Genomic DNA, 129,642 nt, shown 5'->3' with positions numbered 1-129,642 from the left:
GGGCAGCCTGCTTTCATTCTCTTATCTGGCCCCACCCACGTCCTCCTGATTGGTAGAGCCCAGTGGTCTGTTTTGACAGGGCGCTGATTGGTGCGTTTACAATCCCTGAGCTAGATACAAAGGTTCTCCACGTCCCCATCAGATTAGATACAGAGTATCCACACAAAGGTTCTCCAAGGCCCCACCAGAGCAGATAGATACAGAGTGTCGATTGGTGCACTCACAAACCCTGAGCTAGACACAGGGTGCTGATTGGTGTGTTTACAAACCTTGAGCTAGATACAGAGTGCCAATTGGTGTATTTACAATCCCTGAGCTAGACATAAAGGTTCTCCAAGGCCCCACCAGATTCAGGAGCCCAGCTGGCTTCACCCGGTGGATCCCCCACAGGGGCTGCAGGTGGAGCTGCCTGCCAGTCCCACGCCATTCGCCTGCACTCCTCAGCCCTTGGGTGGTCGATGGGACTGGGTGCCGTGGAGCAGGGGGTGGTGCTCGTCGAGGAGGCTCGGGCCGCACAGGAGCCCATGGAGGGGGTGTGGGAGGCTCAGGCATGGCAGGCTGCAGGTCCCGAGCCCTGCCCCATGGGAAGGCAGCTAAGGCCCGGTGAGAAATCGAGTGCAGCGCCGGTGGGCTGGCACTGCTGGGGGACCCAGTACACCCTCCACAGCTGCTGGCCCAGGTGCTAAGCCCCTCATTGCCCAGGGCCGGCAGGGCCAGCTGGCTGCTCTGAGTGCAGGGCCCACCAAGCCCACACCCGCCCGGAACTTCAGCTGGCCCACAAGCGCCGCGCGCAGCCCCAGTTCCCACTTGCGCCTCTCCCTCCACACCTCCCTGGAAGCTGAGGGAGCCGGCTCTGGCCTTGGCCAGCCCAGAAAGGGGCTCCCACAGTGCAGCGGTGGGCTGAAGTGCTCCTCAAGTGCCACCAAAGTGAGAGCCCAGGCAGAGGAGGTGCCAAGAGTGAGCGAGGGCTGAGGACTGCCAGCACGCTGTCACCTTTCAATCCCCCCTCTAAACAGGACACCCCAACTGCTGTTGGGAATTTGGCCGATGAGCGCTCTAGCTACTTCCTGCTGGATGGGGTGAAGAAGGGGCCTTGCAGTTGTAGTGTCCTTCAGAGGGGAACTCTAGGCCAGGGGAAGTGCCAGTGGGTCGGTCCAGGGGCCCTTGGTAGAAGTTGTTAGTTGAACTCATTTGGGGTTCCATTTGTAAGCCCATCTGTAGCTTGATGGCCTTGATTCTAGAGGAAACAAATTTGACAAGAAGGTTAAAAATACAGGGCCTAAAGGCAAGTAACAGCAAGATGGCTACCACGGGACCTAGAAAGGGGAGAAGCCATGTTGCCCAACTCCAGAGGTTGGTATAAGAATTTGAAAGGCGTTGTCTGATTTCAGAAGCCTTTTCCTGTAAACGCTGGGCAGCATCTTGTACTATCCCTGACTGGTTAGTGTAAAAACAACACTCTTCCCCTAAGAAGGTGCAGAGTCCTCCTTTCTCAGCAGTGAGGAGGTCTAGGCCTCGGTAGTTTTGGAGAGTCACTGCTGCCAAACAGTCTATTTGGGATTGTAAAGTAAGGATAGATTTCGTTATTTCTTGCAAACTGTCTGAGAGGCAGATATGGGTTGAAGATCCACATAAGTAGAATATGCCTTGGCTGGGTAGATAGACGTTTACCCCGGCTTTTAAAGGAATAGGGTACACTGTTTTTTCTTTACTACTTCCATCTCTTTTTCTCTCCTTGACTTTGTCTTTCTGTCTCTCTTTCACTCTGACTCCTTCTCTTTGTTTCTTCCTCTCTGTCTCTTTCTTTGACTTCCTGTCTCTTCCTTCCTTTCTGCTGCCTCTGCCAGCTGCTTATGCTGCTGTTCTCCCCTCTCCTTCCCATTTTGATGGCTTTGTCAGTGTAAGATTCCCACCTCTTTGTGTTTTTGCATTGTGTGCAATAACTCTATAATTTCCTTGTGGTATTTAATGGGGGTTTCCCCAGAGGTTAGGAACTCCCTATTTCCATATTGCAGCATAGGCATGTAGGATTAGATAAGCATACTTGCTATCTGTATACACATTTATTCTTTTTCCCTTTCCCAGTTTTAAGGCTTGGGTAAGTGCCACTAGTTCTGCTAACTGGGTACTGATCCCTGGGGCAAGAGCCTTACTTTCAAGTATGGTTACATCACTAACTATGGCGTAACCTGCCCTTCGTGTCCCATTCTCCACAACTGAACTTCCATTGGTATATAGGTTAAGGTCAGGATTAGTTAAGGGGACTTCTAAGAGATCATCTCGGGCGGCATAAGTCTGGACTATAATTTGTTGGCAGTCATGCTCAATTGGTTCCCCATCCTCTGGGAGAAAAGTGGCAGGGTTGAGGGCCACACACATGTGTATTTGAAGCACCGGTCCCTCAAGGAGTAGTACCTGGTATCTAAGTAGGTGGTTGTCTGATAGCCATAAACTTCCTTTGGCACCTAGTATGCCATTTACATCATGAGTAGTCCAGACGGTGAGATGCTTTCCTTGTATTATTTTGATAGCCTCTGACGCTAAGACGGCCACTGCTGCAACTACCCTTAAACAGTGAGGCCAGCCTTTTGCTACTACATCAGTTTCCTTACTTAGGTATGCCACTGGTTGTGGGGTTGTCCCACGAGTCTGAGTAAGGACTCCAAGAGCTATCCCGGCTCTCTCTGTGATGTATAAAGAGAAGTTCTGTCCTGTGGGAAGGCTTAAAGCTGGAGCTTGTACTAGGGCCGGCTTTAAGGTTTTGAAGGCTGTTTCTGCCTCTGGTTCCCATTCTACTAGATGAGTATTTGCCCTCTGGGTTTCCTTGATTGGAGTATAGAGGGGCCTGGCTATCTCACTGTATCCGGGGATCCATAGTTGGCAAAAGCCGGTAATTCCAAGGAACCCCCTCAACCGTTTTAAAGTCTTAGGGTGAGAATAAGCCAGTATAGGCTGTATTTGTTCCTTGCTGAGGGCCCTGGTCCCTCTGGCTAAGATTAGGCCTAGATATTTGACCTGCTGTAGGCAAAGCTGGGCCTTCGACCTAGACACCTTGTACCTTTGATTAGCTAGAAAGTTCAAGAGGTCTAGAGTAGCCTGCTGGCATGAGGCTTCTGAACTGGTAGCAAAAAGTAAATCATCCACATATTGAAGGACCAGAGTGCCTCGACTTGAGAAGTGGCCTAGATCTTGGGCCAGTGCCTGACCAAACAGATAAGGGCTATCCCTAAACCCTTGGGGCAAGACCATCCACATAAGTTGGGACGTGTGGTCTGTGGGATCCTCAAAAGCAAAGAGGAACTGGGAATCAGAGTGCAGGGGAATACAGAAGAAGGCATCCTTGAGGTCCAGAACCATGAACCATTCTGCTTCCTCTGGTGTTTGAGAGAGCAGGGTATAGGGGTTGGGTACAACTGGATATAGTGGAATTACTGCCTCATTAATGAGTCTAAGATCTTGCACTAGTCTCCACTGACCGTTTGGTTTTTGTACTCCTAGAATTGGGGTGTTGCAGTGACTGCTGCATTTCCTTACTAAGCCTTGAGCTTTCAAATGTTTAACAATATTCTGTAATCCTTTATGAACTTCAGGCCTTAAGGGATATTGCCTTTGATAAGGAAAAGTGGTGGGATCTTTTAACTTGATTTGGACTGGGCAGGCATTTTTTTGCCCTTCCAAACTGTCCTTCTAATGCCCAGACTTCAGGGTTGATTCCCTCCTCATGTAGGGGACAACAAATGGGTAACTTGTTCCCCATATTCATGTAGATAATAGCTCCAACCTTGGCTAATATAGCCCTCCCTAATAAGGGTGTGGGACTTTCAGGCATAACAAGAAAGGCATGTGAAAAGAGCAAAGTCTCCCAATTACAACTGAGGAGGTGGGAGAAATACCTGGTTACAGGCTGTCCCAGGATTCCTCAGATGGTAACAGACCTTGAGGACAGTCGTCCAGGACAGGAGATTAACACTGAGAAGGCCGCGCCAGTGTCCAGGAGGAAGTCAATTTCCTGGCCCTCAATAGTTGAACATACCTGGGGATCAGTGAGGGTGATGACATGAGCTGGCGCTTGCCCTGGGCACCCTCAGTCCTGTTGTTGGATCATCTGGTTGGGGGCTTCTGACCCAGGGAACCTTCGTCCTCTGGGGCAGTGCACCTTCCAGTGATTGCCTCGGCATAGTGGACATGGACAATGGGGCAGCTTGTTTCTCATTGGACAATCTTTTTTAAAGTGTCCTAGTGAACCACACTGATAACAAGCCCTACCAGGTGATTGGCCTGCTCCATTTTCTGTCCTCTCTGAACCACCAAGGTTTGCTTGTCTGAGGGCCATGACTAAGGCTGCAGCCTTTCTCTGATCTCGCTTTTCCTTTTGGGCCTGTTCCTCTTGGTCCCTATTATAGAACACTGAGGTTGCCAGGTTTAATAATGTCTCTAGATTTTGTTCAGGGCACCCAGGGCTTGCTTTTGGAGCTTTCTCCTGATATCTGAGGCTGATTGGGTAATAAACTTATCTTTCAGAATCAATTGACCCTCAAGTGATTCGGGTGATAGGGGAGTATATTTTCTTAAGGCCTCTCATAGCCACTCAAGGAAGGCAGGAGGATTTTCTTCTTTTCCCTGAGTTATGGTGGATATCATGGAATAATTCATGGGCTTTTTCTAATTCTCCTTAGTCCTTCTAGAACACAGATCAACAGATGTTTACAACTCCAGTCCCCATGATCTGAGTCAAGGTCCCAGTGGGGATCCATACTGGGGATGGCTTGCTGACCGGTAGGGAATTTGTCCCTTTCTTCGGCTGTCATTCTATCATTTACTTGACTAAGATACCGGGTATCTCCAAACTCTCGGGCTGCAGCTAAAGCCACATTCTTTTCATTAAAGGCCAGGGTTTTATCTAACAGTAGCATGACCTCTCTCCAAATGAGGTAAAAGGTTTGCCCTAGACCCTGTAGGAAATCTATGTACCTATCAGGATCATCTGAAAACTTCCCCAGGTCTGCCTTGATCTGCTTTAAATCAGAGAGGGAGAAGGGGACATGTAGCCGGGTTGGGCCAAATTCCCCTCCCCCTACAGCTTGAAGGGGACATAACCGATAGCCTGGGGGTTTTTGTGGACCTTTGGAGATTTCTTTGCTTATTTCCTTCTGGGCAGGGGAGATTAGAGGAGGATTATCATTCATAGGAAGGGGAGCTATAGGGAGGCTAGGATATGGGGGTAAGCTGAGAGGTCCTCCTGTAGGATGTAAATTGTAAGCTTTGCATAGTTGTGTATTCTCCCTCGATGAAAAGAAAGCTTGGACATAAGGTATTTCACTCCATTTGCCTTCCCTCTTACAGAAAAGGTCAAGCTGCAGGATAGTATTGTAATTTGTACTTCCCTCAGGTGGCCATTTTTCCTCATCAGAGAGAGAATATTGGGCCCAAGCCATAGTGCAGAAAAAAATGAGCCACCTCTTTTTCAAGGTTTGTGGATCAAATTGGTCCCAATGGCTTAGGATGCATTTCAAGGGTGAGCCTGTTGATGCCTGAGTGTTTCCCATCTGAAAGACAAAACAGCCCACGGTTTTGGTTTGTTTCTCCCCCTGCCCAAGAACCCACAAAGGTCCCTGGACCCTGCTGATCAGAATAGTTGCGCTCACCGACACAGCAGCAGAAACAACCCCTGCCCAAGAACCAGCAACAGTCCCTGGACCCTGCTGATCGGAATAGTTGCGCTCACTGATGCAGCAACAGAAACACTAGTTTTCCTCCCAGACCACATGGAGGACCAAGGAATGTTGGATTTAGTGGTCCTTACTGACGCAGTCTTGAAAACCTGCACCCTTGCCTGTCCTCCTAGACCACAAGGAGGACCGACCGAGAAAAATCGGATTTGGTGGCCCTTACCGACCCATTCTCAAAAACCTGTCAGAGTCCTAAGCATTCTCCTGTCAGTATTGGTACCTTACCCCTTTCCTATAAAGATGTTATGCCCCAAAAATGAAGTGGAGGGCCATGCCCTGAGGGAGGGAAGGGATCTTCAGGATTGGAAGAGTGACACCTTTTGTCCTCGATTACATGAATAGGAAGGATACAATTTCTGAGGCTCCCCATATCCTAGCTTCAGGAATAGCTTTTGTTAGGCCTGTTAGTCTGAGGAGGGATCCTAAAATTCCAGGTAGTCCCCACTACAATGGGGCTTTGGGCAAAAATTCAGTCTTTCTGATTGGTGAGCCCGGGTGCCTACAGAAAGTAGCAGAGTCCTGGAGTTTATACTAGAAATCATTCTTATAGGAGAAACTAGAAAAGCACCAGAGACAGGTAGCAATTTTTAGAAGCGGGACTAACCTCAGAGAAGAGAGGCAAGAGGAAGTTTGTCTGGCAGGCATTAGGACCCAGGGGGCAAGGGTCAGGATAGATAGGATAGATGGGCGAGTCTCACTTGGGCGACATGCCTTTGAGAGTTCCACTCATGGCCGCAGTGTCAACCAACTTCTTGTTGGGACCCTGGAGCTGCATGGCTTTCCTCTCTGTCGACCCTTGGCTCAGCCCAGAAGTACAAGAAAAGCGGAAGCTGGTGCTAGGCAAACCAATGGTCCCAACTCTGAAGAGCTGGGGTTGTTAGCCCTTTCCCAGAAAGCCTGACACCCATGTCTTTAGTCCGGCAGCCATGCTAGTCACTTTTAACTGGCCGACAGGTGCCCGGTATTTAGCCCCCGAATTCTAAGGAAAGATAGGACAGAATAGCAAGTGAAAGGGGTCCGTGGTACTCACTGCTTGGTGATAGGTGATGGTCTCGCCGCTCAGCTATAGGTGATGGTCTCACCGCTTGGTGATAGGCGAAAGTCCCATCTGGGTTGCCAAAATGTGTCCAGAATTGGTGGGTTCTTGGTCTCACTGACTTCAAGAATGAAACTGCGGACCCTTGCGGTGAGTGTTACAGCTCTTAAGGTGGTGCGTCTGGAGTTTGTTCCTTCTGATGTTCGGATGTGTTCAGAGTTTCTTCCTTCTGGTGGGTTCGTGGTCTCGCTGGCTCAGGAGTGAAGCTGCAGACCTTTGTGGTGAGTGTTACAGCTCTTAAGGCGGCACATCTGGAGTTGTTCGTTCTTCCCGGCGGGCTCGTGGTCTCGCTGGCTTCAGGAGTGAAGCTGCAGGCCTTCACGGTGAGTGTTACAGCTCATAAAAGCAGCATGGACCCAAAGAGTGAGCAGTAGCAAGATTTATTGCAAAGAGCAAAAGAACAAAGCTTCCACAGTGTGGAAGGGGACCCGAGCGGGTTGCCACTGCTGGCTGGGGCAGCCTGCTTTCATTCTCTTACCTGGCCCCACCCACGTCCTCCTGATTGGTAGAGCCCAGTGGTCTGTTTTGACAGGGTGCTGATTGGTGCGTTTACAATCCCTGAGCTAGATACAAAGGTTCTCCACGTCCCCATCAGATTAGATACAGAGTATCCACACAAAGGTTCTCCAAGGCCCCACCAGAGCAGATAGATACAGAGTGTCGATTGGTGCACTCACAAACCCTGAGCTAGACACAGGGTGCTGATTGGTGTGTTTACAAACCTTGAGCTAGATACAGAGTGCCGATTGGTGTATTTACAATCCCTGAGCTAGACATAAAGGTTCTCCAAAGCCCCACCAGATTCAGGAGCCCAGCTGGCTTCACCCGGTGGATCCCGCACCGGGGCTGCAGGTGGAGCTGCCTGCCAGTCCCCTGCGTGTGCCCGCACTCCTCAGCCCTTGGGTGGTCGATGGGACTGGGTGCCGTGGAGCAGGGGGTGGCCCTTGTTGAGGAGACTCGGGCTGCACAGGAGCCCACAGAGGGGGTGGGAGCCTCAGGCATGGCGGGCTGCAGGTCCCGAGCCCTGCCCCATGGGAAGGCAGCTAAGGCCCAGTGAGAAATCGAGCACAGTGCCAGAGGGCTGGCACTGCTGGGGGACCTAGTACACCCTCCACAGCTGCTGGCCCGGGTGCTAAGCCCCTCATTGCCCGGGGCCCGCAGGGCTGGCTGGCTGCTCCGAGTGCCGGGCCCGCCAAGCCCACGCCCACCCGGAATTCCAGCTGGCCCGCAAGCGCCGCGCGCAGCCCCGGTTCCCGCTCGCGCCTCTCCCTCCACACCTCCCTGCAAGCTGAGGGAGCCGGCTCTGGCCTTGGCCAGCCCAGAAAGGGGCTCCCACAGTGCAGCGGTGGGTTGAAGGGCTCCTCAAGTGCCACCAAATTGGGAGCCCAGGCAGAGGAGGCGCCAAGAGCGAGCGAGGGCTGTGAGGACCACCAGCATGCTGTCACCTCTCACTAACAGTCAAGACAATGAAAAAAGGCCTTGAATACATTTCAGAGACCTATGCAGCAGCCCCTCCTATTGCAGGCCCTGAGACCTAGGAGGGAAGAATGATTTCATGGGCCAGGCCCAGAGCTCCACTGCCCTGCACAGCCTTGGGACACTGCTCCCTACATCTCGGAAGCTCCAGCTCCAGCCAGGGTTCAAAGGGGCCGAAGTACAGCTTAAGCTACCACTTTGGATAATACAAGTTGTAAATGGCTTCCACATGGTGTTAAGCCTGCAAGTACAACGAGTGCAAGAGTGGTGGGTTCTTGGCAGCCTCTGCCTAGATTTCAGAGGATGTATGGAAAAGCCTGGGTGTGCAGGCAGAAACCTGCTGCAGCAGTGGAGCCCACATAAAGAACCTCTACTAGGGTAGTGCGGAGGGGAAATGTGGGATTGGAGGCCCCACATGGAGTCCCTTCTGGGGCATTGCCTTGTGGAGCTGTGAGAAGAGGGCCACCATCCTCCAGACCCAAGAATGGTAGATGCACCTGCAGCTTGCACCCTGAGCCTGAAAAGGCCACAGGCACTCAACAACCTGTGAGAGCACCTGAGAGGGGTGAACCCTGCAAAGACACAGGGGCAGAACTGCCCAAGGCCTTGGGAGTCCATCCCTGCCAGCAGTGTGCCCTGGATATGGAATATGGAGTCTAAGATTTAATGACTGCCCTGCTAGGTTTTGAACTTGCATGGGCTCCGTAACCCTTCTTTTGGCCTACTTGTCCCACTTGCAACAAAAATGTTTAGCCAATACCCATACCCCCATTGTATCTTCAAAGTAAATAACTTGTTTTGATTTTACAGGCTCATAGGTAGAAGGAACTCATTTCCACATAAGAATTTGGATTTGAAACTTGGAACTTTTGAATGAATGCTGGAATGAGTTAAGACTTTGTGGGGACTGTTGGGAAGGCATAATTGTACTTCGTAATGTGAGGACGAGATTTGGGAGGGGCTGGGGTGGAATGATATAGTTTGCATATTTGTCTCTGCCCAAATCTCATGTTGAACTGTAATCCCCAATGCTAAAGGTGGGGCCTCGTGGGAGGTGTTTGGGCCGTAGGTGCAGATCCTGTGTAGTTTGCTGCTGTCTTCATGACAGTGAGTTCTCTGGAGATCTGGTCATGTGTGTGGCATCTCCCCCCATTGGCTCCTGCTTTCACCATGTGACGTACCTGCTCTGTCTTTGGCTTCCGCCATGAAATGCAAGCTTCCTGAGGCCTCCCCAGAAGCAGATGCTGCTATGCTTCCTGTAGGAACATGAGCCAATTCTTTTCTTGTAAATTAACCAGTCTCAGGTATTTCTTTATAGCAATGCAAGAATGGCCTAATACATGGGCCATCTGGGCATTCCATAGAACATTACATCAATGACATCATGCTAAATAAGCAAAATGAATGTAAGGTAGCTAGCACACCGGAAGCCTTGCTATGTGTCCCAGGTGAGAGAGAAACTCTACATAGATTTGGGGATCTGCAATTCCTTTTTTTTTTTTTTTAAGATGGAGTTTTGCTCTTGTTGCCCAGGCTGGAGTGCCATGGTACGATCTCGGCTCACTGCAACCTCCGCCTCCTGGGTTCAAGGAATTCTCCTGCCTCAGCCTCCCAAGTAGCTGGGACTACAGGTGTGCGCCACCACGCCTGGCTAATTTTTGTATTTAGTAGAGACAGGGTTTCGCCATTTTGGCCAGGCTGGTCTCGAACTCCTGACCTCGTGATCCACCCGCCTCGGCCTCCCAAAGTGCTGGAATTACAGGCTTTGTAATCCCAGAGCCACCGGGTGAGCCAGTGCTCCCGGCCAGGATCTGCCATTCCTTTAAGGGTTCTAGGAGACCAGGGGACATGGGCATGTTGGAATACTCTACAAAGTAAAAAGACACACTACATTTTGCATCACCTGCTACAAGGAAGCAAGCACTGTAACTCTGGGGTTCTCTAGATTCAGAAAGCAAGACATTCCACCTAGAAACACTACTCCAACCCATATAGTAAATGACATAGGCCGGGCGCGGTGGCTCACGCCTGTAATCCCAGCACTTTGGGAGGCCGAGGCGGGCGGATCACGAGGTCAGGAGATCGAGACCATCCTGGTTAACACGGTGAAACCCCGTCTCTACTAAAAATACAAAAAATTAGCCGGGCGTGATGGCGGGCGCCTGTAGTCCCAGCTACCCGGGAGGCTGAGGCAGGAGAATGGCGTGAACCCGGGAGGCGGAGCTTGCAGTGAGCCGAGATCGCGCCACTGCACTCCAGCCTGGGCGACAGAGCGAGACTCCGTCTCAAAAAAAAAAAAAAAAAAAAAAAAAAAATGACATGAAAAAAATGTTAGGCTTGAGTAGGGACTTGGAGCAAGAAAGGGCTGTTGAAAATTAAGATTCAGGCTATGATGCAAGCAGCCCTACAAACTGGACCACATGATCTGACAAACTTTATAGTATAAGAGAGTATCAGTGGCAGGAAAAGATGCAATGCGATGTGGAGTTTACATCAGAAGCTCATGGAACTGTGGAGGGGCTACCCAAAGGTGTAAAGTGGATCTGTGCAGTTAAGGAGTGGAATTGTGCCACTCAGCTCTCAAGAAAACTGGATGCAAGTAACAAATCTGACAGCCACCAGCTGCCAGTCCTCCTGATCTGTTACAGCACTCACATGAAAACCATGTGTTCTCCCCAGGCTGCTCTGGACTAGTAGTCAGGCCATCTCTGCCCAATCTGGGACTGCTCTTAATAGGTAATCTGCTCTGAGATTCCTCATCAGGCTGGGAGACTCTCAGAGCAGCTGAGGTTTGAGTTCTCTTCTCTCTTGTCACATGCACATTGCATTCTGAAGGCCTTCCCTGCCTACTGATCCCTCTCCCTTGTATCCCTCACAGGCATTTCCCTCAATACAGCTCTAGTGTATCTGACTCCACCTTGGTGTCTGCCTTTTGGAGGATCCAAGGTGACACTACCATGCATGCTTTAAAAATAAACTTGTTAAATGATGATAATTTTTTTTTTTTGAGACAGGGTCTTACTCTGTTACCCAGGCTGCAGTGCAATGGCATGATCATGGCTCACTGCAGCCTCGATCTCCTGGGCTCAGGTGATCCTGCCACCTCAGCCTCCTGAGTAGCTGGGACAAGAGTGCACCACCACCCTGGGCTCATTTTTTGTAGACACCGGATTTTACCATGTTGCCCAGGCTGGTCTTGAACTCCTGGGCTCAAGTGAGCCACCCACCTCAACCTACCAGTGTTGGCATCACAGGCGTGAGGCACCGTGCCCAGGCTTTTCAAGCGATTCTCCTGCCTCAGCCTCCTGAGTAGCTGAGATTATGCGCCACCATGCCTGGCTGATTTTTATATATATAATTTTTAGTAGAGATAGGGTTTCACCATGTTGGTCAGGCTGGTCTCGAGCTCTTTGACCTCAAGCAATCTGCTCACCTGGGCCTCCCAAAGTGCTGGATTACAGGCATAGGCCACCATGCCCAGCATCATGCTTTTTTTTTTTTTTTGGTCACGGAGTCTCGCTCTGTCGCCCAGGCTGGAGTGCAGTGGTGTGTTCTTGGCTCACTGCAACCTCTGCCTCCCGGGCTCAAGGGATTCTGCCTCAGCTTCCCAAGTAGCTGGAATTACAGGTGCCCGCTACCATGCCCCACTAATTTTTTGTATTCTTAGTAGAGACAGGGTTTCCAGGCCAGGCTGGTCTTGAACTCCTGACCTCAAGTGATCTGCCCGCCTCAGTCTCCCGAAGTGTTGGGATTGCAGGCATGAGCTACCGTGTCCGGCCATTAAATTTTAATAAGATAGTTGCCATTGCGTTGCAATTGTCTACAGTATTCACATGCTGTACAGGCTAGTAGCTTACAAGCAGTAAGCTATACCACATAGCCTAGGTGTATAGTAGGCTGTACCATATAGGTGTAAGTACACTCTATGATGTTCAGGGTGAAATTTTTAAGAAGTTTGCATTTCTTCAGAGATTAAAAAGTACAGCAACAACTATTCAGCATGGACAGATTAAAGTGTGATTAAAAAGGACAAGGGAAAATCCATTGAATAGTGCTCACCTATGTGCCAAAAGGAGTAATCATTTCAGTCTGTTAAGAACCAAAGGACTCAAGAGCAAAAGGCGAAGAGTAGAAAAAAGGGAATGACATGTGGAGCTAGAAATCAAGTCTAGATATCTGGACCAAAGTGAACTGATATAAAGAACAAGTCACACTGCATGCTATGTTATTTCCAGTGCATGGTGTCTTTCTTTATTTAGAAAACAGACGGAATCAAACAGGTTGGAGTTATTGCTTTCTTGTTCTGTATATTCATATTCTCCACTTGAAAAAGCACACAGTCAAATCTATCTTCATCCATTCTGTTGATGAGGGTAAGCAAAAAAGATCACTGGTTACTTCAAAAGAACCTAGAGGGGAAAAACACAACTTATTTAAATCATAGATTTTAAAAGTCTCTATAACCAGGATAAGAAAAAATACAAATAAAGACAGAAAATCAAATAACATGACAATAAAACATTCTAAATTGATTAGACTACCAAAAACCACAGTTTTGTGTTATCATCACTTTGTCTTGGTGAGCTCAGTTAACAAAGATATACTCTGATTCTGACTTAGAAGGCATTTAATGTTCTTATCATTAAAAAATAAAAGCTAAATCTATTACTGTTTTACAAGAGCAACCTTATTTCCCAAATTTATTTGACTCTCCTTCAGGAAAAACTATTCTAACTCCCTGGAAATTGTTCTCTCTAGTGAGTGAATAGTCATAAGTTCAATTTATAGGTCCATAATATTTTCTACTTAAGATGCTGACACCAAAACAGCCAAAATGTGCTTCCTTTTCTAATCTGCAAGTTTTGTGACTTATTTTAGACAGCTTATTTAGTTAAATACATTTTCCCAAAGTTTTTTTTTTTTTGTCTAGAGACAGGGTCTTGCTTTGTTACCTAGGCTGGCCTCAAGTGATCCTCCCATCTTGGCCTCCCAAAATGCTGGGATTAACAGACGAGAGCCACAGTGCCCAGCCTCCAGGGAATTAATTTAAACTGCACTACAGAAATAACATTTTACAAAAAAACAAAACAACCCCATTTCAGACACTGAATATTCCTAACTTTAAAAATTGTGCCAGGCACGGTGGCTCACGCCTGTAATCCCAGCACTTTGGGAGGCTGAGGCGGGCAGATCACGAGGTTAGGAGTTCAAGACCAGCCTGACCAACATGGTGAAACCCCGTCTCTAGTAAGAATACAAAAATTAATACAAAAATTAACCAGGCATGATGGCACATGCCTGTAATCCCAGCTACTCAGGAGGCTGAGGCAGGACAACTGCTTGAACCCAGGAGGCGGAGGCTGCAGTGAGCCGAAATCGCACCACTGCGCTCCAGCCTGGGCAACAGAGCGAGACTCTGTCTCAAAAAAAAAAAAATATATATATATATATATACACACACACACACGTACACACATATATATACATATATGTGTGTGTGTGTGTATAAAACCACAAAGATGTCTCTGTACTATTACTCCTTAGCAATCCTATAATAAAGACAATTATGCTGCATTTTAGTCAGAAAAATTGTACCAAAAGAAAAAAATCTAACGAAAATTCCTTGTAGAACATACAAAATAAAACAAAATTATTGTGCCAATATGCCTAGACAAACAAAATTCAAGTTAAATGCTCTCTTGTGTTCCAGGTTAACTTAACAATAAATTACAGAAAAAAACAATTTTTGATTCAGATTAAAACTCAAGTTTATCATTTTCTTTCAGTTCTAAAGCATTAAAATTTTTATATAGTAATCAAAATTACTGTTCTGTCACCCAGGCTCAAGTACAGTAGAGAAAGAGTGAGACCCTGTCTCAAGGAAAAAAAAAAAGCTGAAATAAGATAAGAACCATATGCCTTTCATTTCTGTCCAACTGATCATACACAGCTTGGTTGCCAGAAACAACAGATACTATAGTTAAAATAAATAAGTAGTTGGGTGAATAAACAGGTCTGCATCTTATAAATTGAAATTTACATTCTTTAATTCTAGAGAACTTCAAAGTATCATTTAATTTCTATTCAGTCTAGTCAAATTCTAATGAAGAATGCAAATGAAAAGTGGGGAGAGAGGGAGGAAGAGAAAGACAGACATGCACACTCTCTTAGGAAACACAGGCAGGCAGAGATGGAAAATGGCAACATCGGATAATTAAAATTCAGGACTGAATGTGAGAAAAAGCAGCTTACAAACAGACTGGGATAAGGGAGAGGCACAAAGACAGGGAGAGATAGAGGAACAGGGGAAAAGCCCAGCCAGATAAGCAAGAGAGAAAGGTAAACAGGCAGGGTGGAACTGATGGCAGAGTGGAACATGGCACAGTGACAAAGAAATGGGTCTTGACCTAGACAGCCAGCTGGAAGAGATCACGCCACCCCCAGTAATTTTTTTCCAATTATACTCTTTTGTTATCTCCCAAAGCTCCCACTAAAAAGGGAAGAATCTTTTAGTTTTGATTTTTATTTATTTGAGATGGAGTTTTGTTCTTGTCGCCCAGGCTGGAGTGCAGTGACTTGATCTCCACTCACTGCAACCTCTGCCTCCTGGGTTTCAAGCGATTCTCCTGCCTCAGCCTCCCGAGTAGCTGGGATTACAAGTGCCCGCCACCCCGTCCAGCTTATTTTTGTATTTTTAGTAGAGATGGGGTTTCTCCATGTTTGCCAGGCTAGTTTTGAACTCCTGACCTCAGGTGATCCACTCTCCTCAGTCTCCCAAAGTGTTAGGATTACAGGCGTGAGCCACAGTACGTGGCCAGAACCTTTTATTTGTATAAAATGATTAACAATGCATATTTTATTTATCTTGCAAATTAAAAACATTCAGATTTACTGTCAGCATAATTTTGCCATAATTAAAGGTCACATATACCAACATGCTGAGGAGAAAATCCTAATTTTACATACTATTAGTTATTATTCAAAGTAAAGAATGACAGTTTACCAGTGAGGTCAAATTCAATGTTAAGGCAAGGACCTACAGGCATTTATGATTACATGCCATAGTACCAATCATATAATTTATATAACATTGCTATCAGACTAAAAACACATTCTTAGTTAAAGATAACTTACCATTTAGAGTCAAAATGCAGGAATCTTAGTCCTGTTTCCATTTTTGTCCCCCTTGCTTCACTTGGTATGTCATGCTCTATCTCTTCTCCTATGCAGACTTTAAGTCAGTAGCCATCAATCTGAAGAATTCCTTCCTCTGCTGCCACCTACCAGTTTAGTTGTCTGCTGCAGCAGAAGGGTATATAGAAAAAGTTGTTGCTTACCATTCAGATTAAATAAGAAAAAATTCCTTTAACATTTCGTATTTTTGCAAATACACCAACTTTTTAATGTTTCTCCAAGACCTTCCCTCCAAAAATAAAAAACAAAAATCTCAATCACATAAAATCAAACACTGTATGATCCATGTTCATGCTAAGCTGGGAAAATTTCCAAAAAAAGTAGAAAGAAAGTGGTAAGATTTAGCCACTCAGCAGCTGCCACCTCAAGAAGCCATTTTCTTATCTGTTTCCTTCTTTACCTACCCCTACAACCTATGAACAAATACCATAACTTAAAAATTTAGGTAGTCTACAACTCCTACAAATTTTAAGTTCAGAGACTACCCAAAGAACTGTGGAAGATGCAGCAATATAAAAGTTTTTTAAAGTAATTCTAGAAACTAAGGGTGTTAGGTGCTTTACCTGCTTGAGTTTTCAATGTTCTGGACTGCTTATTGCCCAATGGCTCTGAATACATTAAAACACGAACACATACGCCACCTACATTTAAAATAGGGTAGCATTTGTATGCCCATATAAGCAGTGGGTATATTTTTTGCAAAAGAGTAATAAATTCATTAAGTCTTTTAAAAAGGACTGACCATAGATGCACATTTCCTCAAACTGTATACATACATACATAAAAGAATTAGGGGAAAAGGGGAGACAGAATGACAAATGTAATAGCAGTTGTAGAACTGGGGATCAACACAGCATAAACGTCTTCTGTTTGTTCAAATCCTGAGATTCATTTCTATTCCCATTCTTTTTGCCATCTAGGTCTATGTTTCAAATTTATTCTACATTAGCTATTAAGGGACAGTCCTCCGGTAATGAACTAGAAATAGCAGTAATGGCTTGTTTTTGTTCCACCCTCCCACTGCCTTCATCAAGATAAAAATATGTAGTTTTGCCAACTTTAAAAAATCAGGAAATAAAACAAATACTGACATAAGCACCAAAGACTAGTCAACAGTGGCACTGAAGTGACATTGCTTCTACTTTCTCATTCCTTCCCCCAATCTCAAACCCCACCCTTTGACCTCTGTATATGGGATGAGCCTGAGCAGGAGAGTTGGTGATGTCAGGACTGCGCCGTTCCCACGGATGCTCCTAGAGGCCTGCTGTGCTTCTGGGAACTGAGGCACAGGGATGTCTGTCTGACTGAAACCTAAAACAACAACAGTTCACCCCACCCCTCATGTTCCCAAACCCCACAATAGCAGCCAGGTATATATGCTATATAAGGCTCACCTAATAAGTTTGAATATGGTAAAATCTAAAAGCAAGATCATTCTTAACAAGTCAGTGGTATTCAAACAGGCAGCTGACCGGAGGTTGTTTAACTCTCCATGCCTTATACAATCACATAGTCTGTATGCTCTAATGTTAGCCACTCTTGCTGAGTACAAGGCTCTCCTGAATGAGCCTTTTTAAATTTTTTAGTATACATCACAAATTCTTGCATGAGTGCAGCTGGAAGTAAATTCCAATTCAAATTCCCTCTGTTAGTAAATTCCAATTCAACAGATAAATATTTTTGTCTTAAGATGCTTAAAGGGAATGACTGTCCTTTTAAGAGTCAACTGAAGCACAGAACAGGTTAATCACTTATCACATGTCTTCCTTCAGCTACAAGAAATGGCATTACAAGCCAAGAATTCCTATTCACTAACTAGTGACTTGCTGGACGTATAGCCTCTTTGGATAGTACGTCCAAAGCCACAGGATGAAATTATGCAGAAGTATATCTTGAAAAGGTCCTGATTACTTTCACTAAAATTCTACCTATTAGAAAGATGACAATATCCCAAAATAATAAAAGCTCAGAGCTAAAACTTTAGGAAGTATAGGAGAAAGGAAGAATGGGTAGGTAGACTGGGGTAAAGACAGAGGAGAGGATAGTTTAGTTTATTACCTAACAGAAAGGCTATTAAAATGGACGAGTTGTAGTCCTATCCCTGACATTTTATGTCCTTGGTTAACGTGCTTAGCCATCTTGTGCTTCAGAAATGTCCTCCTATCTGTTCAAACCTGTAATTTTTGAAGGTTTAAACCATGATTTTCTGATAATCTCAAACTGCTCACATCTCCTTGTTAGAACTAGTATCTTAGAAATGCTAAAACGATTAGTTCTGAAATCACATTGCTCCTAAAAGAACTAAATTTTTTTGTATTATCTTCGTCTTACTATTCCCTTTCACTTTTATAAAGTCACAGAGAGAAGCACTAAGGTAAAATGAATGCTATGTTGAGTTTTTACCATATATATAACCTAGAGCCTAATTTTACCTTTCAAAACTCTAGTTTTCCATACCTGTCAACTCCTAATTGATGTCTTTATACTGTGAGCTCACTGTGTATTCGGAACACCAACCCCTGAAAAAGCTTAAGCCAGAGTAGCACAATGGAAGAAACAAACAAACCCAAAACAAAAACAAAGCCAAAAAATTCACACTCTGAAATACTTAATTATAGACATATATGCAAGAAATGGAGTCATCTAAATGGCTAAACAAAATTCCCAAGAAAGTCTTGAGTATATCATAACCAAGTCAAACTTTACCCCCAAAAGCTCTTCTTTAATCATATTATTTGCTAGATACATTTATGCATTATTTTAAAGTGAGAATTATGACAAACCCATGGTTACTTTTTAAAGTACGTAAAGAAAGGAAGTTTTAAAAAAGAAAGTTAGCCTAGTGATGGAAAGAAAGGAGAAAGAGTTAAATTACCTGCAGGCAGACTGGGGCTGTGCCTGAATCCAAACCGGTGCATTTACCATTCATTATACAGCTGCATTATTGGGGGAAGGGGAGTTTAGAAGGGCACTGACCCCGAAAGTTCTCAATACTTCTCACTCATCATCAGGAAGGGGGAAGAAGGAAAGTTTTTTCTCTGGGTATTTTTTTGTTTGTTTGTATTTGTTTTTTTGGCTCCTGAAAAGGCTGGTAAAGAACAGTAACAGTGCAAGCAGTTAGAATATTTCTTTAAAAACAATGTAAAAAATGCAAAACATTAAGGATCTTCAAAGGCCAAACTTTCATTAATATAGAAAGAATTTTCACTAGAGTTAGGCAGCCACCCCAAAACAGCATGGCAAAATGGCATTGGTATAAAGGAAATAAAATACCACACAAAAATCCAAAACAAAACTAAGAACATTTCAAATTAAACCTGGAAGACTAGAAGATTCCAACAGCAGATTTCTGTCCACTACTGAAACATTCCAAAATCCAAGCTCCAAAGGTGCCTAAATGTATTTTAAATGAAACTTTGTTTTGTTTTTTTAAGAAGAAAAAAAAAAAAAAAAAAAAAGAAAGCAAGCAAGCAGTCAGTGAACCTGGTTATAAATCCTGCAATATATTACATTTTTTAAAATCCTAGTACAACAAAAACAAATCTTAAATAAAATTGAACAAACAAACAAATAAAAACAGTAGCAGCAGTGGTTACCTGTCTGAGCACCTACATTTTCTTAGGAGGGGATCGTGTCTCACCAGCCAAATAGCCCATAAACCTTCTCAAAAAAAGTGAGCCAGGAGAAAAGTATAACACAAGATTTGATTTCACAATGTCTCTAAGCCCCACAAGCCCCAAACTGGGGATTCACTGAATGAAGCAAATTTGCTTCTCCATTGCTTTCTTCTTGAGAAAAAGAGATGATTTTCAAAGTCAATGCCTTCAATATCTTCTCAAAGTCTGATAATGTGCTTGATGAATGCCAAGTCTCTTGTTGGGTTTTTCTACTGTTCCAGGGTAGTTTTCTTATTGGTAACATATACAGAAAGATTTCAATGTTCATTGGAGAAAAGCCAGCAGAAATGACCAATCAATTATAGGCACCAAAAAAGAAAAAAACTATTAAAAATTTTAAATAGAATAGTTCATACTTGTATGTTTAGATATATAAAGTCCAGTTTTCATCATGGGTGACATAAAAACAATATCAGAAATAATTATTTTTGAAATACAATTTAGAATTACAATTTTAACAATATACAAAAATTTTACAATTCAGATTTTATCATTACACATATTTGATATATACATTTTCTCTCTCATAATAGCAATGAAGATTATACAAAAGTTATTAAACAATTACGAAAATAAATTTAACCTAAATATCTGCTGCTGTTTCCTTAGGGTACTTCCAGAATGATTTGATCTTATTCTCTACCTCAATCTTGAAGGAATTCAAGAAGATATCCATGTTTTTAAAATCTAAGATAACTACTGCTCTTTTCATTCTAACATGTGAGTGTACGTTTTAATATCATGTGAATGCATAATAGTGAATAAAGCTAATGAGCTAATTTCACATATTTCCTATAATATAGTTGGTTAATTTGGTATAAGTTAAGAAAAGACTAACTACATTTTTCCTGATGCCTTACCCCACCAACACAAACATGAACTACATACTTGTGATATGTAACTATTCAAAGTGTATGTGTCATAATACACATGGCAACCAGATGGTCTCTATATGAACATATGAATGATAATTTAATTAAGCAGTTCTTTCTTCCTCATTTATTTCTCTATACCAAATAGTATGCATCCTCCACAGTATGGTCATTCAGCGAAAGAAGTACCAAGTATTTCTTTCTGTTAATGAGTCAGAGGTATTAATATATGTATGTGAGTCCCCCATTTACCCTGTGCAAGATAAGTTCTTTTAAATGCAATTAGAATATCCTAAGATAAATTACAAACTCCTCTTATGTATCCTTTTCTCTGAGGTGAAATGAGACACTGCACAGATGAGAGGTACTATTCTATTCATCAACAATCAACCTTTCACTCAATTTTAATATTATTTAATTCTATGGAAAAAACAAATTTTATTACATTCCTTTTTAAAACGGGGGAAAAACTGTACAAGTAAGCATGATCAAACCTCTGTTATAGCTGGTTAATACTGATCTTTTATTATTGCCTCGAAGTCTCTCTAGTAGTGTCCAAGAAATTATGTTTAAGGTCCATCTGAAGGAAAATAGCACTGGAGAGGCAAGAAAGGGCTTGGGTAAAAGCTTCAGAGGATTTGTAGGGAGATGGAAAACTTGCTGTTTAAAAAATTACGTTGGGCTCTGCAGCATCTCCATTTCTTAACATACCATCCAAACCCATCAATGGGATTAGTTTTACCCATGTTTTAAAGGCTCATATTATATGCAGTTTGGGGGCTTTTATAAATTCTGCAAGTAAAGGAATATAAAGAGTGGACAGTATTGAAGGCTTAAGAGTAGGGCTATAAGAGACTCAATACTACTAAATAAGTCCCCAAACAAAAACATCCAACCCACCCCCAATCCCAAATCCTATATGTAAAAAGAGAAAATGCATAGCCAGAAGCATTAAAGAAAAGCATGTAGCCTTGAATAAACTGTACACTGAACAGGCTAGAAACAGAAGGAAAAAAACAAACAACGTACATATACACAAAAAGGCCTAAAAAAGCATCTATTCACCCTATGTTTTAAGGTGAATACCTCTACCCCAGTGGAGTCTACTTATGAAAACAACTCATCTGTTTTTTAAAGTCAAAAACTCTGTTTCCCATCATGCTCCATTTTCTAAATTATCCTTTTTGATTAGTTGATGTAAACAAAAAGCAAAACACATACACATGCATGCGTGCACACACATACACATATACTCCCTCGTAAAATGTGAAAAATGCAAATATATAACGCTGGCATTCGAAATCACTTCAGCTTTATACTTAGAACTCATAGGCTCTTGATTTGCCCCCAAAAATATTTTTCCTTGTCCTTATTTAAATGCCCAACCACCAAAACAAAAAGGGAAAAAATGAAAGGCTTTAAATGTACATGTTTCAAGTCAGTGTCTTGTTAACAAAAAAGGTAGCATTTTCTTCACTTTGGCCATTGTTAAAGATGCAGGCATAGAGCAGGAAATGTTAGACTAGCATGTATTAAAAAAAAAAAAGCAACATTAACAGAGCACATCTTTCAAAAAAGACTAAAACACTAACAAATACAAGTCAATGCACATATTTTAAACTAGTGTAATTTTATCTACATTGAATAAATGTTATTTTGTATACCGGACATTGCAATACTGTTCATTTCCATTTCATCATGCAAACATGCCAATTTTGTCATTAAGAAGCCTTTATTGGGTTATATTCAATTTGACCTCCCACCAAATTAAGCGGGAAAAAACAAAAAAATAAGAAATCCCAGTAAAAGAGCCCCTCAAGATTTCATAAACTACAAACTAAAGCTGCTAGTTAATAAGGAAATGGCAGAATTTTCAGAGCTGTATAATACAAAAATTCCTGTAATTTAAGCAGATGTTTTCCTCACTGATGACAAATCTTCCAACACAATGTGAAGTTATGCTACTTGGATATTTGTAGCAAAACCTTTTTTTTTTGTACAAAAACAAAAGCAAGGGACCATGAAAAAAAAAAAGTATTTGTTCCTCATGGCCTATGAGCATACACATTTTTTAGCAATTTAAAAGGGTAACTATGAGAGCCTGACATTTTTCTATACCCCACCTATTCTGCCTCTCTATTTGTAGGATTTGTAAATGAAAGTAACATCTTACTAGCAGAGGTCTCATCTATCTCCCACTCTCTCCAACTAATCCTACTAATTTTCTCTCATCTTCCTGAGCATCCTCCATGAACAGCATTGCAAGTTGGTTTTAAAAATAGAAAAGAAAAAAGAAAGAAAGTTTTACAAGGGTTTTGTTGGTTAATTACCAGTGGAGTCAGTCCACCAGTAGTTTGATTTCATTGGCTAGCAGCTGGTTCATGTTGAACAGGCCCCCTGGGAGCTTGGTGAGCAGCTCTCGCTCCGTGCTTTCAGGGTCGCTGTCAACAGAGCTGGAACTTGCACTCATGTTGTCAACAGCAGTGCTGGCTGGGGGACCCAGCTCCGGCTCACTAGTCTCACTGGCAGTGGACACCACGGAGAGCAGGGACATACGCCGGGTGAGCCGGCCAGAGGGTAGAAGGGAGGCGGCATAGTCTGCTATGATACCAGCTACATCTAGATTACAAGCCTTATCAAAGGCGATGAAACCTACATTTGCATTGGCCTCACAGACGCAGAAGGAGCCGTCATCTTTCATCAACAGGTCAATGCCACACACATCCATCCCCAGGATATTAGACACCTGGATAGCTAGCTGCTTCCCTTGTTCACTCAATGAGCACATCATCCCCACACCACCTGGCAAGAGAAACAAGACAGGAAATTAACAAAATCATAAACTTTTGAAATAAAATTAAAGTTGGCCTCCAAGGCTAAGCCTTTCTTCTAAATTAATAGTGAAAACAAAGGTGTTATTCTAGTGTAAAATTAGGACTTCTAAGTCTAGATTTCCTTAATCAGGAATCCTCTCCCTATCCAGTCTCCCAGGAATTGATGATTTCGTAAGTTGTCAATATTTTTTGCAAGTCTATCTTACTTGCAATAATATAAACCAAGTATAAGGAAGTTCAGCATAAATACAATTAGACCACTTGATAGATGGCAAAAGTATTATTGGTTTTTGATTCATAAAAATAATAAAAATGCATAACAGAACGGAGGATGGGGTGAAATCTGGGAAGGTGGTGACGTGAACACAGTTTTCTTCCTCTATAGCCCCCACTTCAATCTAGCTGTCATTCCTAAACCAAAAGGCTTCTGGGTTATAAGGTAGCTGGCTGGATATAAGTGAAGTCTTTGGCCTTGCCAAAAGGAAGGAAGAGAAAGGAAGTAGAACTTGATTTTCTCACTTGGAGATCAGCTTCACGAAGCTCTGAACTAAGGACAGGAAAGTAAAGAACTTTAAGAAGAGCTTGGTTCCAAGAGCTCTGTGTATCCATAGGAGTGAGGATGACATGTGAGTTTACCCGTAGTGTTTGACCCCAAAAAGGCCAGAAGTAGCTGGACAGGTGAGGTGGATCCTCCCTACCACTGAGGCTGTAGGAATAAAGAAGTCAAGGAAACAAAAGGCTTCTTTTAGGTACCTCCGTAGAAGACTGGCCCGTGAATTAAATGATTCTGCTTCACAGCACTTGTAAGACTGAGGCCATGTAGAATACTACAAATAACCCAAGCTGAGTGAGCCCTGATGTAAAAACAAAACAATAATAATCCATCTATGACTTTAATGAAAGAAATAAGAGCTCTTTAAGGAGATTCAAGTTCAGCACAAAAAGATTTTCTGAAGTTAAAACAAAAACATGATTACTCAACTAAAAAATCCAATAGAGAAACTCAAAGAGAGTACAGTCGCTTTGAGAGTTGACTTAGAAAATCAAGTAATATGCAAAGCATAGCTAAAAATGTGAGGTGAAATCATAAAGATAAAAAATTTGGGCCAGCTGTGATGGCTCATGCCTGTAATCCCAACACTTTGGGAGGCTGAGGTGGATCACTTGAGGTCAGGAGTTCAAGACCAGCCTGGCCAACATGGTGAAACCTCGTTTCTACTAAAAATACAAAAATTAGCCCAGTGTGGTGGCAGGCGCCTATAGTTCCGGCTACTCAGGAAGCTGAGGCACAAGAATCGCTTGAACCCAGGAGGTGGAAGTTGCTGTGAGCCAAGATTGTGCCACTGCACTCCAGCCTGGGCGACAGAATGAGACTCCATCTCAAAAACAAAAACAAAAACAAAACAAAACAAAAACAAAACTGGAGAACTGAATCAGAAAAATATTCCTCAGAAGGACAGAAACAGATGGAGAGGCAATAATTAATGAAGACATTTTCCAGAAAACTGTATAAGGAAAAAATTTAGTCTGCTGACTAAAACAGCTAAAATCCAGGTTGAACTGATAAGACACAAATATATCTACAAAATCCAAATAAAATGTGAGCGCCACTAAAAAAATTTATAAAGAATAAATTACCCACAAAGGAAAAAAATGAGAGTAGATTTGGACATTAAACTGCAACAATAAAATCTTCAAGGCAGTAAAATTGAAGCTAGACTCTTACAATATAAGAATTATATCTCAGACAAAGTATTATTCTTCTTCCAAGGAGAAAGACGTATGATATTCTGATCTAAATTATATATTGGTTTTTGTCCACAGTTCCTGGCATATCACTCCAACAGCCCTTGTTATAGTCTTTTGTTATAATGTTGGGGCACTTTCCTTAGAAAATAGAATCTAATCTTCCCCTGTCCTCCTTTCACCTACCCCACAGCAGGACTCTAATCTTTCACAGCCTTTCTGATTGTGGGTCATAAGACCTCATTCCAGATGAGGTCCTGCCCCATACCCTGGAGGAAGGAATGTGGCACAGAGAGGCCAAGAAGAATCTGAACATACAGGCCTTGCTGGGTTTCCCTACTCAGTCTACTAGTGTTAGGTCATACCCTTTTGGTCCAATTACATTTTTACATGGTTATCAATTATGTCTATCCAATTGGATATCAAAAAGGGCAAGGTTCAGAAAACTTCTGGATAGCTGGACACGTAGAGGCTCCTGAAGGGTGGCAAGCCGTGGGAGGGCATGGAAGCTCCATATCCTTTCTCCCATACCTTGCCCTATGCATCTCTTCACCTGTATCCTTTGAAATATCCTTTATAATATACAGATAACACAATGTAAGTGTTCTTTGAGTTCTGTGAGCTGCTGTAGCAAATTAATCAAACCTAAGCAGAAAGTCACGGGAACCCCAACTTGAAACCAGTTGGTCAGAAGTTCTGTAGGCCTGGACTTGCAACTGGTATCTGAAGGGGGTGAGGTGGGAAGTTGGGGATATTCTTGGTGACTCCTGGTGACTGAGCCCTCAACCTGTCAGATCTGATGGTATCTCCAAATAGAGAAATCCCCCACACGTGGTCAAATAAGTGTTCCGTGTGAATTGTTGAATGAGATAATAGAAAAAGCACTTTGAGTGTATTTTTTGTATTAACAGAATATGTGAGGGTATCTATGACTCTGATAGCCCACCAGGAAAAATAATCAAGAAATGATACTAACATACTAGTAAATGGCTAACAGAGATCTCAAGATATGGGAAGATGAATATGAGGAGTAAACCATGGTGAGTACTTTGCAATATAGGTATAATTCATTTTAAGTGGATAAAGACAGACTGCCTGGGAATGGATAAAGTGCTATATAAGGGTTCATGAAACAGAAGAGACATACAGTAAAACAAATTCCAAACAGATGAACTAAAACTATTAGATGATTTCAGCAAAACTGGAATATAAGGTCAATGAGACTAGGGATTTCTGTCTGTTTTGTTCACTAGTATATACAAAATACTGCTACAATAGGCCAGGCGCGGTGGCTCATGCCTGTAATCCCAGCACTATGGGAGGCCGAGGCGAACAGATCACCTGAGGTCAGGAGTTAGAGACCAGGCTGGCAAACATGGTGAAACCCCGTCTCTACTAAAAATACAAAAATTAGCTGGGTGTGGTGGCAGGTGCCTGTATGTGGGAGGCCAAGATAGGAGAATCACTTTAACCCGGGAAGTGGGGGTTGCAGTGAGCTGAGATCATGCCATTGCACTCCAGCCTGGGCAACAAGAGCAAAATTCCATCTCCCAAAAAAAAAAAAAAAAAGAAATTATTGCTACAACAGTACTTGACGCTTTGGAGGTACTTGAAACTATTTACTCAATAAATGAGTCAATCAAGTGGAAAGAGTAGGAAGGAAATAAAATTGTTCTAATATTCCCATTGGAGGGGAGAGGGAACAAGGAACACCAGGGGAAAGTAAAGGTATTCCAAAGACTTCATTATTATTATGATGATACAGTGAAGTAGTAAATAAAGTATCAAGGAAAATTATCTTCTCAAGTAACTGTAGAGAATCTGTCTGATTATGAGCATAAGAAAATAGAAGGTAACCATTAATGGAATGCAAAACCCTGGTTGATCTCCCAAATTAACTGGGTTTGGTGGCAGGAGTGAAAATAAAATGGTACCTTACTAACCAGCAAAAATTAGAAAAGAAAAAGAAAAAGGAACAATTTGAGTTAAATAATAAACACAAAATAAGATGGAAGAAATTTTAAGTATATTAGTAATTACACAAAAAATGGACCAAATCTTCCATTAAAAGATGGAAACTAGTCCGATTTGAATAAAAAACAAAACTTAGCTATATACTGCTTATAGAAAACAGGCAAAATAAACTTACTTCACAGCTTTATTTCTCCTGACCAGAGTATATATCCATATATACATTTTTTCCTTTGTTAAATATAAAAAACAATTATGCTAGTCACACACCAAAAAAAAGTAATGAAATTAAAAAAAATGTTACAGGCCACATTCTCTGACAATATTAGTAAGTCAAGAAAATCAGAAGGTAATAGGGTAATGGTAAAGGTAGCCAAAAGAATATTAACTACTTTGAGGTTGCAAAATTGATCCCTTGGATCAAAGAAATCACAAAGGAAAATGAGAACCAACTGTAAATAAAAGAGAAAAATGCTTTGTATTAATACCTTCCAACACTGTGAAAATTCTCCAGAGGAAGATGTTTAACATGAATTGCCTTCATTTTGAAACAAGAAACTAAGTGTTCTAGCCAAAGAAACTAGGAAGAGAGATATAATGAAAACAAAAAGTAAAATGAATACAACAGAAAGATAGAATTTTTTAAAAATACAAAAGCTATTTTGACAAGAATAAGAATGACAATAAATAGAATCACATACAAAGCAGAGATTAAAAGCAGCATATGCAAATATCTCACAAAACTCTTTGGCAAAAAACTGGAAACCTAAAAGAAATCTATCATTTTCCAAGCAAATGATAAATTTCCAAAACCGCCCCAGAAGTGGCAAACTTTAACAGGGCAATTATTACAGAAGGGTTTCAGAAAGTGATAAAAGCTATTACTGCAAAAGGAACTAGGATGAGAAAGGTTCACGGCTCAGTTTTACTTAGCTATCCTTTATTCCAATGTTACTTTACCAATATAGAATGCCCTAGGAAAAGACTGAAAACTCCCCAATACATTAAATAAAGCCAGCATAACCTTAATATCAAATGATAAAGTTTTTTAAAAATAATAATATTGGCCAATCTTATAAAAACAGATGAAAACAATCTAAGGCAACCCCCTTTGGGTCCCCTCCCTTTGTACAGGAGCTCTGTTTTCACTCTATTAAATCATGCAACTGCACACACTTGTGGTCCGTGTTTGTTACGGCTCGAGCTGAGCTTTTGCTCACTGTCCATCACTGCTGTTTGCCACTGTCCCAGACCCACCATTGACTTCCACCCCTCCAGATCCAGCAGGATGTCCTCTGTGCTCCTGATCCAGTGAGGCACCCATTGCTGCTCCTGATCAGGCTAAAGGCTTGCCATTGTTCCTGCACAACTAAGTGCCTGGGTTCTTCCTAATCGAGCTGAACAGTAGTCGCTGGGTTCCACAGTTCTCTTCCACGACCCATGGCTTCTAATAGAGCTATAACACTCACCACATGGCCCAAGATTCCATTCCTTGGAATCCCTGAGGCCAAGAACCCCAGGTCAGAGAACAAGAGGCCTGCCGCCATCTTGGAAGTGGCCCTGCCGCCATCTTGGGAGCTCTAGGCACAAGGACCCCCTGGTAACATTTTGGTGACCACGAAGGGACCTCCAAAGCAGTGAATAATATTGAACCACTTTGGCTTGCTATTCTGTCCTATCCTTCCTTAGAAATGGAGGAAAATACCAGGTACCTGTCAGCTGGTTAAAAATAATTAGCATGGCCGCCAGACTTAAGACTCAGGTGTAAGGTTGTCTGGGAAAGAGCTTTCTAACAAACCCAAACCTTCTGGATTGGGAGCGTTGGTCTGCCTGGAACCAGCTTCCGCTTTCAATTTTCCTGGGATAGCTGAGGGCCGACTAGAGGCAGAAAGCTGTCATCCCGAACTCCTGGCGTTAGCTAGTTGAGATCATGGCGCAGACAGAAGTCTCTACTCAACAGATGCCCATGCGTACACCCCTACCTTTCCTTCTGACCCATAGCTTCTGGGTCCCGACCACAACTTTCTTGAAAGTGTAGCCCAAAATTCTCCTTACCTCTGAATCTACTTCCTCTGATCCCTGCCTCCTAGGTACTAATGATTCAGACTTTCATTTCCTCTAGCAAGCTGTAGTTCCAAAGGGATCTAAGGAAGCTCTACACTGCGTCCTTAGGCCCCTAGGCTACGAAGCCGGAGAGTCTTGTCCCTGGTGTCCCTCCCAATTTAGGCATACAGCTCTCGACATGGGCAGTTATGTGGGACCTGTTCCCCACCACCCTTGCCAGGGCCCCGAGTTTGTAAAGGGCTAGGAGAAAAGAGAAAAGAGAGACAAAGAGGGGGCCAAAGAGAGAAAGAGAAAGATAGAAGTAGTAAAGGAAAAACAGTGTGCCCTATTCCTTTAAAAGCCAGGGTAAATTTAAAACCTATAATTGATAATGGAAGGTCTTCTCCGTGACCCTGTAACACTCCAATACTACCTTGTTGTCAGGGTAAACAAGGGCGTAGCCCGAAAACACTGAGACCATTGACAACCCCGTAGCCTTCCTATCAAAAATCTTTCACCCAGTGACCCGTGGATGGGCCAAATGCATTCAGTCGGTAGCGGCAACTGCATTGCTAAAAGTAGAAAAATAATCTTTAGAGGAAACCTCATTGTGAGCATCTCACCAGTTCAGAATTATCCTAAGTCAAAAAAGCAAAAAGTTAGCTTACTAACTCAAATCTTAAAGTATGGGGCTATTCTGTTAGAAAAAGGTGATTTAACATTAACCACTGAAAATTCCCTTAACCTAGCAGATTTCCTAACAGGGGATTTAAATCTTAATTACCATACAAAGGTCTGACCAGACCTAGGAGGAACTCCCTTCAGGACAGGAGATAGAGGGTTCCTCCCAGGTGACTGAGGAAAAAAACACAGTGGGTATTCAGTAATTGATAGGGAGAATCTTGTGGAAGCAGAGTTAGGAAAATTGCCTAATAATTGGTCTGCTCAAACCTGCGAGCTGTTTGCACTCAGCCAAACCTTAAAGTACTTACAGAATCAAAAAGACTCTATCTCAATCCTGACTCAAAAGGTTACCTACACCCTCTCTGAAACGAATTTGCCTAAGAACTGTTGTTTATGGGAATGCATGTTGATGGGGCAGCTGGGGTGTTATGAAATGCTCAGGAACCCAGCCCAGCTCTAGAACTCACCTCTGAGTGCAAAGGCAACGTTGGGCACGCTGGTAAAGGACCACTAGAATCCAGCAGCCTGGACCCCTTTCTTTGTGGTCAAGAAAGGCGGGAAAACAGGTGCAGGACTGCTACATCAGTGAGCGTAACTAATCCGATAAGGAGAAGTCCATGGGTGGTAACGCACCCTGGAAAGGAATAAGCATTAAGACCATAGAGGATGCTCTAGGACTAATGCTCATCAGAAAATGACTCGGGGTGCTGGCATCCCTATGTTCTTTTTTTCAGATGGGAAACGTTCCCCCCAAGGCAAAGTACATCTCCTAAGATGTACTTTGGAGAATTGGGACCAATTTGACCCTCAAACGCTAAGAAAGAAATGACTTATATTCTTCTGCAGTACTGCCTGGCCACGATATCCTCATCAAGGGGAAGAAACCTGGCCTCCCGACGGAAGTATAAATTATAACATCTTACAGCTAGACCTCTTTTGTATAAAACAAGAGGCAAATGGAGTGAAGTGCCATATGTACAAACTTTCTTTTCATCAAGAAACAAGTCACAATTATGTAAAAAGTGTGATTTATGCCCTACAGGAAGCCCTCAGAGTCTACCTCCCTATCCCGGCGTCCCCCCAGCTTCTTCCCCAACTAATAAGGACCTAAAAGAAGATAGACAAAGGGGTAAACAGTGAACCAAAGAGTGCCAATATTTCCCGATTATGCCCCCTTCAAGCAGTGCGAGGAGGAGAATTCGGCCCAGTCAGAGTGCATGTACCTTTTTCTCTCTCAGGCTTGAAGCAAATTAAAATAGACCGGGGCAAATTCTCAGATAACCCTGATGGCTATATTGGTGGTTTACAAGGGTTAGGACAATCCTTTGATCTGACATGGAGAGATATAATGTTACTGCTAAATCAGACACTAACACCAAATGAGAGAAGGGCCGCCATAACTGCAGCCCGAGAGTTTGGCGACCTCTGGTATCTCAGTGAGGTCAATGATAGGATGACAACAGAGGAAAGAACAATTCCCCAAGGCCAGCAGGCAGTTCCCAGTGTAGACCCTCACTGGGACACAGAATCAGAACATGGAGATTGGTGCCACAGACATTTGCTAACTTGCGTGCTAGAAGGACTAAGGAAAACTAGGAAAAAGCCTACAAATTATTCAATGATGTCCGCTATAACATAGGGAAAGGAAGAAAATCCTACTGCCCTTCTGGAGAGACTAAGGGAAGCACTGAGGAAGCATACCTCCCTGTCACCTGGCTAATAAAGGCCAACTAATCTTAAATGATAAGTTTATCACTCAGTCAGCTGCAGACATTAGAAAAAAACCTCAAAAGTCTGCCTTAGGCCCTGAGCAAAACTTAGAAACCCTATTGAACTTGGCAACCTCGGTTTTTTATAATAGGAATCAGGAGGAGCAGGTGGAATGGGGCAAATGAGATAAGAAAAAGGCCACTGCTTTAGTCATGGCCCTCAGGCAAGCGGACTTTGCAGGCTCTGGAACAGAAAGGCTGGGCAAATCCAATGCCTAATAGGGCTTGCTTCCAGTGTGGTCTACAAGGACACTTTAAAAAAAGATTGTCCAAATAGAAATAAGCCGCCCCCTCGTCCATGCCCCTTATGTAAAGGGAATCACTGGAAGGCCCACTGCCCCAGGGGACGAAGGTCCTCTGAGTCAGAAGCCACTAACCAGATGATCCAGCAGCAGGACTGAGGGTGGCCGGGGCAAGTGCCAGCCCATGCCATCGACCTCACAGAGCCCCGGGTATGCTTGACCATTGAGGGCCAGGAGGTTAACTGTCTCCTGGACACTGGCACAGCCTTCTCAGTCTTACTCTCCTGTCCCGGACAACGGTCCTCCAGATCTGCCACTATCCGAGGGGTCCTACGACAGCCAGTCACTAGATACTTCTCCCAGCCACTAAATTGTGACTGGAGAACTTTACTCTTTTCACATGCTTTTCTAATTATCCCTGAAAGCCCCACTCCCTTGTTAGGGAGAGACATTCTAGCAAAAGCAAGGGTCATTATACACCTGAATATAGGACAAGGAACACCCGTTTATTGTCCCCTACTTGAGGAAGGAATTAATCCTGAAGTCTGGGCAACAGAAGGACAATATGGACAAGCGAAGAATTCCTGTCCCGTTCAAGTTAAAGGATTCCGCCTCCTTTCCCTGCCAAAGGCAGTACCCCCTTAGACCCGAGGCCCAACAAGGACTCCAAAAGATTGTTAAGGACCTAAAGCCCAAGGCCTAGTAAAATCATGCAGTAGCCCCTACAATACTCCAATTTTAGGAGTACAGAAACCCAACGGACAGTGGAGGTTAGTGCAAGATCTCAGGATTATCAATGAGGCCGTTGTCCCTCTATACCCAGCTGTACCTAACCCTTATACTCTGCTTTCCTAAATGCCAGAGGAAGCAGAGTGGTTTACAGTTCTGGACCTTAAGGATGCCTTTTTCTGCATCCCTGTACATCCTGTCAATTTTTGTTTGCCTTTGAAGATCCTTCAAACCCAACGTCTCAACTCACCTGGACTGTTTTACCTCAAGGGTTCAGGGATAGCCCCCGTCTATTTGGCCAGGCATTAGCCCAAGACTTGAGCCAGTTCTCATACTGAAGGACACTCTTGTCCTTCGGTACGTGGATAATTTACTTTTAGTCACCCATTCAGAAACCTTGTGTCATCAAGCCACCCAAGCGCTTTTAAACTTCCTCGCCACTTGTGGCTACAAGGTTTCCAAACCAAAGGCTCAGCTCTGCTCACAGCAGGTTAAATACTTAGGGCTAAAATTATCCAAAAGCACCAAGGCACTCAGCGAGGAACGTATCCAGTCTATATTGGCTTATCCTCATCCCAAAACCCTAAAGCAACTAAGAGGGTTCCTTGGCATAACAGGCTTCTGCTGAATATGGATTCCCAGGTATGGCGAAATAGCCAGGCCATTATATACACTAATTAAGGAAACTCAGAAAGCCAATACCTATTTAGTCAGATGTACGCCTAAAGCAAAAGCAGCTTTCCAGGCCCTAAAGAAGGCCCTAACCCAAGCCCCAGTGTTAAGCTTGCCAACAGGCCAAGACTTTTCTTTACATGTAACAGAAAAAAACAGGAATAGCTCTAGGAGTCCTTACACAGGTCTGAGGGACCAGCTTGCAACCTGTGGCATACCTGAGTAAGGAAACTGATGTAGTGGCAAAGGGTTAGCCTCATTGTTTATGGGCAGTGGCAGCAGTAGCAGTCTTAGGATCTGAAGCAGTTAAAATAATACAGGGAAGAGATCTTACTGTGTGGATATCTCATAATGTAAACAGCATACTCACTGCTAAAAGAGACTTGTGGCTGTCAGACAACCATTTGCTTAAATATCAGGCTCTATTAAAGAGCCAGTGCTGCAACTGTGCACTTGTGCAACTCTTAATCCAGCCACATTTCTTCCAGACAATAAAAAAAAGAACATAACTGTCAACAGGTGATTGCTCACACCTATGCCGCTTAAGGGGACCTTCTAGAGGTTCCCTTGACTGATCCCGACCTCAACTTGTATACTGATGGAAGTTCCTTTGTAGAAAAAGGACTTCGAAAAGCAGGGTACGCAGTGCTCAGTGATAATGGAATACTTCAAAGTAACCCCCTCATTCCAGGAACTAGCGCTCAGCTGGCAGAACTAACAGACCTCATTCAGGCACTAGAATTAGAAGGAAAAAGGGTAAATATATATACAGACTCTAATATGCTTATCTAGTCCTCCATGACCACACAGCAATATGGAGAGAAAGGGAATTCCTAACTTCCAAGGAACACCTATCAAACATCAGGAAGCCATTAGGAGATTATTCTTGGCTGTACAGAAACCTAAAGAGGTGGCAGTCTTAAACTGCCGGGGTCATCAGAAAGAACAGGAAAGGGAAGTAGAAGGGAACCACCAAGAGGACATTGAAGCCAAAAGAGCCGCAAGGCAGGACCCTCCATTAGAAATGCTTATAGAAGGACCCTAGCATGGGGTAATCCCCTCCGGGAAACCAAGCCCCAGTACTCAGAAGAAGAAATAGAATGGGGAACCTCACGAGGACGTAGTTTCCTCCCCTCAGGATGGCTGGCCACCAAAGAAGGAAAAATACTTTTGCCTGCAGCCAACCAATGGCAGTTACTTAAAACCCTTCACCAAACCTTTCACTCTCACTGCACCTCCTCCTTGCCGCTGTACTACCAGTAGCTCCCTTTACCAAGAGCTTCTATGGAGAATGCGGCTTCCCAGAAATATTGACGCCCCATTGTAGTTTTTCTAAAGGAAACCCCACTTTCACCACCCACACCCATGTGCCCCTGCACTTCAGGTCATACATTTCAATTCCTGTATCTTTAACCTCCTTGTTAAGTTTGTCTCTTCTAGAATCAAAGCTATAAAACTACAAATGGTTCTTCAAATGGGGCCCCAGATGCAGTCCATGACTAAGATCTACCGCAGACCCCTGGACCGGCCTGCTAGCCCATGCTCCGATGTTAATGACATCGAAGGCACCCTTCCCGAGGAAATCTCGACTGCACGACCCCTACTATACCCCAATTCAGCAGGAAGCAGTTAAAAGCAGTCGTCAGCCAACCTCCCAAACAGCACTTGGGTTTTCCTGTTGAGAGGGGGGACTGACAGACAGGACTAGCTGGATTTCCTAGGCCAACTAAGAATTCCTAAGCCTAGCTGGGAAAGGTGACTGCACTCACCTTTAAACACGGGACTTGTAACTCAGCTCACCCCCGACCAATCAGGTAGTAAATAGGGCTCACTAAAATACAAATTAGGCTAAAGCAGGGGGTAAAGAAATAGTCAAATCATATATCGCCTGAAGAGCACAGGGGGAGGGGCAATGATCGGTATATAAACCCCAGGCATTTGAGCAGGGAGCGACAACCCCCTTTGGGTCCCCTCCCATTTTATGGGAGCTCTGTTTTCGCTCTATTAAATCTTGCAACTGAAACAAAAAAAGATCTAAATAAAATATGAAAAAAACAAATTCGGTAATTTTTGAAAGAACAGTTAAGCTATCCAAAGAAGGTTTATTTTTAAAATGCAAAGGGCAATTTGGAAAAACAAATTCTTTTTTTTTTTTTTTTTTTTTTGCTATCTCCCCCTCACCCTCTCGTCTCAACCACCTGAGTTAACTGGGTTTACAGGCATGTGCCAGCATGCCAAGCTAATTTTTGTATTTTTTGTAGAGATAGAGTTTAGCCATGTTGCCCAGGCTGCTCTCAAACTCCCGAGCTCAAGGCCCACCCTGGCCTCCCAAAGTGCTGGGATTACAGGAATAAGCCACTGCACCCAGCCAGAAAAATTATTTTTAATCTAAAATGTATCAACATAATCCATCACACCAAGAAATTAAAGGTCTTAAGGATCCTTATTAGGATAGCTAAATAAAACTGAGCTGTGAACCTTTCTGGTCCTAAATTAAAGATGCCAAGATGGCACAGCAAAAGAAACTACCATCAGAGTGAACAGGCAACCTACAGAATGGGTGAAAATTTTTGCAATCTACTCATCTGACAAAGGGCTAACATCCAGAATCTACAAACAACTCAAAACAAATTTACAAGAAAAAAACAACCCTATCAACAAGTGGGCGAAGGATATGAACAGACACTTCTCAAAAGAAGTCATTTATGCAGCCAACAGACACATGAAAAAATGCTCATCATCACTGGCCATCAGAGAAATGCAAATCAATAACCACAATAAGATACCATCTCACACCAGTTAGAATGGCGATCATTAAAAAGTCAGGAAACAACAGGTGCTGAGAGGATGTGGAGAAATAGGAATGCTTTTACACTGTTGGTGAGACTGTAAAGTAGTTCAACCATTGTGGAAGACAGTGTGGCAATTCCTCAGGGACCTATAACTAGAAATACCACTTGACCCAGCCATCCCATTACTGGGTTATGTACCCGAAGGATTATAAATGCTGCTGCTATAAAGACACATGTACACGTATGTTTATTGTGGCACTATTCACAATAGCAAAGACTTGGAACCAACCCAAATGTCCATCAATGATAGACTGGATTAAGAAAATGTGGCACATATACACCATGGAATACTATGTAGCCATAAAAAAGGATGAGTTCATGTCCTTTGTAGGGACGTGGATGAAACTGGAAACCATCATTCTCAGCAAACTATCACAAGGACAAAAACCAAACACCGCATGTTCTTACTCATAGGTGGGAATTGAACAATGAGAACACTTGGACACAGGAAGGGGATCATCACACATGGGAGCCTGTTGTGGGGTAGGGGAAGGGGGAGGGATAGCATTAGGAGATATACCTAATGTAAATAACGAGTTAATGGGTGCAGCACACCAACATGGCACATGTATGCATATGTAACAAACCTGCATGTTGTGCACATGTACCTTAGAACTTAAAGTATAATAAAAATAAAAAATAAAGATGCCAAGATGGCACAGGATAAAATCTGACAATCATCCCTCCTAAACACTCTAATAGAATCTCTAATAGAATCAATCTCCTTAAATACAGTATCCTAAATAGCAAAACACTAAACCTATTTCAGTGGAAATCAGAAACTAGACAGAAATCACTGCAATCCTTTTTGCTTAACACTATATTGGAGGTTCTAAAGCAGTGGTTCTCAACTGGGGAGAATCTGGAAATTGTATGGTGGCATTTCTGCTTGTTTGAGATCTGGGGCGGACATATTAGTATTTAGTAGTCGTTGGTCAGAAATGCTATGCAAAAGACAAAACTGCCCAATTTAAAACTAAGCAAATATAATGAAGAGCAATACATAAACAAGTAAATACAAATGACCAAATAAACTATGAAAAGATTCTCTCATCGTTCATGGTGAGAAAAATACAAATTAAAATAGCCATAAGATAGCAATTAATTCTCATCTGATTGGAAAAAAAATTGCAAGTTGAAATGCAAAAAGTTATGGGCTTTTTAAAAAGTAATCTGATTGATTATTTAGAGACGGAGTCTTGCTCTGTTGCCCAGGCTGAAGTGCAGTGACACGACCTTGGCTCACTGCAACCTCCACCTCCCAGGTTCAAGTGATTCTCCTGTCTCAGCCTCCTGAGTAGCTGGGACTACAGGTGGCTGCCACCATGCCCAGCTAATTTTTGTATTTTTAGTAGAGATGGGGTTTCACCATGTTGCCCTTTGGTCTCAAACTCCTGACCTCAAGTGATCCTCCCACCTCAGCCTCCCAAAGTGCTGGGATTACAGCATGAGCCACTGTGCCTGGCCATACATTTTTTTAAATATGTATTTTGTTCCATTAATTCCAATCTTGATGAGACTTATCAAGACAAAAGCACCAGTATATAAAGCAAAGCATATTCACAAGGATGTTTATAGTATTATTGCTCACAATAGTAAAACACTGAATACAAATTGCAATTCAATTCTGGCAAACAAGGTAGAGAGGCTCTTGCTCTATCAGATATCTACCCATAGTACCAAAAGAATAAAGACTGGTATTCATACATAAAAAGCACGATACAATAGACTAAGGGACCTTGCAATAGACCAATGCACATATAGAAATTAAACACGTTACAAAGTAGTAATAAACAGACTATTCAATAAGTAGTGTTCAGACAACCAGTTACTCATTTCGAAAAAAGAAAACAGGATCTCTTTCATCATGCTGAACAGCAAAATCAATTTCAGGTAGATTAAAGTCCTAAACACAGAAAAGCTTTTAGAAGACTATTCAAGAACTGAACATGACCAAAGGGTGGAGAAGAATTTCTTCAATTTAAAAATAGTAGAGAATATAAAGAAATAGATGAATATGCTTGACATTAAAAGTGACAATTTTTGTCCATCAAAATCTATAATCAAAAAAAAAAAAAGAAGAAATACCACAGACTGGGATGAATACTGTACTTACAATTCATATAACTGACAGAAGAATCTGAAGTCAGATTAGATAAATCTGGTCAGGTGCAGTGGTTCACACCTGTAATCACTGGACTCTGGGAGGCTGAGATGGGAGGATCACTTGAGGCTAAGAGTTCAAGACTAGCCTGGGTAACATAGCGAGACTTCATCTCGATAAAAAAATAAGATATTTTTATAAGGGAAAAAAAGAAAAAGAGCCCGCAGATCAATACAAAAAAGGAAAAAAAAATCTCGATTAAAAAAGGACACAAAGGACCTGAACAGGCAATTCATAGATGAGATACCAGAATAGGCACTAAAAAAAAGTGAACAGATGCATAATCTCAACAGTGAGAGATAAATTAAAATAATGACATGACAGGCCGGGCGCGGTGGCTCACGCCTGTAATCCCAGTTCTCAGGGAGGCAAGAGGCAGGAGGATAGCTTGAGCCCAGGAGTTCGAGACCTGCCTGGGCAATATAGCGAGACCCCATTCTCCAGAAAAAGGAAAAAAAAAAAAAAAAGACAAAAGTTCACATTATTTTGGCAGGTTTAATGTCTACCGACCTTACAGGTTGGCAAGAAGTTGGCACTATAAGAAACAGTATTCAATGAGGAGAAATTCTAAGGTAGTATGCTCACTTTGGAGAATCATTTGGCAATATCTAGTAGAGCTGAAGTTATTGTAATACACTACAACACAGAAATCCCACTTCTGGGTGAATGGGCTAACCCAGAAATACTCTCGACGATGTATCTAAGGATGAAGTTTTATAACATAAAATAATAACTAGTTTAGGAATACAGACAGAAGAACTAAAAGTACATTATAGGAAAGATAAATACCAAGTTCAGGATGTGGGGAAGAGAGAAGAAAATGATCAGAGAGAGTAAACAGATAACTATATTGACAACTTATTTCTAAAGCTGGTTAATGGGTGCAAAGGAATCCTTTATACCTTTTTGTAAGCCTCACTGATCTCAAAACAACTTTTTTTTTTTTTTTTTGAGACAGGGTCTTGCTGTGTCACCCAGGCCAGAATGTAGCCTCCCAAGTAGCTGGGACCAGAGGTGTGAATCGCCACGTCTGGCTTATTTAATTAATTAATTTTTTATAGAGATGGGGTCTCTCTACATTGTTCAGGCTGGTCTCAAACCTCAGGGCTCAAGCCATTCTCTTGCCTCGGCATCCCAAAGTGTTGGGTGGGGGACTACAGGACTGAGCCACAGCACCCGACCTCAAAACAAACTTAATGAAAAAAGTATACTTCTTAATATAAAACTAAGTTACTTTCTAAAGTTCCTTTTGCCTGAACTATGAAGAGTAACTATTAATTAAATCTCAATGTAGTAAAGTAAAAGTGACTCATAAAAGAAAAGATGCCATTTAGCTCTCTTCTAGCTAGTCAGCAGGACGTGTTATAATGAAAAATTAAAATGAGACATGAAGAGCTAATTCAAGGAGGCAGAAGTCATTTTTCAAGAATAGAAAGTAGGCTGGGCACGGTGGCTCACACCTGGTGGCTTCCAGCAATTTGGGAGGCTGATCACTTGAGGCCAGGAGTTCAAGACCAGCCTGGTCAACATGGTGAAACCCCACCTCTACTAAAAATATAAAAATTAGCCCAGCATGGGGGTGCACACCTGTAGTCCCAGTTACTCAGGAGGCTGAGGCACGAGAATTGCTTGAACCTGGGAGGCAGAGGTTGCAGTGAGCTGAGATCACACCACTGTACTTCAGCCTGGGTGGCAGAGCAAGACTCCATCAGAAAAAAAAAAAAAAAAAGTAGAAAGTAAAATTAATATAACCAGTATCTTTCAAATCTTCACTGTGTTCTTACTCTATCATGTATTCTGAATAAGCCACCATATTGAATTTCATACTTATCAATATATTGCCTTTTCTTTAGTTTTACTAAATGTTTGTATTCCCAACACTGCATTGTTTAGTTTTGCATATATTTAAATTTTATATAAATGCAATACATGTATTCTCTTCTTTGACTTGCCTTTTTAAATGAACATTATGTTTTTGAGATTCCTCCATGTGATTATAGATCTCAGAGAGATGAGTAGGAATCTGGGGCCTGGTAGCCAGGGCAAGAACTTAAAATTTTTCTGGGAATGAAACTGGGGAGCTATTGGAGGAATTTGTTTTATTTTTGTTTTTGAGACAGGCTGGAGTGCAGTGGTGCGATCATGGTTCACTGCAGCCTCGACCGCCCAGGCTCAAGCAATCTTTCTGCCTTAGCTTCCTGAGCAGCTGGGACCACAGGTGCATGCCATGATGCCCAGCTAATTTTTTTTTTTTTTTTTTGGGGGCAGAGTCTCACTCTGTTGCCCAGGCTGGAGTGCAGTGGTGCAATCTTGACTCACTGCAACCTCTGTCTCCTGGTTCAAGAGATTCTCATGCCTCGGCCTCCAGAGTAGCCGGGACTAAACAGGAATGTGCCACTGCACCTGGCCAACTTTATATTTTTAGTAGAGATGGGGTTTCACCATGTTAGCCAGGCTAGTCTTGAACTCCTGGCCTCAAGTGATCCATCGACCTTGGCCTACGAAAGTGCTGGAATTCCAGGTTTGGGCCACCAAGCTTGGCCCCAGCTAATTTATTTTTATATTTTGTAGAGACAGGGTCTCTCCCTCGATTGCCCAGGCCGGTTTTGAACCTTGAGCTCAGGATGATCTTCCTGCCTCAGCCTCCCAAAGTGTTGGGATTACCAGTGTGAGCCATTGTGCCCGGCCCTATTGGAGGATTTTGAGCAAAGGCTGATTTGACTTGCAATGTAAAAGCATCCGTCATATCACTGCGGTGTTAGGAAGAGATTAGGAGGGAAGGGTAGAAGCAAGAAGACCCCTTAAGGGGCTACTGTAGGTAATCCAAATAAGAGAAGATGGTATTAGGAGTGCAGATGGTAAAAAATGGTCAGATTTGGAAACATTCTGAGTAGAGATTTCAAGGGGTTCCTGACAATTTGAATATGAGGTATAAGAAAAGAGAGGGACCAGGATGCCTCTAAGGATTTGGGTCTAAATCAGAAAAACAGAGCTGTCATTAAGCAATAGAGAGAGGCTGGATGTGGTGGTTCTCATCTATAATCCCACAAGTTTAGAAGGCCAACGCAGGAGGATTACTTGAGCCCAGGAGTTTGAAACCAGCGTGAGCAACATAGGGAGACCCTATCTCTACCAAAAAAAATTAAAAAAATTAGCCCGGCGCTGGGTGTGGTGGCTCATGCCTGTAATCCCAGCATTCTGGGAGGCCGAGGCAGGCATATCACCTAGGTCAGAGGTTTGAGACCAGCCTGGCCAACATGGTGAAACTCCGTCTTTACTAAAAATAAAAAAATTAGCTGGGCATGGTGGCAGGTGCCTGTAGTCCCAGCTACTCAGGAGGCTAAGGCAGGAGAATCACTTGAACTCATGAGGTGGAGGTTGCAGTGAGCTGAGATTGCACCACTGCATTCCAGCCTGGGTGACAGAGTGAGGCTCGTTTCAAAAAATAAAATAATTAGACGGGCATAGTGGCATGTGCCTGTGGTCTCGGCTACTTAGGAGGCTGAGGCAGGAGGATCGCTTGAGCCTGGGAGGTTGAGGCTGCAGTGAGCTGTGATCCTGCCACTGCACTCCAGCCTGGGAGACAGGCAAGACCCCATCATTCACTCACTCATACATACATACATATATACATATATAAGAATAAAATGATAAGGAGATAACTACAGGTAGAACACATTGTAAGGAGTTCAGTTTTGGAGATACTGAGTAAGCAATTCCTTATATAAACCTGGAGGTGGAGCAGGGAAAAAAGCCTAAATTGGAGATAGAAATTTGGAAATAATAAACATAACAAATGGTATTTAAAGTCATGAGCTGTACAAGATTACTAAGGAAGTGATATAAACAGAGAAGAGGAGGATAAAAACCCAAAGCCTAAGCTCTGATGTACCTAACAATAAGAGATCTGAGAAAATACATATTTAAGAAAATCAAAATCAGCAATCTTGTTTGGACCAATGGGTAAAATGGGTTATGACATCTTATAGGAACTCCAATTATATACAAAATAAGTACATCACCAAAAAGGGAATCTCTTAACTTTTGTCAGATAACCAATACATGTGTAAATTGGGTTACAAATTGAGAATGGGTGAAGGCAGATTTAATATGATTCAGTGAAACAGAATTATATTACTAGAAAAATAACTCAAGAGTTTAATTACATTGATGGCATGTGTAAAAATCGTATTTACATGTAAAAGGAAATACGTTTTTCAACTTATTAAGAAGGTCTAGAGTTACACACATATGAATACTCACTGGACAGTTATAAATGTTACTTTATATACTAGAAAGATAATTGCATTATTTTTACCTAATGAGCAGTTGCTTTGCATTCTCCCATCTGTTGAACAACGTAACATGGTGCCAACCACACGGCCTCCCACGACAATGACACGTACATCCCGTCCATGAGACTCTTTAACATACTTCTGGAACAGGTATGGCGCTTCATGGCGAATAAGATGGCTTAGATCAGCCAAATGGTGCTTATCTCGAGCCAAGAAAACAGCTTTACCTATGATTGAAAAGAATAAAAATACATGTTAAGTTATCAATTGTGGGCAGATGATACCTATTATCTGAATCTTCTTGTATCACAATCTGCTATTTCAGAACCAATTACATTTTTTTTAAGTTTTCCTTGTTAGAACTGTTTTAACAGTGAAATAATACAAAAATATATAAAGACAAGGTAAATAGTCTCCTTTTACTACTCTCTAAACTCTTTCATGACAAACTAAAATTTATTTTGATATATGCTGAGGCAGGGGTCTAGATTTGTACTTCTCCAGGTTAGCCAATAATGAAACCTTATTCACTAGCAAAACTTTTTATCTCTGAATTAAAACATGTGTGATATATTATTATACAATACATTAATATACGATATTAGGATATAGTAATAGAGCAGTATGTTACCTCAATTTATTTCTGAATTCTCTAGCCTGTTCCACTGCTCTATTTGTCTATTTTTGTGCCAATGGAAGTGGCTGTTTTTGATATATGGTTCTAAATTCTTCCCATGGTGGGGAGGGGAAAGGAGGGATACTGAATCTATGTCACTTCTGGCTGAATCTAGGAGGGCTTGTGATTGCTCCAAACAAGAGAATATAGCAGAAGTAATTCTATTATGACTTATAAGGGTAGACCATAAAAGGTCATACAGATTCTTTGTTCACTTTAGCATTCACTGCCGGAGGCCTGAGACTCTAGGCTGCTCTACTGGAGAAGCCAAATATAAAGAATCCAGTCAATAGTTCCAGTTGAACTCTGATCCAGCCATCCCTGCCGAAACACAAAATATGTCACTGTACTCAGACTGATGTATCATTTTATGCCTTAAAATTCTACCTTAGGCTGGGCGCAGTGGCTCACACCTGTAATACCAACACTTGGGGAGGCCGAGGCGGGTGGATCACCAGAGGTCAGGAGTTCGAGACCAGCCTGGCCAACATGGTGAAACCCCGTCTCTACTAAAAATACAAAAAACAAAGTAGCTGGGCGTGGTGGCGGATGCCTGTAATTCCAGCTACTTGGGAGGCTGAGGCAGGAGAATCGCTTGAATCTGGGAGACAGAGGTTGCAGTGAGCTGAAATCACGCCACTGCACTCCAGCCTGGGCAACAAGAGCAAAACTCCATCTCAAAAAAAAACACAAAAAACAAACAACAACAACAACAAACTACCTAAACTACCTTAATTCAAAGTCATTAAGATATTTTCATATGCCATCTTGTAAAGTGTTATAGTTTTACCTTATGCATTTAAGTCTTCAAACTATATATCTTTAGAGGGCAATGACTGGAGTTAGTGATCTAAGGTCTTATTGTTTCTTTGCCTTTTTTTAGACACAGTCTGGCTCTATCGCCCAGGTTGGAGTGCAGTGGTGTGATCTCGGCTCACTGCAACCTCCGCCTCCCGGGTTCAAGCAATTCTCTTCCCTCAGCCTCCCAAGTAGTTGGGATTACAGGCGTATGCCACCACATCTGGCTAATTTTTGTATTTTTAGTTGAGGCGAGGTTTCACCACATTGGCCAGCTGGTCTTGAACTCCTGACCTCAGGCGATCCGCCTGCCTTAGCCTCCCAAAGTGCTGGGATTACGGGCGGTCTTTACATTATTGAGGAAGATACAGACATTAACTTGAGACTCAGTCTAAGTATGTATGTTAAAATCTCTAGGTAACCAGTAAACAAATAGCTTTTAGCCAAACTGAACAACTCATAGTAGCCTTCTGTAAGTCTGAGGTATTATGCATCTAACAATTTCCCTCTAACTATTCTTCAAAGTCACTCATATTAATAAGCAAGAATAGTTTCAAAACTATATACCTTACCAACAACTCATACATACCTCTATGACCCCGCGTATTCTTTACTACCATTGGGAACTCCAGTACTTCAGCTTCATCAATCATTTTAGCAAAATTTTCGTGGCCACCTGGTTTGAGCAATACAAAAATTTAAGACAAACAGCAGCAGAAGTATTTTGTGATCAATTTTATCAACACTAAAGACAACCAACAGCACAAGGAAGTTGAAGGTAAGAGCCTGATGGCTATCTTTTTTTCTTGGAGAAAGTATGTTTAAGTTGAAAATATAACAGAATATCAGTTTAAAACAAATAATAGCTCTCTTAATCTATACATATTCTGATATCTAACTTAAGTATCTTTCAGCTAAAGAGTTTCCTAATTCTATGCCATTTCTCATGTTTTTATCCTTATTATTCTCCCACACAAATAACAGAAGCCCCAAGATTTACTTTAATATATTCAATTCCCTGCTTGGATTAAGGAACTGAAGAATGAGTTGGTTAAGATCTATCCAAGGTTGAAGAGATGCTGCACACATTGACACACTCTCTTTTTATTATCAACAAACACACACACACCAATTTTTCTTATCTCCATTACTAATCAGAGTTCTTTCTACACTAGGGTAACTAAGCATCCTGGGTTAAGTCTCCTTTCTTATTCTTTTTATTGCCCAAAAACAAATGATACAATAACAAGATTAGAGCAAAAACAGATTGTAGCTACAAAAATCAGCATGATTAGAGAGAAAAGCTGAGACAGGAAAAAGTCCATTAAACAAGTGAAATACGAGAAATTTGTAGCATTGCAAAATTATGACTTGGTCACCAAATTTTAATCCTTCATCAACAGAACAAAGGTAATACTTGTTAATTTGGTTAACCTTTTTTTCCTTCTTTCCATTCTCATAATATCAAAATTGTACAATCATGTTATAAACTATTAATATCCCCAAAGCACTAAAAACACAGAATTCTCAACTTATATTAATTCTGTCTCTTCTTATGCAATTGCTAAAAACAGAAACTGCGTCCACACATGCCATACAGGCTTGGTGGGGTAATTGAGGGGGAAGAGTTCCTTTTTTTAAAAATATTAACAATAAGGAGAGGACAAGGGTTCTTTTGTAAAGCCTCATGAAATCTCCAAGCACTCTACTGGATATTTATTTGGAGAAATACCTTTATGGAAAACTCTGCACTGATTTAAGTTTGATCTTTTCCAAACAAGAGAATTAAAGGCAGGAAATACATTAGCAAAATATTGTTTAAAGCAGTGCTACTCAGAATGTGGTCCTGTAACCTATGCCTGTATAGGACTTGTTCACTACTGTTATGTCGTCAGATAAATACAAAAAGGATAGGCAGCAGAAGCTTTTATAGCAATCTGGCACTGCTGTGATCATTTTATTATATTTTACATGAGTATTAATCTACCACAGATTGATCTTTTAAAAAAAAAAACCCTTTTACCAGAAGTTCGAAAGCATTGCTACACCTACTAAAGTGTTACTTTCTTTAAAAACATTAAAATATTTGAGTTATCAAAATGGTACTGAAGAAAATGAAAAACTAATGTCATAAAATTAGAATTATCTTTTACCACAGAGGTTGGCAAACTAAGGCCTGCAGGTCAAATTTGACCTATCGGCTGTTTTTATAATAATAAAGTTTCATCGGAACAAAGCTACTCATTTGTTTAAGCATTGTCTGTAACAGCTTTCATGCTACAACAGCATTACGGAGGGTTACCAGAGAACTTATGGCTTGTAAAACCTAAAATACTTATAATCTTGCCCTTTACAGAAAAAGTTTTCTAACCCTATTTTCCCCCATAATATGAGACAAATCTTAAGATATAATTTATAATTATCCTGTCCAGTGTGTTAAAACTGAAAGACACTTCTATAAGGTGTTCTTTCATGTCTGTAAATTTATCCTATTAAACTATCAGTGGTTAATATTCAGGCTATGTATGCTCTTTAGTAGGCTCACCATAAGAGAAAGTATCTGGCAGAGGAACACCATGGCCAGCCAACTCTTGAAATGTCCAGAACTTATTAACGCAGTTCAGGATGGCTTGAGGTCGGTTCATTAACCGACATCCCATCTTCTCTAGATGGCGCAAAACAGTGATGTCACTATCACTTTGCACCCAAGGGGTTGGTACTCTGACTACCACCACTTGTGGGTAGGCAGTGATTAGCTCTCCATTGATCCGCAGACCTGAAATATATAAATACAAGACCAAAACCATTAGAGGGAAATATACAACAAAATAGAGGAATAGTAATACGCCAAAGTTTGGATCACAAAATGAAATGTACTATTTTGTTAATATTAAATTGGGATAGAGATACTCCTAAGAAAAAAGAAAATTTAATTAGAAAAATCTGATTAAAGAAATTATAGTACACATCACTACAATGAATTACCACACAGCCATTAAAAAGAATGTCATAAACATATATGTTCAGAGATGAACAAATGCCCAGATACATAATGCTGAGTTTTTATTTTAAAGGGCAAATCTGAGAAAAAGTTTTATTTGTGCATACACATAAAGAATACCTAAGTGGGCCGGGTGCAGTGGCTCATGCCGTAATCCCAACACTTTGGGATGCCAAGGTGGGTGGATCACGAGGTCAAGAGATCAAGGCCATCCTGGCCAACATGGTGAAACCCCAACTCTACTAAAAATACAAAAACTAACTGGGTGTGGTGGCAGGCACCTCTAATCCCAGCTACTCGGGAGGCTGAGGCAGGAGAATCACTTGAACCAGGGAGGTGGAGGTTGCAGTGACCAGAGATCGTGCCACTGCACTCCAGCCTGGTGACACAGAGAGACTCAAAAAAAAAAAAAAAATCTTAAGTGGTTTAACAATTTAAACTGGCTTCCTCTGAATATGACTGGGTGTCAAGACAGGAAAAAGGTTGAAGAGAAAAGTTTAATATTGTGCCCTATGCAATTCTCAATCTATATTATGTTTTGTATGTTTTTTAAAAAGTGAGAACATATGCCTCTATAATGAAAAAAGAAAATAATTTTTTAAAATAAATGTTTCTTGAACATTTATCCAATACCATTCTATTTAGGAAGACCCCAAATAATACACAAACAAGGTATTTATATGAGTTGCTTCTTTTTTTGAGACAAAGGCTCACTGTCACCCAGGCTGGAGTGCAGTGGCATGGTCTCAGCTCACTGCAACCTCTGCTTCCTGGGTTCAAGCAATTCTCCTGCCTCAGCCTCCGGAGTGGCTGGGACTATAGGCGTCCGCCACCATGCCTGGCAAATTTTTTTGTATTTTTATTAGAGATGGAGTTTTACCATGTTGGCCAGGATGGTCTTAAACTTCTGACATCGTGATCTGCCTGCCTCGGCCTCCCAAAATGCTTACAGGCATGAGCCACCACGGCCGCCCCGAGTTTCTTCTTAAACCCTATTTTCATTTTTAAAAAAATTATATATATATATAAAATATAGAAATTGTGTGTATGAATATAAATTTTTTTGTGTATATATATATATAATATATATATATGCACACACACACACACACACACACTAATAATCCCACCTTGTCTGTGGGGGATGTTTCAAAACCCTCAATGGATGCTTGGAACTGTGGAAAGCCTAAACTGTAAGAACTATATATACTGTTTTTTTTCCTATACACACATACCTGTGATAAAGTTTAATTTATAAATTAGGCACAGTAAGAAATAATAACTAGTAAAACTGGACAATTATAACAATTACTGTAATAAGAGTTATGTAAATGTGGTCCTTTTCTCTCAAAATCTTATTGTACTGTACCATGGGTAACTGAAAACTGCAGAATGCAAAACCATGGGAAGCAAAACTGTGGCTAGGGAAGACTACTATAGTTGTTTAAAACATTCAAACACAAAACTACAGAACATATTCACCTTCCATACAACATTCTAGGTACTTACGGTTATTAGTATGTATTTTCCCTACTGTCATCTAAGTATACAGAAACATATATAGATATATAATCACTTAAAGTTATTGGCTGGGTGGTGGCTCACACCTGTAATCCCAGCACTTTGGGAGGCAGAGGCGGGTGAATCACCTGAGGTTGGGAGTTTGAGACCAGCCTGGCCAACATGGTGAAACCCCATCTCTACTAAAAATACAAAAATTAGCCAGGTGTGGTGGTGCATGCCTGTAATCTCAGCTACTCGGGAGGCTAAGGCTGGAGAATCGCTTCAACTCGGGAGGCGGAGGTTGCAGTAAGCTGAGATTGTGCCACTGCACTCCAGCCTGGACAATAGAGTGAGACTCTGTCTCAAAAAAAAAAAAAAAATTGTACCAGAGACATCTTTCTGTATCAGAGTATATATAGCTTCATTACTTTAGGTGGGCTGAATGGAATTACATTTTATAGATACACCATATGATCAATTCCTTACTAATAATTGATATTCATCCAGTAAATATTAAGTACTATGTGTCAGATTCTTTTCTATATGGTCAAAATAGATTGATAAATAAGATAAGGTCCTTGCTCTCAAGAAGCTTTCTAGTGGGAGACAGACGGTATATTAATTTTTATGGTATTAACTTTTAAACATGGTAATAGTTCTGATGGAAGAAAAATCAGGGAGGTAGAACTAATGGCAAAATTAAGGCATAAACCATGAGCCGGGGGTGTGTGTGTTTAAAAAAAAGAAAGGACAATTCAAATGTAAGGCAGAGCATAAATCACGGGGCAAAAATGTTAACAATATGTGTGTCTCTCTGCGATTTGTATTGATGGTATTGATGTACAGTAAAAGATATGGTTGGTCAGGTGAAGTGTCAAATATGCAAAGCCGTATGTTCTGAACTAAAGAATTTATATCTGTTCTGATTAGGAGAACTGAGAGTCTGTGCTGGATATTGCCTGCTGATAGTCCATGCCATCCCATCTTTCAATTCTTCCCCTGTACGTATAGTAGGGACTAGAAGCATTTTCCATATACTCCTCTGCCAGCAGAATTCCATCTTGAGAATCCACCACCAAGATGACAATTATACAAAATTTTGGCCAGGCCTGGTGGATTACTCTGTAATCCCAGCACTTTGGGAAGCAGAGGGAAAAGGATTGCTTGAGATTAGGAATTCGAAACTAGCCTAGGCAACATGAGATCCACGTCTCTACAAAAAAACTTTAAAAATTAGCCAGGTGTGGTTGTGTGTGTCTGTAGCCCTAGTTACTCAGAAGGCTGAGGTAGGAGGATAATTTGAGCCCAGGAGTTTAAGACTGCAGTGACCTATGATCAACCTGGATGACAAAGACCCTGACCCTAAAAGGGAAAAAAAAAGTTTTTTGAAGGTGAAAAAAGTAGAAATTATTCTCCAGGAGCACCCATGGGTAGGTATGTGGTCATCAGCAGATGTGAGGTTTGCCTGTGGCTAACACCATTCTCCTCACAATCATTTGTTACCAGCATCTTGATATCTTTTTCTTTTTTTTTTCTGTTTGAGAGAGTCTCACTCTGTCGCCCAGGCTGGAGTGCAGTGGCACTATCTTGGCTCACTGCAACCTCTGCCTCCTGGGTTCAAGCAATTCTCCTGCCTCAGCCTCCTAAGTAGCTGGGACCACAGGCATGCACCACCACGCCCGGCTACTTGTTTGTATTTTTTAGAGATGGGGTTTCACCATGTTGGCCAGGCTGGTCTCAAACTCCTGACCTCAGGTGATCTGCACACCTCAGCCTCCCAAAGTGCTGGGATTACAGGCATGAGCTCCCGGCCCTTGATATCATTTCTTAGGCTTTAGCAGTGACTTGCCTAGATAAGCAAATCTAAAGAGCATTCTAAAAATTGAAAAAAACCTCGGCGCCAGTTTGAGGATGCAAAATTTTGAGATAAGGATATAGAGAATGGGAATGTTAAGAAGGGAAGCTGGTTTGGGGCAGAAGATGTTGGATTTGGATCTAGATAGGGAAGACGTTGGTAATGACATAAGGATTTTAAAGTAGAATTACTGTACTTGAAATGTAGACTGGAACTATACATATATGTATACAGTCATACTGGTGGAGTGAAAACTGTATATTTATGTTTAAATATTAATTTATGGGGTCAGGCTCAGTGGCTCACGCCTGTAATCCCAGCACTTTAGGAAGCCGAGGTGGGTGGATCACCTGAGGTCAGGAGTTCAAAACCAGTCTGGCCAACATGGTGAAACCCTGTCTGTACTAAAAATAGAACAATTAGCCAGGCATGGTGGCAGGCGCCTGTAATCCCAGCTACTTGAGAGGAGGAGGCAGGAGAATCACTTGTACCTACGAGGCAGAGGTTGCAGTGAGCTGAGATGGAGCCACTGCACTCCAGCCTCGGCGACAGAGTGAAATTCTGTGTTAAAAAAAAAAAAAAAAAAGGCTGGGTGCAGTGGCTCACGCCTGTAATCCTAGCACTTTGGGAGGCTGAGGAGGGTGGATTACCTGAGGTCAGGAGTTCAAGACCAGCCTGACCAACATGGAGAAACCCCATCTTTACTAAAAATACAAAATTAGCCGGGCATGGTGGCTCATGCATAAAATCCCAGCTACTTGGGAAGCTGAGGTGGAAGAACTGCTTGAACCAGGGAGGCGGAGGTTGCGGTGAGCCAAGATCCTGCCATTGCATTCCAGCCTGGGCAACAAGAGTGAAACACCATCTCAAAAAAAAAACTTATGGGAATCAGCCTGAGAACAGCTAAAGAAATAGGAATATATAAGTTGAAAATATGAAAGTAAAAAAGGGACACCTAGGACATCAATAAGAGCCAGGAGAAGAAAGTAAAACTTAAAGGAAAAAAATCAGTTAAAAAAACAAACCAGCAAGGCCAGCCACAGTGGCTCACGCCTGTAATCCCAGTACTTTAGGAAGCTGAGGTGGGCAAATCACTTGAGGTCAGGAGTTCAAGACCAGTTGGCCAACATGGCAAAACCCGTCTCTACTAAAAATACAAAAATTTCACAAGGACAGAAAACCAAACACTGCATGTTCTCACTCACAGGTGGGAGTTGAACAATGAGAACACACAGACACAGGGTGGGGAACATCACACACCAGGCCCGTTGGCAGGTGAGGGGCTGGGGGAGGGATAGCATTAGGAGAAATACCTAATGTAAATGACCAGTTGATGGGTGCAGCAAACCAACATGGCACACGTATACCTATGTAACAAACCTGCACGTTGTACACATGTACCCTAGAACTTAAAGTACAATAATAAAAAAAGAAAGAATTTTTAAAAATGCAAAAATTAGACATGGTGGCACACACCTGTAATCCTAGCTACTTGGGAGGCTGAGGCTGGAGGTACACTTGAACCTAGGAGGCAGAGGTTGAAGTGAGCAGAGACTGCCACTCCACTCCAGCCTAAGCAACAGAGCGAGACTCCATCTCAAAATAAATAAATAAAGTTTAAAAAACTAGCAAAATCTACAATTATTAAATAGTATTATAAAAAATAAGAAAATCAGGAGAGAACAATCAAAACCATTAAATGAAAGAAACAAAACAAGAAGATTAAATTTTGAGAAAAGCTTGAGTCATCAGGAAGAAAGACAATGTAAATTGTCAAGAAAAAATTCAACCATTATTACCTTGTCATTATGCTAACCTGGAAACAGGTTTTGCTCCTTTTTAAAAATGGGATAAAGAAAGCAAAAAACTGTTCCACTCTCCAGTATAAACAGCCTATCTGTTGCCACCGGAAAATGGGAGTGCTCTACCCAAAGTATAGTTGGATCTGCACAGTGTACTATGGGGGTATTAGTGAGGATGGAAAGAAATTCAATGCCTCCTGTAACAAATACCTGATGTTATTCTAGGAAAACAGAAGTGATCCAAGGCTGGAAAGATGAATGTGAGCCAAAAAGGCAAAGTGGCATCTCTTAGGACTCTGCCTTATGAGCTACTGATCTCTTGAGCACTCACCAAATATCACTCATGCCTTTGACGCAGAGCTTATAAATGGATATAAAAGGAATGGTTTCTTCCCTTAGACCCATGTTATTTAGTAAACAGATGCACATAATTGTTCAAAGAACTTTACCCACGATTCCACTCTCATTGTAAAAACATGTATTCCAACTGAATGTGCTTTGTTTTCAACCCCATTTCCTCTAACACATATTGTCTTTTTAATAAACATCTTAAACCCCAACTTATAAAATTTTTCATCTAGCTTGTTGACTTAATACTGAAATTAAGATTTTGGTACAAATATTTTAGATATAAGTTTCGGATCAGTGTATAATAAAGTGCTAACGTAACAATAAGGTTAATAAGTTAACCCTCGAACAGCAATGGGGTGGGGAAGCAATCTTTGTTCCTGTTGATTAGGATATAAAAGGTATTGTGTGTATTAAAAGGTTGCTGCTGTTGTCAAAGCAGAGTGACATTGTTAAGGGCTGATCATGCTCTGATCTGAATGGTAACAATCTCTCCCTCCCCATAATTAAGTGGGAAAATTCTGTTTTTTGAAAGCAGAGTTTGGCTATACTCTTAATAATAGTAAGTACTAGTGGACAGAGTTTGGCTATACTCTTAATAATAGTAAGTACGAGTGGTTTTCTTCTCAGGAATCAAGGAACAGATAAATGGCAGCCTCCTTCCTTACTGATATTTACTTTCATTCCATCCTTGAGCGTTCCAGATGATTTTTTAGGACTTCCGGAATTTTTTTTTTTTTTTTTTTGAGACAGACTCTTGCTCTGTCACCCAGGCTAGAGTGCAGTGGCGCAATCTCAGCTCACTGTAACCTCTGCCTTCCAGGTGCAAACAATTCTCTTGCCTCAGCCTCCCAAGTAGCTGGGATTACAGGTGAGCATCACCACACCCGGATAATTTTTGTATTTTTAGTAGAGACAGGGTTTCCCTATGTTGGCCAGGCTGGTCTCCAACTCCTGAGTTCAGGTGATCCGCCCGCCTCGGCCTCCCAAAGTACTGGGATTCCAGGCCTGAGCCACCGTGCCCAGACTGCTCTTCTTTTTCAATCTCTTCAGAATCTCTGCAGAAGTAGAGACCAGACATAATCTACCATGGGTGTTCACAGGAGGTGGTGCCATGCATTTGCAGAACTTCCCAGGGCCAACATCTACCACATTGGACCCCCTGAGAGAGCTCCCTTGTTGCTGCATGGGATGCCAATGTCCACACAGTGCAGAGAATCTGTTACACAGAGTAATGGTCGGCAGGTTAACTAAGATGTCTCTGTGAAAGGTTGGTGGTCAGCCTTGGGATCAATAACCATCAGAAGGCACAGCTCCTGGAAGGCTGCCTGGACTTGGTTAGTGAAGGTTCCAAGAGTCAAGCAGCCAGCAACAGGAGTGGCTCCAGTGGCGGTAGCAAACTTCAGCACAGGCTGCCAGCCAGCATTCCTAGAGGATATATCACTGACATCAATACAGTTTTCAATGGCAACAACAGAAGGAGCTGCCAGTAGAAGCTTCTCCCAGGTCCTCTTCAAACTGATGATGCAGATGCCATCACTTTTTCTTTTATAGATACATATTCCATCTGAAAGTGAAGGGTGGTGCCCCCTAAGTGGGTTCCTGCTGCAAGAAACTTGAGGACATCCTCCTCCTCCATGTGCTCTTTGTAGGACATACAGGTTCCAGACACCATGAAAACTTCCCTGTAAGTTACGATGAGAAGGCCACATGGACCCCTCCCTCTCTAGGTAGCGTAGAAAGGGACAGTGTCATTCTTTAGGATGGCAGTAGAAACCACAGAATAGTCAAATGAAAAGCATTAAAATCCACATGCTTTCCCTTCTACTTTTTAGGCTAAAACTATAGATGATTAATGATTTTTATGTTAAATGTGTAACAAATGTTATTAAAAGGCTCTCCAGCCGGGCATGGTGGCTCATGCCTGTAATCCCAACACTTTGGGAGGCTGAAGCGGGCGGATCATGAGGTCAGGAGCTTGAGACTAGCCTGGCCAACATGGTGAAACCCCATCTCTACTATAAATACAAAATTAGGTGGGCATGGTGGTGCATGCCTGTAATCCCAGCTACTTGGGAAGCTGAGGCACGAGAATTGCTTGAACCTGGGAGGCGGAGGTTGCAGTGAGCCAAGATTGCACAAGAGCAAGGCTCTCTCAAAAAAAAAAAGCTCTCCTTTTTTAATAATTTAAACTTTTATTTTAGATTCGGGGGTACACATGCAGGTTTGTTACATGAGTATATTTGCATGATGCTGAGGTCTGGGGTATAACTGATCCTGTCACCCAGGGAGTGAGCACAGTACCCAATAGTTAGTTTTGGTCTTGCTCTGTCGCCCAGGCTGGAGTGCAGTGGCGCCATCTCGGCTCACTGCAAGCTCTGCCTCCTGGGTTCACACCATTCTCCTGCCTCAGCCTCCCAAGTAGCTGGGACTACAGGCACCCGCCATCACGCCAGGCTAATTTTTGGATTTTTAGTAGAGATGGGGTTTTCACCATGTTAGCCAGGCTGGTCTCGATCTCCTGACCCCATGATCCACCCGCGTCACCACCCAAAGTGCTGGGATTACAGGCATGAGCCACCGCACCCAGCCCCAACAGTTAGTTTTTTAACCCTTGCGCCGCTCCCTCCTGGTTCTTCTATTTTATTTATTTTTTCCTTCCATCAAGTTATACTTCAAATTGAAGAACTGATTCTCCTTTTTTTTTTTTTAAGATGGAGTCTTGCTCTGTCACCCAGGCTGGAGTGCAGTGGTGCGATCTCGGCTCACTGCAACCTCTGCCTCCCAGGCTCAAATGAATCTCCTGCCTCAGCCTCCCAAGTTGCCAAGACCATAGACACACACCACCACACCTAGCTAATTTTTTTATTTAAAAAAATTTTTTTGACAGAGTCTCGCTCTGTCGCCCAGGCTGGAGTGCAGTGGCTCAGTCTCGGCTCAGTGCAACCTCCTCCTCCCGGGTTCAAGCAATTCTTCTGCTCCAGCCTCCCAAGTAGCTGGGACTACAGCACACACTACCACACACAGCTAATTTTTGTATTTTCAGTAGAGCTGGAGTTTCACCATATCAGCCAGGCTGGTCTCGAACTCCTGACCTCATGATTTGCCCGCCTCAGTCTCCCAAAATGCTGGGATTACAGGCGTGAGCCACCGCGCCTGGCTAATTTTTGTATTTTTTTAGAGGGGATGGGGTTTCACCATGTTGGCCAGGCTGGTCTTGAACTGACCTCAAGTGATCCGCCCACCTCAGCCTCTCAAAGTGCTGGGATTATGGGCATGAGCTAACACATCCAGTCGGGTTCTCCTATTTTTAAGAGTAGCTCAGTTATCACTGTTAGGTCAAACAACCATGAGCATTCTCTAAGTGCATGTCAATTGTAGAGAAAACAGCAAAAGGAGACATATGCTCTTTAAAATATTAATAAAGAATAAAGCATCTTCCTGGAGTTGGAGACCATTATTTTAAGTGAAGTAATTCAGGAAAGAAAAGTCAAACATCATATGTTCTCACAAGTGAGAGCTACGCTATGAGGACGCAAAGGCATAAGAATGATATAATGGACTGTGGGGACTCAGGGAGAAGAGTGGGAAGAGGTGAGGGATAAAAGACTACACATTGGGTACAGTGTACACTGCTTGGATGATGGGTGCACCCATCTGAGAAACCACCACTAAAGAACTTACCCATGTAACCAAACACCACCTGTTCTCCAAAAACTACTGAAATAAAAAACACTGTAAAAAATAAGTCTATAATGACCATCGGGGAAAAAAGTATTCTAAAAGAGGGGACACAAAATAGAATGTGTTGTTATTCACCATGTTGGTATTATTATTTACCGTATCAAAGAATTCAGAAACTAGAAAATACAAATATGGCTGGGTGTGGTAGCTTACACCTATAATCCCAGCACTTTGGGAGGACGAGGCAGGCAGACCACTTGAGGTGAGGAGTCCGAGACCAGCCTGGCCAACATGGTGAAACCCTGCCTCTACTAAAAATATAAAAATTAGCCAAACGCAGTGGTGGGCGTCTGTAATCCCAGCTACTGGGGAGGCTAAGGCAGAACTTCTTGAACCCAAGAGGCGGAGGTTACTGTGAGCTGAGATTATGCCACCACACCCCAGCCTGGGTGACAGAGCAAGACCCTGTCTGGGAAAAAAAGAGAAAATATAAATACATCAGTCATCATTTCAATGTTTGTGTCCCCCAAAATGTTAAGTGTTGAAATCCTAACCCTCAATGTGATGACACAAGGAGGTAGAGCTCTCATCAATGGGATTAGTGCCTTTATAAGAAGAGACAAGAAGCCAAGTGTGGTGGCTCACACCTGTAATTCCACTTTGGAAGGCCGAGGCAGGAGGGTCGCTTGAGCCCAAGGAGTTCAAGATCATCCTGAGCAACATGGTGTGACCTCGTCTCTACAAAAAAATTTTTAAAAATCAGTCCAGTATGATGGCATATGCCTATAGCCCCAGCTACTCAGGAGGCTGAAGCAGTAGGATAGCTTGCACCTATGAGGTTCCAGCTGAGCTGTGATTGCATCATTGCACACCAGCCTGGGTGACAGGCCCTGTCTCAAAAAAAGAAAAGAGATGGCCCTGCATGGTGGTACACACCTGTAATCCCAGCACTTTGGGAGGCCAAGGTGGGATGATCACTTGAGTCCAGGAGTTCAACACCAGCCTGGGCAACATAGTGAGAACTCATCTCTATAAGAAAAATAATTTTTAAAAAGAAAGGAAGAGATGAGAGCTTGCACACATGCTTTCTTGTGCATGTGCTCTCTCTCTTCTCCATGTAAGGACACAGCAAGATGGCCATCTGCAAACCAGGAAGTGGGCCCTCATCAGAAACAAATCTGCCAGTACCTTGATATCGAACTTACCAGCCTCCAGAACACTGTTCTTCAGAACAACAGAAACAATTTCTGTTGTTTAAGCTATCCAGTCTATGGTAATTTGTTATAGCAGCCCAAACTAAGATCATCAATTTAAAAAAGTCTTTTCTAGAAGCAAGACTTTCAGAATGGTGGAATGAAAAGGCATTTTTCTAGCTCACCAGCAATACTAGAATCCTAAGTGTTAACCTCAAATGTGACAAAGCTGTGTGGTAGATCTCTAATTCACAGAGAAGGAACTGTCCTTGCCTGTCTTACCACACACACACTACCAAGATCTCTTAAATGTTCTGATGGAATGGACTATTCCAACAAAACTACTAACTCAGAAACTATCCAGTTGAGAAGTAACATGCCAGTCACTTTTTGTAACATCTTCCATCTATATAAATGAAATTTCTTGGAGCTTCCCTCACCAATTAGCTTGGCTGGGAGGCGGGGGGTATCACTCCTCCCACCCATTCCCCATGAACACTGTAATTCTCAATAAGAAAACTACAACTTTACTCTCTACTCTCCTTTTCTTATTTAGACTAAATACATTTTTGCAATCGTGTTGTGTGTGTGTAATCAGACAAAAAGATTTAAAAGTCTTATGAAATAATGAATAGTCAAGAAGAGAACATCACGGATGACCATACAAATACTGTCCAGGAAAGAAGACATTTTAATGGACTTCACATAGGTCATTACTTCAGGCCTTGGTTACTGCATTTTCAAAATGAGTTCTAAGAAACAGCTCGTTATTACTAGATCAACTTTTTATGAAGAATGCTATTTTAAGCTTTGCGTTCTCCAGCAGAAACACTTAGGATGTATATTCAAAAACCATTAATTGCACGGTGTGGTGGTTCATCCCTGTAATCCCAGAACTCCAGGAAGTTGAGGCAGGCAGACTGCTTGAACCTCAGGAGTTCCAAGGTAGGCTAGGCAACATAGCAAAACTGTCTCTACAAAAAAATACAAAACTTAGCTGGGCACAGTGGTACATGCCTGTAGTTCCAGCTACTCAAGCGGCTCAGCTTGGGATCACCTGAGGCCAGGTAGGTCGAGGCTCCCACTGTCCCTAACCCTGACAATTTAAGCAAAATGAATAGTGACAGTAATGGATTATAATTTTTTGAATGAGACCATAAATCCAGAAGATAATAGAGAAAATTCATGGGCCAGGCGCAGTGGCTCACACCTGTAATCCTAGCACTTTGGGAGGCCGAGGCAGGCGGATCACCTGAGGTCATGAGTTCGAGACCAGTCTGACCAACATGGAGAAACTCCGTCTCTACTAAAAATACAAAATTAGCCGGGCGTGGTGGCGCATGCCTGTAATCCCAGCTACTTGGAAGGCTGAGGCAAGAGAATCGCTTGAAGCTGTGAGGCGGAGCTTATGGTGAGCCAAGATCACGCCATTGCACTGCAGCCTGGGCAACAAGAGTGAAACTCATCTCCAAAAAAAAAAAAGAGAGAGAGAAAATCCTTCCTTACAGTACAATACCAACTAATAAATACAGAATGAATAATAAAGATGAGGGGGGGAAAATCCATTTTGTAACAACATCATAATATAATTGATTCGGGCAAGATTCATCCATGGAGGCTAAAACTATTCAAAGTCTGATATAAAAATAGGATATTTACAGTCTCAATCTCCCCACATATTATTAATAACGAAAAACACTATATCTATATAGTAAGGAAACTTGGAAGACCTTAACCAAGTAATCAAATGTTGAGAAAAATGGGTATATGCCTCCTGATCTAAAGAATTATGAAGTACAGCATTTCACTTATGTGATATTCTTACCAAAAATGCATAACCTGACTCTAATCCTTAGTATATATCAGACAAATCCAAACTGAGGGACATTCTGCAGAAAAGCTCACTTGTACTCTACAAAAATGTCAAAAAAGACACAAGCAAAAAAAAAAAAAAGTCATGATTAAAGGAAACTAAAGACACATGACAAATACAATGTGTGATCTTGAAATCCTGGATAAAGGAGAAAAAAATGCTAAAATGATATAGCTATTTTTGAGTATGAACTATATATTAGTTAATAGTAATTAATAAGGCTGGGCACGGTGGCTCACGTCTGTAATACCAGCACTTTGGGAGGCCAAGGCGGGAGGATCACCTGAGGTTAGGAGTTCGAGACCAGCCTGGCCAACATGGTGAAACCCCGTCTCTACTAAAAATACAAAAAATTAGCTGGGCGTGGTGGCACATGCCTGTAATCCCAGCTACTTGAGAGGCTGAGGCAGGAGAACTGCCTGAACGCGGGAGGCAGAAGCTGCAGTGAGCAGAGATCGTGCCATTGCATTCCAGCCTGGGCAAGAAGAGCGAAACTCCGTCTCAAAAAAGAAAGTAATTAACAGCAGTACTAAAATTCCTGAAACTGGCTGGGTGAGGTGGCTCACATCTATAATCTCAGCACTTTGGGAGGCTGAGGCAGTTGGGATTGCTTGAGCCCAGGAGTTCAAGACCAGCCTGGATAACATAATGAAATACCTCATCTCCACAAAAAACAAACAAAAATTAGTTGGGCGTCATGACACACACCTATACTCCTACCCAGGGAGGTCAACGTTGCAGTGAGCTGTGATCACACCACTGCACTCCAGCCTGGGAGACAGAGCCTGGGAGACCCGTCAAAAAAAAAAAAAAAAAAAAAAAAAAAAAAAAAAAAAGGAAATACATGCTTAAGAATTTGGGGCACCTTGATCTAAATAGCTCAGAAAACAAACAAACTACATGGAGTGGCAAAGCAAATGTGGCCAAATATTAACAATGGGTGAAAACTGAATAAACAGTATATACGAGCTATTTGTATTATTTTTGCAACATCTCTATAAATTTCCAACTATTTCAAAATAAAAAGTTTTTAAAAGAAAGACAAAGCTAGTAGACTTTTCATTTTAACTGCTTGGAGAAAGAAATTACCCAGCCTCCCTAAATAGCACCTTATAAAAAGAAAATAATTTTCAAGCAGACACCAAACTTGTAGCTTTCTAAAATTAGGCCCATCCTTAAAACTAAAATAGAACTAACAATGGTTTTCCACTCCAAAACTGGAAAACACTACCATGTGAGGAAGAAATCTTTCAGTTGTAACAAAATTGGTTAACTTGCTGCACGGAAGAGATTAATACAGACAATAAAAAGTCTAAAATTAGGCCAGGGCAGTGGCTCACACCTGTAATCCCAGCACTTTGGGAGGCTGAGGCAGGCAGATCACCTGAGGTCGGGAGTTTGAGACCAGCCTGACTAACATGAAGAAACCCTGTCTCTATTAAAAATACAAAATTAGTGGGGCGTGGCAGTGCATGCCTGTAATCCCAGCTACTCAGGAGGCTGAGGCAGGAGAATTCCTTGAACCTGGGAGGCAGGGGTTGCAGTGAGCCGGGATCCCGCCATTGCACTCCAGTCTGAGCAATAAGAGCGAAACGACGTCTTAAAAAACAAACAGACAAACAAAAAAAAAAAACGAAGAAAGTCTAAAATCAATAACCATTCCCATAAATATGTCATTAAACAAAAACAGGCAAAAGTTCAGTGAATAAAGTTTTAAAATTTTTGCCCCAAAGCTAACTATGTATCTCATCTACTTAGCAATACTTCCCTCTGTTTTAAAGCTTAATCTCTTGGTATTTACATTAAAAAAAAAAAATTTAGGCTGAGCACAGTGCCTCACGCCTATATTCCCAGAACTTTGGGAGGCTGAGGCTGGCAGCTCACCTGAGGTCAGGAGTTCGAGACCAGCCTGGCCAACATGGCAAAGCCCCGTCTCTACTAAAAATACAAAAATTAGCTGGGCATGGTGGTGTGCGCCTGTAGTTCCAGCTACTTTAGAAGCTGAGGCAGGAGAATCACTTGAACTCAGGAGGTAGAGGATGCAATGGGCCGAGATTGTGGCAATGCATTCCAGCCTGGGCAACAAAGCAAGGCTCCATGTAAAAAAGAAAAAAAAAAATTTAGCCTGCTTGATAAATATTGCTGCCTGATAAGTAGGCAGCGATACCCCACAGCTGACATCATTACCAAATATTCTGCAGCTCTCTGACCAAGGAAAACAAAATTTTTGATTTGACCTACAAACTTTCTGTACCCATATAAGGACAGTTTTTCTTATTGCCTATTAGATGAAATTTAAGAAATATAATCCAGAAGATGACAGAAGCGAGAAAACTACCTCAATTCTCCTCATTTCCCCCTGAAGTGAAATTTCTGATCCTTAATGTATTATTTGCTTAGCTGACATCAAGTCTCATAAAAGGACTACAAAGAACTCCAAAGGTTTTAACCAATGGCTAACTGGAACATCGAAGATAGAATTCAGTTTGCCTCTTGGCATTTATTACTTTCTCCATCTGGAAGATGCTTTTTATTTTAAACAAATAAATATATCTATTTTTATAAAATAATTTGGAATACAAGTTAACCCCTTCCTAGTTCCTGTGTTGAATTAGTTAATAAAAAGAAACAACTAAAATAAACTTTGAGAAGCTACACAATACTACAGGCAAGTAAAACATGACAACATCTAAACCCAGTGGCCACCAACAAAAACAAAATCAAGGATTTTTACACCCATGAGTACCACTAAATGAACTCACATTCAGTCCAAATATAGCTTGATTCCTTAGATGTCATTAAATACTATATGATTTAATAAAATATTTTTCATCTATGAGACAAAGCTTCTTATGCATACATAATAAAGGTATTAAGGTGAGGGTAGTAGGCACTAACTTCCTGCTCATAAGAACATAAACAAACTTTCTAAGCGTCAATAGGTCACCAGAACCAATATATTTACTTTCAAAATACCTTTCAGGTAAACTAGCTCATTCTATTTCCAGCCATGTTAAAATACAAGATTACTGTCTCCCATGAACAGCTTTGAACTGCTCCCCTAGTTCAAACCCTTATATTTCTGAATTTGGCAATAATTAGGTCAAATTATCCTTACTCCAAGTTCTCCTTCCTTCTCCCATATCTCAGATTTAGGCTCCTTTCTTTGCCTTAAGTCTACTTTGGTACCATAAGGCCTAGGTAAAATACAACTTTTCCATGAAACTTCACCATTCCTCTGCCTTACCAGGTAATTCCTCTGTGTTCTCCAACTACCTTATTTGTACATCTATTATAACCACTATTTTATTGTCCTCTAGTAGACCTACAAGCACTTGATGGGGTGAGGACAGTGTCCTCCTCAAACACTGTACCTTTCAAAGTGTCAATATATAGTAGACACTCAGTAAGTAGTCATACAATCTACCTAAATCAATCGATCAATCTATCAATCATCTATCAGCTATCCAGAGACAGGGTCTCACTGTGTCACCCAGGCTAGAGTGCAATGGTCATAGCTCACGTCAGCCTCAAATTCCTGTGCTCAATCAATCCTCCTACCTCAGCCTCTCCGAGTAGCCAGGACTACAGGTGTGCACCACCACGTCCGGCTAATTTCTTATTTTTATTTTATTTTTTGTAGTGACAAGGTCTTGCTATGTTGCCCAGGCTGGTCTTGAACTCCTGGCCTCACATGATCTTCCTGCCTTGGCCTCCCAAAGTGCTGGGATTACAGGCGTGAGCCACCATGCCCAGCCTGAATCAATTTTAATTAACAAACTCTTTTCTTCACATGAATTTAAAATCTCAACTTATTCTAGTTTCTCACTTTTTCAGACTTAAAGCAATTTCATGTTTTTCCTTATATTCAGGTTACTTAATAATAGAACATTCTCCTCCTCCGTGTCTATTCATGGCTATGGTAGTAAACAGATACTACATGATGGATCTCATCTTGTAACTTTGAAATAATAGTAGATCCTGAGTTAAGATGTGGCAATGATCTAAGCAAAGGTTTTAAAATGTGAGTCTTTTTTTTTTTTTGCTTTAACAAGAAGCATTTGTTTTCTAAATAAAATACGTATAATATAAATTCAAGAACTGATATTTCTGAACAGAATAATTCTTTGTTGTTGGGGGCTGTACTATGCGTTACGAGATATTTAGCAGCATCCTTAGCCTCTATCCATTAGCTGCCAAGAGCAACCTCCTGCCCAGTTGTTTCAAACAAAATGTCTACGGGTATTTCTAAATCACAGTTCTATACAACTGAATAGTATACAGCCATACTAAATATTAGGTATATTCCCAAAAAAAACAACAATAAACGTCATCAAAAAGATTTGTTTATAGCTGACTTATTCAAAGTTGCAAATTGGAAACAACACAAACGTCCACCAATAAGAAGACCTATGCGGTATATTGTATGAATTATACCTCAACTAAAAATGGAAGAATAAAGAATTTTGGCTGGGCTGACATATAAAAACCTCTAAAATATTAAGTCAGGGAAAAATAATATTCAGAGCAATGTGTATGATTCTTTTGCGTAAAAAAATTAAAGAGTGTGTGTGTGTGTGTGTGTGTGTGTGTGTGTGTGTGTGTATATATAATTTTCTGTTACATGCATAATGCTTTCCCCCGGAAGAATATTCAAGAAGGCAGGTGATGGGCATTATCTTCACAAACTGTCTGCATTTTAATTATGCTATTAGTACTTTTTGACTCTTAGGATACGCATACAATAGTTATTAATGTTAAAATGTCAGATTATCTGAATGCTAAGATTCTGAACCATTTTTCCTTCTTCCTTATTAAAGAAGAGGTAACACCACCCCAAAAATACACAATGCAGTAAATATACAGTTTTTAATTTTTTAAATACTCAGCCATGTTAAAACACAAGATTACTATCTCCATAAACAGAAATGGAATACAAAAGCGTGAATGTGACTTCAATTAATGGACCTAGATGTGTTGGGCTCCATATATTACAAAGGGCAGAAGAGTCCAGTAATTTGATTCCTTAGGATCAAAAGTGCTCCAAATGAGATAGGCAACTAAAGTCTTGATCAATGGCAGAAACAAAGGGCAAGTAGGAATCACCTGCTAAGTAAAAGCTAAAGGCTAGAGTGGCAAGAGAAAACAGCCTCACATTATACAGACCTGTGCCCATTTATGTGTTGATTTGGTCATTAAATCTACAAAAATCTCCAATACCAACAGGGTCTCAAGCTCCAGTCCACAATAAAAGTTCTAGTTCTAGTTCTAGTCCAAGGGACCCAAGACACCAAGCAGAAGCAACCAAAGTTACTATTCAGCAAGAAACAAACTTGGGCAGGGGAAGAGGAAGGAGAGTACTTCATACTCTAAAATAAGCCTGCAAAGTAAAATGTTAAGGCACATGAAAAAAGTAAGAAAAACAGGCAATAAACTTAGTAATCAAGAGATGAATTCTATCCTGATGAAACAAACATGATAAAGCAATCTGAAATGACTTTAAAATAAGTATGCTCAAGATCCTCAAAAGGATAAAATATATATCCTCGCTTGAGATATTGTAAAAGCTAAAAAAGTTAAAAAAAAAAAATCCGCAGGTATCCAAGAGGAATATCAGATTAACTATAAATGACAGGAGACTATTCTACATATATAAGATGCCAAAATAAAAACAACATCTTCAAAACACTGGAGTACAAAGTAACTGACTCTCCACAATTTAAAACCCAACGAAACTATCATTGAAGAATAAAGCAAATAAAGACATTTCCAGGCACACAGCAAAGATTGTTTACCAATTGCTGACCAGAGCTTAAAGAACCACTAAAGGATGTCAGCAAAGTGGTGGAATAGGAAATTCCAAGCCCTCATCATCCCCTCCTTGCCTAACATTAAAAAAAAAACCAGGAACTGGCTAAAATAATCTTACTGAACCTCTGAAAAACAGTGAAAGGAGGCCCAGGGCAGTGGCTCACACCTGTAATCCCAGCACTTTGGGAGGCCGATGTGGGTGGATCACCTGAGGTCAGGAGTTTGAGACCAGCCTGGCCAACGTGGCGAAACCCTGTCTCTACTAAAAATACAAAAAATCAGCTGGGTGTGGTGGTGGGCGCCTGTAATCCCAGCTACTCAAGAGGCTGAGGCAGGAGAATCACTTGAACCCAAGAGTCAGAGGTTGCAGTGAGCCGAGATTGCGCCACTGCACTCCAGCCTGGGCGACAAGAGCGAAACTCCGTCTCAAAGAAAAAGAAAAAGAGAAACAGTGAAAGGTCTACAGCACCAAGCAAATGCCCAATCAAGAAAGCTGCACTGAGGCCGGGCACGGTGGCTCACACCTGTAATCTCAGCACTTTGGGAGGCTGAAGTGGGCAGATCACTTGAGGTCAGGAGTTCAAGACCAGCCTGGCCAACATGGCATAACCCCATCTCTACTAAAAATATAAAAATTAGCCAGGCGTGAAGGCATATGCCTGTAATCCCAGCTACTTACAAGGCTGAGACAGGAGAATCTCTGGAACCTGGGAGGAGGAGGTTGCAGTGGGCCGAGACCACGCCACTGCACTCAAGCCTGGGCGACAGACCAAGACTCCGTCTCAAAGAAAATTTTAAAAAAAGAAAGAGCTGCATTGAAAATGGTAGAAAAGATGGTATTTTATTCACCCTTGCCCTACCCTTTCCACAATGCAAAGTTGTCTTGATCTAGAAGACTTTAGGCAGCCCAATTCCCTACGTAAAATTGGAGGGTGTAGGGCAGATCTCATTAGCAATATTCAGATCTGTCTAAGGTCTGGTCTGTTTCACCTAACTAGGTTCTCAGGTTGGAAAAGCTGCAAGCCAGCTACAGTCCAGCAGATGCCTGAGGCAAGCTATTATAGCTGGAGACATGCAATGGATCATCTTAGGCCCTGTGACCAAGCTGGAGTGAGATGATTTGGGAAATTAAGACATCTAAAAGCAGCCAGGGTGGCTGAGCACTGTGCCTCATGCCTGTAATCCCAGCACTTTGGGAGGCTGAGGCAGGACTGCCTGAGCCCAGGAATTCAAAACCAGCTTGGGCAAGACAGCAAGAGCTGTCTCTACTGAAAAATAAAATAAAATAATTAGCCGGATGTGGTGATGCATGCCTGCAGTCTCAGCTACCTGGGAGGCTGAGGTGGGAGAATCACTTGAGCCTAGGGGTTGGAGGCTGCAGTGAGCTATGACTGCAACATTGTACTCCAGCCTGGGTGACAGAGTGAGAAACCCAGTAACACACACACAAAGAACAAAAGCAGCCAAGGCCAGTCAAAACACATGCTCAGAAAAGGCTTGACAATTTCTTAAACTCTTGTGTCAGTATTATCCCAAGGACTTGAATACACATATTTCTCCAAAGATATACAAATAGCCAATAGGTCCATGAAAAGATGCTAAAAATCACTAATCATTAGAGAAACACAAATCAAAACCACAATGGGATAACCCATTAGGATGGCTATTATAAAACAGAAGTTGACAAAGATGTGGAAAATTGAAACCCTTGTACACTCTTGATGGGAATGCAAAATGGATAAACAAAATGCAGCAAACACATAAAATGAACTATTAGGTCAGGTATGGTGGCTCGTGCCTGTAATTCTAGTACTTTGGGAGGCTGAGGTCATAGGGACAGGAGGCAGGGAAATTCTGGGCAAAAGAGGGCAGATCCCTGGTGAGGGCCCAACCCTCAAGCCAAAAAGCCTGGTACCATGGCCCAAAGTAAGAATTTACATCCCTGTCTTCCTGCTCGAATGCTGCCTTTTCCAAAACCACCCATGGCCTGCCCCTCCCCACTCTCCATCTTGTGCCCACAAAAACCCCAGGCTCAGCCAGCACAGACAGGAGAAGCAGCTGGACATCGGAGACTATGGTTAGATATCAGAGAGAAGCAGCCTGACTTCAGAGGGACAGCGCGAGAGCGCAGCTTCGCAGAAGAGTCCAGCCACCTCTGGCTGGACACCAGGGGAAGATTACCTTCCCGCTCCATCCCCTTTTCAGCTCCGCTTCCCACCGAGAGCCACTTTCATCTGCAGCAAAATACCCCACATTTACCACCTTCAATTCACTTATGCGACCTGATTCCTCCTCAACACTGGACAAGAACTTGGGTGCCAAGAGTGTGGGTGCAAAATGCTGTCACACTGACCCTCCATTGAGCTGTTAACACTTAAGCCGTCTGTGGGTGGCAAAGCTAAAAGGGCACTGTAACACTTCCTTTGGGGCTTTAGAGGGTTGTGGGTACCCTCCCCTACACACTGTGGTGGCGCCAGTATGAAGTTTGCTCTTGCCAGCACCCAAAAGCACTTGCCCCAGCTCCTGCACCCGCTTACCTGTGCTCCCCCTCCCATGAGGGGTGGAGCAGTAAGTGAGTGGAGTTCACCCCTGCTGGAGCCCATGCACTCCAGTTCCCATCCCACAAAGCGGTCAGGGAGATACTCTGCTTCAGAGACAGGTGGAACATTTGAGCCTAAAAGTTCAAGACCAGCCTGGGCAAAATGGCAAACTCCATCTTTTAAAAAACAAACAAACAAACAAAAACACACACACACACAATTAGCGGAGCATGGTGGCAGACTACTAGGGAGCCTGAGGTGGGAAACTGCTTGATCCTGGGATGTGGAGGTTGCAGTGAGCCAAGATCATGCCACTGCACTCTAACCTGGGAAACAGTGAAACTCTTGTCTCAAAAAATAAAAAAAGCCTAAGTAGGACTTCCAGTTTCTGGTAAGCTTAGAAGACTAAGCTACCAACTTGCTGGGATTTTACTAAAATCTAACCTACCTAGGGGGAGAAAAATACAAAACTCCAGCCCCCTCTGGACATTATGTTCCACCTAAAGGGAAATAAAAATAACTGGGATACACTAGTTATGTTTGTAGTCCAGTAGCAAAGGCTCATCAAAAGGCAGAGACCTAATCATAGGATGCTTTACCTCCCCACACACCTTACCACTATACCACTAAAGGCCTATTTACTCCAGGTCCTTTTACACAATTCCCACCTTTCAACCAAAAAATACAAGTTATCTGAAAAGGCAAAAACACAGTCTGAAGAAACTAAACCAGAGTCAAAAACTAAACTAACCAGAGACAGATGTAGCAGGAGTGGTAGGATTTTAAAAGACTGTGATTCATAGGCTAAAGACTTCCACAAAAATAGTAGACAACAAGCAAAAACTGATGGATAATGTAAGGAGAGATATGGGAATTGTAAGAAAGAACTAGTTCCAGGATCCCCCCCAGATACCAAAATGCATACAACAAGTTCAAGTTCCCCTAGCTGGCAATGCAGAACCTATGGATACCAAAAGTTGGCCCTAACTGTGGGTTTTGCATTCCACGAATGTATGCATGTACAGATAGACAAATATATTTCATCATGTGTTCAAAAATACTAGATTTTTTTTTTTTTTTGAGACAATGTCTCACTCCGTTGCCCAGACTGGAATGCAGTGGCACGGTCTTGGCTCACTGCAACCTCCACCCCTGGGGTTCAAGCAGTTCTCTCCTGCCTCAGTCTCCTGAGTAGCTGGGATTACAGGTGCCCGCCACTATGCCTGGCTAATTTTTATATTTTTAATAGAGACAGGGTTTCACCATGTTGGCCAGGCTGGTCTTGAACTCCTGACCTCAACTGATCCGCCCGCCTCAACCTGCTGAAGTGCTGGCATGAGCCAACAAGGTCCGGCTAAAAACACTAGATGTTTGATCTGCATTTGGTTGAATCTGTGACTGTGAAATTCAGATGCAAAACCCATGGATACAAAGTGCCAACTTTGGCTGAGTGCAGTGGCTCATGCCTGTAATCCCAGCACTCTGGGAGGCCGAGGCGGGTGGATTACCTGAGGTTGAGTTCAAGATCAGCCTGATCAACATATAGTGAAACCCTATGTCTACTAAAGAAATACAAAAATTAGCTGGGCGTGGTGGCACACGCCTGTAGTCCCAGCTACTTGGGAAGCTGAGGCAAGAGAATTGCATAAACCTGGGAGGCAGAGGTTGCAGTGAGCCGAGATCGTGTCACTGCACTCCAGCCTGGGCAACAGAGATTCTGTCTCTCTCAAAAACAACAACAATAACAACAACAACAACAAACCAAAGTGCCAACTTTATTTGATTGCGTGTATAATCACTCTGTGTGTGTGTGTGTGTGTCTGTGTGCACGTGCAGGCACACACATACAGTTACATATAACACTTAAAAGAAATGAATAACAGCAATGATCTCAGGGACTGGTGGGAGGAATTAGCAATATTTTGCACTACCCATGAGGTGGGTATTTAAAAGTGGACTTAGATTAGTTGTAAATGTATATTGCAAACCCTAGGGTAACCACTTTAAAAAGCTACATAAATGAAATGCCAAGAAAGGAGGGAAAACAGAATTAAAATGCTCAATTAAAATGACAAAGGGCAAAAAAAGAATGGAAGACAAAAATAAGAAAAACAGGGGTAACAAAGAGAAAACAGTAACAAACATGATATGTTAATTTAACCATATCAACAGCACTGTAAATGTCAATGGTTTAAATATTCCAATTAAAATACAGAGATCGTCAGAGTGGATCAAAAAACAAAACCCAACTACGTGCCATCTATAAGAAAATTTACTGTAAATATAGACACATACATTTTAACAGTAAATAAAATGAAAAAAAAAAAGAATAAAATGGCCCAGTAAACTTGTGGGTAAAAAATAAAAGAATTAAAAGTTTAAAAATTAAAAATAAAAAAGCAAATGGATAGAGAAAGATATACCATGCTAGATATACCATGCTACAGTAACCAAAAGAAAGTGTAGAAAAATAACTGTATTATTTTCAAACAAGCTATAGTCTGGGAGAAAATATGTGCAAATAATATAACTGACAAAAGATTGTTATGTAAAATATACAAAGGGCTCTTAGAATTCAACAATAAGAAAATAAACCACCCAGCTAAAAAAAAGAGCAGAAGACCTGGACACCACACCAAAGAAGATATACAGATGGCAAATAAGTATACGAAAAAGTGCTTCATGTCATGTCTTCAGGGAACTGCACATTTTAACAGTGAGAGATACCACTACATCTTACTGGCCAAAATCCAGAACACTGACAACACGAAACAATGAAGAGGATGTGCAACAACAGGAACTCTCATTGCTGGTGGGAATGCAAAACAGTACAACCTGGGCCAGGCACAGTGGCTCATGCCTGTAATCCCAGCACCATGGGATGCTGAGGCGGGCAGATCACTTGAGGCCAAAAGTTCAAGACCAACCAGGCCAACATGATGAAATCCTGTCTCTACTAAAAATACAAAAATTAGCTGGGCATGATGGCACATGCCTATAGTCCCAGCTATTCGGGAGGCTGAGACAGGAGAATCGCTTGAACCTGGAAGGCGGAGGTTGCAGTGAACCAAGATCGCACCACTGCACTCCAGCCTGGGTGACACAGTGAGACCTTGTCTCAAAAAACAAACGAACCAAAACAGTACAACCACCTTGGAAGACAGTGTGGCAGTTTCTTACAAAAGTAAACATACTCTTACCATATGGTCCAGGAAAACTGTGCCACTTGGTGTGTACCAAAAGGAGTTGAAAATTTAGGCCCACACATACCTGAACATAGATGGTTAAACCAGCTTTATATGGCGCTAAAGCCCTACCCAGCAGCCACTCCAGAGCAGGGCTCCCCTTGGCTCCTACCTGCCCCCTTGCAGCCTCTGCCAGGGCTGGTGTGCCTCGCAGGCTGAGAACATATGCAAAGGGGCCAGGGGCAGACTTTGGGAAGATGCAACTCTAGGATGACTTGAAAGTAGAGCATCCTGACCTCAGGTGAGACTAGCCTGGCCAACATGGCAAAATCTCATCTCTACTAAAAACACAAAAATTAGCTGCGCGTGCTGGCGTGCACCTGTAATCCCAGCTACCCAGGAGGCTGAGTCAGGAGAATCGCTGGAACCGGGGAGGTGGAGGTTGCAGTGAGCCAAGATCGCACCACTGCACTCCAGTATGGGCAACAGAGCAAGACTCCATCTCAAAAAATAATTAAAAAAAAAAAGAAAGTAGAGCATCCTTTGCCTTCCTGGGAGAGAAAATTGTAACTAGCACACAGTCTGCACATGGAGTTTTCAGAGAAGTCTTCACCTGAATGAGAAGCCTACCTCCATCAGGACCTGGAATGTCTGATATCTGTGTGTAACAAGTAATTTTCTTCCGGATGTTAGCAAGCTGGTGAAATAAGATGGTCCAGTGTTTGTCATCTCACAGAAACAACAGTTTAAACAACTACCACAAAAATACATTTATCAGAGCTAAAAAATCGACTGAGAAATTATAGTACCTGGGTGTAGCATGGAAATAAGACAAATGCATTAAAGAGGGTAAGAAGGACAGTGTCACATTACCTACATCAGCCCTCCACTAACCCTAAGCAGGAGAATGAAGCAAGTAACAGATGTGCCTTAGATCCCAACACCAGCCCTATATCAGTAAAACCCAGTGACAGGCAGTTCCCCACAGCACCATATCCCACACTGGTAACTGAGGACTTAGTTTCCAGGCCAGGACCTGCAGATCCAGCCTCCAGCCCTATCCCACTGTCAGGTCAGCAACTGTAGACTCAGGTGCCAAGCCTATCCCAACACCTGGCCAGCTCCTGCAGACTCAGGCTCAGGGTCTAAGTGAAGCACTTATGAAGCTAGACTCCAGGCCCAGTGCTGCAGACCCAAGTGGCAGTCCAAACCACTCAGACACCACACCATACAGAAATCTCTGCATGAGCTGACTATTCAAAGGCTTTCTCTGCTAAAGCCACTGGACTGGAATAAGTGTGCACATCACCAATTACACAAACACGAACACTTGGCCTCAGGATCAGGAAAAAAAAAAATCAGAAAAAAGGACACCATCAAATAATAACATACTGCAAAAGTAAATGATCCTAAAGAAATGGAGATTTACAAAGTACCTGACAAAAAATTCAAAATAATTTTACAGATAAACAAATAAACAAGATCAGGAAGAAAAAAAAATCAATGAATCAAATGAGATGTTCAACAAAGAGAATCATCTTTAAAAATCAAACGAATTTTACAGCTAGAGAAAACAAATGACGGAATTGAAAATCTTCCCTAGGGAGCGAACTTGAAAACTGACCATCCAAAATTACCAAGTCAGTGAAACAGAAACAAAAAAGAATGAAAACGACTGAAGAATGGCCAGGTATGGTGGCTCACACCTTTACAAACCTAGCATTTTGAGGGCTGAGGTGGGCAGATTGCTTAAGCCCAGCCTGGGCAACATGACAAAACCCCAACTCCATAAAAACAAAACAAAACAAAACTTAGCCAGGCATGGTGGCGCGTGCCTGTAGTCCCAGCTACTTGGCAGGCTGAGGTGGAAAGATTGCTTGAGCCCAGGAGGCAAGAGGTTGCAGTGAGCCAGGACTGCACCACTGTACTCCAGCCTGAACGACAGAGAAAGACTCTGTCTCAAAAAAAAAAAAAAAAGGGAACTGAAGAAAGCCTATGAGAATTACAGGCCAGTGTCAAGTGAACCATAATATGCATTATGGATATTCCAGAAGGAGTAGAGAAAGACAAAGGGACAACAGTTTATTTTTTTTTAAGTTCTCTAATCTAGAGAGAAATAAACATCTAGATCCATGAAGCCCAGCAAACTCCAAATAGATTAAATATACAAGCATGCCTCATTTTATTGTGCTTTAACTTATTGCCTTTTGCAGTTATTGTGTTTTTTACAAATGAAGATTTGTGGCGACCCTGTGTCAAGCAAGTCAATCAGTGTCATTTTTGCAACAGCAGGTGCTCACTTTGTGTCTTTGTGTCACATTTTGATAATTTTCACAGTATGTCAAACTTCCATTTTGATCATATCTGTTACAGTGATCTTTGATGTTACTATTATAAATGGGCGACACTAACTGCAACCACATAGAGGGCAAACTGAATAAATGTGTACATTCTCACTGCTCTACCAACTGGCTTCCCCATCTCTCTCCCTCTCCTTGGGCCTCCTTATTCCCTGTGACAACAATATTGAAATTAGGCCAGTTAATAACCCTACAGTGGCTCTAAGTGTTCAAGGGCAAAAAAGAGTCACACAATCTCTTACTTTAAATTGAAAGATTAAGCTTAGTGAAGAAGGTATTTTAGAAGGTGAGACAGGCCAGAAACTAGACCTCTTGTGCCAAAGTTAGACAAGTTGTATATGCAAAGGAAAAGTGCTTGAAGGAAATTAAAAGTGCTACTCCAGTGAACACATGAATGATAAGAAAGCAAAGCAGCCTTATTGGTGATATGGAGAAAGTTTTAGTGGTCTGGATAAAACATCCAACCAGCCACAACATTCCCTTAAGGCAAAGCCTTATCTAGAGTAAGACCCTAACTCTCCAATTCTTTGAAGGCTGACGGAGGTGAAGGAAAGCGTGAATCTAACAGAGTTTGGTTCATGGGATTTAGGAACAGAAGCCATCTGTATAACACAGTGCAAAGTGCAAGGTAAAGCGGCAGCTGCTTATGTGAAAGCTTCAGCAAGTTATCCAGAAGATCTAGCTAAGATAATTGATGAAGGTGGCCGCACTATACAATGGATTTTCAATGTAGACAAAACAGCCTTTTGCTGGAAGAAGATGCCCTCTAGGACTTTGATAGCAGCTAAAGAGAAGTCCATAACTGGCTTTAAAGTTTCAAGGGAGAGGCTAATTCTTTTGTTAGGAGCTAAGGCAGCTGGTGACTGTAAGTTGAAACCAATGCTCATTTAGCATTCCAAAAATCCTAGGGTTCTTAAAAGTTATGCTAAATGGACTCTGCCTGTGCTAAGTGGAACAGCAAAACCTGAATGACAGCACATCTGCTTGCAGTATGGTTTACTAAATATCTTTAGCCCACTGTTGAGACCTACTACTCAGAAAAAAAATATTCCTTTCAAAATATTACTACTCACTGATGATGCACCTGGTCACCCAAGAGCTCTGATGAAGATGTATAAAAAGATTAACATTATTTTCATAGCTGCTAACACAACATGGACTCTGCAGCCCATGGATCAAGAAGTAATTTTTTTTTTTTTTAGCTCTGTGAAACAGCTGACAAACAGGAGTAATTTCTACTTTCAAATCTTATAATTTAAGACATACATTTCATAAGGCTATAGCTGCCACAGTGATTCCTCTAAAAGATCTCGGCAAGTAAACTGAAAAAGTTCTGAAAGGCATTCATCATTCTAGATGCCATTAAGAACACTCATAGGCCAGGTGCGGTGGCTCACACCTGTAATCCCAGCACTTTGGGAGGCCGAGGTGGGTGGATCACCTGAGGTCAGGAGTTTGAGACCAACCTGGCCAACATGGCAAAACCCCGTCTCTACTAAAAATACAAAAATTAGCCAGGCATAGTGACACACACCTGTAGTCCCAGCTACTTGGGAGACTGAGGCAGGAGAATCGCTTGAACCCAGGAGGCTGAGGTTGCAGTGAGCCAAGATCGTGCCACTGCACTCCAGCCTGGGTGCCAGAGTCAGACTCCATCTCAAAACAAAACAAAACAAAAAAAACACTCATAATTCATGAGAGAAGGTCAAGATATCACCATTGATAGGAATGTGGAAGAAACTGATTCTCACCCTCATGGATGACTATGAGGGCTTCAAGACTTCAGTGAAGGAAATAACAGCAAATGTGGTGGAGATGGCAAGAGAGCTATAATTGAGAGTGTAGCCTGAGACGGGATTAAACTGCTGCAGTCTCATGAGAGATTGCTGAACAGATGAGTTGCTTCTTACAGATGACCAAATGGTCATTCCAATGGAGATGGAATCTATTCCTGTGAAGAGGCTATGAACATTGTTGAAATGACGACAAAGATTTAGAATATTACATAAATTGAGTTGACAAAGCAGTAGCAGGGTTTAAGAGGACTGACTCCAATTTTGAAAGAAATTCGGTGGGTAAAATGTTGGAAAATAGCATCACATGCTACAGAGAAATCTTTAATGTCAATGGGGCAAATTTCATTGTTTTCATATTTCAAGAAAATGCCACAGCCACCTTCAGCAACCACCACCCTGACTAGTCAGTAGCCATCAACCAAAAGTTTGTGTTACTTGCTTTATTGTGATATTTGCTTGACTGTGGTGGTCTGAAACCAAATCTGCAGTATCTCCAAGGTGTGCCTATAAAGAGATCTTCATCAAAACACATTATAATTAAACTCTCAAAAGGCAGACATTACCTATTAACATTCTCCTTTTTAAACCATATCCTAGCACTTCTGGAAGAGTCACTGGTTAACATTTGTGTTTTTAAATAGTCTTTTAAAAATTACCTGGTTCCAGGGTATTAAATCTGTCCCAGTAGACTCTGAGGCAGCATAACATAATATTCAAAGGGGTCTCACTTTGTGTCTAGCTACAAGGCCATAGGCAAGCTTCTTAATCTCTTATTTAAAACGGGTAGGCCAGGCGCGGTGGCTCATGCCTGTAATCCCAGCACTTTGGGAAGCCGAGGGGGGCGGATCATTCAAGGTCAGGAGTTCCAGACCAGCCTGGCCAACAAGGTGAAACCCCATCTCTACCAAAAATGCAAAAATTAGCTGAGCGTGGTGGCAGGCACCTATAATCCCAGCTACTCAGGAGGCTGAGGCAGGAGAATCGCTTGAACCCGAGACAGAGGTTGCAGTGAGCGAGATCGCGCCACTGCACTCCGGCCTGGGCGACAAGAGCCAAACTCCGTGTCGCACACACACACACGAGGGATAATGATACTTTACGCTCAAAGGGAATTAAAATGCATCCTCAGCTGCTTAGTATAGTTTATAGTCTTTAATTCTACTAGACTCCTGAGCTCCATGTGAACAGAGACCCTTTATTTACTATTATACGCTGAAAAGTATCTGGCACATAAAAGTTTCTCAAATATTAGTTGACCACTAAGCGTCAAAAGATTGAACTCAAAAGTATGAATCCAACTTTGTACCTTTTAATTAGGTCTTTTACCCATCAAAAGAAACTAAGAAAAAGAATGTTACTGATGATATGACTTCTCATATTCTCTTAATGAATGTGTTTTAATATGGATTTTGTGGTGTCAAAATATATGTCCTCAATGTCTTAATGTTCTATATTCTACTCACAACTGAAAAATGTCTTCATTACTGGCTCAAATCCGGACTCTATCCTGGCACTGAAAGTTCCATCATCTAGCTATACCAAACTTATCACCAAGTCTCAGTACCAATCTTGCTTTGAATGAAGGCTTCATTCTTTACCATCCTTGGTGCACACCTACACTCACTCCCAAGTAACCCAAATATGAAAAGAGCTCATGATCTATCTCTACTCACAACCAGGCCCTACCTTGAGGCCAGACTCCTTGTCAGTCTCCTTCATCAGAACAAGATCCTCAGGAGTTGATAATTTTGTCTTTTCCATCCTTGTATCCACAACCTTGTACATTGTCCTTTATGAAACAGGCATTTCATGAATGCAATTTTGTATTTTTACTTGGTTTTCTATATATCTTTTTGCTGTTAAGCATCTAAGCACTTGTAATAGTTATTTTGAATCTCCCACATTACTAAGTAGATCCTCAATAATTATTAAATTGGAAGACAAAAAACCCAGCTTAGGCTGGGCACTGTGACTCATGCCTGTAATCCTAGCACCTTGGGAGGCCGAGGCGGGCGGATCACCAGAGGTCAGGAGTTCGAGTCCAGCCTGGCCAACATGGTGAAACCCTGTCTCTACTAAAAATACAAAAATCAGCTGGGCGTAGTGGTGGGCGCCTGTAATCTCAGCTACTTGGGAGGCTGAGGCAGGAGAATCGCTTGAATCTGGGAGGCGGAGGTTGCAGTGAGCCGAGATCGCACCATTGCAGTCTAGCCTGGGTGACAAGAGCGAAACTCCATCTCAAAAACAAAACAAAACAAAACAAAACAAAAAAACCCAGCTTAATTTATAATCCCAGGGCTTAGAATTAGAAGCAAGGTGTCTTTTAGCAGTTGAATAAATAAACTACAGTATATGAAAGCAATGAAATATAATTATACAATAGAAGAAATGAGCTCTCAAGCCAGGAAAAGACATGGAAAAACCTTAAATTCATATTACTATGTGAAAGATCCTAATACGAAAACACTACATACTGCACAGTGCCAACTATAACATTCTAGAAAAGGCAAAACTGTGGAGACAGTCAGAGGGTCAGTGGTTGTCAAGAGATGGGTGAGAGGGAGGGAAGGAGGAGGATGAACAGGAGGGAGAAAGAGAAAGGAATGAACAGCCAGAGCACAGGATTTTTAGTGCAGGGAAACTATTCTGTATGATACCACAGTGGTGGATACATGTAATTATGCATTTGCCCAAAGCCACAGACTATAGAACACCCAAGAGTAAGCAGTAATGTAAACTATGGACTTTGCGTGATGATGTGTCAATGTTAGTTCATCAAGTTCAACAAACATGTCCTTCTGGTAAGGGATGTTCAAAATGGGGCAAAGATATCCATGTATGTGGGCAGAGGATACATAGGAGATCCCTGTACTTTCTGCCTAATTTTGCTGTAAACCTAAAATTACTCTAAAAATGATTATACACACACACACACATATATATATATAGAGAGAGACAGAGTCTCGCTTTGTTGCCAGACTAGAGTGTAATGGTGCTATCTCGGCTCACTGCAACCTCCACCTCCGGGGTTCAATCGATTCTCCTGACTCAGCCTCCTGAGTAGCTGGGACTACAGGTGCATGCCACCAGGCCCAGCTAATTTTTTTTATTTTTAGTAGAGACGGGTTTCACCATGTTGGCCAGGATGGCCTCGATCTCCTGACCTCGCGATCTGCCGGCCTCGGCCTCCCAAAGTGCTGGGATTACAGGCATGAGCCACTGTGCCCAGCCGAAGTTATATTTTTAAAAAGAGGTCAACAAACCTTCACCCCAAAGAACAAGCATAAAACTGGAAATATTTTTGTCAATTCTATTTCAGAGCTCTGGTAATTAATCAAAGACAGACAAATTAAGACACATTTAAAACAACAACAACAACAAAAACCTGCTAGAACACTGGGTATCGACAATGGAAATCTATGGTCTTTTTTACCTAGATCTGATTCCATTTCCATAGAGGAAATGGAATAGCTGGCACAGTAGTTTGACTACAGTGGGATAGTTGTGAAAAATCAGCACACTTGCTACCGGGGGATGGTTTTAATTTGAGGCACAGAGGCTGAAAATCCAAGACCACACTGTCAGTAAAAGTGATGAACAAGGAAAATACAATTCTGCTAGCCCAAGGACAGTGCTACAACAGGCAACAGCACAGTACATTATTCATTATTTTATAATAGGTGTATATTGGGGTGAATGTTTCAAAAGTTTTTAACCGATGAAGATAACAACAACAACAAAAAACTTGGAGGATTAGGCAATAAAAACATAAAGGGGATTTGGGAAAGGCAAATATAACTAGAGCCGTAATTCCGAGAGATTAATTTGACTACAGTACGTTAGAAGATGAGTTTAAAGTGGAAACAAATTTAGAGGTTACTGTAATAGTTCAGGCAACTTTGATTTCATTAGCAGTAGTAAGAACAGACATTATGTCAGATATACTACAAACAAAACAGACAAGCCTTTTACAACATTATATCTGGAAGTAAGGGAGAATGAAGAAGAAAGTTGACTCCATGATTTCTTCAAGCTTAGGCTAGGAATAGGACACCATTAATAGAAAAGACTAATATTGGAGCTAGAACAGATTTGTAAGAGAAGTTCAAGAGAGCAGTTTTACATACACTGACACAAAGGGAGAGGCAATGAGGGAAAAAAAAAAGGAAAAGCAAAAGAACTTCTATGCCTTCTACTCATTTACAACTATACCCTCTCTTTAACCTGACTGTGAAAACACTGCACAGATAATGTGTAAATGACGTGTAACATTTTTTAAACGGCTTTGAGATATAATTCACATATTGTAAAATTCATCCATTTAAAGTACAGAACTGTGGTTTTTAGTATTTTCACTGTATTATGCAAAATGGCCACAATTTTAGAACATTTCCCTTATCCCAATTTGTTTAAGTTTCTCCACTTAATTCTGTGAAAGAGGCTGTTTCCTCATCTGCATAACGGTAATATCACCTCCCTTATTAAGATATGAGAGTTAAATAATACATGAAAAATGCAAAAAAAAAAAAAAAAGAAAAGAAAAACCCTCCTAGAAATGCCTGAATATATAGGAGACACATCAACAAAAAGTCTGAAAAATTTTTAAATTAGATTTAACACTACAGGGGAAAAGTAAGCTTCTGAAGATTTTTAAAAGAATATTAAGATGATAAAAGTTGTGTTTAATGAAGATGTGAAAATGCTAGAGAGGAAAAGACAATTTTGAAAAAGAAAGAGCTACTGAGGTGGGAAGATCGCTTGAGCCTGGGAAGTTGAGGCTGCAGTGAGCTAAGATCGCACCACTGTACTCCAGCCAAGGTGACAGAGCGAGACCCCGTCTCAAAGTAAAAGAAAAAAAAAAAAAAAAAAAAAGGAAAAGAAAGAAAGAAAAAGCTAGAGGGCTAACTAAAGTCATTAAAATTTGAAGCCATGGGAAGCCCCACTCAGGTGCCCCTCTCTCTCACAGGAGAGCTGATCTCCTTTCTCTTTTACCTATTAATTAAAACTTCACTCTTAGTCTAAAAAAAAAAAAAAAAAAAAAATGAAGCCATGATAGCCTGACCCAGGATAGTGAGAAGATAGAACAGTTATGGCTTAGAAGGAAAAAGCAACAAAAATTTTGTAGCATACTGGCTCTTGCGAATTTAAAAAAAAAAAAAAAGACAGACATGTTAATGGTAAGGCTAGGTTAATGGGAGAAAGGTGATATTACAAACAGAGACAGAGAAGCTGAAATAACAAGACAGCTTTGATGGAAAAAAGCAAGTTCCACTGTGATAGAATGGCACAGAAATGCCACTTGAGAATAAAGTGAAAATGTTCACTAGGTAACTGGGAAAAATATCAAGAGCAATGGTTTTCAACCCTAGATCCTTTTCAACCTACACACTTTTAAAAAATAGAGATGCCCATTTCTACCTCCCAAATTTTGTGTTATTACTTAGTAGCCACTAGATTTCATAAGGAAGTATGGCTGTAACCTTTGGTTTTCCAACCACCAGAAGCCTTGTAGGAGCAGTGTTGAGTGAACTCACGTTTTACACTGGCATGTCTCTTCTCATGCAGACTTCAAGAACACGGCTCCCAATACAGTAAGTGTCTGAGTTTCTGACTCCAATTTCAATAATAACTGTACATACACACTTACACTGAAAAAGCTGTGTAAGTTGAACAAGCATGTCACAAATATTGAGTTTTAGAGATTTACCTTGATTTGATCAAGGATCTTCGTCACAGATGTGAGAGGGGTTCAAAGTGACATTCACATTTTTCATTCATAACTTACCAGTTATAACTTTACATTTATTTGTGTGATTGACTAATGTTGACCTCATCCTTTAGAATATATGAGGACTTTATTTTATTTCGTATACCATACCACTATCCAGCACATAGTAAATGCTCAAATAATACTTAATGAAAGAATGAAGTAGACTCTTATCCCAGATTTCCTGAATCTAAATAACTAGGTATTGGACCCAGGCAATATATACTGAAAAGAGAATTACATTGAAAATAAAATAGTGAGCATCATCCTGATAAAGGCAGTAACTACATTCAAGAGAATGAGAGTAGGTGGGCATGGTGCCTCATGCCTGTAATCTCAGCACTTTTGGAAGCCGAGGCGGGTGGATCACTTGAGTTCAGAGTTGGAGACCAGCCTGGCCAACATGGTGAAACCCGTCTCTACTAAAAATACAAAAATTAGTCGGGCATGGTGGTGCACATCTGCAATCCCAGCTACTCAGGAGGCTGAGGCACAAGAATTTACTTGAACCTGGGAGGCAGAGGTTGCAGTGAGCTGTGATAGTGCCACTGCACTCCAGCCTGGTGACAAAGACCCTGCCTACAAAAAAAAAACAAAAAAAACAAAAAACAAGAGCACTTATCCATTTAAGCAAAACAACAAAGAAACATTTCTGGCAACAATAACTGATCAAAAGTACTGTGGATGAAATAAATAAATGTTACAAGAGGATTGAAAATAAAAGTGATGCTTGCTAAGAGATTATACTTAGTGTGATATTCAACCTATGGTAACATTTTTAATTTAGACAAGATTCTGGATCTGTTAGCCTGTGAATGAAATTATCCTGCCATGGCAGATAAAGGTAAGATTTTATTGTACTTTGCATAGCCTTAATTCTCACAAAAACTGTCTTTCTCCATTTCATTGATGAGGAAATTAAATCATGGGGCTTCAGTATAATTCCAGTCACAAAGGAAGAAAGTGATCTAAAATGTATTTATACTATCATTAAATTATGAAGTATTTTCTGAAAGCCAGTCAAAAAGTCCATTTATATGACACCATATAATGCTCCCTGACAGAAACTACCAATTTAGCTATAGTAAGCCATAAAACTTTCAAAAGCAAAAATTTAGTTTTCTGAAAATTAATACTAAAGAATTTCTATACTTTTCTAGGATATCTTCCCCTACAATCCCAAAACAAATACGAAATATTAAAAATACTAGAAAAATTTATCACCAATTGAGTTAAATCATTAAGACACTTTCACCTATAAAACCGTATTAGTTTATATTACATGTATAGTGTTTTATAAAAAGGAATCACATGGATCTAATTTATTAATCAAGTACTAATCAAAGAACCTCCAAAGATACAAATTTCCTTAGCAGCACCTTATAAACAAGGTATTTTAAAAATAGAAGACAGTAAAAATGAAAGGAACTTGAGAATCATCTTTACTTTTATTTTTAAGAAACTGTGTCTTACAATGTTGCCCAGGCTGGACTCGAACTTGTGGGTTCAAGTGATCCTCCCACCTTAGCCTCTGGAACTACAGATATGCGCCTACTTTGTTTTATTGTTTATCTGTTTTGAAGGTCACCTTTAATTTCCCTCACAACTGTTTCCTAATAAAGTTAATAAATATTAGTGTTTATATTACTTTCATAAAATGTATTAGACCTTATAATTAGAAGATACTTAGTAATGACAAGGCTAAGAATTCCTCTGTCCTAATTATTCCTAAAACATGCAGATTCATCATATTCTAGGTAAAAATCCAAAAGATCACTTAGTATATAGACTTACCCAGGTTTCCTTGCTCGATTGTCAGCACCACCTCATCCATCACCACAGCCCTGAAGTCCAGTTCCTCCTCACAACATTTGGCCTTCAATGCTCGTAAAATCTCTTTTTGAGGATAGTCTTCCCTGATGCGACGATCTGTCAAAAACCACAACTTGGCAGCCACAGAACTACACATCTTGATCAGCCTGTGCTTCCTTGCCTGGATTATTTCCTCTTGGATGTAACGTCTACCTAGATGGAAGAAAAAATATACATAAAAGGTAAATCAAGAAATCTACTTGATTTCTGGATTTCATACAAATAAATGTCGTGATTATATACTAATTATATTAACAGGAAAAAAGTGTAGAGATATTGTTTCCTTTTCATTCAAACTAAAATTTTTATACACTAGTAATATGGAAACTGACCACCTCTTCAGAAATATGATTTCTCCATTTTTCCTTGGGGAAACTGGCACTGCAACTTAATAACTGTAGCTCGTCACTTAGCAGAAAGTTTAAATACCCTTCCCAATATTATATATTGTCTAGGAATATACTTTAATCTGATCACTGACTTTTTGTTTTATCTCCTCCCTCAACATTCTGTTCTTGATATGAAATGAAATGCCAATCAATATATTTCCATCTTTCCCATCACTAGAAACCCCACTTAAGTATATTTTTGTATCTGTGGTTAACTTTATATTCAATTTTCTTCCCTGGTTTTGTTATAGGTATGTAGAAAAAAAAAATAGGTAGTAGCACTTATCTTACTAGGTAAGCTTCAATGATGAAGTCATTTACACAGTAGCTTTAGTGAAAATAAATAATTGGAGAATGAGCAAAAGGGCTCTCAATAACCAAAATAAATGTCCAGGTCTATTCACTAAATTTCATTTATTTCAGTCAGAGGACAGCATGCTCTTACTCAATGTTTTTATTCTTCCTATAAATAGAATTTTTAAAAATAAATGCAGCTTGTTTACTAAAATGCAAAAAAGGACTTTTTTCCCAGATGGTGTTGCTTCTCTGAGTTTGTATCATGAACAATGCAACATTAAAAATCACCTTCCTGAGAAGCAAAAAAGTTACAAGTTTCAGAACAAGCAACAAAACGATTTTTTTAAATGTTTACCAAAAAAACAAAATGTCAAGTATCATTCAAGTATTATTCCAGATAACATGGCACATCTAACACAAAAGGAAAGGTCCTGGGCAAAAACTACAGGAAGGAAAGGCTGTACAGACCAGCAGCTTCCTGAATAGTGGCAGCTGGACATGGTCCACCCTCCCAGGTACCAGCAAGAAGGGCCTGCTCCACAGTGCACACGGTTTGAAAGCAGAGCATTGCTGGGCAGAGGCCCCATCAGAGCCAACAGCACACATTCCCAAGCACCTTGAAATGCCATGTCTGCCACACTTGACCACCTACCTCTCTCTTGACCCACCTACTACCCCACAATCCACTGCCTCAAAGGCCTAAGCCTCTGTTAAACAAGCAGGGTATCTAAACTGGATTATGGTAGTAACTCAGCTTACACACATGCTAGGAAGGAACTATGCTAACTTAATGTCGGATGCTCTAGGGTTAGCAGTTCTGAATATTTAATAACTTTTTATTTTTATTTATTTATTTATTTTGAGATGGAGTTTCACTCTTGTCACCCAGGCTGGAGGGCAATGGTGTGATCCCGGCTTGCTGGAACCTCCGCTTCCTGGGTTCAAGTGATTATCCTGCCTCAGCCTCCCAAGTAGCATGTGCCACCATACCTAGCTAATTTCTTCCAGAAGGCGGAAAGGTTGCAGTGAGCCGAGATCACGCTATTGCACTCCAGCCTGGGCAACAAGAGAGAAATTCTGTCTCACGCACACAAAAAAGAAGATAAGGACCAGGCTCATTAAAATGAAAAATATATAAACACTATGGCTTCCCTACAGCAGGATATTCCATGCATATTACAGGCAGTAAACCTTATCCTCCCTCCTCCTTAAACAGAATGTTTCTGATAAACTTTTTCTCCTATGAAGCTTTTCTTGAAAAGAGATTTCCATTTTAACCACAGTATGGGAAAGGTACAGTGCAAACCTGCACTGTCAATTCAACCTGATGGAACGACTTTTTTTATGGGTTGCATTTCAGTCTCTTCCCTGTGGACAATCATAGGGAAGGCCACAGTGTGTCCCTGACCAGACGCTGTACCCAAAGACATACTACGCTCATTAGAAAAAAGTTATAGCCACACAGGGCCTTCCAGGCCACTTGGGAAGATCTCAGAAAGCAAAGCTCCACAAAAGAAAAAGTCACGCCAGAATACCTGACGTAGAATATCCCCAGCTTCCCTTGACGAAGGAATTGTAAAAATGCCCTTAAAATGTTTGGGGGAAGGGGGAGGGATAGCACTGGGAGATAGGTTACCTAATGCTAGATGACGAGTTAGTGGGTGCAGCGCACCAGCATGTCACATGTATACATATGTAACTAACCTGCACATTGTGCACATGTACCCTAAAACTTATAATAATAAAAAAAAAAGTTTGTAATCAGTAGTGATTAAAAGACTCTGTCACTGACTTCCAACACTCTGAAGCTATGTCCGTGCCTTGGCCTGACACTCGGCTCTTGAAACTCATCCGTTTGCAGATGATTTTTTTTTTCTTTCTGAGACATGGTTTCAGTCACCCAGGCTGGAGTGCAGTGGTGCAATCATAGCCCATTGCAGCCTCAAACTCCTCGGCCTAAGTGATCCACCTGTCTCCTCTGCCTCCCAAGTAGCTGAGATGACAGGAGCAAATCACATCAGGCTAATTTTTTTTTTTTTCCTTGAGATGGAGTCTTGCTCTGCCACCCAGGCTGGAGTGCAGTGGCGCAACCTTGGCTCACTGCAACTTCTGTCTCCTGGGTTCAAGCGATTCTCCTGCCTCAGCCTCCTGAGTAGCTGGGATTACAGATGTCCACCACCATGCCCAGCTAATTTTCGTACTTTTCTCTTTTTAGTAGATATGGGGTTTTGCCATGTTGCCCAAAATGATGGAATTATAGGCGTGAGCCAACAGGCCCGGTCTCTAATTTTTTTTTTTTTTTGGTAAAGATGTGGTCTCACTACGTTGCCCAGACTGATCTCAAACTCCTGGCCTCAACCAATCCTCCCACTTTGGCCTCCCAAAGTGCTGGGGTTATGGCTGTGAGCCACCATGCCTTGCCAATCAATGATTAATTTCATTGCACAGTGGGTCTTCACCTGAGTGTGGCAGTTGCTGCCCCAATAGCAGTCAGGATGGAATGTTATAGTCACTAGCAATTGGGAAGCAGAAATGTTCCGCTGCTGATACATCAGTAGTCAGAAATTACATGGGCTACAACAGTGTTCCCGATGATTCTGAAATCAGAAAATAATATTCCCCTCTGAAGAGCCACAAAGCCTTCAGTCAACATGTTTTTCTAGGCCAGGCATGATGGCTCCTGCCTGTAATCCCAGAACTTTGGGAGGCCAAGGTGGGCGGATCACTTGGTCAGGAGTTTGAGACCAGCCTGGCCAATATGGCAAAACCCTGTCTTTACTAAAAATACAAAAATGAGCCAGGTGTGGCAGTACATGCCTGTAATCCCAGCTACTCGGGAGGCTGAGGCAGGATAATCGCTTGAACCCAGGAGGCGGAGGTTGTAGTGAGTGGAGATCGTGCCACTGCTCTCCAGCCTGGGTGACAGAGCGAAACTCCATCAAAAAAAAAAAAAAAGGAAACAAACAAACAAACAAACAAACAAAACTGGCGGGGAGTGGTAGCTCATTTTGGGAGGCTGAGGTGGGCAGATCATTTGAGGTCAGGAGTTCAAGACCAGCCTGGCTGACATGATTAAGACTCCATCTCTACTAAAAATACAAAAAAAAAAAAATAGCCGGGTGTGTTGGTGCATGCTTGTAAACCCAGCTACTCAGGTGGCGGAGGCAGGAGAATCACTTGAATCTGGGAAGTCGAAACTGCAGTGACCCCAGATGATGCCACTGGACTCCAGCCTGGGAAACAGAGCAAGACTCCATCTCAAAACAAAACAAAACAAAAAACACATTTTTCTACATTAAACCTCTGATTACCAGGTACAGTAGTCCCTCCATATCCACAAGGGATAATTCCAAGACCCCCAGTGGATGCCTGAAACTGCAGATAGTACTGTACCACATACATATACTACGTTTTTTCCTAAACATACGTATCTATGATAATTTCCATATTAGGCACAGTAAGATGTTAGCAATAAAATAGAACAATTATAACAATATACTATGATAAAAGTTATATGAATGCGGTGTCTCTCCCACTCTCAAAATATCCTGTTGTACTGTGTCAGGGCGTAACTGAAACCACAGAAAGTGAAACCAGGGAAAGTGAAACCTGTCCAGTGGTACACTGCCATTCCCACAGGAGGACATGCGGCTAGCCTTCCTCGGTGCCCAAGCGATGGGGCCTCCCCAAGGGCTGCTGCAGCAACAGCTGCTCGCCTTCTTAGGGGTGCTCCAACTGGATTCACATCTGAGATGCCAGAAGTGTTGGGTGAAGACTTCAATCCCAAAGGTAGAGGCTCCAGGCGTGCCTGCCTGCTTCTGCCCCTCAATGGTTCTCTCCTAGCCTTGGGCACAGCTGTTTCCTCTTCTTAACAGAATTTCAAAACATCTACTTTTCTATTTTTCCCATCTGCTAACATAAAGAAAAAAGAAAAACCGGAAAAAACAGAAATGCTGACAAGTCAAAAGGACTCCAGTAAATCTAAATAGTACAGGAGCTCAAAAGTGCACCAATAAAATGACAGTCCTGCTAATGATCCAGAATCTTAAAATTCAGATAATATTCACTATTTTAAAAGACAGTAGAGTCCTCTATAAAATAAAATGGCAAACTTTTTTCCTAGTAGTTTAAAGGAGTAAACTTGGTTACCCAATAAGGTAACTGTAAGAAAATATTCTCCAGTAGCGAAACATAAACGCAGCACTTGCAAATGTCCACATATAGTATAGATGAGTACCGTATAGTATTTCCTCTCTTAGAATGTAAGCTCAGGTCAACCAATCCCATCCTCTCTTTATTTCCTCCAGTGTATCAAGAAAAACAATGTATAAATATCAGATGCTGAATAAATACTACTGACAAAAGTACCTTTTTTGAAATAAAGAGAAATTCTACAAAGAGAGTTTATTTTTGAGAGTTTTCCCACACAAACTTCTGGATGAGCATACCAATAAAAAACAGCACTGCATCTTGGAATACTCAGGCAAAACTGAGTATATGGGAATCTTAAAGTGCTTCATTCATCTTCTGAAATAGGAAATAAGCAGACATTTGTTTCACTGCTTAAGATTTCCTAAATTTTTTCTAAGGTAATAGTTTAGAAAGTACCACTTTGTTTCTCCCAACTTTTAGTTCCCTTATTAGACCAACCTGAGGAATAATTTTTCTACTTTAAAAGTTTTTTCAAGTCAACATCCTGGGATCTAAAACTTAGCGTTGTTTCTTATTGGATCAAATTTCCTTAATAAACAAAGGAAAAGTTCAATGTTTAGAGTCAAAATCTCAAAATACATTACAAATATGTAAAGCTTCCAAAAGGATGTGTCAACCTATTCTGTACAGAGGACAAATGAGAGCATAAAAGATTTCTATTACATCACAGAATAAAAGAAAAAAAGTTAAAATGAAAGTCATTTCTCTCCCTCTCATCTTTCTTGTGAGGACCCTTCCCAAAGGTATTTATTCTAGTACAGAAAAAGCAAAAAATCACAATCTACCGTCTGAAGATATTAAGGTACCTCTTACTAAGAAAATCCATTTAACATATGAGCTCAAAATTCCAACTACTGAAGAAAAATAAAGCTAAAGGAAAAAAATACACTAATATAAAATAGAATATGTATAAAACTCTACTCTAACACACAATAGAATCTGTATAGAACTCTATTGTAACACATAATGGAATCTGTATAGAACTCTACTGTAACACACAGTGGAATCTGTATAGAATTCTATTGGAACATACAATAGAATTTTAATAGCATTTATTCCATTTGTCAGTTAATACAGACTTGCTTCGGGAAAGACTGTACATAGGATAAAAAATAATAATACTAAAGACTTGTTTTCAACACTATCCCCTCTTGGATAGGAATCACAGGAGTTGAATCAGGTTTGTGGAGAAAAATAACAAATTTGTGTCTCTTAAAAGTGTGATATTACAAAATATATACTTGGTCTTCAACCCTGTTTCCTGGCATACAACTCCTAAAATCATAAGAATCTCCAAAATGATGTCTTTCTGTATGCTAATAATTGACTGATGGCTGGCAGCCCCTAGGCAGCTTTAGTATGGAGGCTGGTCACCAGAAAGACCAAGGCATGATCAGAGGGTTGGAACCTTCAGTCTCATCCCTTAACCTCTGGAGACGGGAGATGGGCTAACAGTCAAGTTGATCACCAGTAGCCAGTGGTTTAATCAATCATGCCTATGTAATGAAGTCTCCAAAAAACCCAAAAGGATTGGGCTCAAAATGCTTCCAGATAGCTGAACACGTAGCAGATCCTGGAGGGTGACGCACCCAGGAAGGGCAAAGAAGCTCCGTGCCCCTTTTCCATACTTTGCCCTATGCACCTTTTCATCTGTATCCTTTATAACATACACATAAACATGTTTCCCTGAGTTATGTAAACTGCTCCAGCAAATTAATCAAACCCAAAGACAGGGTTGGTGGGAACTCCAACTTAAAGCCAGTCAGCCTTCTGGCTGAAGTCCAGAGGCCTGTACTGGTGGGGGGCATGGTACGGGGTCGTTTTGGCGACTGAGCACTTAACCTGTGGGAGACAGTGTCAGAAATTAATTAGAGGACACCTAGCTGGTGTCCGTTGCAGAAATGACTGTTGGTGAGGAGAAATCTCCATCAGTGGATCTTCTGTGTTGATTGGTGTTGCTGAAAGAACAGGAAAAAGCACATTGAATGTTGTTTTTTCCACGCTCTCTCATTAAATTTTAGGTATGCTATCAAGTCTCTTTTTCTGTGACTTTCCTCCCGACATCTCTCCTTCTGCACATGATCCCCCGAGTTTCATTCTTAAACTCTGCTTTCCACTTTCTAGAAATGTCATCCGAATCCAGGTTTCAACTTTATTCCTTCTGAACCACTGACCCACTAGATATTTCTTTCTCAACTAAATTTCAGAATCCATTTCAATGAGCCTACTGGGCATCCCTAACTAAATGCCACCCACTGTTGCCTCAGTTAAGCATGTTTTTTAAAACAAAAAAAGGACAGGCACGGTGGTTCACGCCGGTAATCTCAGCACTTTGGAGGGCTGAGGTGGGCGGGATCACCTGAGGTCAGGAGTTTGAGATTAGCCTGGCCAAAATGGTGAAACCCTGTCTCTATTAAAAATACAAAAAAATTAGCCGGACGTAGGGGTGCACACCTATGGTCCCAGCTACTCAGGAGGCTGAGCCAGGAGAATCGCTTGAACCCGGGAGGCAGAGGTTGCAGTGAACCAAGATTCTGCCATTGCACTCCAGCCTGGGTGACAAGAGCGAAACTCAGTCTCAAAAAAAAAAAAAAAAAAAGGCCAGGCGTGGTGGCTCACGCCTGTAATTCCAGCACTTTGGGAGGCCGAGGCAGGTGGATCACCTCACCTGAGGTCAGGAGTTCAAGACCTGCCTGGCCAACCTTGTGAAACCCCGTCTCTACTAAAAATACAAAAATTAGCTAGGCATGGTGGTGGGCGCCTGTAATCCCAGCTACTTGGGAGGCTGAGGAAGAGGAGTCACTTGAACCCAGAAGGCGGAGGTTGCAGTGAGCTGAGATCGCACCATTGCACTCCAGCCTGGGTGACAAGGGCAAAACTCCGCCTCAAAAACAAAAAACAAAACAAAGAATGTATTTTTATTCACAGAAATGGTTCAGCACCTATATTCCCCATTGTGATCATTAAATTTTACATCAACCTGGTGAGGCAATGGTTCCAAGCTATTTGGGCAAACAATAGTCTATACATTGCTGAAGGTATTTTCTATATGTGATTAACAACTAATGAGTTGACCTTAAGTAAAGGAAATTACCCTCCATAATGTGGAGGGGCTTCATCCAATCAGTTGAAGGTCTTGCTAAAAAGTAAAAACTGAGGAGGAACTCTTCCTCAAGACTCAGGACTTATAGACAGACTCACAGAAATGCTACCTGAGTTGCCAGTCTGCTGGTCTCCCCAAAAATTTCGGACCCAAGACTGCAACATCAAGTCCTGTCTGAGTTTACAGACTGCTGCTTACTCTACAGATTTTGAACTTAGCAACTCCGCAATCATAAGCCAAATGCTTAAAATACATATACAATTAAAAATACATATATAAACATATCTTATTGAGTCTATTTCCCTGGAGAACTCTGACTGATGTACCTATCCTTATTAAGGCACTCGATTCAGACAACTGGGCATCAATTTTTATTTCCATCCTTCTTTCACTGTTTACAAAAAGCTAATTCTAACTTCTAAATATTAATATCACCGGCATTTTACTTTTTTTTTTTTTTTTTTTTGAGATGGAGTCTCAATCTGTCACCCAGGCTGGAGTACAGTGACGTGATCTTGGCTCACTGCAACCTCTGCCTCCCGGGTTCAAGCGATTCTCTTGCCTCAGCCTCCCGAGTAGCTGGGACTACAGGCGTGTGCCACCACACCCGGCTAATTTTTGTATTTTTAGTAGAGATGGAGTTTTGCCATGTTGGCCAGGCTGGTCTCGAACTCCTGACTTCAAGTGATCCTCCTGCCTTGGCCTCCCAAAGTGCTAGGATTACAGGTATGAGCCACCATGCCTGGCCCACTTTACTCTTATCTCCAGTATATTCAACTTATGACACTTGGACTACTATAAAAGCCTCCAAATAAATCTGCCCTCTGTCACTTCCAATTTTCTAAACACATTATATTCGTCCATGCTTCCTGTTGCTTGGAATATATACCCCAAACACTTACCTATTTAGTAAAGTCTGAGCTCAAATGGTTTTAGTTTGGGGTTGTGTGTGTGTGTTTTAGAGGTGAGGTCTTGCTCTGCACCAAGCCTGCAGTGACGCAACTGCAGCCTTGAATCTTGGGCTCAAATAATCCTCCCACCTCAGCCTCCCAAGTAGCTGAGACTACAGGTATGTACCACCACACCCAGCTAATTTTTTCCTCTTCTTTTAGAGGCAGGTTCTCACTATGTTGCCCAGGCTGGTCTCAAACTCCTGGCCTCAAGCAAAATTCTCCTGCCTCAGTCTCCCGGATAGCTGGGATTACAGGCATGAGCCATGGCTCAAGTGTTAATGCATTAGTTAAATAACACATCCTCCGGAAGAATGACTTTAGGAGTCAGGGAACACTTAACAGACGTGTTAACATTTGCACCCAAGCCATTATCATAGTATATAATTAAGGTTTACTTTTAAAAACTAGGGTCTGCCAGTGCTATAAGATGAATTCTTAAAGTCTATGTTTAAACAATTCTATTTGTTAAAGACAATTTCTCTTTCTACAGGTTAAGTCATGATTGAAAACATGTTCAACAAATAAGCATGTTTAAGTGATCTGAGTTTATAAAATACCATTTTCCTTACCAAATCAATTTTTTTTTTTTTTTTTTTGAGACAGGGTCTCACTCTGTCACCCAGGTTGGAGTGCAATGGTGTGATCTTGGCTCACTGCAACCTCCGCCTCCTGGGTTCAAGTGATTCTCCCACCTCAGCCTCCTGAATAGCTGGGACCACAGGCACACACCGCCACACCCGGCTAATTTTTGTATTTTTTGGTAGAGGCGGGGTTTCATCACGTTGCTCAGGCTGGTCTCAAACTCCTGACCTCAAATGATCCGCCTGCCTCAGCCTCCCAGTGTTGGGATTACAGGCGTGAGCCACCACGTCCGACCCATAAAACACTTTCTACATATATTTTGGCACTTAATCTGTATATAATAATGTGAGGAACACAGGCTTCTATTATTCCAATTTAAAGAAAGACCAGCCCAAGATATCACAATAGTAGACCCAAGACTGGAATTAAGATTTTCTATTTCTCTATGCTTTTTTTCTACAAAGAAATCAGAACCATCAAAGCTAATTTGGATAAAGAAAATAAATTCACATACTGAGTAATTATATGTACCAAACACAATATGAGATGGTTTATTTTTATCATTTAATCCTCACAACCATCCCTCTGCAGTGTGCTATGGTCTTCATTTGGCAGTGACGCTGTTCTAGCAGAAAGGTTAGATAACTTGTTTAAAGTCACAATTAGAAAGTGGTAGGGGCCAGGCACAGTGACTCACACCTGTAATTCTAGTACTTTGGGAGTCTGAAGCAAAAGGATTGCTTGAGGCCAGGAGTTTGAGACCAGCCTGGACAACACAGTGGGACCTCATCTCTACAAAAAATCAACACTTTAGGAGGCTGAAGTAGGAGGACAGGAGTTCAAGACTAGCCTGGGCAACATAGTGGGGTCTTATCTCTACAAAAAGTGAAAGAAAAAAAAATTAGCCGGGTATGTTGGCACAGGCCTATGGTGTCAACCACTAAAGAGGCTGAGGCAGGGGGTTCGCTTGAGCCTAGAAGTTCAAGGCTACAGTGAGCTATGATCACATACTACTGTACTTCAGCCTGGGTGACAAAGCAAAACCCTGCCTTAAAAAAGTTCTTCTGGAATCCAAACAACATTTCTCTTTTTCTTTTCTTTTCTTTTTTTTTTTTTTTTTTTTTGAGAGGGAGTCTCACTCTGCTGCCCAGGCTGGAGTGCAGTGGTGCGATCTTGGCTCCCTGCAACCTGCCTCCTGGGTTCAAGCAATTCTCCTGCCTCAGCCTCCCGAGTAGCTGAAATTACAGGCATGTGCCACTACACCCGGCTAATTTTTGTATTTTTAGTAGACATGGGTTTTCGCCATGTTGGCCAGGCTGGTCTCAAACTCCTGGCCTTAGGTGATCCACCCATCTTGGCCCCACAAAGTGTTGGGATTACAGGTGTGAGCCACCATGCCCAGCCTCCAAACATTTCTAATGATTTCACTTAATAGAAGAAACTTACATCAAATTATTTCTGGAACATGGCACAGAAGACAGTTCCTAGGTTTAATGCACAGTACAGTTCAAAGTCCCCAAGTTTCATATTTAACATGATAAATGTCTGGCCTTCTGTCTAAATTTTCTTCCCAGATATTACTTTGAAAAAGGAGTTAGAAAGCTATTCATTTACTCTCAAGCCCAAGGCTTTACAGATATGGCTAACTAAATCACATGTCAAAGGAATAAACTAACAACTGAGAACTCCAAAGCCTCAGGGAAGAATTCCAAGGTTGCTATTTGGGCAACCCTGCCTGACTTTTCAAAATGCAGTTTTCTGATAAAGTATGAAAAATTCAAATACTCCTCAAAATTGGAAAGCACAGTAGTAAGAAATGGTCTGATCTTATACAGCAATTCTATATTCCACTTTAGAGACCTTATTTCTAAATTTATAGGAACATGAAGCCAAAAGCTAGTATCAGAAGGAAAAAAAAGAAATGAAAGAAGCTGAATACAGAATAAAAGCATTTAAGAAAGGAACAAGTTTGAATCTTTTTTGTCACAACTTGATATAGACACTTTTGAAATAAAAGGTAGTAAAATTAATCAGGCATGTAAATGCTTAAACAGATTTTTGTTTTGCCAGCTCATCAATTCACAAATTAGTACGCATTTCCTAAGAATCCAGTAGACTCCTTCAGACACTGCTCGGATAACTGATAGACAGATAAAAAATACAGAGATTACCAAAATTAGTCTGTAAACTCCATGAAGAAAGAACCCACAACCATTTTATTCCCTGATGTTATCCCCAGTGGGAAATGCATAACCTGACATGTAACACTGACAAGTTATGGAATAGAACATATCTTAATAATCTGCTATATCAAGTTGTAAGAGAGTATCAAAAAATCATAGCTATTTTAATATTAAATACCAGGCAAATGGGTGTCCCCATAAGATCTATTTTTTTTTTTTTTTTATTGAGATGGAGTCTTGCTCTTTGACCCAGACTTGAGTGCAGTGGTGCAATCTAAGCTCACTGCAACCTCTGCCTCCAGGGTTAATGCAATTCTCCTGCCTCAGCGCCCCCAGTAGCTGAGACTACAGGCGCACACCACCACACCTGGCTAATTTTTGTATTTTTAGTAGAGATGGGGTTTTGCCATTTTGGCCAGGCTGGTCTCAAACTCCTGACCTCAAGTGATCCGCCTGCCTCAGTCTCCCAAAGTGCTGGGATTACAGGTGTGAGCCACCGCACCTGGCCCCTGTAAAATCTAAATGTAGCTATCCAAAATTCCTAATTAATGTTTTCGGGTTCTCTTAAAAAAAAAAAAAAAAAAAAAGAGATCAGGCCTGTGCTTACTTCCCATAACGGTCATATAACTGATCCAGAAATGATTAGCTTTGTTAACAAAGTTAGAAAAAAAACAAAAACATAATTTCAGAAAGAAGAAAAAAGATATAAACAGATGGGTTCCATGCAGACCAGCCTCTAGGGGAGTAGAGCCGGCTAGCTCTGTGGCTTTTGTCCTCCAAGCCAATTTTGAGAGGGGAAAAAAAAACACTGAAAAAGAAAACATTAAAAATAACACCATGGCATTAGTTACCATGAAGCCAGAAAGTCAGTACTTTTCTACAAACATAACATGTACACAGATACATATGGCATATAAATCTAAAATGTATTACGTACATACTTTTGGAGGTACTATCTTATTTCTTAACAATCCCTCATATGACAAGCAGAAAATTCCAAGAGACAATTAAGAGACAATTTCCAACATCTGTACGTAATCTCCCTACTCAACCTCTTGAAACAACTGCACATATCAGCACAGCTAACATTTAAAAATAATACTTTTTTCACTATCGCAGTCTCCTCCTCCCTCAGATTCTAATAACGTATTACAATTTCTTTTTTCTTTTTTTTTTGAGACAGTCTTGCTCTGTTGCCCAAGCTGGAGTGCAGTGATAAAATTTCGGCTCACCGCAACCTCCACCTCCCAGGTTCAAGCGATTCTTGTGCCTCAGCCTCCTGAGTAGCTGTGACTACAGGTGTGCGTCACCATGCCCAGCTACTTTTTATATTTTTCACAGAGACAGGGTTTCGCCATGTTGGCCAGGCTGGTTTCAAACTCCTGACCTCAAGTGATCAGCTTGCCTCATCCTCCCCAAGTGCTGGGATTACAGGTGTGAGCCACTGGGCCAGGCCACATAATTACAATTTCTAGAGGCTCTTTTCTCATTTGCTTGTGACTTAATCCCACTTGCAGAATACTCTTTGTAAACTAATCTGCCATAAAACAAAGTCTTTCTATGAATGTTTATCACTGAAGCGCCCCCAAAACAGTTGTCAGCAAGCAACATACAATAAAACTCACCCTCCTTACTTTATGTTTGGTTCTCTCTCTTCACATGTTGTTCGTGGGTATAGAAGTTCTTCCTCCACCCATTTTCACTCAGTTTATGTCTCTATGCCTGCTCCCCAGAGGAAGACGATAAAAGCTACTCCTGCTTCCCAAAGTGTGGAACAACTGGCTCTGCTCTGTCCCCTTTCCCCATCCCCTACTAGTGTTCATGGTTGGTCAGTCTTTCAGCTTATAGAGAGGGGAGCTTTGAGAAATAAATCTAGTGACTTACCCCAGCAGCAAATCCTAGGTGGATACAAATTGTGAAAAGGGTAATTGGGAGATATTTTAAAAGAGATGTTTCTCCATGTGCCACAACAAACCAATGCCTGAAGCTGGGTTCGTGTTCACTGGTCAAATAATGTCCACTTTAGTGTGTTTCTTCACAGTATGACTGAGAAGGGGTGGAAGATTTAGAAGAGTTTACTGGTAATTTCCCTCTGGAGAGGAAAAGGGGCCTGAATGACAAGGGAAAAAAGAAGGGGCTAATTTATTGTCACTCTCCCTGCTACTCCTAGATACTACTACTGACAAAAGTATATTAAACAGGGATTCTAAGAAAACATGGGCAAAATAAGAAAGCTATCCACTAGAAACTAAGATAAGTAGAATTTTAGCTGGTAGCCAACCGGCTAAAGGTTAAACGCTCAGTTCCTTACCCCCTGCGGGGGGCAAGGCAGGAAGAGAAAAGTGGCTCTTGACCGAGTGGAGGATTGTATGTGACTGAATTTGCTGTTCCCCTTCTTGGCTCTGTTCTCAGAATCACAGACTGCCCCCCTCCCTGACAAGCAGACTCCAGCACCTGGTAGGGGTAAGAGAAGACAAGAGAGAAAAAAGGGAGACAGAGAAAGATAAAAAACATCAACAGCCATGTTGCCAAACTAACAACTAAATCAATGACATGAAAGAAGGAAATTAACAGCACTAACCAAGATAGAAAGGAATAAAATAGGATTGATTACCTCAAGACAAAATAGGCCTCCTCTCCTTTGACACACTAACCAAATAAAACAGTAACCATTGGAAAAGAAATTTAACTATGATTATTTTTAAAATTAGAGAGTTACATACTAAAATTTAGGAAATAAATGTTAAATCTCTGAGACCGGAATTTCAGAGAGTGTTTTATTCCAAATGAATATCTTAAAAGTATTCTCATAATTGCTTTTAAGAAATCATTTTTTAAAATAGAAGAAATGACCTTTAAGGTACCCAATATTGTGAAAGTAACAAAAATGAGATTTAAAAACATTTCAATTTAAATGGTTATAGTTAATAATTAAGAATACCCATAAATATAATGAACATATCAAGCCCACAAAAAAAAATCTGCATAGTAGGCTGCCCATATACTTTCTATACCGATTTAGAGTTGAACCTAACTCCACAAAGATGTGGTAACAATATATATAACTAATGGGAAAATGACAGCATACTGAAAGAACTTACATAGCAGTTGCATCGAGCATGGTTAGTGCAATAACCCCTCACAGAACAGAATTACCACCCCATCGCTATTCGCCAATACAAATGGGATAAAACAGTGGAATAACAAATGTGTGATCAGAGATAAGGACATATTAATAAGGGGAGATTGAAATTATTACCACTCTGGTTTGGGGTTTTTTTGGGGGGGGGTGAGGGGCAAGTAGTGTAATATTTACATCATGCTCAAATTTTTAAAGAATGAAAACTGGACAAGCAATTATTTGGTCATCCCCTTCTCATTCAGAGGCTGTCAAAAGAAAAGATGGAATGACTGTCACACTCTCTAAAATTTACACGGAAGGAGGAAAATGTGGAATCGAATACAGTAGCTGCGGGACCGCACCACGTGATCCTCCTCCCGCGGTCGCTCCATAGAATTTGTGGGAATGAGGGGCGGGGGTGGGGGGAGGGGGAGTGTCGCCGCAATCCCGAGGACAGGTCAGCAGCCCGCGGGTCCGACTCCAGCCGGCGTTCCCGGGGTTACCACACCCCCTCGCCGGCGGGGAAACCATACTCCTTACACGCCCGAGGTCGCCGGCCCCTCGACACGGCTCGCCCAGTCTCACGCACACGCCACGGGCCGGCGCCTCCCGGCACACGCGCCAAGGCCGGGCCCCGCCTCGCTCCCCACCGACTCCGCGGAGCGGCGACCACCGGCCTCAACTAGCCCCGGACCCCGGGCGCGCTCGGGCCGGTCCCCTCCCCGGCCCAGCCCCCGCTAATCGGGGGATCCATTCCGCTGAACTCGCCCACTCGGGAGGGCGCGCCTTCGCCTCACTGCTCTACACCCGAGGGCAACAGCGGTCGTACCGCTCACCTGGTTCGGGGGGCTCCTCCCTCGCTCTCGGCCGACTGAGCCGGGCTGGGGCCTTCGAGGAAGCGCGGGCCGCCGGGCGGCTGGAACTGGGGGAAGGAGAGGAGGGGGAGGGGGTCGGGATACCGGGAGCCGCCTCCTTTCTCCTCCGCCGACCGCGGCTCCCGCAGGCTGGCCGGGCGTCCTCGCACACTCGCCCAGTTTCTCACAGCCTCGCGTCCCGTCAGCCTCTCCCTCACCCCACTCCCACACACTCTCACTCCCACACACTCACACCCGGCCGCTCCTCGTTCCCTCACTCGCCTGCCGCGCGCGCGCGCGCGACCCCGCTCACACACAGCGCGCGCGACGCCGGCGGAGACCGCCCCGCTCCCTCAGACCGAACGCCGCCCGCCCGCTTGCTGAGGAGCGGCGCGCGCCCCGGCCCCGCCCTCCTGGCGCGGCGGCGCGGCGGCGCGGCGGCGCGGCGGGCGGGGGGCGGCGGCCGGAGGAGCTGGGGGCCGGGCCAGCGCGCCGAGCACTGCCGAGCGGATCTGACACCTGCGTCGAGAGCCGCCCTCCCAGCTCCTCACCCGCACCCGAGCCATCGCTGGCCTCGGGGGAAAAGAGGCGATGGATCGCGCGCGGGGAGCGAAAAGGGAGCGCGAGGGCGCTCCGAGGACGCGCCTCCCCACCCGCCCCCAAACCGTCTTCACTGAGAAAGGGAAACGGATGGGGGGGGTGGGGGGCGAGGTTTGCTCCCAACTCGAAACCGCGAGATTAGTCCCTTCCGTTGTACGCCCTCCCCGCCCTCACATTCCCTGCTTAGGCCCCATCAATCTGCGCCTGGAACCCCGACGCGAGCCCCCGACCCCCTCGGGCGCAGGGTCCTGCCGGCATCCCGACGCCTCCCGCCCAGCCCTTCCGCCGGCCGCCGCCCGGAGTCCCCGCTTACGGTGGTTCCTCCCTCCGGTAGACAAAGATCATTCATACCTAGAAGGTCTTTATCCGGGACTGGAGTAAAGACAATACCTCTGTATATTGAGAGGCAAATTTAAAACCACATGATAAATTTCCTGGCTGAAGCGGGTTTGGAGATACAGGCGGGGTGGATAGCGCCAGCTCTGCCCCCTAGAAACCGGCGTAAACCTTGGACAAGTTAGTTGCTACGCTTCCTCTGAGCCTTTGTTGTGAAAAGATAAGAGTACAGTCCGGAGTCGTTGTGAGAATGAAATGAGATATTTTAAGAGCATTTTGTAAATTCTAAAACTATGTATAAAAAATAAAAGTATAGCCCAAAGGAGGCTAAGAATATGAATGTTCAACTACGCTATTACTTTTTCTTAAGGAGAAAAAAAGGGCTACAGACGACCTCCCAGGTTTACATGGAAGATTCACTTCCAAATAACTTCAGTCACCGGAGACACCAGGTGTGAGGTACGGTAATGTGCTCACCAGTTTGCCTTCTTGCTGGTCTCAGCCCTGTCTCAGTGACCTCAGCCAACAACTTTTCACTGCTCCTCTCCCAGTCAATTGACAATATAATTCATTTTCTGCTTTAAAAAATTTTTTTGACTAATTTCCTTCAGCGTCTCGAGAGTCCTTTAAAAGATGTAGCATAACCCAGGGTGGTAACTTCTGGATCCAGACTGCCCGGATTGGATTTATGGTTCCACTCCCTATGTGAACCTCTGCAGTAACTTAACCTCTCTGTATCTTTATCTGCTGAGCTGTAAAAGTGAGGATAAAAATAGTTACCTACTTCATGGAGTTGTCATAAGGAGTAAATGAGTTAATAAGTATATAATATTTAACAGCTGACACAGATCAAGTGCTGTTCAAAGTGTTTAGTGCTATTATAATGTTACGTCAGTGAGAGTAACCTAGGATAGGCGTCTAGTTGGTTTACAAAATTTAGAGGAACAAACGCCCTATAAGATAGATACACTATCTTGAGAACAAAGGGGATAAGGTCTACAGAACTAAAATGTTGCTATTTACTTCCACTCTGATATTCAGCCCCCTGGGACATAAAGTATATTCAACTCCAAGACCAAGAGAAGCATTTTGTGATCAAGGGAAGCTTGAGCACAGAGATACTAACACTGAAAATCTGACAAAATAAACACAGTGAAATTGACACAGGGAAAAAAATGTACAGAGGATCAATAATAATATTTAATTAACCTATTCCTTCAGTCCCACTCTTAAGGAATCCAATTCGTGGTAACTGTGCATCCCCAGAAAAAGTGGGTTGTACTGGTGAAACTGAGGATAGGAAGTATGACTATTAACTCACTTGCTACTTGCCCTTAAAAGTTGTTATTCAGGGCAGGGCGCGGTGGCTCACGCCTGTAATCCCAGTACTTTGGGAGGCTGAGGCAGGCGAATCACCTGAGGTCGGGAGTTTTGGACCAGCCTGACCAGCATAGAGAAACCTTGTCTCTACTAAAAATACAAAATTAGCCAGGCGTGATAGCGCACGCCTGTAATCCCAGCTACTCAGGAGGCTGAGGCAGGAGAATCGCTTGAACCTGGGAGGTGGAGGTTTCAGGCCGAGATGGTGCCATTGCACTCCAGCCTGGGCAACAAGAGCAAAACTCTGTCTCAAAAAAAAAAAAAAAGTTGTTATTCAATTTATTGCTTCTATGTGCCATACACATTCTAAGATATTCTCATGTATGTAACAACGTTGCTTTTGACTTAAGCTAATAGGGAGTAAAACAAAGCTCAGGAGGGTATTTAAAAAAACAAAGCCAATGATAAGGCTTAAACACATTACCATTATCATGATATTGTTAAGATAATGTTTATGTGAGTAATGATCAAATTCATACATCATACTTTTTATATGAAGTAATAAGGGGGCAAAATTTTACACCATTTCCATATTGGAAACCCAAGGTTCAGAAAGGCTGTACATACATTCAGTCATAATCTTTGAGCATTCATGGTTGATATGTTTAGGCGGCTGTGGACTCACATCTCCTTTGGGTAGCAACACCTGCTCAAAAATATTTTAAGTAGTTTTTCTTGACATAATCATGCACCACACATTTTTAACCAGTGAATTAATATTTTTCAGGAAGTTCGGAGGTGTCGGGGTGGGGCGGGGCGGGGCGTGGCGGGGGGGCGGGGCGGTGCGGCAATTGAATCCCCTGGGAAGACATACTATAAGTAACCTAGCATGTCTGGAGTCAGATCAATCTGATTTGAAATCCTAGCTGTATTTACTAGCAGCATGAGATTGTTGCTTAACTTCCATAAACCTCAGTTTTCTCATCAGCAAAATGAAGATCATATTAGCACCACTTTATTAAGATAGAAGGATGAATGAGGTAACTCAAATGTAATGCATAACATAGTAAGTCTCAATGAATGTTAGCTATTATTATTCAAGACTAACTGATACCAAAACAGTCAAATAGTAATCAAAGAGAAATTATACAATGTTTAGATATGTGTGATAATCATACAAATAGTTATATTTATTGCATATCCCTATGAGTGTAAGACCAACTCTATGGGTAAGTAATGTCTTTGAGATGAAGTTAGGGTTCACCCTTTGCCTGCACCAAAACACTTCCAGATTTTTGCTCTTATTCCTAGACACATGAGAATCAACAGGAGGGACCGGGCAGGGTGGCTCATGCCTGTAATCCCAGCACTTTGGGAGGCCGAGGCAGGTGGATCACCTGAGGTCAGGAGTTCGAGACCAGCCTGGCCCACATGGTGAAACTCTGTCTCTACTAAAAATACAAAAATTAGCCGGGCGTGGTGGCAGTTGCCTGTAATCCCAGCTACTGGGGAGGCTGAAGCAGGAGAATTGTTTGAACCTGGGGGTGGAGGTTGCAGCAAGCCAACATTGGGCCAGTGCACTCCAGCCTGAGCAACAGATGGGTACTCCATCTCAAAAAAAAAAAAAAATTCAACAGGAGGCTGAGTGTGATGGCTCACACCTGTAATCCCAGCAGTTTGGGAGGCTGAGACAACAGGATCGCTTGAATACACGAGTCCAAGACCAGCCTGGGCAACACAGGGAGAGCCTGTCTCTATTTTTATTGTTTTTTGTTTTGTTTTTTGAGACGGAGTCTGGCTCTGTCGCCCTGGCTGGAGTGCAGTGGCGAGATCTTGGCTCACTGCACCCTCCACCTCCCAGGTTCAAGTGATTCTCCTGCCTCAGCCTCCTGATTAGCTGGAATTACAGGCGCCCAGCTAATTTTTGTATTTTTAGTAGAAACTTGGGGTTTCACCATGTTGGCCAGGCTGGCCTCGAACTCCTGACCTCAAGTGATCCGCCCACCTGAGCCTCCCAAAGTGCTGGGATTACAGGCATGAGCCATCTCACCTGGCCCCTGTCTCTATTTTTAAAAAATAAATAGAATCAACAGGAGAGCTCCCAAAAACTGATTAAATCAGCATTGGCGTCCAGGCACCAATATTTTTTCAGAGCCCTCCAGGGAATTTTAATACACAGCCAGGGTAAAGACCCAAGTTTACACAACAGCGATGTTAGAATTAACTATCCATTTGGTTGTGCTGAAATACACATGTTATCTAGCCATTTCAGCTAGTCAGATTAGCTGATTAGAATATGACAACTAAATTTGCAGTACAGGCCCGGTGTGGTGTCTCACATGTGTAATCCCAGCATTTTGGGAGGCTGAGGTGGGCGGATCACCTAAGGTCGGGAGTTCAAGACCAGCCTGGTCCAACATGGTGAAACCCCATCTCTATTAAAAATATAAAAATTAGCTGGGCGTGGTGGTGGGCACCTGTAATCCCACCTACTCAGGAGGCTGAGGCAGGAGAATCACTTGAACCTGGGAGGCGGATGTTGCAGTGAGCTGAGATAGTGCCACTGCACTCCAGTCTAGGTGACAGAATGAGACTCTGTCTAAAAAAAAAAAAAAAAAAAAGAAAGAAAGAAAAAGAAAACAAATTGCAGTACAAAGCATTTTAAAGTTTTTGATGGTATAATATGAAGGTACTGGGGGAAGGCCTATAAAATTGAGGGTTTAATGAAAACAAAATCTTCCCTAACAGAGTTACCCAGGTCCAGTCAGCCCCACGTCTCTGATTCTACTTAAGTACACAGTATATCTACATCAGCCAGAAAAACATAATTTACAAATGAAATAACAATAAATTGTTTGTCTGTTGCAGGTCAAGCGAAAACCTTTAAGTGCCCTATACACATCATCTGTTGCAAATCATTTCCCCCTGGGTTTGAAGACAAGGAAACTAGCGGGGATTTGATCAAAACTAGAGGCCTCGAAGTAGTAAAGAGAATTGTAAACAAGAATTTAATCTTTGAGATAGTTATCATCAGTACCTAAAATAGTGTTCTTTGTGGATTATCTAACGTTATAACTGCAAAATTCACGTGGCTGGAGAAAAGGTGGTTGGTGTCTAATGTCAGAACCTTGACTAGCAAATAAGGAACGGTAGCGGCAGCTGCAGTAAATCTAGCTCTCCCCACTGCTTCCTCTCCTGGAGCCAGCCGGCTAGAACCAGCCTGACAACAGTCTTTGCAGTAGAATAGCTAAACACTGATCTAGCCTTTCTCCACCCACATCCCTCCTCCTTTTCCCTGCTCCATCTCAGCACATTAAACTGAGCTTTCTCTCTATGCTAAGAAAATGCAGATGCCAGACACAAAGGGAGGAAAGACCATACATTGGCTGAATCACAGAAGAGAAAGAATGGGTGGAAAGAAAACACAGTCTTGGCAAGAAACATGATACAGGTTTTCCCCCTACTTCTTTAATTGTATCTGGTTAAGATTTTTTTTTTCCTCTACCACATAGAAATTACCTGGAATGCTTGTTTAAAATGCAGATTCCTTGACCTCTGCCTCTGACCTGAATCAGCCTGTGTACCTGCATTTCTTGAGCAACTCAAAGCATCTAAAATCAGCAATTTATCTGCATTTGGAATAAGCATACTAAATGATCTTTAGACACATGAAAGTTTGAGCACAGTGTCTTAGAGACCAAAATAACCATTTGTAAAATGCTCTTTATTTAAAGCCCTCAACATTTATAAACTCATTGTAGCCTCAAGCAACATTCTAAGGTTGAGCAAATATTGTTAGTCCTCTCTGACTGAAGAGAAAATGAGGCAATGAAATTAAATCGTTGGCAGCAATTTCCTAGTCCTGATTTCCCTGTCTTTGGGAGGATCTTAGAAGTATAACAACCTGGGAAGAATGAAAGAAGAAAAAAATGAAATAAGAAAATATGGAAAGGCACATTAGATGTGTTCTCATTTAAAGAATAGAGGAAGCATCAAGTATTAAAGGAAAAAAAAAAAACCCTCTCTTGGTGCAGGGAAACATGACTGAATTTGTAGATAATGCATCCATAGAATCCAACCAGAGAAATGATAATATGCAAACCACATAAGGGCTGTGTGCATCTGTCACACATCTGTGTCACCAGCAACACCTTGAATGATTAGTGAACATTTACAGATTAAATGAATGAATGAAGTCTGGAAGCATCCTAATGGCCTGGCACCACCATAATTATCCTGATCTGCCTTGCTGTTTTTTGTACAATGAAAGACTTAGACTGGGGAGCCCTGTTCAGTAGTCTAAGTTCATGTGGTTATCCTATGTTCAAAGAAACATCAGTTTATTTCTATTCAATCTAAATTCTTAACCTGTCCTATTTCCTAATTCTTTTCTTTTTTGTTTGTTTGTTTGTCTTTTTGAGACAGTCTCACTCTGTCACCCAGGCAGAGTGAGGCACCCAGGCACTGCACCCAGGTACCAGGCACTGCACCCAGGCACTGCACCCAGGTGCAGTGGCTCGATCTCTACTCCAACCTTTGCCTCCCGGGTTCAAACAATTCTGGTGCCTCACCCTCCGGAGTAGCTGGGATTACAGGCATGCACCACTGCACCTGGCAAATTTTTGTATTTTTAGTAGAGATAGGGGTCTCACCATGTTGCCCAGGCTGGTCTTTAACTCCTGACCTCAGTTGATCTGCCTGCCTTGGCCTCCCAAAGTGCTGGGATTACAGTTGTGAGCCACTGCACCCAACCCCTACAAAAACCAAAAACTTAAAAAAAAAAAAAATTGGCCAAGTGTGGTGGCACATGCCTATAGTCCCAGCTGCTTGGAAGATTGAGGCAGGAGGATTGCTTGAGCCCAGGAGTTCTAGGCTGCAGTGAACCATGATCATGCTACTGCGCTCATACAGGTTCCCATCTTTTGTTTTGTTTCCCAGAACTTTTCTGGGTAACTGTGACAGACAACTTAGATACTTGCTTAATAAATAAATGGTAAAGGTAGACTTAGGCATGAGGATCACACCACAGAAATACTTGAAACACATAGTTACATCACTGTCCCCAGTCTCATAATAAACCTATCGTATCTTAGAACATGGAGTGTTCTAACCCTACTGGGTTTGGATTATCTTCTTTTTTTGTTTTGTTTTGTTTTTTGAGACGGACTCTCACTCTGTCGCCAGGCTGGAGTGGAATGGCACAATCTTGGCTCACTGCAACCTCTGCCTCCCGGGTTCAAGTGATTCTCCTGCCTCAGCCTCCCAACTAGCTAGGATTACAGGCATGCACCACCACACCCAGCTAATTTTTGTATTTTTAGGAGAGAGGGGGTTTCACCATGTTGGCCGGGATGGTCTCGATGTCCTGACCTCATGATCCACCTGCATTGGCCTTCCAAAGTGTTGGGATTACAGGCATGAGCCACTGCACCTGGCCTGGAGTATATTCTTTTTACAGATGAGCAAACGGAGACACAGTGAGGTTAAGTAACTTGTCCAAAGTCACTCAGCCAGCAAAATAGCAGAGCCAAGATTTGAATCCAAGTAGCAAAGTACATGCTCTTAACTGCTTTGTCAAACACTGTTTGTAATCCCTCCGAAGACTATAAAAAGGATTGTCTGCAGTTTCCCCCCACTTCTTAGTATAGTTTTACTTAGATATCAATGCCTGCTGTTTGGGTTCATGCTTCAGTAGCATTTACTAACATGTGAAAAATAATGGTACATACATTATAATTTGCCACAAAGGACCCAAGAATCCATTAACTGAGCATCACCTCTAAAGATTCAACAAAAAATTGTTACTAACACATACATGATTCTTCAAATATGTATGGATTCTATTTTGATAAAGTATAACTCCATTTAAGTCATAAATGGATTTTCTACAGTCATAGAATCTTTTTATCAATTATGCTTTTTCTCGAACTTCAGGCATGAAAAAATGACTGTATTGTAGGTAACTGTAAAATGTTTTGAGGTTTAAAAAGGGACCCACTGACATGCTGGGACAAAGAGGGTTTAGCAGAAAATCCTGAGTTTAGTGGAGAAAACATGGCTTATTGCCTAATAGAGTGGCCAAAAGTAGGTCACAGTCCCTGACAGTCACAGCTGGTAAGGAGTGATGTCACTAGAGAAATGGGGATGGGGGAGGTGGAATTTAAGGTGGGGAAGTAGAGAGACCCTTTGAGGGCGCAGAAGAGGGGGGATTTACAGAGGCAGGTTTTAAGTCAGCCTTTTGTAGGCTGATTGCAGAAACAGCTGAAGCCCCATTTTCTCCTACCTATACCCAGCCTGCGTTCTCCCAGGCCTCATTCCCCACCTCCGCATCACCACCATACCCTCTCTGCTGGAGACAAAGACACCGGAGAAAGGACTGGGGAGAAAGACAAACCTGAAAAGGAGTGATTTCAATAAAAGAGAGAAAGGTGAGGAAAAAGTGAAGGAGACTTTAATCAAATCCAGGGAAACGTGACAGAGAGGAAGAAATAACAAAGAGAGGCAGATGGAAAAAAGAGTAGGAAGTACAGGAGGAAAATATGGCTGAATGAAACAAGACAGATTAATGAATAGAGCAAAGTAGTGTTAGAAATATAATTTCTATTAATTATTTTGGTTTAAAATATTAATTGAGCAAAATGCTGAGAAAGAGAGATTGTAATGGTTGCAGTTTGAAGTCAAAATATATAGTTATAATGTTTTGGCAACAAAGCAAAACTAGGCTGCTCCCAAAGAGGACGTCTCTTTTCAGCCCACATTCAGTCTAAAAGTTATGCTGTCCTTGTGTTTACCAAATCTAGAAGAAAATCTCATGACTAAGTTAAATATCTTATTCCAGGTATAGGTAGCCCCTGTTAAATTTTGCTAATAAAGTAATAACCATAGATCTTTAGAATGTGGAGATAAGGTGTATTTTATTATCCCTGTTTTGAAATATGTCATGCATGGCCGGGTGCAGTGGCTCATGCCTGTAATCCCAGCACTTTCGGAGGCTGAGGCAGGCAGATCAGCTGAGGTCAGGAGTTCGAGACTAGCCTGGCCAACATGGCGAAACCCTGTCTCTACTAAAAATAGAAAAAATTAGTCGGGTGTGGTGTCGGGCACCTGTAATCCCACCTACTTGGGAGGCTGAGACCGGAGAATCTCTTGAACCCAGGAGGCCAAGGCTGCAGTGAGCCGAGATCGCGCCACTGCACTCCAGCCTGGGCAACAGAGACTCCACCTCAGAAAAAAAAAAAAAGAAAGAAAGAAATACGTCATGCACTTCACACATTATTTTAATCACACACACAAAATTCTCTAATCCTGTTCAATTAATCCCTGGATCAAAACTTTCATTATGCTCAACAGCCCTCCTTTAACAACAACAAGTTTTTTAAAATTATATAAAAACAGTAATGCTCATTTCTGAATAATTGTTAAGGTTTAAAAATCCTCTGGTATAACCAAAATATACCTGTAATATACATTATTTCAAGATAAACCATCCAGAAAGAAATTAGGGAGACTAAGAACTATGTCACTGGAGTACCAGGAGAACTAAAAGTATGCAGTGCCTATATCTGAAAGAATGTGTTGTTTTTCTTTCTGCTCTTCTTTAAAATTTTCCTAAGAAAATAATTTCTATTATTTATCTTCTGTTTTCTCATTCCCCTTTCCCTAAATCTTGCTTTTCTTGTCTCTTATTGTAACAGCTTCTGTTTCCCTCTCATGTTGCCCCCATATTTTCTTCTAAATTCTGACTTTGTTGTGTCTTGGCTTAATCTGCCAGACTTCCACTAAACTTTCAGAGCTGGAATCAGAACAGTGCATTTGGCAAAAAGCCACACATACCACACAACCACAAACAAGCACTCTGGCTGCAAGATCTTTTCAACAATCCACTCCCGTTTCTTGCAGTCAGCAATTCACACAGGTTCATCCATGATCTGAAATAAGCAACACATACATTCTCATACATTTCACATGCACATGGCCTCTGCAGTCAGCTTACAAAGACACAATGTCTGCAGAAAGGTCTTGCAGCATACACAGGCAGTGCATTCTCCACCCCTTTCATAAGCTCTTCCTGAATGGCTGTTTCTTCTAGACACCTCCTCCCCTCATGCTGCCTGGCAATGACTCCCCTCCTTTTCCTGCAGTTCTCCAAGTCCTAACTGCAGTGCCATCCATCACTCTCCCAACAGATCCCCAGGCAAAGCAATTGTTTCTTGAAGCTCTCCCAGGTCACCTGCTTTTTTTTTTTTTTTTTTTTTTTTTCCTGACTTGGAACTTGCTCTAGCAAAAGGACTGTCAGAACAGATTCTCCTTCTGGAACACAATAATGTAGGCTGGTCCCCAGTACCCTGACTCCCTAATTTGTTCCTACAGATTTTATTTTATTTTATTTTTTATTTTTTTTAAATTTTATTATTTTTTTTATTGATCATTCTTGGGTGTTTCTCACAGAGGGGGATTTGGCAGGGTCATAGGACACTAGTGGAGGGAAGGTCAGCAGACAAACAAGTGAACAAAGGTCTCTGGTTTTCCTAGGCAGAGTGTTTGTGTTCCTGGGTACTTGAGATTAGGGAGTGGTGATGACTCTTAACGAGCATGCTGCCTTCAAGCATCTGTTTAACAAAGCACATCTTGCACCGCCCTTAATCCATTTAACCCTGAGTGGACACAGCACATGTTTCAGAGAGCACAGGGTTGGGGGTAAGGTCATAGATCAACAGGATCCCAAGGCAGAAGAATTTTTCTTAGTACAGAACAAAATGAAAAGTCTCCCATGTCTACTTCTTTCTACACAGACACGGCAACCATCCGATTTCTCAATCTTTTCCCCACCTTGCCCCCTTTTCTATTCCAGAAAACCGCCATCATCATCATGGCCCATTCTCAATGAGCTGTTGGGTACACCTCCCAGACGGGGTGGTGGCCGGGCAGAGGGGCTCCTCACTTCCCAGTAGGGGTGGCCGGGCAGAGGCGCCCCTCACCTCCCGGACGGGGCGGCTGGCCGGGCAGAGGGGCTCCTCACTTCCCATTAGGGGTGGCCAGGCAGAGGCGCCCCTCACCTCCCGGACGGGGCGGCTGGCCGGGCGGGGGGCTGAGCCCCCCACCTCCCTCCCGGACGGGGCGGCTGGCCGGGCGGGGGGCTGAGCCCCCCACCTCCCTCCCGGTCGGGGCGGCTGGCCGGGCAGAGGCGATGGCTTAGGGAGAAAGCAGAAAGGAAGGAAAAAGAGAAGAAAACAGAAAGGAAGAAAGGAAGGAGGGGAGCCCTGGTAGAAATTTCATTTTGTCCAGGGCAACTTGGGGACTTACAAAGGAGAGACGAGAGAGCAGAGGCAGATAGAGGAAATGGAGCAAGAAGTGTGAAAATAAAAGGAGAAACAAAGAAAAGAGGAAAAAGTATGAAAAATAAGTTGTAACATTTCTCTGGAGCTTTTGGTTTCAGAAGTGACCACAGAAGGAGGATGGAGATACTAAGAAAAAGTTAACAGGAGAAACAGTAATGAAGAGGAAAATCCTTTAATGAGGTTGTATGTTTTGAAATGTCCTAAAAAGACAAAATCATCATCACAAATATCTGCCACAAGGGAGATTTAAACTCCTAATTCGAAAGTACTCATGATGCTTAGAGAGGAAGCACATTTGAATTTTACTTAGATTATTTGCCCAAATATTACAGTATTTGAGACACATACTAAAAAAATTATATTTTGTTTATCTGAAATTCACAGTAAACGGATCATCCTGTGTTTATCTGGCAATCAAGCCCTCGGGGGATTCAGGTACCTACTCAAATTTGAGAAATACTGGTATAAAGTAAGAAAGCCTGCATTTAATGAGATCATCTGAATCAGAATCACTTGAAGGTGGTCGCCAAGTACGTATTCTTACCCCACCACAGACACACCAAATTGAAATCCTTAGAGAAAGAGCTGAAGATTCTTCATTTTGTTATACATTGATGATTCTGATGCACTAAAGTTCATAACCGCTGATTTCTCCATAATTCCTCTGAGGCGCCCTCTCCAAATCTGCATAGGATTGAACACTGCATCTATATATATGCAGCTGTCTATATAGCATTAACTTTTTAAAAGTCAATGGAGGCCGGGTGTGGTGGCTCACACCTGTAATCTCAGCATTTTGGGAGGCCTAGGCGGGCGGATTACGAGGTCAGGAGATCGACACCGTCCTGGATAACACGGTGAAACCCCGACTCTACTAAAAATACAAAAAAAATTAGCCGGGCGTGGTGGCGGGCGCCTGTAGTCCCAGCTACTTGCGAGGCTGAGGCAGGAGAATGGCATGAATCCGGGAGGCGGAGCTTGCAGTGAGCCGAGATCGCGCCACTGCACTCCAGCCTGGGCAACAGAGCAAGACTCCGTCTCAAAAACAAAAGAAAACCCTGAATAAAAAAAAAAAAAGAAAGAAAGAAAAAAAAGAAAAGAAAAAAGAAAATAGCTGGTCATGGTGTCATGCGTCTGTGGTGGGGAGGCGGAGGTGGGAGAATTGCTTGAGCCTGGAAGGCGAAGGTTGCAGAGATCGGGCTACTGCACTCCACCCTGGGTGAAAGAGTGAGACTCCGTCTCCAAAAAGGAAAGGAAAGGAAATGAGAGGAGAGGAGAGGAGGGGAGGGGAGGGAAGGGGGAGAGGGCTCGGTGGCTCACACCTGTAATGTAATCCCAGCACTATGGGAGGGCAAGGTGGGTGGATCAGTGGATCAGCTGAGGTCAGGAGTTCGAGAGCAGCCTAGCCAACATGGTGAAACCCTGTCTCTACTAAAAACACAAAAGTTAGTCCGGGCGCGGTGGCTCATGCCTGTAATCCCAGCACTTTGGAAGACCGAGGTGGGCGGATCACAAGGTCAAGAGTTCGAGACCATCCAGGCCAATATGGTGAAACCCCGTCTCTACTGAAAATACAAAAATTAGCCGGGCGTGGTGGTGGGCGCTTGTAGTCCCAGCTACTCGGGAGGCTGAGGCAGGAGAATCGCTGGAACCTGGGAGGTGGAGGTTGCAGTGAGCCGAGATTGCCCCACAGCACTCCAGCCTGGGAGACAGAGCGAGACTCTGTCTCAAAAAAGAATAAAAAATAGCTGGGCGTAGCAGCACACACCTGTGGTCCCAGCTACTTGGGAAGCTGAGGCAAGAGAATCACTTGAACCAGAAGGCGGAGGTTGCAGTGAGCCGAGATTTCGCCACAGCACTCCAGCCTGGGCTGGAGATTCCATCTCAAAAAAAAAAAAAAAGTAAGAAATGAAAGAGCAGGCATCACTGCAAATCCTATGGATATTAAAGTATCTGTCATAAATAAAGATGTAAAAATCCTCAAAATATTAGCAAACAGAATGCAACAATTTAATAAAAAGAATTATATACCACAACCAAGGCAGACTCAATATTTGAAAAATCAATTAATGCAATCCATCGCATCAACAGACTAAAGAAATATCACATGATCATACCAATAGATGCTGAAAGAGCATTTGACAAAATCCAACACCCATTCATGATCAAACAAAACAAAACAACAAAAAAACTCTCAGCATTTTGAAATGAAGTATGGGATAAAAATAAAAACTCTCCAAAGACTGAAAATAAAGAGGAACTTCCTCAACTGCTTAAAGAACATCTACAAAGAAACTACAGCTAACATCATGTTGGTGAGAAACTTGAAGCTTTCCCACTAAGACAAAGGACCAAGGCAAGCATGGCTTCTTTTACCACTTTCAATACTGAAAGTTCTAGCTAGTGCAACAAGACATGAAAAGGAAATGAAACGTGTACAGATTGAGAAGGAAGAAATAAAACTCTTTGTTCGCAGATGACATGATTGCCTATATAAAAAATCTAAGAGAATTTACAAAAAAGCTCCTTAAACTAATAAGCAATTCTAGCACAATTGCAGGATAAAAGGTTTACATACAAAAATTAATTGCTTTCCTATATATCAGTGATAAGCAAGTGTAATTTGAAATAAACACAGGCTGGGTGCAGTTGCTCACGCCTGTAATCCCACCACTTTGGAAGGCCGAGGTGAGCAGACTGCCTGAGCTCAGGAGTTCAAGACTAGCCTAGACAACGTGGTGAAACCCCGTCTCTACAAAACATACAAAAAAACTAGCTGGGCATGGTGGCATGCACGTGTAGTCCCAGCTACTTAGGAGACTGAGGTGAGAGAATCACTTGAACACGGGAGACTTGAACCTGGGAGGTTGCAGTGAGCCGAGATTGTGCCACTGCCCTCCAGCCTGGGCGACAGGGTGAGACTCTGTCTCAAAAAATAAAAAAGTGCTGGAACAACTGGACATTTACATGAAAAAAAGAAAAAGAATCTAGACAGTAGACACAGACCTTACACACTTCACAAAAATTTACTCAAAATGGATCACAGACCTATATGCAAAATGCAAAAGATACCACTCCTAAAAGATAACATAGGAGTAAATTTAGGCCGGGTGTGATGGCTCATGCCTGTAATCCCAACACTTTGGGAGGCGGGGGCGGGTGGATCACTGGAGCTCAGGAATTCCAGACCACCCTGGCCAACATAGTGAAAGCCCAGCTCTACTAAAAATACAAAAATTAGCTGGATGTGGTGGCATGTGCCTGTAGTCACAGTTACTCGGGAGGCTGAGGCAGGAGAATCGCTTGAACCGGGAGGCAGAGGTTGCAGTGAGCAGAGATGGTGCCACTGCACTCCAGCCTGGGTGGCAGAGCGAGACTCCATCTAAAAAAAAAAGAGAGAAAATTTAGATGACCTTCAGTATGGCAATAAATTTTTAGATACGACACCAAAGGCATAATCCTTTGAAAGAACTTAGAGATAATTGAGAACGCAAATTCATAATTTGACTTCATCAAAATTACAAACATTGGTGGGGCGCAGTGGCTCAAGCCTATAATCCCAGCACTTTGGGAAGCCGAGGGGGGTGGTTCACTTGAGGTCAGGAGTTTGAGACCAGCCTGGCCAACATGGTGAAACTCCACCTCTACTAAAAATACAAAAATTAGCTGGGTGTGGTGGCAGGCGCCTTTAAGTTCAGCTACTTGGGAGGCTGAGGCAGGAGAATTGCTTGAACCCGGGAGGTGGAGGTAGCAGTGAGCCGAGATTGTGCCACCACACTCTAGCCTGGGCGGCAGGAGTGAGACTCTGTCTCAAACAAACAAACAAAAAACCAAAATTACAAGCATCTACTTTGCTAAAGAGAATGTCAAGAGAATGAGAAGACAAGCCAGACTGGGAACAAATATTTGCAAAAGACACTTCTGGAAAAGGCATATTATTTAAAATAATACAAGAACACTTAAAAACAACAATTTAACCTAAATTTTTAAAATGGGCAAAATATCTGAACAGAAACCACATCAAAGATATACAGATGGCAAATGGGCATATGGAAAGGTGCTGCACATTATATGTTATTGGGGGCATAAAAATTAAAACATAAGATACCACTATGCCCCTATTAGATTGGCCAAAATTCAGAACACGGACACCACCAAATGCTGGGGAGGCTGTGAAGCAACAGAAACTCTCATTCATTGCTGGTAGAACATAAAATGGGACAGCCACTTTGGAAGACAGATTGGTGGTTTCTTACAAAACTAAACATACTCTTACCATATGATCCAGCAATCATACTCCTTGGTATTCATCCATAGGAGAGGAAACTTAGTGCCCACACAAAAACCTGCACATGAATGTTTATAGCAGCTTTATTCATAATTGCCAAAACTTGTGGGCAATCAAGACGTCCTTCAGTAGATGAAGGAATAAATAAACTGTGTTATATTCAGACAACGGGATATTAATCAGCAATAAAAAGAAATGACCTATCAGGCCTCCAAAAGACATGGAGGAACCTTAAGAGCATATTACTAAATGGAAGAAGTCAATCTGAAAAGTCCACATACTGTATGATTCTAACTATATGACATTCTGGAAAAACCCAAAACTATGGAGATGTTAAAAAGATCAGTAGTTGCAGGCCGGGCGCGGTAGCTCACGCCTATAATCCCAGTACTTTGGGAGGCTGAGGCCGGCGGATCACCTGAGGTCAGAGTAAGACACCAGCCTGACCAACATGGAGAAACCTCGTTTCTTTTTTTTTTTTTTAATTTATTTATTTTTATTTTTATTTTTTTTTGAGGCGGCATCTCGCTCCCTCCCCCCGGCGGGGCTGCAGTGGCGCGATCTCGGCTCACTGCCAGCTCCGCCTCCCGGGTTCACACCGTTCTCCTGCCTCAGCCTCCCGAGTAGCTGGGACTACAGGCGCCCACCACCACGCCCGGCTAATTTTTTGTATTTTTAGTAGAGACAGGGTTTCACCGTGTTAGCCAGGATGGTCTCGATCTGCTGACCTCGTGATCTGCCCGCCTCGGCCTCCCAAAGTGCTGGGATTACAGGCGTGACCCACCGCGCCCGGTCTGAGAAACCTCGTTTCTACTGAAAATACAAAATTAGCTGGGGGTGGTGTTGGACTCTGAGTGATGATGTGTCAATGTTGGTTCATCATTTTTAACAAACGTACCACCCTGGATCAGTGATGTTGATGCTAGAGGAGGACACGTGTGTGAAGGCGAGGAATACATGGGAACTCTACCTGCCTTTCAACTTTGCTGTGAACCTAAAACTTCTTTAAAAATCAAGTCTATGTAAAAGGAAAAACGGGTTTAAGATGTGGCATGTTTTGCCAGGTTGCCCAGGCTGACTCGGCCTCCCAAAGTGCTAGGATTACAGGCACCTCGCCCGATCTTTCTCCACCATCTTTGGGTTTTTGTTTGTTTGTTTTTTGAGATGGAGTTTCGCTCTTATTGCCCAGGATGGAGTGCAATGGTGAGATCTCGGCTCACCGCAACCTCCGCCTCCCGGGTTCAAGCGATTCTCCTGCAGGCATGCGCCAGTACGCCCGGCTAATTTGGTATTTTCAGTAGAGAAGGGGTTTCACCTCATGTTGGTCAGGCTAGTGTCCAACTCCCGACCTCAGGTGAACTGCCCGCCTCGGCCTCCCAAAGTGTTGGGATTACAGGCCTGAGCAACCGCGCCCGGCCTTTCTCCACCATCCTAAGCAGCTAGTATTACTAATGGAAATGGGTTTGACCCTTTGTTTCTTTATATTTTGGGGAAATGAAAAAATAAGAATCACTTGTTTCTCTTTCCCACTAAATTCTTTTTTTTTTTTTTTGAGACGGAGTCTTGCTCTGTCGCCCAGGCTGGAGTGCAGTGGCGCGATCTCGGCTCACTGCAAGCTCCGCCTCCCGGGTTCACGCCATTCTCCTGCCTCAGCCTCCCGAGTAGCTGGGACTACAGGCGCCCGCCACCACGCCCGGCTAATTTTTGGTGTTCTTAGTAGAGTCAGGGTTTCACCGTGTTAGCCAGGATGGTCTCGATCTCCTGACCTCGTGATCCGCCCGCCTCGGCCTCCCAAAGTGCTGGGATTACAGGTGTGAGCCACCGCGCCCAGCCATTTCCCACTAAATTCTTGACTCCTTGACTGATTCATCATTTTAAAATATCAGTACTCAACGCAGTGCCTGGCATTGAGAAGGAAACCGACTATAAATGAAGTACAGGTCTTAGTTATTAGGAGACTTTCATCCTGTCAGGCATAGTTCAATATTCTTGCTACATGAACTATATTAGCAATCAACTGGAAGTGTAAACCCCTTGGAAAGAAAAGCAGTTCGACGACAAGACTCTGGAGGTTATTTGTTGCCCTCTTGTGTTCCGATTTAGGAACTACAGGTTCTTCCCTCCACTTTGAAGAATTCTGATTCCTTTAACTTTATGTGTTTTTTAATGCATGTATTCTAAGAAATACACTTGTTTCTTTACACCCTCACACAGAACACTTTTGACACCAGATGTGCGAGTTTTTTTCCCCGCACTGACCTATTCTCCAACACCAGCTGGGTGTCCTACAATCCAACTCAATACTGACACTATCTACCCGCAGTCAATGTCAGATCCCACAAGTTTAGAGCTGAGTCCCACAAGACTGCTCCCACCCAGATGCCAGTTGAAAGTCCCGGTACTTCCGACTGACCAGCTATAAATTTGGAGGTTCCCATGACCTTCTCCTTGAGTTCCATCATTTGCTAGAATGCCTCACAGAATTCAGGAAAACATATTACTTACCAGTTGATTATGGAAGATGAACAGCCAGGTAAAGAGGTCTGCAAGAGTCCTGAGCACAGACAGGGGCTTCTGTCCCTGAGTTAGAGTACACCACCCTCCTAGCAGTTGGCAGCAGCCCATGAATCCATAAACCCGGAAGCTCATCAAGACCCACTGTTCATGAGTTTTTATAGAGCTTTATTTCCAGCCCCCTCTCCTGCCTGCTTCCTGAAGGTCAATGGGTGGGGCTGATAGTTCCAGTCCTCTTATCCCTTGGTCTTTACGTGAGCAGTTTCATCCGGAATAGGAGCCACACCTTACGTCATGCATTAACGTAGCACAAGTTCAGGTGTGACTGATGGTTATGCAAGATCAGGGGCTTGTTGTGAATAACAAAAGACACTCTTATCACTCAGGAAATTCCAAGGATTTTAAGATCTCTGTGACAGGAACCAGGCCCAAAGACCAAATGTATTTCTTATTATACCACACTTATTCAACATATTTTTTTTTTGTACAATTGTTTGTTTACATTGGCAGCAGCCCTGAAAGCACTGGTATATGAAGACCAGAACTGCCAGACACAGTGGCTCATGTCTGTAATCCTAGTACTTTGGGAGGCGGAGGAGGGTGGATCGCTTGAGCTCAGGAATTTGAGACCAGCCTAAGAATGGTGTCCATATGCAATGGTGAAACCCCATCTCTACAAAAATTAGCTGGGCCTGGTGGTATGGACCTATAGTCCCAGCTACTTGGGAGGCTGAGGTGGGAGGATCATTTGAGCCCAAGATTGTGCCACTGCACTTCTGCCTGGGTGACAAAGTGAGACCCTGTCTCAAAAAAAAAAAAAGACCAGACCTGAAGAACAGCAGCTCTGACCCCAGGAACAAGGGGCTTGTAATACACAATGCTTCATTGTAAGTTTGTTTCCTTTAGATGGATCTTTTAGATCTAGCACACAAAACTTTTTAGAAGACCTTTCCATAATAGATGAAGGTCAAGGTCACACATTAAAATCTGCCCTAATTGGCATTTTGCTGGGAATGAGAGTCCCTGGCTGTCTCAGGAAGATCTCTAGCGACGCTTTTCATCTTAACTGAATGAGGCAGTGACCTCTGCAGTCCAATAACTTCAATGCCTGAACCCAGACAGTATAGCGGTGTTACAGGAAAGGGGTCCCCATCCAAACCCCCAGAGAGGGTTTTTGGATCTCGCGCAAGAAAGAATTCAGGGCGAGTCCACAGTGCAAAGCAAAAGCAAGTTTATCAAGAAAGTAAAGGAATAAAAGAATGGCTACTCCAAAGACAGAGCAGCCCCGAGGGTGACTGGTTGCCCAATTTTATGGTTATTTCTTGATGCTATGCTAAATAAGGGGTGGCTGGCTGGGCGCGGTGGCTCACGCCTGTAATCCCAGCACTTTGGGAGGCTGAGGCAGGCGGATCACGAGGTCAGGAGATGGAGACCATCCTGGCTAACATGGTGAAACCCCGTCTCTACTAAAAATACAAAAAAAGATTAGCCGGGCGTGGTGGCGGGCGCCTGTAGTCCCCAGCTACTCGGGAGGCTGAGGCAGGAGAACGGCGTGAGCCTGGGAGGCGGAACTTGCAGTGAGCCGAGATCGCGCCACTGCGCTCCAGCGTGGGCATCAGAGTGAGACTGTCTCCAAAAAAAAAAAAAATAAGGCGTGGCTTATTTATGCCTTCCCTTTTTTGACATATAGGGTAACTTCCTGATGTTGCTATGGCATTTGTAAACTGTCAAGGTGTTGGTGGGAGTGTAGCAGTGAGGAGTACCAGAGGTCACTCTCATGTCCATTTTGGTTTTGGTAGGTTTTGGCTGGCTTCTTTACTGCAACCTGTTTTATCAGCAAGGTCTTTATGACCTGTATTTTGTACTGACCTCCTGTCTCATCCTGTGACTTACAACGCCTTAACCATCTGGGAATGTAGACCAGTAGGTTTCAACCTCATTTACCCAGCTCCTATTCAAGATGGAGTTGCTCTGGTTCACATGCCTCTGACAGCAGGATGACTCGCAGGCTTCGCTCAGGCCTCACCTCATCTTTCACTAGTTGCTGTGAGAAGAAATCTTTTTCTTGGTTTTTAAATATGAATACAAGACCTTATTGTTCGTGGTCTAAAAGAGAATACATAGTAGATAAGAGGCCGTGCATCACTTGGACTGTGTGAAGAAGGCAAGGATTTGCTGTGCTACCTCTTGTCCAAAAAGCTGCTCGAGTTCTCAGATGGAATCATTACTCAGTTCCTGGGTACTTGGAAACTTCTGAAGCAAAAGGAAGGCTTTAACTTTTCCAACTCCTGGAATCTGCTGCACATTTCAAAGAAGGAATGGGCTGGGCGCACTGGCTCATGCCTGTAATCCCAGCACTTTGGGAGGCCCACACGGGCGGATTACTTGAAGTCAGGAGTTCAAGACCAGCCTGGCCAAAATGGTAAAACCCCATCTCTACTAAAAATACAAAAATTAGTCAGGCGTGGTGGTGGTGGCGGGTGTCTGTAATCCCAGCTCCTCAGGAGGCTGAGGCAGGAGAATCACTTGAACCGAGAGGGGGAGGTTTCAGTGAGCCAAGATTATGCCACCACTGCACTCCAGCCTGGATGACAAAGTGAGACTCTGTCTCAAAACAAAAATAAAAACAAAGAATAAATGGCTCAGAAAACAGAGCCCCTTTCTTCCTGAGAAAGGATTTTTCCAGAGCTCTTTGGTTTGCTCTTCAATTCACCGGATGGTGAGGCAGGATGCTTCCATCTGGCTGGCCATCCCAAGGTCAAGCACAGTGAACTTCTGTATGGCTGGAAAGTATTGCTCACTCAAATGAGTTTTTTCAACTAATACAACCCCTTGAAGATTACTGGAATTCCTAACCTGACCAAGCCTCTTTATGTAGCTATTATCTGGCTACTGAATCATCTTCAGTGACATAAAGAATGCAGAATCTGCTAAACAGTTAAAAATCTGATGTCAGATCATCCTGAAAAATGAGCTTAATTTTCCTTTGCATCCCCTGCACCAGCTGGAATCCATGTCATTTCTCAGTGACCAAAATGAGGGAAATGCAAGACAGAACTTGAACAGTCTCTCCTGAACACAGCCCCGCATTCCAGAAGTTAGGGCCTCTGGCAGCATCTTGTCTGCAGAGCATTCTTTCAAAGACTGAAATTATTTGCCAATGTCTTAGACATAAGAAAGACCACTGGGCGCAGTGGCTCATGCCTGTAATCCCAGCACTTTGGGAGGCCGAGACAGGCGGATCACCTGAAGTCGGGAGTTCGAGACCAGCCTGACGAACATGGAGAAACCCCGTCTCTATTAAAAACAAAATTAGCAGATCGTGGTGGTGCATGCCTGTAATGCCAGCTACTCGGGAGGCTGAGGCAGGAGAATCGCTTGAACCCGGGAGGCGGAGGATGCGGTGAGCCAAGATCTCACCATTGCACTCCAGCCTGGGCAACGAGAGCGAAACTCCATCTCAAAAAAAAAAAAGAAAAGAAAAAAAGAAAGACCGGCCAGGTGTGGTGGCTCACACTTGTAATCCTAGCACTTTGGGAGGCCAACGTGTGAGGATCACTTGAGTCCAAGAGTTCGAGACCAGCCTGGGTAACATAGTGGGACCCTGTCTCTATTTTTAAATTAAGAAAAATTTTTAATTAAAAAAAAGAAAAATAAGAAAGACTTCTGAGCTTTTGAAGAACTGCAAGTAATTCAGTATGGCTAAAAAACAAGGGGCAAGGCTGGGTTTGTGAGCATGGTGGTTTACACCTGTAATCCCAGCACTTTGGGAGGCTAAGGTGAGCTGATTGTTGAGTCCAAGAGTTTGAGACCAGCCTGGGAAACATGGCAAGATGCTGTCTCTACAAAAATAAATAAATAAATAAATAAATAATAAAAATAAATTAGCCAGGCATGGTGGCGCATGCCTGTAGTCCCAGTTACTTGGGAAGCTGAGGTGGGAGGATCACCTGAGCCCAGGAGGTGGAGGTTCCAGTGAGCCGAGATTGTGCCACTGCACTCCAGCTTGGGTAACAGAGTGAGACCCTGTCTCAAAAAAAGAAGAAGAAAAAAAAGGGCAAAGGTTCTGGGGTGGGTGGGTTGGAGCACTGATGACACAACATAAAAATATTATGAATAGCTATGTATGTCATGCTAAGGAGTTTCATCCACATCCTAAGGATAATGAAGAGTCTTTATAGTTTTTAAACCAGGGAATGACTTAATCAGATTAGTGCTAAAGAGATTACTCTGGCTGCTTTGTATCACAAAGATGGGGAAGTGTGGATGGGAACTGGGGGATCACTTAGGACTCTGTTAAGAGTAATGACTGAACAGAGCTGAAGCCGTGTGGAAAGAATAGAGGATGAATGGATTTGAACAATATTAAGGAGGTAGGCTCAATGGGATTTTAGTGATTAAGGGTGTGGTGTGTGTGATAAAGGATGTGGTGTACGTGCTGGGACTCAAGTTAGGCAAAGAGAGAAACTGAGGAAAATGAGGATGATTCACACATATTTCAACTGTGTAACTTAGTAGATCATGGCACCAGTTTAGCTGAGGGTGGGGGTGCACTGTGCGGGAAGATGACAATTCTGTCCCAGACATGTTGAGCTATTAGGGATTTAGCTTGCTCAACATTTATCCACACTTTTTCCTTGAGCTTTTCCTGTACTACAGGTGGTGGAAAACGAAAAACTACATATTCAAGACTCTCCTACAGCTAGAGTTTGAATGTGATTTAGATTCCAGACTGTATACCCTAGAATGAGACTTGAATTAAAAACCAAGCTCAGTGAGAAGAGCAGCAAGGAGTGAGCATCTGATTTCTTGGTGTGGACTATAGCACGGCCAGGGTGGCTCTCATGCCCGAGTGGTGACATTCCAATTTTGGAAGGTGGCCCCTAGATGGTGGAGAAGCAATAGAGTCCCTTGGTAGCCACTCCTGGGGGCTCAGACTAGAGTTTCTTTAGCTTTTCCCCTTCCTGAGTCGGCTTTCTGTAATTAAAGCCTGTCTGACTCAAGGTGCCTAAGGGATGTTCAAACAATGATGTGCTATTGCATATTCAGACTTAGAGTTGAGGACATAGATTTGTAAAAATAAATATAATTTAAAAGCTGTTGGGCTGCATGTGGTCGCTCACACCTGTAATCCCAGCACTTTGGGAAGCCGAGGCGGGTGGACCACTTGAGGCCAGGCGTTCAAGACCAGCCTGGCAAACATGGTGAAACCCCGTCTCTACTAAAAATACAAAAATTAGTCAGGTGTGGTGGTGCACACCCGTAGTCCTGGCTACTCAGGAGGCTGAGGCAGGAGAATCACTTGAACCCGGAAGGCAGAGGTTGCAGTGAGCCGAGATTATGCCACTGCACTCCAGCCTGGGCAACAGAGCAAGACTCTGTCTCAAAAAAAAAAAAAAAAAAAAAAAAGCTGTTGGGGGTTGAGCACAGTGGCTCACTCCTATAATCCTAGTACTTTGGGAGGCCAAGGCTGGGGGATCACTCAAGCTCAGGAGCTCGAGACCAGCCCAGGCAACATGGTGAAAACCTGTCTCTACAAAAAAATACAAAAAATTAGCTGAGTGTGGTGGTATACACTTGTAGTCCCAGCTACTGGGAGAGCTGAGGTGGGAGGATTGCTTGAGCCCAGGAGGTCGAGGCTGCAATGAGCTGAGATCACGCTACTGCACTCCAGCCTGGGTGACAAAGTGAGACCCTGTCTCAAAAACAAAAGCTGTTGGAACCCCCCAAAACATTTAAACCTTGACAGAGATGAGATTGATCTGAGTCACATATGGCTATAACATGTTTCTCAGATTATAGATTAACTTGTTTTCTTATTTTTCTTGTCCTGCACAATGACTAGAGAAAATTTAACAACGTCAGGGACAAAAACCTCCTGCCTTCTTAATTAATGACCTTTGTTACAGATTAACTTTTTCTTTGTTGTTCTGCCTTGCTTAGACCAGATGACAGAAAACCCATGACTATTACACTTCCGTAAAAAAAAAAAAAACAAAAAAAAACCAAGAAAACAACTATATGTACTCTCCCAAAAAGAAACACTTTTATAACAAATCAGTTTGCTATAACTATGTGCCAACCTTGTCTAAAAAAAGTTGTAATCCTGCTAAAGGCTCCTCTGTCTATATAAATGAACCCTTAACTTCCTGACTTCACAAAGCTGACTTCCTTCTTTTGGAGTTGATGTTTCCACTCTTTGTACCAGAATAAACTGTTTTGAAATTAGATCTTGACCCTTTTGATTATTTTAGGTGATAGATAGAGGTTAGACTGAAGCGTAGATCTGGGAGAATAAACCAATAGATGGTAAATGAAGAGTTGGGAGTGGATTAAGGAGAGGGAGAAAGTACAGTAAAAGGAGAGGTGGCCGGGCCAAAACCTTGAAAACCAGCACTTAAGAGTAAACAGAAGAAGAAGAAAAAAGAAATGTAAAAGAACAGTAGAGAGGTGTTAAGAGGAAAACAAGGACTGTGATATTATAGATGTCAAGAGGAGGGGACATTTCAAAAGTAGGGACTGGTCAGCAATGACTAATGTTTCAGAAAATAAGAAAATAAGACTGAAATGTGTCTGTATTATTCAGCAACAAAGAGGTTCTTGTGTGACAGCTTTTCTTAAAATTGTGAGAAAAGGGCCAGGTGTGGTGGCTTACGCCTATAATCCCAGCATTTTGAGGCCAAGGTGGGTGGATCACCTGAGGTTGGGAGTTCAAGACCAGCCTGGCCAACATGGTGAAACCCTGTCTCTACTAAAATACAAAAATTAGCTGGGTGCGGTGGCAGGCACCTGTAATCCCAGCTACTCGGGAGGCTGAGGCAGGAGAATTGCTTGAACCCAGGAGGTGGAGGTTGCAGTGAGCCAAGATCGTGCCATTGCACTCCAGCCTGGGAGACAGAGCCAGACTCCCTCTCAAAAAAAAAAAAAAAAAGAATTGTGACAAAAGCCTGGACGCAGTGGCTCATGACTGTAATTCTAGTACTTTGAAAGGCTGAGGTGGGCAGATCACTTGAGGTGAGGAGTTCGAGACCAGCCTGGCCAACATGGTGAAACCCCATCTCTACTAAAAACACAAAAATTAGTTGGGCATGGTGTCACATGCCTCTAATCCCAGCTACTTGGGAGGCTCAGGCAGGAGAATTGCTTGAATGTGAGAGGCAGAGGTTGCAGTGAACTGAGATATCGCCACTGCACTCCAGCCTAGGCAACAGGGCGAGACGCTGGACCCCTGGTCCCATAAAAAAGGAAAAAAAAAAGGGCTGGGCGCGGTGGCTCACGCCTATAATCCCAGCACTTTGGGAGGCCGAGGCAGGCGGATCACGAGGTCAGGAGATCGAGACCATCCTGGCAAACACGGTGAAACCCCATCTCTACTAAAAATACAAAAAAATTAGCAGGGCGTGGTGGCGGGCACTTATAGTTCCAGCTACTCGGGAGGCTGAGCCAGGAGAATGGCATGAGCCCGGGAGGTGGAGCTTGCAGTGAGCCGAGATCAGGCCACTGCACTCCAGCCTGGGCAATGGAGCGAGACTCCGTCTCAAAAAAAAAAAAAAAAAAGGAAAAAAAAAAAAGAATTGTGAGAAGAGGTGAGTTAGGCTTCAGGGAAAGGGCGAAATGTAAATGTTGACTATCTGACACTTAACCCTAGTCTGTTAAAACGATGAGGCTTAACTTCTCTGATGCTGTGGAGGACTAAAGATGACTGCATGTTTGTTTTTTGCCACTCTTCCCAGTAAAAGGTGGAGTTTATTTCTCTTTCCCTTAAATTGGAACCGACCCTGTGGCTTATTTGAACCAACAGAACATGGTGGGGACTTCTGAGACTGTGCCTGGGTATGTGTTTCTTCACATACTCTCTCAACCCATGATTGTGCTGTCAGAAGGCCAAGTGAGGCCGGGTGTGGTGGCTCACTCCTGTAATCCCAGCACTTTGGGAGACCAAAGCGGGCGGATCACCTGAGGTCAGGAATTCGAGACTAGCCTGGCCAACATGGTGAAACCCCGTCTCTACTAAAAAATACAAACATTAGCCAGGCATGGTGGCACGCACCTGTAGTCCCAGCTACTGGGGAGGCTAAGGTAGAAGAATTTCTTGAACCTGGGAGGCAGAGGTTGCAGTGAGCCAAGATTGTAACACTGCACTCTAGCCTGAGTGACAGAGCAAGACTCCGTCTCAAAAAAAAAGAAGCTCGAGTGAGTTGAGTTGGTGGAGATACTACATGGAAGATAACTGAGGCTTCTGCCAACAACCCTATTTGGGATTCCCACTGGCAGCTAGCACGAACTAGCCATTCAGCCATCCCCGCAGCCCAGCTAACACTATGTAAAGCAGAATTCCTGCCTGATCAACACACAAAATCAAGAAAAATAATCATTATTGTTGTTTTAGTCACTAAGTTTTTGGTGTAATTTGTTAAATAGCACCATTCAGGGAGTTGAGGAGAATGCTCTTCAAATGGAAAGGTATCAGTGATTCACGAAAACTTGACAGTAAGGAGTATTTGAAAGACCAGCACTGTACCTCTACCTGTCACTGCTCTCAGCATAGCTCTGTCACTGTATTAGGCTGTTCTTGCATTACTCTAAAGAAATACCCGGTCAGAGGCCAGGCATGGTGGCTCAGGCCTGTAATCCCAGCACTTTGGGAGGCCAAGGCAGGCAGATCACCTGAGGTCAGGAGTTCAAGACTAGCCTGGCTAACATGGTGAAACCCTGTCTCTACTAAAAATACAAAAATTAGCTGGGCATGGTGGCGGGCACCTGTAATTCCAGCTACTCAGGAGGCGGAAGCATGAAAATCTCTTGAACCCGGGAGGTGGAGGTTGCAGTGAGTCAAGACGGCACCACTTGACTCTAAGACTGGGTAATTTATAGACAAAAGAGGTTTAATTGGCTTATGATTCCACAGGCTATACAGGAAGCATAGCGGCACCTGCTTTTGGTGAGAACTCAGGAAGATTTTACTCATGACGGAAGGCAAAGCAAGGGCAGGCCATTCACGTGGTGAAAGCAGGAGCACGGGGAGGCGGGGAGGTAGCACACTTCCAAACAACCAGATCTCATGAGAACTGATATGGTTTGGTTGTGTCCCCACCCAAATCTCACCTTCAATTGCATCTTCCAGAATTCCCATGTGTCATGGGAGGGATTCAGGGGGAGGTAATTGTATCATGGGGGGGTCATCTTTCCCATGCTATTCTCGTGGTAGTGATTAAGTCTCATGAGATCTGATGGGTTTATCAGGGGTTTCCACTTTTGCTTCTTCCTCATTCTCTCTTGCTGCTGCCATGTAAGAAGTGCCTTTCTCCTCCTGATTCTAAGGCCTCCCCAGCCATGTGAAACTGTAAGTTCAATTAAACCTCTTTTTCTTCCCAGTCTTGGATATGTCTTTATCAGCAGCATGAAAATGGACTAATACAGTAAACTGGTACCAACAGAGTGGGGTATTGCTGAAAAGACGCCCGAAAATGTGGAAGCAACTTTGGAACTGGGTAACAGGCAGAGATTAGAACAGTTTGAAGGGTTCAGAAGAAGATAGAAAAATGTGGGAAAGTTTGGAACTTCCTAGAGACTTGTTGAATGACTTTGCCCAAAATGCTGACAGCAATATGGACAATAAAATCCAGGCTGTGTGGTCTCAGATGGAGATGAGGAACTTGCTGGGAACTGGAGCAAATGTAACTCTTGTTATGTTTTAGCAAAGAGACTGGTGGCATTTTGCCCCTGCCCTAGAGATTTGTGGAAATTTAAACTTGAGAGAGATAATTTAGGGTATTTAGTGGAAGAAATTTCTAAACAGCAAAGCATTCAAGAGGTGACTTGGATGCTATTAAAGGCATTCAGGCTTTGTTTTGTTTTGTTTTGTTTTGAGATGGAGTCTCACTCTGTCACCCAGGCTGGAGTGCAATGGCGCAATCTCAGCTCACTGCAACCTCTGCCTCCCGGGTTCAAGCAATTCTCTGTCTCAGCCTCCCGAGTAGCTGGGATTACAGGCGCCCACCACCACACCTGGCTAATTTTTGTATTTTTTTAGTAGAGATGGAGTTTCACCATCTTGGCCAGGATGGTCTTGAACTCCTGACCTCGTGATCCACCCACCTGGGCCTCCCAAAGTGCTGGGATTACAGGTGTGAGCCACCACGCCCGGCCAGAATTCAGTTTTATAAGGAAAGCAGAGCATAAAAGTTTGGAAAATTTGCAACCTGACTGTGCAACAGAAAAGAAAAACCCAGCTGGGTGCGGTGACTCACACCTGTAACCCCAGCATGCTGGAAGGCCGAGGCGGGCAGATCACCTGAGGTTGGGAGTTCAAGAACAGCGTGACCAACATGGAGAAACCCTGTCTCTACTAAAAAATACAAAATTATCTGAGGTGGTGGCACATGACTGTAATCCCAGCTACTCAGGAGGCTGAGGCAGGAGAATTGCTTGAACCTGGGAGGCAGAATTTGCGGTGAGCTGAGATCGTGTCATTGCACTCCAGCCTGGGCAACAAGAGCGAAATTCCATATAAAAAAAAAAAAGAAGAAAGAAAAGAAAAAACTGTTTTCTGGGGAGAAATTCAAGCCAGCTGCAGAAACTTGCGTAAGTAGCAACGAGCCTATAAGCCCCAAGACCATGGGGAAAATGTCTCCGGGCCATGTCAGAGACCTTCATGGCAGCCCCTCCCATCACAGACCCAGAGACCCAGGAGGAAATTGTGGTTTCATGAGCTGGGTCCAGAGTCTCTGTGCTGTGTGCAGCCTAGGGACTTGGTGACCTGTGTCTCAGCCACTCCAGCCGTGGCTGAAAGGGGCCAACATACAGCTTGGGCTGTGGCTTCAGAGGGTGGAAGCCCCAAGCCTTGGCAGCTTCCATGTGATATCGGGCCTGCAGTTGGACAGAAGTCAAGAATTGAGGTTTGGGAACCTCTGTCTAGATTTCAGAAGATGTACGGAAATGCCTGGATGCCCAGGCAAAAGTTTGCTGCAGGGGTGGGGCCCTCATGCAGAACCTCTGCTAGGGCAGTGCAGAAGGGAAATGTGTGGTTGGAGCCCCCACACAAAGTCCTTCCTGAGGCACTGCCTAGTGGAGCTGTGAGAAGAGGGCCATGGCCCCCCAGACCCCAGAATGGTAGATCCACCAGCAGCTTGCACCTTGTGCCTGGAAAAGCTGCAGACACTCAACGCCAGCCTGTGAAAGCAGCTGGGAGGGAGACTGTACTCTGCAAAGCCACAGGGGCAGAGCTGCCCAAGACCATGGGAACCCACCTCTTGTATCACTGTGGCCTGGATGCGAGACCTGGAGTCAAAGAGATGATTTTGGAGCTTTAAAATTTGACTGCTCCACTGGATTTTGGACTTGCATGGGCCCTGTAACCCCTTTGTCTTGGCCAATTTCTCCCACCTGAAACAGCTGTATTTACCCAATACCTGTACCCCATTGTATCTAGGAAGTAACTAGCTTGCTTTTGATTTTACAGGCTCATAGGTGGAAGGGACTTGCCTTGTCTTGGATGAGACTTTGGACTATGGACTTTGGGGTTAATGCTGATATGAGTTAAGACTTTGGGGGACTCTTGGGAAGGCATGATTGGTTCTGAAATGTGAGGACATGAGATTTGGAGAGATCAGGGACAGAATGAGATGGTTTGGCTGTGTCCTCACCTAAATCTCAACTTCGGTGAATTCCCACATGTTGTGGGAGGGACCCGGGGGAGGTAACTGAATCCTGGGGTTCTTGATTCCTTCTTTTTTTTTTTTTTTTGAGACGGAGTCTTGCTCTGTCGCCCAGGCTGGAGTGCTGTGGCGTGATCTTGGCTAACTGCAAGCTCCACCTCCCGGGTTCGCACCATTCTCCTGCCTCAGCCTCCCGAGTAGCTGGGACTACAGGCACCCGCCACCACGCCCGGCTAATTTTTTGTATTTTTAGTAGAGACAGGGTTTCACTGTGTTAGTCAGGATGGTCTCAATCTCCTGACCTCGTGATCAGCCCGCCTCGGCCTCCCAAAGTGCTGGGATTACAGGCATGAGCCACCGCACCCAGCCGATTCCTTCTTACTCTCCATGTCTCTTCCTTCTGTCCTGTCCCTTCTCCCTTATCTCGTCTTTATTTTTTCTTTTCATTTCCTTCTTTTCTCTCTGCTTTCCTATGAATGTATTATTTTCCAAAGGAGGTATATAATTTATGTAGCATAATCATACTGTACTTACTTTTTAGCTACCATAGCCTAACACATGATAAATTCTCCATAAATATTAGCCATTATTACTAATTTACATTAATATTTAATATATGAGGTAATTTATAGTATTTCATCTTAATATAACTGTGTTGATACTATATTGTATAATTATTATATACTGCTATGGTTTGGATATGGTTTGGCCCCTCCAAATCTCATGTTGAAACTTGACCCCCAATGTTAGAGGTAGGCCTAGTGGCAGGTGCTTGGATCATGGGGTGAGATCCCTCATAAATGGCTTGGTGTTCTCCCCATAGTAATTAGTGAGTTCTCACTCTATTAGTTCTTGTGAGAGCTGGTTGTTAAAAAGAGCCTGGCTCCTCCCTCCCCTCTCTCTTGCTTCCTTCCTCTCTTGCCATGTGATTTGTGCACACACCAGCTCCCCTTCCCCTTCATCCATGAGTGGACGAACCCTGTGTTCCTCACCAGAAACAGATGCTGGCACCATGCTTCTTGCACAGCCTGCAGAATCATGAGCCAAATAAACCTCTTTTCTTTATAACTTACCCAGCCTTGGGTATTCCTTTACAGCAACACAAATGGACTAAGAAATATACTATATATAGTTACAAATATATATATATATAAAATTTATAAGTAGATAAAAATAATCCTGTATTGTAGTTATACAACATATTAGTTATCTATCTAGCCCAAAATTTAACAGCTTAAAACAAAAACATTTATTTTCCCAACGTTTCTGTTGATTAGTAATCCAAACATGACTTAGCTGGGTACCTTTGGCTCAGGGTATCTCACAAGGCTGTCATCAAGGTGTTAGCTGGTGCTGTCATCATCTCAGGGCCCAATTGAGAAAAGATCCACTTCCAAGTTCATGCACGTGGCTTTTGGCAGGCCTTGGGTTGCTGGCTTTTGGCTACAGACATCAGTGCCTTGCCACTTGGGCATCTCAATAAAGCAGCTCACAGCATGGCAGCTGGCTTTGTTCAGAGCAAAGAAGAAAGCAGGAGAGCAAGAGGGAGCACCAAAAATAGAAGCCAGAGTCTTCCTGTTACATAATCTGGGAAGTCACACCCCATCACCTCTGCTATGTTCTATTTGCTAGTAGTACCTAAGATCACACTCAAAGCGGGAGGATCACACAGGGGATGAAGAACGGGAGGTAGGAGGCCAGGCACAGTGGCTCACGCCCATAATCCCAGCACTTTGGGAGGCTGATGCAGGCAGATCACTTGAGCTCAGGAGTTCAAGACCAGCCT

General features: G+C 42.6%; 1 protein-coding gene and 1 pseudogene across 20 annotated transcripts; both read right to left on the bottom strand.

Moving 5' to 3' along the window:
• Positions 1–12,522: 12,522 nt before the first annotated feature.
• RIMKLB (ribosomal modification protein rimK like family member B) lies at positions 12,523–116,451 on the bottom strand. Of its 20 annotated transcripts, none has more exons than XM_063592990.1 (11): positions 98,355–98,513; positions 97,786–97,871; positions 82,032–82,258; positions 46,065–46,295; positions 44,109–44,195; positions 42,069–42,272; positions 22,701–22,846; positions 18,371–18,583; positions 16,059–16,136; positions 15,436–15,600; positions 12,523–12,710 (listed from the first exon to the last, which is right to left on the bottom strand). In XM_063592990.1, the coding sequence occupies exons 1-8, from the start codon at positions 98,367–98,369 to the stop codon at positions 18,503–18,505; spliced, it is 1,077 nt and encodes a 358-aa protein (XP_063449060.1). In that variant the 5' UTR covers positions 98,370–98,513; the 3' UTR covers positions 12,523–12,710; positions 15,436–15,600; positions 16,059–16,136; positions 18,371–18,502. The 20 variants fall into 20 exon arrangements, with proteins under 20 accessions (XP_063449060.1, XP_063449062.1, XP_063449065.1 ...); XM_063592992.1 differs by having other exon boundaries at positions 15,436–15,597; XM_063592995.1 differs by having other exon boundaries at positions 82,032–82,262; positions 98,355–98,473.
• Positions 116,452–118,341: 1,890 nt separating this feature from the next.
• On the bottom strand, positions 118,342–128,870 carry LOC100989069 (Fanconi anemia core complex-associated protein 24-like; annotated as a pseudogene).
• Positions 128,871–129,642: the final 772 nt, after the last annotated feature.

This window comes from Pan paniscus, chromosome 10, assembly GCF_029289425.2.
Source record: "Pan paniscus chromosome 10, NHGRI_mPanPan1-v2.0_pri, whole genome shotgun sequence".
In the NCBI taxonomy this organism is placed as follows: domain Eukaryota; kingdom Metazoa; phylum Chordata; class Mammalia; order Primates; family Hominidae; genus Pan; species Pan paniscus.
Note: the sequence above shows the minus strand (reverse complement) of the source record. Positions and strands in the feature narration are given on the sequence as shown.

Bases quoted from the DNA above. Each gene is read 5' to 3' on its own strand.
- RIMKLB (XM_063592980.1), bottom strand. The intron at 42,273-44,108 runs GTATGTATGAGT...TTTCAATCATAG, and splicing joins GAATACGCGGGGTCATAGAG to GTAAAGCTGTTTTCTTGGCT. The intron at 22,847-42,068 runs GTAAAAATAATG...TTCTCTTGCCAG, and splicing joins GCAAAGCAACTGCTCATTAG to GTGGTGTGGGGATGATGTGC.